The sequence below is a fragment of the Polypterus senegalus genome, chromosome 2, assembly GCF_016835505.1.
Source record: "Polypterus senegalus isolate Bchr_013 chromosome 2, ASM1683550v1, whole genome shotgun sequence".
Classification (NCBI taxonomy): Eukaryota; Metazoa; Chordata; class Cladistia; order Polypteriformes; family Polypteridae; genus Polypterus; species Polypterus senegalus.
In genome coordinates, this window is record NC_053155.1 from 185125418 (window position 1) to 185268937 (window position 143520).

The window sequence follows — 143520 nt, forward strand, 5'->3', positions numbered from 1 at the left end:
AGAAATTGGCATAATCTTCCACAGAATGGTGTCACAGTATGCAGTTAGCAGAAAATATTGAATGCAAGCTTCTTATTGGAACCAAAACTAAAAAGGCCAGATAACAATTTGCCAACCAGATCAACAAGAGTCATAACAAGAGGAAAAGAGTTGAGATGACTTGAGATTGTGTAGCTGGGAAATAACCTCACAAGTGGACAGAATGGTCGTGTCTTCCATGGTTTCAGAAAAGTGTCTGGACTTGTCAGGTGAGAGTTCATCATTCAGCAAGATGGTGCCTAAGTGTACTGCTAACAGAACATCAAGCTCATCAAGTCAGAATTTGCAAAGCAACTCCACAAAGTGAGAGAGGGATAAGCCTGTTTGTTTTTCTTTTTTATAGCAAAAAGAACTCCTTATGTGGGAGTCCTGAGAAATTATGCTGTGCAACTAATGGAGGCGTTTTCATAGAGAAGATCAGAGGAGTAACGTCTGGCCTAGTACCAAGCTGGTCTGCTTCATTTTAAATCCCAGTCTGAACAGGAGAGTCGTATCCGAAAGAACCTAAAGAAGTTGCAAAAGAATACTTCAGCAAAGCATCTTGAAAGAGCAAACCAAGACTTTGGAGATGCCAGAGGATAAGGGGTCTGATCAAAATGATTTGCATCCAACTTTCCTTTGACAGAAATTCAGAAACCCTTTTGATTTATTAAAGGGTTTGCAAGGAGCAATTTATTCAGACTGGAAGTTTATCACTGGGCCTATCAATACCAACACTGACAAGAAAACAATGGGATTTTGGGGTCTTGGGATGAAAGCCAATGGGGGGTTCATGAGATTGGAATCCAGGCCATTGGTGCCACAGGGCAAGTAGAGCTACCCATTGTGCCAACTTCCTTTAATTTGCAGAAATCGCGTAATGAATGACCTGAAACCGAGAGATGAACCACACTAAAGAGGAAATCATCAAGATCCTGAGAAATACCCAAAATAAAAGGTCATTTTTGTACTTTGTTCTTATTCATCTCCTTATCTTGATTAAAAAGCTTGTATGTACAACATCATTGCCTTAAATATAGTGTTATATAGTATTGGGTGAATGTGATTTTTGCTCTAGAAAAGTACAGTATCTACATGCAGTGCCATGAGCAACTATTTCCATCCCAATTTCCTATTACTGCACATTTTTGACAAAAAACATTTTTCAGGCTTTTGATCAAAATCTAGTATTACTAATGAGCAAAAAATTACATTTTTTTAGTGTAGTCATGTACAGTAATCCCTGGCAATATCGCGCTTCGACTTTCGCGGCTTCACTTTATTGCGGATTTTATATGTCGGCATATCTAAATATATAACGCAGATTTTTCGATGCTTCGCGGGTTCTGCGGACAATGGGTCTTTTCACTTCTGGTACATGTTTCCTCAGTTGGTTTGCCCAGTTGATTATATACAATAGTGATGGGAAGTTCGGATCATTTTACTGACTCGGATCTTTGAGTCTCGTTCAGCAAAATGAACGAATCATTTTTCGAGTCATTTCGTTCAATTCTCTTTCCGGCTCAGACTGCATAGGTTAAGCTTATGGGGCTGTCATGTGATGAACGAACGACTCGAAAAACCCGAAGACTCGAAACAGGTGAATCAATTCCAATACAGAAACTATAGGAAGTTGCACAAATGCGCATGCGCGACTGAACGAATCACTCCCACGAGACGACTCGTTCTTCCCGAGTCACATTAAAGATTCGTTCGTTCAAGAACGACCCATCACTAATATACAAGGGACGCTATTGGCGGATGGCTGAGAAGCTACCCAATCCGAGCATGCAGTTAAGTTCCTGTGTGCTGATTGGCTCAGCAACAGAGCGCCAAATTCGATTCCGCTGCGTTAACCAGGAAGTCTTGTCTCGCACATTCAGCATCAATGTGTTTTGCTGTGTAAAGAGTTCATTTTTGTGCTCTTTTGTGTTTATCTTTGTGCGTAGTCAAGCCCTTCGTCATGGCTCCAAAACGATCTGCTCCTGCTACTGCTTCAGGGGCCGTGCCCAAACGCCAACAATTTTTCTTGCATTATATATGTATTTATTGCTGGTGGCCTGTCTATCGTAATGGCTGTAACATCTGTGATATCAGTGACGCTCGATATCTTTAAAATATTTAGGTTTTACTGTATATAAACTGTGTTTGCATATATAATTTCAATGAATCTTACCTAATAACTAAGAATACAAAGGGTTTATGCTGTATAACTGTGCGGGGAATGTTTATAAGGGCTTAAAATATATAAAAATAACCATATGAACATATAGTTTTTACTTTGCGGATTTTCACCTTTTGCGGAGGGTTCTGGAACGCAACCCCTGTGATCGAGAAAGGATTACTGTATTAAAAACAAAGTTATCTAACACCAAGTTGCACTGCTACACTTGGTAACTACTTAACACCACCTTTACCAGCCATGACTGCAACCAGTCACAGACTAATTAATAATAATTTTGGCCAACTCTTCTTGTAGGTCTGCTTTAATCCAGAAGCTGATAGCTTTTCTCTGTTCGGTTTGGGTCAGTCCAAATCATTGACCGTTTCAGCCATTCACCTTTCATATGTCCTCAGATGGACCAAATCATCAGTGCCATGAAATGCACTGTGGAAAATACCACCGCAAAGTAACAATGGTGACAAAACGTACATTAGAATAGCAAGAACCAATCACGACACAAAATATTTTTTACTTGGCTTGTATTACTTTTCAAGCTGATTTTTTTTTTTTTCTTTTGTCGTGGTCTTGGCAGTAGGTTGGATTTTTTTTTCTGAACAACTCAAAATTGTGGAAGGCGTGCAGCTAAAATCTATATGTGCTCATCCTGTGTGATCATTTGATGTGCATGCAGTGTCAAGTCACAGTGTTTGCAGTATGTGTTGCGTGGTATAGCGGGTCCGCGGCTGCAACAAAATATGACTAAGTTTTAAATCCATAAAGCCGTGTCAGTCTCTGTGGTCGTGATTGCACGACTGCGGGAAGTTAATGAGGTAGTTGGGGCGAGTCGTTCTCAATTGCTTTATTGGCTACGTGCGGCGTGTGATTAAGGCGCTGTGCCCACGGCGATGTAGATGTACAGGGCGGCACAAGGGGAGAAAAAAGATGAGAGAACAGAAGGAGGTTAAAGAACGGAAAAGGCAGTCACGGGAGACACCTGGAAGTAGAAGGCAGCACAAGCTGGAGCTGGTTTGCCCCACCGATTAAGCGCGTAGAGTGGGGTGAGCAGGACGTAATGCCTCCCAGTGGATCTGAGGAGCGACTGCGTGAGCGTGAAGGAAGACAAGGAGGTGTGCCGACCTCGACTGTCTGGCTGTGCAGTGTGGCGGCAGCCAAGACGGGGGTCAGCAGAAAGGAGTTCATGCTGCAAAGGCTCCACCAGCAGTGCTGGGGAGACAGAAGGTGGTGGGCTGCGATTGGGTGAAGAGACTGCATTTTAACCTCTATTTTAATGGACCGCCGGCGTTACATGATGCACTGACTTTAGCGATACTCTTCTTGTCACTTTATTCTGGTCGCTCAAACTCCTCCTGTGACAGTGCAGGATCCAAGTCATCGACAATACATCATTTAAAGAGAATTTCTTTTGATGACAACTTGCAGTGCTGTTTGGAAAATTTAAATAGTCATTCAAATTTATGTTGTGGTCTTTCCTGCCGTCCAGTGGGCAAAACTAAATAATACATTACGTCTTTGAACATTTAGCCTCCTTCTCCTAAAGTGTAAAGAATCGCTGGGTATAAAGTGCATGTCAGACTCTGCCAGGGACTTCCCATTGAGGTTTGGCAGGGTGAACACAGGGGTAGCATTTTGGACACTCGCCTGTCGTGTCTTGGTTAGCTGAGGTGCTGTCGAGGTGTGGTCAGCAGCTCATTGCATTAGAACAGTAGCATGATTTGGATGGGAACAGACCACCCTGCTCAACAAAAGTTCATCCATCCTGTTTTCCGAAATAGCATCACGTTGAGATTTGAAGGCCCTTAAAGTCCAATCTATTCCATGTGTCTTACGGTTCTTTGTGTGAAGAAAACCTTTTGTAACATTTGTGCAAAATCTGTCCAAAAGTTTCCAATCATGTCCCAATGTTCTTTATGACCAACGTATTTGAAAATTAACTGTCTGGATTTACTGTGCTAACTCTCTTCTTCATTTTAAACACTTCAATCACAGCAACTGTTAAGCTGTGTTTGGTTAAATTGAACACGTTTGAACTCTTCAATGTCTCCTTGTAGCTCATATGTTTAAGACCAGGAATCGGCCTAATTGCTCTTCCCCGTCCTTTTTCGCTAGTGCAGCTATGACTTTTCATAATTTGGAGACCAAAACGGCACACAGTAGTCCAGGAGCAACCTCTCCAGTGTTGCATAACGTAAGCAGAGCCTCCCTTTACTTGACCTCCTCACCTCATGCATGATAACATGACTGGAAAATCCTACTAGCATTCTTGATCGCTTCTGTACACTGACTGACAGCGAGGAGTCCATTATGATTCCTAGGGCTTTCTCACGAAGTGTACTTTCAAAAGGCAGGCAGGCAGGCCTCCCGTTGTGTATTCAAGTTTAAATTTCTACTTCCTGTGTGTAATACTTTACATTGACTTAACATTAAATTTAATCCATCACAAATATGACCAAGCCTATATGCTATCCGAATCTCTCTCTGACAATTGAACTGATTCTGCATCATTTGTAATCTTAACCAGACATTGTTAATATTCCCATGCTGATTATATACAGTATGTCTACTAAGATAGCAGCGGCCGTAGCGCTGACCTCTGCGGGACACCTCATTTAACATCACCCTGCGATTCCTGTGTTTGAGTCAGTTTTGCACCCCTCTACATATTACACCTTTTTTTATTTTGACACCCAATTTATTTTGTGGTGTCTTATCAAATGCTTTTTGAAAGTGATGATAAATAATATCGTATGCACCACTCTGGTCATATCCATTTGTTTTCTCGTAGAATTCCCTCATCTGGACCTGCGCTGACTGTTCATTTAAACTCCAGTCCTTGCCAAGTGTTGGTCAGGCATCTTCGCAGTAATTCCTTCCATTAGTTTACCTTTGATGCACGTTCAGCTTCCTGGCCCACAGTTGATCACATCTGCCGGATCAGCCTTTTAGTATAACAGGACCACATCTGCTAGCTTCCAGTGTGAAGTGTTTTCTGCAGAGTTCAGTGATTTTTGAAAAACACAAATAAAGAGCATAAATATTATCTGGTCCTGGTGATTTGTTTGAATTTATTTAATCTGAGCAGCACTTCTCCCTTTACAGTTTCTGTACATTCTTAGGAGTCCATGACACCACTGGAAGGTCGTCTACTTCTTCACGTGTGTAGAGACAAGAAAAAATACAAGTTGAGAGCATTCGTCGTCGTACTCTCTGTATCTTTTCATTCTCCCTTAGTGTTTCCGATATCCTTGACTGTTCTTTTACTACTAAAATACTCCCACCTTTCCTGCAGTATTTCTTTCCAACTGCCCTTTAGCTTTCCTAATATGCTTCTTAAAGGATAAGTTTGATATATTTCAAGTCACTTATTTCAGCACAGTCATGGTTGATATTAATTTCCCACATTCTTAAATCTTAAGTGAAGTATTTTTTAATAATGTTTAAAATACCTTACCTGATCTTGCAGCTTACAAGGGGCTGAAGGAGTATACGGGTCCAAACACAAAGAGAAAGGCTTAAAATTTCCAAATACGTCTTATTTTATAAGGCAAATATTAATCCACATCTTGACATTGCACAAAATGTTAAATGTAGCATATTTATGTTGCTTTAGAAAGAAATACAAAAGTAAACAATTTATGAGATCCAACCATTTAAATGGCCAGTCTGCACCACATCTCACCCCCCAGTGGTGTGGCTTCCCCCAGCTTGTATAGCCAAAGTAAAAAGTATGTGAATCCCAAGGAATTCTCTATACAGTGGAACCTCGGTATACGTCCTTCATCCGTTCCAGACCCTTTGATTTATACCAAACAGGAGGTATACCAAGTGAATTTTTTCCATAAGAAATAAAGGGAAAATGATTAATCCGTTCCCATGAAAAAAAATCTTATTGTTATTGGTATATTGTACATTGATGGGGTTGTATAAAATAATTTAAACACTGCTTAATACTAAAATACATAAATACAAAAGCAATTAGATGAAATAAATGAAAATTTAACCTCACTTTACTTTTTAATGACATCTTTGTTTTTCACAATCGTAGATACCGTCGTTCTTGGCATACGGTATGTCCCGGATACGCATGCCACCTTCATACTTTTCAACAATTCAAATTTACGTGAAAAAACACAAAATCACATTAAATTCACTGAATGCTACCAACTGCCGTACTGACGCCCGTGGGCAGTCGTGGCTTTGACTCGAGAGAGGTAAACAGGGGTAGTGTTGTATTCTCTAGATCAGTGTTTCCCAAACTCGGTCCTGGGCACCCCCTGTGGCTGCAGGTTTTTGTTCCAACCAGCTTCTGTTTTTAATTGGACTCCTGGGCTAATTAAGTGAACTGATTTTTCCCAAGTTTTTTGTTTAGGGAACAATATAGAAGTTAGAAAACTAAGTTTGATAAAAAAAAATTATATTAAAATGTACTAAGCAGTTATATAGGAATAATGTATTTTTTTTTCTTTTTAACAGTATTTTCATCTTGATTTTCATTCTACTTTTCAAGGTGTTCTAATTGTTTAATTAATCTATTATTTACTAATTAGTGGGTCTGACTCTAAAGTAGTTGCAACCTTTGATTATTCAGTATTGTTTGACTGGGTGTCTGATCTGCCCGTTTTTAATTGTCATTATTAAGATACAACGAAGGGGGAAAAACTGCACAGAGGCCAAAATATAATGAAATTAACAAAAGAGAGCTAAGTATTTAAATCTATAGCAAAAGCAGGAATACGGTATTTCTAAATGTCTTATAAATGTAAAAATCATGCTGCTATGCTTTTCTGAATGTCGAATAAAAGAAAAAAAAAATCCCAGCTAATTAAATGCGCTCAGTGCTATCAGGTGTTGTCACTGATTAGGAATCTGGTTGGAACAAAAACCTGCAGCCACAGGGGGTCCCCAGGACCGAGTTTGGGAAACACTGCTCTAGATTGAAGTAGCGTCACACTCAGAATAACGGGTTGAATGCTGTTTATTTCGAGCCATGTTTAACCAACTCTCCATACCGCGTGCCTTCTAAACCACACCACTCCATGCGTCTCAAAAGACGCAGACCATAGCAATCAACACCCGAACATTAAGCAATGGACAAAAGCATCATTGAACAATCATATTAAACGGGTAGCACGCGGGTTGTTCACTGAATGATAGCAACTGCCGTACTGACGCTCGTGGGCAGTCGTGGCTTTGTCTCGAGAGAGAGGTAAACACGGGTAGCACGTGAGTCGTAGTCTAAAGAAAGGTCGTATACCTGTATTTATGTCTAATTCCTCTATAAAACATGGTCGTATCTTCATATCAGTCACAATAATGAGCAAACACAGTCTCCTTTAACTAAAGATACTTCAGAGAATTTTTGACCATATTGAATAAATCATTCAATCTGTGAAACTGAAGGATGGAAAAAGAATGAACCGTAAGCTAATGACTTTTTTTTTTAAAAAAAAAAGCTCATTGCAGTCAGAATTTAGCACACCTGGGGTCCATTTAATAAAACGAGTTCAGAGGTGTGGCTTGGAATTACTTTGATCGATAACAAACACTATAAAGTTTGAGTTTTTGACAAGAAGCATATCCAGATGGGAATCATGCCTCGCACAAAAGAGCTGTCTGAAGAGTGAGGAAGAGAAAACATTATTATTTAACTCACAGATATCAAGGACTGTGTTTTGAGTTGATCATGCTGCAGAGAGCTACAGTATATGATTTGTTGCTGATTTATGCAGAAAAGGAGTTGGGCTTTGTGCACAGCATTAAGGGACTAACTTTTATCATTTATAGGAAAGGCTGACCTCTGATACTATCAGAAGACCCAGTGAAGAATGTAAGATCTTTATGGACTATAAGAATATTTAAATTGATTCTAAGTGTGTATAATTAGAAGGGTGTATTCCTTAGGAATGCAAATGGCTGTCTGTTTCATGTTTTAGGACATTCCAGTATATCATAAATTAAGATTTAACCTTAAGCTATGTATAACCTCAGAATGAACTGCTAGGGGTTTTTTCCTTTTCTAGGATATAAAAGAGAGAACAGGTTTACTTTAGATATTCTGCTAAAACCCAAATCAGTCGACTGAGTTGGGAAGAGGTAGTCTCACATTCTCTCTACTCACCAAGAATTAAGAATAAAGAAATTATTTTTACTTTAATTGGGTTTAAGTTCTTCCGTTGTTTTCGACTTCAGCGCTCACAAGAGCTACGATCGAGAATTGTTAATCTACATTAGGCTGGAAAGGGTTACAAAGTCCTCTCAATGATTTGAGATATTCATCAGTCTACTGTTAGGCAAGTTGTCTATAAATGGAGACAATTTGGTATTATGGCTACTCTTCCTAGAAGTGGGTGCACTGCCAAGATGACCCCAAGAATACAACGCAAATTTAGCAATGAGGTAAAGAAGAACCCTAGAGTGACGGCAAAGAACTTGAAGAAGTCATTAGAACTGGCTAACATCTCTGTTCATGAGTCAACTATACGCAAAACACTGAACGAGAAAGGAGTCCATGGCAGGACACCAAGAAGGAAGCCACTGCTATCAAAAAAGAACATTGCTGAATGGCTGAAGTTTGCGAAAGAGTACTTGGACGTTCCACAACGGTACTGTGAAAATGTCTTGTGGAGTGATGAAACCAAAATTGAACTATTTGGAAGGAACAAGCCGAACTTCACTTGGCAAAAAGGGGCACTGGATATCAACATCAAAACATCATCCCTACAGTAAAGTATGGTGGAGGGAACATCATGATTTGGGCCTGCTTTGCTGCATCAGAGCCGGGACAGCTTGCCATCATTGAGGGGAAAATGAATTCTCCAGGATAAGGAGAGGGTGACAGTCTGTCAACTTAAGCTCAGAAGAGGCTGGGTGATGCAACAGGACAGTGACCCCAAACATTGCAGCAAATCCACAGCACAATGCCTTTAGAAGAACAAACTTCGCCTATTGGAGTGGCCCAGTCAGAGCCCGGATCTCAATCCTACTGAGATGCTGTGGAATGACTTGAAGAGAGCCATACACAGAAGACAACCAAAGAATATGGAAGAGTTAAGGCAGTTCTGCAGGGAAGAATGGACTCAAATTCCCCCCGCATGATGTGCAGGTCTGATCTGCAGTTACAGAAGTGCCTGGTTGAGGTCATTGCTGCCAAAGCAGGGTCAACCAATTATTAAATCCCAAGGTTCACTTACTTTTTCCACTACCACTGTGAATGCTGAATCTGTTAGTAAAATAAAGACAAAGTAGAATTTGTTGTGTGTCATTGACTTAAGCTCATTGTGTATATCAGTACCTGTGACTTAGATGAAGATCAGATCACTTTTTATGACCAATTCATGCAGTAAACCAGATAATTCCAAAGGGTTCACATACTTTTTACGTTGACTGTATTTCTATGTGCCAGATTATATTATGGGGAGCACCAACAGGATGAAGAGGGATGGGAACTGGAAGGTATGCAGCAGACATGAGGAGACTGGTGGCGCACGTGTGGAGAATCTGAACCAATGACCACTGAGGAAGGAAGAGGAATGCAGCGGATGAGGCTGCTTTGTTATGTGAGGCTGTGGTACGTGTTACTGCTGAATACAAATTATCAGCTATCATCCATCATGGCATTGAGTAGACTTTTTTTTTTTTTTTCTTTCTTTTCAAAATTAAACTGGAAGAACCTCTCAAAACCTGATGGACCAAATGGGCAGCTTTTATTTGAGTAAATCGACTTAATCATCTTATTTTTTTTCAGTGTTAATGCTTACTTCTCACTGAATGTGCCAGAGATCAGAATGAGCGCATGGGTGTATTGCATGTTAAAAGAATGCACCTTTCATGTTAGCACTGCGTGCCAGGCCATCCCAAGAACAATGCACAGCCATGCGCCAATGCACTTTTCCATTCACACTAATCTGGAATCACCATTTCATATTAACTTTACGGCTTTGTGGGAAAAAAAAAAAAATCTGAAAGGATGTGCCAATTCCACATGGACAATAACCAGGTATACAATTCAACCTCACGACACTCGCTCTGCGTAGCAGCATCAGTAGCGATTGTTCAACAATGAGATCCTACATAAGAGCTTATCTACATACAGTAGCACTCAGTTGGTTACTAGTTGACCTTTCCATAGTTAATGTTCTACAACTCTACATTTCAGCCCAGTTCAGTTGCAGCTGCCATGACTCGCCTTCATTATGTTCAGAACTGCAGTTGGGTGGTCAGCGACACGTTTCCTTTTCCTGTTTGGCTGCAAGTAGTCGTCCACTGAGCCTTCACATCCAGCCAAAGGGCTACAAGCCGTAACTTTGAAGTATTGAGGTTACCACAAGAAAGTTGATGGAAACTGCAATCGCTTTGCTTTTTAACTTTTTACATCCTGGTTATGCACTTTTGTACCATTTTCTGCTTAAAGAGATTCTGTCAGGTTTTGTGCTGATCAACTTCCTTATTGACGTGTAAACTCCAGCCAAGACGGCAACTGCGAGTGGACAAGAAAATATCAAATGTATTCTTGCCAAAAAAAAAAAAGTCTGTGATAAAAATGATTTATTTCTATTCTCCTTTTGTTATCATAAGAATGTCTCAAGCGTGGAAGGCATATTTCCTTGAATCATAAACTTTCCTGCTTCAAAGTGAATCAATTTGGTAAGTTTTCAATCACTTCTGAACCCTGCTACCCTTCATCCCCATTGTAAACTACTCGAACAGACAAGGTGTTTGTCAAATGTATAAAAAGTACAACTCCATGCAGCAATTAATATGTACAATGATTGGGAGGAAATAACTGACTCGAAAAATACTACACTTATTCTCCATGTTGTTTGCACGTTTTCCACAACTGTCCTTTCTAATTCATGGCCTTGCTTCCATATCTAAATGTGTCTGGAGGAATTGCCATGAGCTTGTTCTCCAGACACTTTCATACATTTCTTGGATCACAATCAGGTCAGATAACTTGCTCAGGTCACACGGTGAATCACTGGTGGGGACAGACCGCCAACAGCCTTGGGCTTTTCAAGTCCAGTGCCAAGCGATGACACCACACTCCCTGGTTTGCCTCGTGCTCCACTTGAAATGGTTCTGATTAAGTGTGTGTGCCCTCACACTACAATAATGAACTTCTCCTTTAAGGATCGCTCTCATACGTTCAATAAACATCTGTGCCATGCATTAATCCTTCTGATCTCCTTAATCTTACCCACAGACAGCACTTCTAAGACCACCCTGTCATCCCCCCTCCTCAGATTAGCACTTACCTCTTTACATTTGAACTGCAGAACAGGAAACCTGTGCTCACCTATGACATTTGGGTTCTGAAGGTCCAGTATGTTCAGAATCCAGTAAATGTGGGGATCTCAAGTATCAGGTCCACAGCGCTCTTTAAGACATTTTTAAGACAGCAGTATCTTGACACAATAAACAAATGAGAGGTTACCTAGCAGCTTCAGCCCCTTCTGCTGGAAATCTCAGCACTTCTCCTGGCAGAGGCCTCGTCGTACTTTCTTGCAGATGTATTGAAAAGCAAAAAACAAGACTGTATCATATACAATATATATTATATACAGTGTGTGTGTGTGTGTATATATATATATATATATATATATAATCATATGAATAGGAAAGCAAGCAAAGTAACATTATGATAATAAAAATAAAGACAGTATATTAAATATTTCATATGAAGGTGTTCTGAAGATGCAGACCACAGCAATGTATTGACTACCAAGTACAGTTCACAATGGCTCACATGTGGAGTTGCTTTTGAGTTTTGGATCCTTGTCTTGCTGCATGACCCAACCAAAAATTTGAGTTCACAGTTGCATGACTGGATGTTCTCCATACAGACGTTCTCATCCACAGCAGAATTCTGGGTTGCCTCAATAAAGTTGTGCAGGTTGTAAGGCAAAACGGCATCCCCACCCCACCCATGTTTGGCCGTTGTGGTGCTGGTTTTGCTTTATGCTGGAAATAATGGGATCATGTTTTCCAAAAGTCCCTCTTTAGTGTCATTTGTCCATAGAACATTCTCCCATAAGGAGTGGGGATGAGCCTGGTTTAGTACTAGCACAAGCAAGGTAAGCATCTACAGTGGATTCAGAAGAATTAAGACCCCCTTACTTTCTGCACACTTTATTGTATTGTAAATAGACACATTTGCCATTTTGCCCATTCATCTACACTCAGTATAAAAATCATATCCTGAATTCACTCATTCATACAAGTATTCAGACCCTTAATTCAGTACTTTGTAGAAGCCCCTTTGACAGCAACTACAGCTTTTGAGTCTTCCTGGCCAAGTCTCTACATTCAAGCTTGGATTTGGCCAGCTTACTCCAACCTTCCTGGCAGATCCTCTCACGCTCCATCAGACTGGGTGGGACGCGCCAGTAAACTGCTAATTACAGGTCTCTTTACAGATGTTCTATAAGGTTTTAATTCTGGGCTTTAGCTTGGCCACTCAAGGACGGTGACAGACTTGTTTCAAAGCCACTTCAGTGTTGTCTTTGCTGTATGCATTGGGTCATTGTCCTGCTGAAAGGTGAACCATCACGCCAGTCTGAGGTGGCGCACACTCTCGAGCACATTTTCTTCAAGGGCCTCTCTGGATTTGGCTGCATTCGCCATTCCCTAAACTCTGACTAGTCTCCCTGTCTCCGTTACAGAGAAGCACCCCCATACCATGACGCTTGCCACCATTGCGCATCACTACAGGGATGGTGTTAGCCAGACATAACTGTAGTTCTATAAAAACAAGTTCAGTTTTTGTCTCCTCAGACCAGAGAATCATTTTCTTCCCAAGAGTCCTTTAAATGTCATTTGGCAAACTCCAAGTGAGAGTTAGCAACTCTACCATAAAAAGCAGATTGGTGGAGCTGCTAAGATGGCTGTCGTTCCAAAGTTCTCCCATCTCAGCAGAAGACTTCTGAAGCTCTATTAAGAGTAACTATTGGGTTCTTGGTCACCTCCTTGACTAAACCTCTTCTTGTCCATTTACTCAGTTTGGTTGGACAGCCAACTCTAGGAAAAGTACTGGTGGTCCCAAATTTCTTCAATTTCACAATTATTGAGATCAATATGCTCCTAGGAACAGTCATTACAAATTTGTTTTCTAAACAGATCTATACCTCAAAAAAGTTTCTTCACAGAGAGTTTCTTGAACTTCATGGCTTGGTTTTTGCCCTGACCAGCAGTGTGAATTGTGGGATCTTAAATACACAGGAGTGCGCCTTTCTAAAGGACGTCCAGTCAATTCAATTTGTCAAGGTGGCCTATGATCAAGTTCTAAGCATATCAAGGATAATTAAAGCAAACAGGATGCACCAGACTACAATATGACCTGCCACGCAGTAAAGGGGCTGAAGACTTGTATGAATGAGAGACTTCAGGTTTTAACTTTTAATAAATTTGCAAACCTTTCTGAAAACATGTTTTCATTTTGTCACTATGGACTACTAAGTGTAGACTGAGTGGCAAGAAAAACACAAGTTTTTCCATTTAAAATTAAATCTACAAACACGATAAAGTGTGCAGAAAGTGAAGGGGTCTGAACAGTTTCTGAATCCACTGTGCGTTCTTCTCGGTTAGCAGTGGTTTTCACTTTGCTACTCTCCAATGAAGTCTATTTTTGCCCAGTGTCTTACCGACTTTGGAGACATGAACACTGAGTGAAGCCGAGGCAAGCGAAGCCGGCAGTTATTTGGATGTTCGATGAGGATCGTAACCTCCTAGATTATTTTTTGTTGCGACTTTGGGAGTAATTTAGGCTGTTGGCTCCTGGGAATACTCATTACTGTGTTGAAGTGCTTTATATTTGGAGATAATGGCGGTCATCGTGGTTCGGAGGAGTCCCAGACTTTTAGAAATGGCTTTGTAACTGTTTACAGACTGAGAGATGTCAACAACAACTCTGATCGCTTCCCACGTGTTTTTTTCCTTCCATTAGCATCAGAATTCAATTGGTTCTGAACTGTGATGGTAAGGGTGAAAGTAAACAACATTTATATTGAGTTTGTGTTGAATCAGTACATGACAAAAGCAAACTAAAGTGTCATTTGTTCATTCAGGTGCCCTTTATCTAACATTAGATGAACACCACAAAACATTAAAAGTCAAAAACTGAAACTTTTCATGACACTACTGTACATCCACCTTAATAAAAGGTCATGTGTCTCTCAGTGTGTCCATCCGGTTTCTATGTCTCTGTCATTCCAACAGATGGTGCATCATAAACAATAGTAGCAATAAAATTCACTGCATTTGTCATTACAACAGATGGCACATTACAAACATTACCAATGCTTGTATGAATCCATAATAAATGGCATATAACAGAGACATAGGCATTGCATGGTCCACTGATGCTGAGGACTATGTTAATTACTTAGATTTCATACTAGAAAACAGTAGAATACAGCAGCAGATGAAATCAACTCATTTAAAAATGGGTATGTGGCTCCATAAGAAATTGTATTTCATTTCCTGACATCTTCTTCATTTCACTAATGCTTGGCTTCAATAAATACTTCAACAAACCCACCTTTCTAATAATACGTTTACAGTACGGAGGGGTTTCCAGTTAACGTGGCTCTCACTTATGCTTCAAGGTTGCAGGCTGCCCCACAGAATTCTTTTCCTAATGAATCATAAAGAGAGGAAAACCAATCTGGTGCAAGGAAAGGGTTTATTATTTTGAACACCAATCACTGTTTATTCCTTCACAGAGACAGTAATACAAAAGAATATGCACAGCAAGGTTCAGCGGCATTTTATATGGGACACAATACTGGAAGAAGAAGAAGAAGAAGTGACCTGTGGAACTGGATGTGTTACACTTGAACTGATGAAGAAGATGCCCGACTTCAAACAAGCTCTGCCAGGGTTCGAGCCACCTTAGAGTGAGCAAAAATACTAGAAACATTGAAATTGCCAAGCCACCTACGCCATCTCCTGGTTTAGTGTTGACCTTCAGTAAATACTGGCTGTACTGGTAGTAGAAAGGGCCATTAATGCCCACAGGAAGGAATTCTTTGGTTTATTGTTGTGACATTGTCACTTAAGAGTTTCCAACACTTTTATAGGTTTTTTCCCCCACAACTGCAAATAATAGCCTTTTTGGACATGAATAAAATAAAAACAAAAAAACAAAACCAGCAAAACAGAAAAAAAGCAAGCAGATGAATGCCAACACAGTGCTTCTTTGGTTGTGAACACTAAAACCCCCCCAAAGCTTCATTCATCATGTGTTTTTGAACCCACTCACTACGTACAAAAAGCCAAATTGAAGACTTCACCTAATGGGCAGACAAAAGCGTTTCAGAGAGACTACGACGCTGCAAGCCCACATGCTCTGCCCACTAGTGGTACCAGTGGGTAGCACACTTCAGCTTTACAGTTGAGCTACATGTCACTCAAGTGACTTGAAAATACAAAATTAAGCACCTTCATGAAAAAAATGATTACTGACATCACACAGAATAAAAAAAGGAAACATATTTCAGAAGGGATATTATAATGAATACCGCTTGGAACAAATCTTTATGAAACAGCATCGCTTTACGTGTGCATTGTGACTAACAAAAAAAAAAAAACCTTAAGGCAGTATTATAGCAAAGGCAGAAACATTTCCATCTTCCCTTTTTTGTCCTCCTTTCTTTAAGCTGCTGGAAATTTGTTTCCGAATACTGACACACAGCACAGACAGAACAATTAGCATAACATTAGCAAGACACAAAAAAGGCAGTAAACAAAGAAAAAGGATCAAAAGGGCCAAGGTTGAAGTGTAAGGTTTATGTCAGCCCGATCTCTTCAAGAACGCTTCTGGGAGTCTCGGCTTCCTAGAGGAAGAAAGAAAGAGAAAAGAAAAATGTCACCTTGTGAAGCACAATGATTTCTGAAGTGCTAGGAGAGAAAAGGGACATGATGAGGATCGATCACACGCACAGACACACACACTACTAGGCAGCACAAATCTGCACATGACAGACAGAATGGGATGATTCACTTTGCTTTCTCATTTCTCTTGTGACATACAGTACATGTAGGATGGTTAGTGCTGGAAATCATACAGAATGACATTTGCTCTGTTATTTAGAGAGACAGGACTCCGGCCGCGACGTTCAACTAGTACAGGGGCTGCTCACGTACATTCTCTTTAGCCAGAGGCCAATTCCTGTTTTTAAAGGACAAGTTTGGTATTTTTCCAAGTCAAAGTCATTTCTTCAAAATAATGGCATACAATAATTTGCCACTTAAAAATGTGTTCTAAAGGGAATCATTTCTTACAAATTTAAAAAATACATTTGTTTGTTCTTTCAGAGTAAAATGGGATCTGTAGAATTTTACGTCCACACATGACAGATGAAGCCTTTTAAAACTTACCAATTAATAAAATATTATTAAAAAAAAACAATTTTTGAAGCCTAAAATGTTGAGTATTGACTCCATAGAATAAAGGTTTGATCCCTTTTAAATGAACTGCTACATCTTACAGCGAGTACAAGTACTGCAGAGAACCATCCTACACCTCTTATTTCATACCCTAGTTTAAAGCTGGATGGGTTTCACTAGACTGAGTGGAAAAAAACAGAAGAGGACTGGATATTTATGTAAAAGGGGCAATGGTGGAAAAAAAAGCACATTACAATTAAAGTTATATGTGTGTTCCAGATACTGAATTCATAAACATTACTGCCAGGGAGAGAAGATCTATCATCCTGGCTAAGTAACAGATATAACTCGCTCTGTATCAATACCTCAATGATGAATGGAAACAGAGGTCTATCAGCATGTTGCAGTTGTGGGCACTACAAGCTGGACCTGCTCTATCCAAATATGAACGATTTGAAATGAAAGCCTGTGGTACAATCGGAGCCCGTCTGACATCATCGTACTGCCACCTACAAGTTTGTTACTGTCAGCAGCAACTAACTCTCTGTTATCCATGTTGTAATGTGTGTTTGGGGGGTATGGGTGGTGTTGTTTCAATTATTTATATCATTTTTTAACCACTTTTTAAAATTTTTTGGGGGATACACAAATAGTCATATGAAAAAGTTTGGGAAGCCCTCTAAATCCTTTGGATTTTTGTTTATCATTGGCTGAGCTTTCAAAGTAGCAACTTCCTTTTAATATACGACATGTCTTATGGATTTCAGCAGTGACATTAAGTTTATTGGATTAACAGAAAATATGCAATATGCATCATAACAAAATTGGACAGGTGCATAAATTTGGGCACCGCAACAGAGATATTACATCAATACTTAATTGAGGCTCCTTCTGCAAATATAACAGCATCTAGATGCCTCCTAAAGCCTTTGATGAGTGTCTGAATTCTGGATGAAGTATAGTAAAGTATCCATTTATTCACATCTTGAGATTACACGCTTATTGCAAAACACTGTATCCACGCCATTTTAAAAAGGAAAACCACATTTTCAAAGGAGACTGGCCATGAGCCTCACGTCTTTGCCAGCATCCCTGGTTGTCTCTTTTCATGCTACCCTTGCTCTCTCTTTGCTCTGTGGACAGATAGACAATAATAATGCGGTGATGGATGAACCACACTCATGTTTTTGAGTCTTTCACTATAAGGAATATACTGCCTGCTCTGACTGGACTGATAATGCTCATGTATGGTTCAGTGACTAAGAGTAGCAAGTAATGAAGTGACAAGAACTGAGCAGACATGTGGGCTTGGGTCAAGTGCTTGAACAGGAGAAAGTCAGCATGGTGTGTCAGTGCGTACTGCTCCATTTCAAGCCCTGCATACACCCACACATCCATCTTCTTAACCTGCATATCCAGGCAGGGTTGCAGTCCACCTGAAGGCTATCCCAGCAGGCATCGGACACAAGGCAGGAACAGTCCACAGCAGAGCTCTCTCTCACACACACACTATGGGGCCATTTTAGCAACGCCAATTCAAGGAGTTTAAACACACTTAAGTTTAGCTGAGCACTGATGTTTTAACTTATCCAGAATGGGCTCTCCTTCTTGCCTAACAGTGCCAGGGCTTGCCTCTTCAAAAAAAAAAAATCTAACTTTTGCTAAAAATAAAATGCATAACAATAAATCTGAACTGAACAGAATGTGTACAAAGTACAATGAAAACTCCTATGTGCTGCCTTCTCTGCATTCTCCCATTCTGTGTGCACCTCGCTTCAGAACTACACAAATTGGAATGGAGGGGCGCTACGTGGCATTTAATAACTCCACGGCCACAGCAGGCACACAAATGAGCATGAAACACACCCTTACCTCGAGGAAATGGAGACTGTGAAAAAATCAATTCTAGTTTCCTTCTTTTATCACAACAATGCCTCATGAACCAAAAAGCAGGTTTTCTTACACCAAAATTTTTGGGCTTCAAAGTATGACGTATTTGGTAAGTTTTAAGGTTTTTTTCTATCATGTATAGATGTGGGGTTCCATAGAGCCCTACTGTAAAGTTTACAAAAAAAAAAAAAAAAACTCTTCACTTTAGAATACAATTTTATATAGCAAATTAATATAGATCATAACTATGAAGAGAAAACTTTGACTTGGAAAAATACTAAACTTATTCTTTAACTGAAAGTCCTCCATGTTGTCTGTATGTTTTCCACAACCACTTTTTTTAATTCATTGCCTTGCTTTTGTATAGCAGTTTCCTTAAACCTGTTCTCCAGACACTTTCATGCATTTTGTTGGATCACAATCAGGACAAATGACTTGCTCAGATCACACTGTGAGTCATTTAAAAATAACCAAGGACTTAAAATGTTAATAAGGATGGAAAATGTAAATGCAGAACGATGTAAAAATTCTGTTATAATACCAGAAGTAATGAACAACTGCAGCTTATAAAGCAGTGGCATATAGAGTAACAAACACCTTACTCCGGGTGAGCTCCATCAGCTAATTAAGCCTACGTTCACACTTCTACATGTCTTCATCATTTCTTCATTCTGTTAGCATAGGCAAATCAACAGCACACCAGTGCGCCCTTTTCACATCATTGTGGAGATGTCCACTTTTAGAAATCTCACTGCACATGTTGCATTTGAAAAACACACAAAATTTCATGGCGATACATTTTTTCCACATGGAAAACACACAACACAATGACTATGTTATAACTTGTTCCAACCCCCTGCCAGACATCACCAAACATCTTTCCCTGTTTCCTGCAAATAAACCTGAGTATATGAATTCTCCAAGCTCCATGAGGTTGTTGTCTTTGGGGTTGCAGTCACCAGTATTGTGACCATAACTGGCAAAGCATCATACTACTGGAACACTAAAGGGCACTGCTCATCATAATGTTTTAACATCACAAAAAATGGCTCTAGATTTTTATTCATCAACTTGTTAAAATGGTAGGTAGACACATACAGAACTAGAACATGAAAATGCAAAGGCATGCATCAATGTACAAACAAAAATGGAAAATACATGTGCAGTTATGCACAGCTTTTCATAAATGAATGTGACTCAGGCTTTCATTTGTTGTGGAATCAACAAATCTACAGGATGCAGATTGCACTGTGGTAACTTTCAGTGATCAGCCGTGAACCCACAATGTCTAGATTACAAAAGCCCTCAGGAGCAGTTTCTCTGAAGCAAGAGCAACAGAACCACCTCCATTCCTGGCCATGCTGACTACCTTTAAGAACTGCAAGCGAAGCACTTCCTGGAGAGCTTAGCCAAGCTTTGTCTCACATTTAGCCCCTATCTTTCAGCATAGTACTGGCACTACAGAAAGCCTAAAAGGTTAGAAGTTCATTCCTCATTCACTTTATGTTGTCCTAAGCAAAAATTGTACTTTTACAATAGTAGAAATGTAAAAACAACTATACAATCGCAGAATAGCACCTTGAGCTATGTCAAAAACTGACCAAACTGTACTGCACAAGTTTACCTCATTGGTCCCCACCATTGACTGAGCAAGTCATATACAGAAAACAAATTCGTCTTGTGATCTCTAAGCCACTTGGCATAAAAAGTGTCAACTGACTTAACAGCACACAAAAAGTGTCAGTGGTCAATCCCTGCATTTGCCTCACTTTGTAGCAAGACTGCAATTTCAGCTCAAAATCAGAACTATAAAAACATACATTTCTGATAAGGTCACTTTAATTTAACATGTTTCACATCATGCTCCCGACCAACATTCCCCTCTGCCTTCCTATTGTTGAACTTTTATTAATTTACAGTATGTAGACATGGGTGTCAACAATTATGGAAATAACCAAGGGGTCAATTTGCGCTTTGGAGGAGTTCAGAAATTTAGAACAGTATTTTTTCTTTGGATTAAGTGATATTCACATCATCCTATATTGATGCCTACAGGCACCTAAAAACCAGGATACTCTCGTTCTCATCTGGACTAGTAGCTCCCAGAACCGATTGTGGCTGGGGACAAAGCTGGTCTGGTCTGTCAAACCTTGCCAAGATATGAGACAAATGTGTGGGGATGTAGTAATGACTGTATCCCTGATTAGTTTGAGTCTCATTCATAATAATATGACTTATCAAATTAAAAACAAATATACCAGGAGATGTGGCCAAAGAGTGAGGTGAAACATTTCTACATGTCTTATCCAAGGAAATCACAATTGACAGGGCACTGCTGACTTTTAGACTTGAATTTAAGAGCAGCAACAAGCAATTTTGGAGACAAAAGCGGGCATTTTGATCTGGGCATTAGGTGAAAATAAAGTGCTGGTCATATGGATTCCAAGACTCTGTTGGAAAACCCTGTGGCTACTTTAATTGAAAACAAGAATTGGCCTCAGATTTATTATTTATATATATAGTGTGGATATATATATATATAGGACAACATATATATATGAGCCTCCTTGGCAGCAAGCCAGCTTGTGGACTGGCTACTCTTTTCCAAGTCATCTAAAAAAGAGAGAATATTCAGCAGCCTTTGAAATAAACACAAAAAAGTCACCATCTTTTTGGAAATTATCTGCCATAAATGACCAAAGCAGTCCGTCTCTTTAAACATTTGTACAAAACATATGCATCAAAACTTACTTTAGCATCCTACCGTGAGGTTTGCCATAAAGCAAAGAGAAAAAGGATTTGAGCTCAAAAATTTCACAGAAATATTGTTTTATGTAGTGATCATTTGTTCTACATAGAGATCATCAAACAAGGATGAAAAGTTTTAGCAGTTCATCAATAAATCATAACAATGAGTAAAAGGCCCACTGATGTCAAAGTGCTGCCAGGATGTCAATGCTCACTGTCCTCAGAAGTATATTTATTTGCCCATCTACCCCCATTTGTTCAGATTTCCTTGTTATGACTTTATTTGTGAACTGCTCCAACTTAAAAGTTATCATTCATCCACTGAACTTCAGTCTAACCATTCGCTTGCAATGCACTTTTGTCATTTAATATAAATAAAGACAAACCTGGCAAATGTATTTTGAACGTCTTTACTTCCAGTACAGCTGGATCCTGTTAGAAACATGGAGTGGCTTTGGGTTTAACATTATGACATAGGCATATGTTTGAAAAGGACTGAATACTCATTGGCTTTCATGACCTGTGGGGCGGCGCCCGCCAACAACCCCCCACCCAGGTCCCAAAATGTGAACCCCATGAATGAGTTACTGCACTTGAAACAGATCTGCCCATAATTCTACACATGATATGGCACTTACCATATTGATTACCATAACCACATAATTACATATATACTAAATAAGTATATAAGTCAACACTTGTGCTTTTGTTTTGTTTTTTTAGACTCTCATTCATTATTCACAAGTCTTTCAAAAGTTCAAATGTTTACATAGTTTATGTTCTTATTTTCGGTTCATGAGATAACTTTTGTAATAAGCGGATTAATACTTGATTCCAACTACAGTGCAACAAAAAATATGCTCCATAGAAATTGATGAATTAGATGATGCAGTTCACACAAAAAACACACAAAGATTTTACAAAATTTTAAAAACAGACTATTCGATGGTACTCACCATTAATGCAAAAGAATTCTGATTTCTTTGCTTCCAGTCCTATCACACTTACTGCTGTAACAGGTAGGCAGCTGCCAAGATGCCATCAGAAACATCAGAGAAACGGATCAAGTCTCACACCCCATATACAAAAAACTGTGAAAAACTATTTGCCCCCTTCCTGATTTCTTATTCTTTTGCATGTTTGTCACACAGAATGTTTCTGATCATCAAACACATTTAACCATTAGTCAAATATAACACAAGTAAACAAAAAATGCAGTTTTTAAATGATGGTTTTTATTATTTAGGGAGAAAAAAAATCCAAACCTACATGGCCCTGTGTGAAAAAGTAATTGCCCCCTGAACCTAATAACTGGTTGGGCCACCCTTAGCAGCAATAACTGCAATCAAGCATTTGCGATAACTTGCAATGAGTCTTTTACAGCGCTCTGGAGGAATTTTGGCCAACTCAACTTTGCAGAATTGTTGTAATTCAGCTTTATTTGAGGGTTTTCTAGCATGAACCGCCTTTTTAAGGTCATGCCACAGCATCTCAATTGGATTCAGGTCAGGACTTTGACTAGGCCACTCCAAAGTCTTCATTTTGTTTTTCTTCAGCCATTCAGAGGTGGATTTGCTGGTGTGTTTTGGGTCATTGTCCTGTTGCAGCACCCAAGATCGCTTCAGCTTGAGTTGACGAACAGATGGCCGGATATTCTCCTTCAGGATTTTTTGGTAGACAGTAGAATTCATGGTTCCATCTATCACAGCAAGCCTTCCAGGTCCTGAAGCAGCAAAACAACCCCAGACCATCACACTACCACCGCTATATTTTACTGTTGGTATGATGTTCTTTTCTGAAATGCTGTGTTCCTTTTACGCCAGATGTAACGGGACATTTGCCTTCCAAAAAGTTCAACTTTTGTCTCTTCAGTCCACAAGATATTTTCCCAAAAGTTTTGGCAATCATTGAGATGTTTCTTAGCAAAATTGAGATGAGCCCTAATGTTCTTTTTGCTTAACAGTGGTTTGCGTCTTGGAAATCTGCCATGCAGGCCGTTTTTGCCCAGTCTCTTTCTTATGGTGGAGTCGTGAACACTGACCTTAATTGAGGCAAGTGAGACCTGCAGTTCTTTAGATGTTGTCCTGGGGTCTTTTGTGACTTCTCGGATGAGTCGTCTCTGCGCTCTTGGGGTAATTTTGGTCGGCTGGCCACTCCTGGGAAGGTTCACCACTGTTCCATGTTTTTGCCATTTGTGGATAATGGCTCTCACTGTGGTTCGCTGGAGTCCCAAAGCTTTAGAAATGGCTTTATAACCTTTACCAGACTGATAGATCTCAATTACTTCTGTTCTCATTTGTTCCTGAATTTCTTTGGATCTTGGCATGATGTCTAGCTTTTGAGGTGCTTTTGGTCTACTTCTATGTGTCAGGCAGCTCCTATTTCAGTGATTTCTTGATTGAAACAGGTGTGGCAGTAATCAGGCCTGGGGGTGGCTACGGAAATTGAACTCAGGTGTGATACACCACAGTTCGGTTATTTTTTAATAAGGGGGCAATTACTTTTTCACACAGGGCCATGTAGGTTTGGATTTTTTCTCCCTAAATAATAAAACCATCATTTAAAAACTGCATTTTGTGTTTACTTGTGTTATATTTGACTAATGGTTAAATGTGTTTAATGATCAGAAACATTTTGTGTGACAAACATGCAAAAGAATAAGAAATCAGGAAGGGGGCAAATAGTTTTTCACACCACTGTATACTCATAGATCCAAAACCTTCTTCCACTTAACCTTTCACATTCTATTCAAGTGAAATGCACTATATAAACAGCACAACAATTTACAAAACCCAGCAGCCTGGTACTAATGTGGGAAGAAGCCTACTTGTGGCCATTAAGGGAAAAGTTCATTACATACTCACTGCGACAGGCCTGCCGTCGTTTTTTTTTTTACAGCAGTGGACTTGCTTAAGATTAAATTTCTGAGAAGGATATTAACACTGCTGCGGAACGAAGAAGTCACTTTTCAAATCGTGAATGCATCATCAAAATCATTATGAATCGTTCAACTGTCAACTCATACAGACCAGGTTTTTAGTCTTTAAAATAACATAAGATACCAGATGTCTGAACAGAAACTCTCTCTAAACCTGATTCATAGAATGTTTAGTTTTCCACCTAAATAGCCAAGTACCAACATGCTGTGACCACTTCCAACGCATCTGCTACAGTATATAAAGATGCAGCAATACAATATCTTTAACCAGACATCAGGCTTAAGCTTACCAAACAAAAATGAGCTTGTGCCTCATTACCCACCTTTCACTGAAGGATGACAGACTTTGTCTTCCATTTTTTCTTTGCAGAATCCAAATCCGCAAACGTCTGCAGATCTGAAAGGTCCAGCACACCAATGCATTCTAAAGCAGATGTACACTGCATTTCTCACAATGAGTATGGCAAACTGTATTGTAAAATCATTTTTCCAAATCACATCAGGAAGGAAGAGTATGACACACTGTATAGTATTGCAGACTTGGGGCCTCATTTATAAAGCATTACATGAATTCTAGCAGGAAGATATGCACACACTGAAGTACAGAGAAACGTGGACCCAAAAAAAAAGCAATTTACCTTTACAAATTACAATCCTCTTGTAAACATGCTTATGTGAATGCACCTCAAACTGCACTAGGTAGCCACCCTGGAACAACCACAACTTGCACTGTGCTATTGAACCTCATACTTATGTAATCATCATGCTGTAGGTGTTTATTTGCTTGTACAGCAGCCTCCTCATCGGACGCATCCAGCCATCACTAATTACGTTTCAGGAACTCTACAACACTCTCCAAACTTCATTGAAGCACCCGTCCTCTGTGCAGATGGGGTCTGAGAAATGTGTAAGGCACCAGCTTCTGAGAAGAAAGCCACTATCACCTGACACATGTAATTAAAATATTGTTGTTACTAAAAAATCCCATATGAAACACTGAGGGTGCAGCCAGTTACCTTACAAACAAGCCAGTTATTTACTGGACCTTCTGTAATTCAGCTGATTAATGCTACCTTCCGTCAAAATTAAATGATTCATGAATTGACCAAGGCCACCGAATCATGACGACGTTTGTTCTCTTATACTGGCATCACACATGACTTGTCCATCGATGGAATGCACTGTTTATGGTTAATAAAACCAGCATCATTCTTGCTAGGTGCACTTGATCCAGTAGGAGTGTTCTCTTAATGTGAACTTGCCAATGGATAACTGGACAGTGCTACATATTTCCTTTTTTATGTTGGCATGTACAAAACCATGCAGAAACTGAATGTAGTGCTTCCCAAGTCATTTACGGCTTCCAGAATTATGCTTAGATGAGATATTCTTGACCTGTTGGCCCTCTGGTAGGTGCCTTTTGCCAAGAAAGCCAACCATTATTAAAGCCTCCATACGAACAGGTATAGTCCAATTTCAGACAGTCTTTCTAATGTCGGGGCCAACTCAACACATAGCTCCAGGAGAATGGCTCTTGAAAGTTTAAATCAGCTCACAAGTCAGTCATCATCATGGGCAAAAAATTCTGACTGGTTCCCAAAAGCTTGTTCCATTTATATAGGACCACTGCACTTTCAATACACATATTTTGAGCCACTTTTTGTGTGTACTCAAGTTTTATAAATCTAGTTTCTGGAATGAATATTTCCAAAATTCTGAACAAGCTACTTTTAACATTCTTATAAAAACTGATACCAGATTACAGTCACAGTGTAGTGATCTTTTCAAGTCAGAGTCACCCAGTGTCTGAACACAATTCCAATTGTGATTGTGTAGTATTGTAAGGTGTACAGCAGCAAAGTCTGAAAAACCAAGACAGTCTAACAATATGAATTCCACTAAGAACGCAAGTCTTGAGACCACGGGCTGGGGAAGGTTTCACTTTTGAAAAAGGAAGAAATATTTCACAATGTGAACACTCAGCAATGCATATGACTGTGAACTGTTTGCCTGTTTGTTTCTATCCGAAATGTCAAAATAAGTTACATGACTAACTTATTACCTACTGTCTATATATAGGAAACTACAACACACTGAAATTTCCAAATCTCATGCTTGTCTCATCCAGTCCACCAAGCTAGATCACTCTGGCCAGGACTACAGATGGATCTTTACTGCATCATGTACGTTCAACTTTAATTGTGTAGAATTTTGCAAATCTATGTCACAATGACCATTCCAAATTTAATGTTTTACATAGCAAAGCAGTCTACAGATATACTAAATTACAAAAAATGTAATATATACATTTGCTTAATTTATATTTAATTCTTCATGCTTCATTTGTGGTTATGATAATTTGAAAAAGATTATCCAAGTACAGTAGGGATGGGCATTTTCTACTTAATGTCTATTATCATCTTCTTCTTTTGGCTGCTCCCGTTAGGGGTCACCACAGCGGATCATCTTCTTCCATATCTTTCTGTCCTCTGCATCTTGTTCTGTCACACCCATCACCTGCATGTCCTCTCTCACCACATCCATAAACCTCTTTGGTCTTCCTCTTTTTCTCTTGCCTGGCAGCTCTATCCTTAGCATTCTTCTCCCAATATACTCAACATCTCTCCTCTGCACATGTCCAAACCAACGCAATCTCGCCTCTCTGACTTTGTCTCTCAACTTCAGCTGACCCTCTAATGTACTAATTTCTAATCCTATCCATCCTTGTCACACCCAGTGCAAATCTTAGCATCTTTAACTCTGCTAACTCCAGTTCTGTTGCCTGCTGGTCAGTGCCACCGTCTCCAACCCATATAACATAGCTGGTCTCACTACTGTCCTGTAGATCTTCCCTTTCACTCTTGCTGATATCTGTCTGTGACAAATCAATCCTGACACTCTTCACCAATCCAACCTGCCTGAACTCTCTTTTTCACCTGTCTTCCACACTCCCCATTACACTGTACTGTTGATCCCAAGTATTTACTGTAAACTCACCCACCTTCGCCAACTCTACTCCCTGCATCCTCACCATTCCTCCGACCTCGCTCTCATTTACACACATGTATTCTGTCTTGTTCCTACTGACCTTCATTCCTCTCCTCTCTAGAGCATATCTCCTCCTCTCCAGCGTCTCCTTAACATGTTCCCTACTACTGCTACAGATCACCACTGTCACACTTTCCTCGTACATATCCTGTACAACTCTTACATACTTCTCTGCCACTCCCAACTTCCTCATACAGTACCACAACTCCTCTAGAGGCACCCTGTCATATGCTTTCTCCAAGGTCCACAAAGATGCAATGCAACTCCTTCTGGCCTTAATGTCTATTAGAAGCCCAAAATATAAAAAAAAAAATACTGTATCTCAATAACACAAACATAAAAACATTTGAAGCTATTTTAAATGTGCTATTGAGATGCAGACACCCATTTCTTTGATCTACAGCAAAGGAAGAATGTTCTCTTTTTGCACAGTGAATCAATCAAGTAAAGTTTTGTGAGAGCCCAATTTCATGTCAAAGTAATGTTACTGCATACAAATCTTTTCCACCAGCAGTAAAATATGTGAACTACACTAGGTCGATGCTTGTGGAAGCATTCTTTTACTTTGTTCTGCTTATCTAAATGTGTACCCGTCTCGTATAAAGAAAAAGTGGTGAAACGGCAAAAAAAAAAAAACTGATCATCGTTGGTGCTTATTTCATTATGGCACAACATTGGTATCTCAGCTGGGGAAGCCAGCTTAATTTACACTCACATTGTGCAGTCAGAGGCTAAGATGACTTGAATCAGACATTTTAATCAGAAGCTCTCTAAATTCCATGCTAGCAGTAGAATGACTAAGACTTAGGACCTGGTAAAGGAAAGTCTGACATTTTAAAAGTTGAGTGGTTTTAAAAGTCTCAAACATTTCAGCAGAAAAATCAGAAGTAAATTACTTTCTATACTTCAAAGGTTTCTTGTATTCATTCCTATGCGTGGTCATCGAAGCAAAAGGAAAACCAACAACTAAAAGTGAACAAGGGTGTCTGTTTTATCCATAACAACCACCATACTGATTTAGGACAAGAACTCTAACCACTGAACATTCTCTGCTTGCACTCCAACTTTATAATGAGCCCAGAATTTTAATCAAGAACCTTGCAAAGTGGAAAAAAGTGGGGGCAGGTTAGATATCTCAAAGAACAAGAAAGAGTCAAAATGGAATATTAGTCTGGAGGGGGTGTTCCGGTAACAGGACTGGCAATTTCATGAATTTCCAACAACGGGTAACCAGGTGAAATCCTAGGGTTGTGCAGGTTCTCATTAATTATATCACATACACGTACATATTTCTGAATACATACTTGCATACTCAAATACAGTGTTAACAAACAGTGGTCACCTTTGACGCTGGGTGATTCACCTGGAGAGACTAATTAGTGCAGCTCTCCTCCAGCCCCTGTGGTCCTTGCTAAAAATGGTGTTGTAGTCCTCATCCTTAAGGAGGATAGAGGCTGCTAGAAGTGGTTATCAAATAAACAATTAGAAAAATGAAGAGATAACTACAAAGTACCAGAAATGTTCAGTTTCTGAATTTCCAGCTTGAAACATGCAGATGAAAAGCTTTTCCATGACTATAAAAAGCCTTGCTGTTGTGAGCAAAATGGCTCGGCAGGCTGTGTGAGAGACAAGCCTCTAAGGATGATGTTATTCTATTAAGTCCTGTCTGCATAAGGGAGAGCTCTTCAGCTGTGTAATGGTAAACATAGTTCTGCTGTGCTGCAGGTTTTATATATGCCAACCTGAACACTGACATTAACCATACATTTCTTACCCCTCCCTTGTAAGTTTAAGGATGCAGGTATTACAACAGAAGCACTTTAGGCACAACAGAGAACTCAACTGTTGCAATATATGTATTTGCCGCTTAGTTTGCGCACACAGAAATAAATATTAAAACAAAATTAATAATATTTTCATTCAAAACAACCTCAAAAAAACTACCATTACTAGAAAGGATTTAACAAGGTAAAAGGGCTACCGCATATAATTATCTGTTACTCTAATATTAAGTATATCAACAAGGTTTGTTTGAAAAATTAATTTGTTTTATTTACTTGGTAGGGACCCAGAAGCACTTGCTCATGGAAGCAAAAAGTGAACCACAGAACACAGAAAAGTTAACATGCTATACTTTATTCAGAAGGGAGATCAAGTATTATAGGCAGAAACATAGAAATCTAGTATGAACCCAACAACTAGGGTAAAAACAGCGAAGTGCTGAAATGTTTGTCAATTTATATGTTAAAAATAAGAATTCTGAACATGAAAAATGCAGAATGTGTTACACTTCTGAATGTATAACATGCAGATAATGCATAAAGCATATTTTAATAGACTTTTATATTTTATATATATTTCAGAATGGTGTTTTTTTTTCTCCCTCTATACAGCTTAAATCGAAGGAAGAAAACTTTCCATTTAAATAGATAAGTGGAAATCTTAATTATACCAACAACATTCATATGTGCAGATTGAAGCCACAAAAAACGATAATCCCAAATAAGGTAATGAGAAATTCATATAAAGGAGTCTAAAATTTTAATCTGATATGAACACTAGTATTCTCCAAAAAAAATGCATTCTACTGATGTATCAAAACTTAAAAGAGCCTACGCAGACATCAAATAACCTTTAACAGTGCTGGTAGATTATTTCAAATATTACCACTGCTTTTAATTATTAACATATAATTAAAGAAGCAATGCATTAACGTTTTAGTACAATTACAAATTACACTGTAGAAACAGAATAATGCATTATACTACATATATACTGTATTTACACATACTTTATAATATAAAGAGCAACTACAAACAAGTTAAATAGAAAACACATACATGATGTACCACAATTTAAAGCACTAAAAAAAAAAAGACTATCAACATGATAGCAAAGGACCAAAATAAAATACTGAAGATCAACAAGTGACAACATACGAAGTATGACTTGAAATGGATGTTTTTTGCCAAGACAATGCTGTGCCAACAGGAAAGCAGCTGTGGAAAGTGCCGTGGAATTTCAGCATGCAGGATGAGCAGCAGAGCCATTTAGTACACAGGGACATTAAAATACTCATGGCGTGGCTACAGAAAAGAAATACACAGGTGCTTATTGACAATGTGAGGATACAGCAAAACTTAAACCTATTAGACAGTTCTGAAAAGCAAACCATGTTATATATGTGATATGAGAACGACATTAATACAGCACAATCTAGTGCAAACAGAGATTGGTGAGGTTTCATAACTTTAATAATGTATTTCATTTCTTCCACATTTCAGCCAGTCATCTATACTGCAATACTACTTCCACATCAGTCATTTCTGAATGCAAGTCAACTGTGGAGGAAGTGTGCTTTTAAGCACCAGTGCTTGTAAAATTTCATAAAACAGGTTGGGACAGTTTACCAGTACATTACAAATATATTAGATTCTCATATGCCTACCCAGGTGTCTGAAAAATCCCTAAAGAATGCAATAAATCTGTACATTTAAAAACAGGTTATGCTAATGACAAAAACATTATCCTACAAAACTACTACTTTGCATCTATAACACAGTAATTCAAGTGGAAACCCATTAGGTATTTTTTCTTTGAGATTTAGGATTTTCTAATGCCTCCTAAGCCAACTGTTGCTTAGTGCTGTTCACCCTGTACTCCAATTGTGCCTCTGATATTTGTCCATGTGGAGTTTGTGTATATTTGAGAGCATTTGAGGGTGGGCCCTTTAAAAGAATAATGCTTGGTTGAGGGTCAATATTAAAGAGACTCCATTTACCTCAGTCTTTGAATCAAGGGTGAAGACTCAATATTTCAATAGAATGTCCTACTGTTTGAGCTACTAGCACAGATGTTCAAGTTACTTTTTAAAAATATTAGCCATTTTTTGTTTATTTAATTGTTACTAGGCCTTTTATTAAGTTGTATTTATTCTTATTATGAACACTATAACTAATGAGTTCAGCAAGACACATTAGAATTACAAGTATAGATAAAAAATACATATATATATATATGCATAATGTAACATAAAACAAGAAACATTGTGTAATATATACAAAATGTTTCTATTTGTGTGTGTGTATTTGTTCTATTAAAAAAAAAAAGCAAATGATGACAAACGAAAATTTTTGAAAAATGAAGACGACTCATACACGCTCCAAGGCGGGTTAAGTGCTATGTTTACTGAACATAGTAAGACATTTCATTACAAAAAGAGTGCATCCTTACTAAACCAAGGCACTGAAAGAATATTTCCATTAAAATGCTCATTTCCTTTTCATATAAATGTATAATTATAACTATACTGAAGGTGAGAAGAGTGTTTACAATTTAATATCCACTATAAATAAACGAAACTTAGTCCAAGTATTGTGTACACATCTATATACACACTCTATTATGTTTTGGTTTAAAACTGAGGCTTCTGTTGAAGTCCTACTAGAAACTGCATATCCAAATTAAAACATATGAAAGCTAATAAAAAAAAAATAAGAATACCACATGTTAGAACAGTAGCTGACATTATCCTCTAACAAGGGGAAAAAAAAGATAAACAAACATGCAGTTACAACTGAGGGGCACCCACTTATTGTGAACTCCAACAAACTCAGAGATATGTACTTCTTTGCTACACCAGAAGGGCAAAGTAATTCAACAATTGCCGGTAAGATGATTTTTGTTTAACATGGAAATGTTCAGCAGATTTTTTTTATTCACCTTTATACATTTGGCTGACCATTTTTCCAATACAATTCAACTCAAAATGCACTGCTTACAAAATCTTGATAAAAGGATAAGTGTCTGTGTGTCTCTCTGTGTGTCTATCCAAGTGCTATGCCTCTGACAATCCAAAAGATACCAGATCACAACATTAACACTGCTTTTACGAATCTTATACCAAATGGCTTAAAACTGAGACATATGTATTGCATGGAGCACTGTAAACATTAATGCCGAGGTTTACTTTGATTACTTATAACTGATTTAAATCAGTTTTACTTAGTTCACTCATAAATTTGTTTAACAAATATCTAGTGATGGGCCAGACTAATTTTGACTATATCCATTCCACAAAAATACCGCAGTCTTATCCCTACTGTCCAACAAATAAAGTACTGAAGAGTAGAGGTTGTAACACAGAGAACGTGGAAACGATTTATGAAGACAAGATTAATTCTTTTATTGCTCAAAAAGAACAATATTTTTAACTAAAACATTTTTTTTTACAATAGGCTCATGAATATATTTTGCAGACAATGCTGTTGAATTTAAAATCAAGTTCATCTCAATTTGAAAAGTCTATGTGGATGTAAATGTTTATATAAGTTGTTTATACAGAGTGATGCATTTTAATAAGCTAATATGTTTAACCTAAATGTTGTTCCTATTAGGAACCATTAAGTTTCAAAACCCATCTAACATTACATACAAACACTTCACGCTCTTTCCTGTGCATACTATAATCCTTTTGAATTGAATATCTACAATTTTAAAGAAAGAAAACTTTGTTCCTACAGTGCAATATTGAGTTTTACACTTTTGGCTTCCAAAACAACCATAAATGGTTTAAAGGGAAGTATTATGTTAACTTTATCTAAGTTAAATACTTTTGATTATCAGTTTCAGATCATGTGTTATTTTAAATCTGCATGTGAAAGAAAGTGACCTTCTCCTTTAATTGTACTGTACTGAAATTCAGTTATTTCTTCAGATTTGACAAAATCATTTATTAGCTCTTATCTTTTATTCAAACATAACCTAATTTTACAAAGGAGCATTTATTCTCTAAATTCCATATATGGATTCCTAAACCAAGTATACCTTTAAAGATATTATAAGACAACGTGAACAGAACTGTAGTTAGCACGGTTTTCTAACTACTCCATTAAATCAGAATTTGAAACCCAGTCCTGTTACTGTGAAACTTTCCCAGTTTTTGGGTTCTGTTTTATAGCCACAGCTTAATTTCACGTTACCATTAACATTCAAGACCTTTCCAATTATGTCATAAGGTGCTGCATATTTCAACATTACAGCACCTTACATTTCCAGAAAAGTCTCAAATAGGACACCATAGTGGGACAGTGGTTAGTACTTCTGTCTCATAGCTATAGAGTCCTGAGTCCAGATCTGGCCTGGGATGTGTCGGTGCAGGTTCTATGACTTCTTCCTGGGATTTTTAAATCTGGGTGCTCCAATTTTCCCTTTGCATCTCAAATACATATAAGTTAACCAACAATCCTAAACTTGCCCAGCATAAGTAACAGTGGATAGGTGTATAAACACACCTTGCAACAAAAAACATCTTTTGCAAAGTTACTTCTTGCCTGTCAACCAATTTTGCCAAGATGGCCATAGCTAAACTTAGAAAAAGTGGTTTCAGAAAAAGGACAAATGGATGAATACTATGAGGATCACCTGATATAAATACAATTCCCTGTATCACAGTAAAAACTGCCATCTATAAACTACTGAGAAATATGTGGTACACCTTACATTTATGGCAGGATTAATACTGATCAGCAGCATATAAAAAGCGGATCCAAGTTGCAGTTGTGTTTACTGTAATGGACTGGTGCCCTGGACAAAGAATGTTTCTACCTTGCTCCTGAAGATGCACAGATAGCCACCAATACCCTCATGATCCAGAAATGGATTAAATGATGTTAAAAAACTTTTGAAACATACAGTAGTGATTTTCAAAGACTCTGATTACGGCTTATTAAAACACTCATCTATGATTCTAAATTTTCACTCACTGGGGCTCCACTAAAATACACTTTTCATGTAGTTGGAACAGTTAATTTGAAGATAGAAAACTACAGGCAGATAGCTAACTTAATTGATAAAACAGTAATTAGTATTAGTATAGGGAGAAGTGAATGAGGACCCTATGTAACATATTACAAGCACTTACAGTGCATCCAGAAAGTATTCACAGCGCATCACTTTTTCCACATTTTGTTATGTTAAGCCTTATTCCAAAATGGATTAAATTCATTGTTTTTCCTCAGAATTCTACAAACAACACCCCATAATGACAACGTAAAAAAAAAGTTTACTTGAGGTTTTTGTAAATTTATTAAAAATAAAAAAAACTGAGAAAGCACATGTACATAAGTATTCACAGCCTCTGCAATGAAGCTCAAAACTGAGCTCAGGGGCATCCTGTTTCCCCTGATCATCCTTGAGATGTTTCTGCAGCTTAATTTGAACACCTGTGGTAAAGTCAGTTGATTGGACATGATTTTAAAAGGCACACACCTGTCTATATAAAGGTCCCACAGTTGACAGTTCATGTCAGAGCACAAACCAAGCATTAAGCCAAAGGAATTGTCTGTAGACCTCCAAGACAGGATTGTCTCGAGGCACAAATCTGAGGAAGGTTACAGAAAAATTTCTGCTACTTTGAAGGTCCCAATGAGCACAGTGGCCTCCATCATCCGTAAGTGGAAGAAGTTCGAAACCACCAGGACTCTTCCTAGACCTGGTCGGCCATCTAAACTGAACGATCAGGGGAGAAGGGCCTTAGTCAGGGAGGTGACCAAGAACCCGATGATCACTCTGTCAGAGCTCTAGAGGTCCTCTGTGGAGAGAGGAGAACCTTCCAGAAGGACAACCATCTCTGCATCAATCCACCAATCAGGCCTGATTGAACTGGTACAGTTGCCAGATGGAAGCCACTCCTTAGTAAAAGGCACATGGCAGCCTGCCTGGAGTTTGCCAAAAGGCACCTGAAGGACTCAGACCATGAGAAACAAATGGTCTGATGAGACAAAGATTGAACTCTTTGATGTGAATGTCAGGCGTCACGTTTGGAGGAAACCAGGCACCGCTCATCACCAGGCCAATACCATCCCTACAGTGAAGCATGGTGGTGGCAGCATCATGCTGTGGGGATGCTTTTCAGTGGTAGGAACTAGGACACTAGTCAGGATAAAGGGAAAGATGACTGCAGCAATGTACAGACACATCCTGGATGAAAACCTGCTCCAGAGTGCTCTTGACCTCAGACTGGGGCGATGGTTCATCTTTCAGCAGCACACAGCCAAGATATCAAAGGAGTGGCTTCAGGACAACTCTGTGAATGTCCTTGAGTGGCCCAGCCAGAGCCCAGACTTGAATCCGATTGAACATCTCTGGAGAGATCTGAAAATGGCTGTGCACCGACGCTTCCCATCCAACCTGATGGAGCTTGAGAGGTGCTGCAAAGAGGAATGGGCGAAACTGGCCAATGATAGGTGTGCCAAGCTTGTGGCATCATATTCAAAAAGACTTGAGGCTGTAATTGCTGCAAAAGGTGCATCGACAAAGTATTGAGCAAAGGCTGTGAATACTTATGTACATGTGATTTCTCAGTTTTTTTTATTTTTAATAAATTTGCAAAAACCTCAAGTAAACTCTTTTCATGTTGTCATTATGGGGTGTTGTGTGTAGAATTCTGAGGAAAAAAAATGAATTTAATCCATTTTGAAATAAGGCTGTAATTTAACAAAATGTGGAAAAAAAGATGCACTGTGAATACTTTCCGGATGCACAGTACATATGCTAACAGACTATTAAAAATGAAATCAATCCTTTGATTCTTTTGGGATCAGTCACAAACTGGTACGGCTGAGTTTCTAGGGATGTCAAACTATGTGAATTAGAGGTAATAGGAGTGCGCTATGATTATATAAATAAAGTCCATGTATAAAAATAAAGTCAATGTCTGAAAATTGTTGAAGATGCCATGCAATCTAACAGGAATTTAAGGTGATACACTCTAACTGCTGACTACTGGGCTACTAACGTTGTTACACAAATTGTAAAAAAGCGGAGAGCAAATGTCCAGAAAAAGTCAAGTTGATAAAGAGTGACATAAATCTGTACACTCCACATGATCAAACAGCCTTTCTGCAATATGTCACTACATAGATTGGAATACCGATATTTGTTATTGCTACGTTATAATTTATTGCCAATGGTACTTATCAGCCACAGGCCCAATCAGGTCCAGGAGTTAAGAGAACAATATGATCCAGCATATGTGGAGTAATCAATCAGGTAAAAACTAAAAATGTGCACATTTGGAGAACAAATTACTTGCCTTTTTGAATACATTACTTTGGCAATTCAGTCATTCCATGAAAAAGGCCAAAATTTTCTCAAACAATAAAATTTAGGAGTTTTATGAATATAAAGTAGAACTGTAGTCTAATAATAATGGAAATAATTTTATTTCCACCCAAAAATTCACTTTGGTTGTAAGTGCAAGAAACAATGCATAATTTGACAATGAATTACTTTTTGCTAACAATCTCAATTATTTCTAATGCAGCTGTTACACCAATTATTTTTTTTTGCTAAAGACAATATTTATAAACACAGTAAAAAGATATTCCATCTGCCATATAAAACTGAAATAACTGTTGGTGTTGTCAGATTACAGTATAAAAGAATAAAGCATGGCAAAGCCAAAAATTCTGTTGCAAAACATCGCAAGCACATTCTGAACAGTTAGTGAATATATTTCTAAAACCTACTACTATAATGATTATTTGTAGAAAATAGAGCAGTCTCTCACAAATACTCTGAACAAATACAATCGACCAAAAGCAATGGTCCAGCTCTTCTAACTTTGATACCAATGAAAACTTTTTCGAAACAAAAAAGCACCTTCTTTTAGAGATTTCATCCTTTTAAATCCTAAGTTGTACACTTATTGAGCAGCAACAGATGTTGAGAATGCCCTCTTAGTCATGTTATAAAATATCTATGAACACCGACAGCAAGCTCAAAATCTGCTTAATGTAGATTTTAGAAGCACATTCAATAACTATTCAGCTGCATCTGCTGATTGAGATATTTATAGAAATTAAGGTTAACATTTCAATTGATCATGCATCTGAGATATTATGGAATTGTTAGTTATTTATTACATTATTTGCTGTATATGCATGTGAGGTCTGCCACACCCCAGAGAAACCACTAGCTAGATTTTTCCACGGTTAGAATGAGATAAATGAATGGGAAAGGCCAAACACCCCTCTTATGATGCAGGGCTGAGATCAATAAGAGAGTCCGCAGATCACCCCTATTTATGAAGCAACATTCAGGTAAATGGGAGAGTTGAAAGGAATCAGAAAATACTGGTGGCACTAGCTGATTGGATCAAATAATAAAGAACTGCATATTAAGAGTTAGATGACATAATGTATCTGATGAGGTACTGGCAATAAAAAAATATAAAAGCAAATGAATTGTACTATCGATTGCTCACTCCATGGATCAAGACATTTTTGCATATCTTTGTGCAAATATAGAAAAGTTCTGCATTCTTAGCTGGACTCCATGACCGCCTTTGTTGAAAATAGAGGAAAGTTTTTTCCACAACATAAGTTGTCCAGCCAGCCAGGAGAAAGAAGAAGCTTGAGTCTCCAGAGAACAGGGCAAGACCCTGGGAAATGACAAACGAAACAAATGCCCTTTAAAGTTAAGCATTTTTGCTATTAAATTATTTTGTCAGTTTCATAGGGATTTCACCCTGCAAAAGGAGATGCAGCAAGAAGCTTCTCTTGTAGAACTAAAAAGGACAGAAAGAACAGTTATAGTACAGAACTGAGGGATTATTGTAAATAAGTCTGTAAAAAAGTAAAACTTGAGAAGGGCTGAATTGAGGCAAAATTCCTGTTTAATACTGTTCCAGTGAGTTACTTGAGTCGTATATTCATAGTTGTAAGGTAATATTGAGCTAATCACTGTGGAACAGATTCGCACCTGGCCAAGGTGGAAGGCTGGTTTGGTGCAAATAACACCCATGAAGCATTCAATTAGGAGGGCATAATGAACAGGTCACTCACAGGAGAAGTGCAGATATAGTCATAAAAAAAAGACCAGATCTCTGTTACTGATGGACAATAAATACACAAGCCCAGAGACACAGGAGATAGTAAGATTGTATATTCTATTTGTGTTTCTACAGTTTTTCTAAGTAAAAAGGTTAATATTTTTATCATTGGTATAGATTGTAAGGTTTCTGTGTTTTCTTTTAAACTTATGTTTATGATTTGTGTTCTCTCTGTGGCAGACCAGGTACTGTGGTTCTGCACTTTGTTGATACATGAAGTAGCAATTGGAGGTTACTTCAACAGAAGCAATGAAATGTTCATTTTTACTAATCAACAAAGTGAGTGAGGGCAGAATATAAAGGTAATGGCAGCTAACTCGTTCTTCCCTAGAGACTGTGTTTTCTTTTCGTTTCTTTTCACGTGGGTAGTGTTTGTATGCTCTTTTTAGCATTTTACACAGATTGGGAAAATGAAGAGAACTTTAATTCTAATAGTACCTGAGAAATCGGGATGCTGCTTTAGTTGTTATATAAGTAAAAATGTTGAGGAAAAATGTTGCAAGTAATTAAAATATAAATATATATCTATACTAATAAAAGGCAAAGCCCTCACTGACTGACTGACTGACCGACTCATCACTAATTCTCCAACTTCCCGTGTAGGTAGAAGGCTGAAATATGGCAGGCTTATTCCTTACAGCTTACTTACAAAAGTTAAGCAGGTTTCATTTCAAAATTCTACACGTAACGGTCATAACGGTCAACAACGTCCGCCATATTAAACTTTCTTATTTATGGCCCCATCTTCACGAAATTTGGTAGGCGGCTTCCCTGCACTAACCAAAACCGATGTACATACTTATTTCGGTGGTATGGCGCCACTGTCGGCCGCCATATTTAATTTTCCAAACGTCACTAATTCTCCAACTTCCCGTGTAGGTAGAAGGATGAAATTTGGCAGGCTCATTCCTTACAGCTTACTTACAAAAGTTAAGCAGGTTTCATTTGTGTGAAAGTTCTGCGAAAATATGACTCCTTCCCATGTAGGTAGAAGGCTGAAATTTGGTACTTATTTCGGCGGTATGCTGCCACTGTCGGCCGCCATATTGAACTTTTCAATAGTCTTTGTTACTTATGGGCCCATATCAAGAAATTTGGTACACGGGTTCCCAACGCTAACTGAATCCTACTTACATACATATATACGTCCATAGCCTGCAGCTCGGTCACCGTGTGAGGCGGCGGTGTGTCCCCCATCCCAATGCCTCTCACGTTGTTGGCTGCCTTCCTATATAAGGCTGTCCATCGCTCCAGTCTCTACATTCCCTTCCTTGCTTCACCACGGGATTCACGTCTCCCTGCTGATAACTACAGCCTTTTTATTTAATCCACGGCTTCTCCGCTCTTTTATTGTTCATTTATTACGATTATTAGTTATTGTGTAGGTATTTTAGACTTACTGTACATTGTTCAGATACCAATTTCCTTTATCATTCCAACCGTACCCGCATTAAATTATCTATCGAGGTGATCACCATCGATCAAACAACTGTCACTTACCGAGTGGTTTCCATGCCCGGAGATGGCACCTGCCTTTTCTATTCTCTTTGGTACATATTGCACGGCCATATCAGGCTCACTCTTGATATCCGGAGGAACATTGTGTCTTATGTACTGAATGACTGGGACAGGTTCAAGGTGTGGACTGATGGTACAGGAGATAATTATACTACAGAGGAGCACTATAAGAGTGAAATGCTTAAGCCCTTCACCTATGCATCTGCATGTGAGTTGATGGCTGCCGCTGAATTGTTCAGTTATCGCTTTCAAGTGTACCGAAATGGCCAAATATTTTACACCTTTGGACAACTGCCAATGCCTCTTAAACATCTTAGATTCACAGGTGACGATTTCAGTAGTGGACACTTTGATGTTTATGAATGTTTAAACTCTCAAAAGCTGGATGTGAAGTTATCGATGAAACTGGTTGTATACTTACAACGCTTGACAGATGCTGAATGTCATTTCAACACAAGTCCTACAAATACTGTCGTAATTGTGCGAGTGGGTCAGCTGACTTATTAAATAGGTTCTAAATGTTAAAGGTTCATATATATGTCATGGATTTTTTTTTTTATATGCTTTACATGAGTCAGATAGCAACTTAAGGGTTGTAAGGTGACACAGTGGTTAGCATTGCTGCCTGGCAACAGGAAATAATGGTGCAGACTTGTTTGTTCTCTGTGTGAAGTGAAATAAATGTAAACATGAGAAGTAAAAAGAGTGTGTAAGTTCTTTAAATATGTATAACCTAAATAATAATAATAAAACTTGAGTAAGTTTAAGCGTTAAAGAAAGTTTAACTGTTATTGAATATGTTTTGCAGCATATGAAAGATCTCTGTGACTGAAGTGTATTAAATAAGGTTTGATAGAGTCTGAGAATATGTTTGGTTAAAGATAACGTGTTAAAATATGTGGTGTTATTTGAAATGAAGCAATTGATGAAGGTGTGAATAAATTTATAAGTTTTGAATTTAAACTGTAAATGCTATAATTAGGTCCAGTGAAAGTCTCCAGATTTTAATATAACTAAGGGGCTTTGCCCCCTGCTTGTTTCGCTCACCAACCCCCATGTTTGTTTTTCCGGATACACACTTTTAAGATTTTTTTTCTTTGAATTGTTGAATTTCATTAGTTTCACTTTTATTTCAGAACTTCAGTAAAAACAATATTTGAAATATTTCGAGTCCCAATATGCTGAACCTTTTAAATGAGGTCAGTGAGACATGTGTTTAATGACTTTGTACCATAATTTAGGATATGTTTCTCTGTTTGGAATTTCCACACAGACAAAACGATCTACATCATCAGCAGTTAATAATTTTTTTTGTAAAGTAACCAATAAATGCATGTGAAGTAAACCCCATTTTTGAAATTCTCTAACTTAAACGCCTTACAATATTTACATACTTCTGACATATCACCTATGTCCATATATTTGATCTCTATTCGCCTTTTCGTTATTTCTCCGAATAATAAATTTCTCTTTTTTTGCGCTAATGCGATGTTTACTTTTTTTTTTTTTGACGCTGTCATTTTTTTTCTGCTTTCATATTCTGTAACTTGTGCTGCATGTGATTCGCACCTATGTTTTTTTTGAGTCCTTTGAATTCCCTTTATCATTATCTCTAACCTGCTCTGCATGTGTTTGGCCCCCTTGTTTTTTAACCTCTTTATGACGTTTTACTTTGTTTTCTACTCTGTCTTTTATTTCTGCCCTTTGCTTTGTCCTGCTTTTTTTTCCCCAATGACATCTAGTCGATGGCGATTATTTTCCCTTTTTTGAGTAATAATTTCCATTTTGTTTGCGCTACTGCAATCTTTACTTTCTTTTTTTATACTTTCTAATTTTCCTACTTTCATATTCTTTAACTTTCTCTACATGTGTATCGCGCCAACTTTTTTTTTTTTTTTGAGCCTTTCAAACTACGCTGCTTTCATAATCTCTAACCTGCTCTGCATGTGTATAGCTCCAACGTTTGTGAACGTCTTTATGAAGAAGTTCTACTTTGTCTTTTAATTCTGAGCCTGATTGGACATGCTTTTTTCAATTCCACTTGTTCCAGGCTGATAATTACTTTCCTTATTTTCTGAATTTGCACCTAGATTATTCTTTTTCGCTCTTTTTTCCCTCCAACGCTTTAGTGTCCCTTTTCTCTGTGCTGTTTTCTTCTTCGCTTAGTCGTCGACGTTTCATTTATAACATATTGTCTTTATACGCTTTATATGCGCTGAAAGCCCTGGATCTGTGTGTGCTCAAAGCCTCTACACGACTGAGTGTTTTGCTGCCTGTGGTCTTATTTGATATTGATTGTCAGTAGGGCATGTCTTGCAAGAATCTCATGTTCTATGTCATCGCGAAACGGTCCTGGGTCAATCTCTTGGCACAGAGTCTCATGTTTAAGGTCCCCGCAAAACGCTCCGTGGCCAATCTCTTTTGTCTCACGGGTCTTTTAAGTGTCTTCCGTGATCTTAATGTGAAGATCAAGTCTTGTCTCCAATCTTTCTCTCCAGGATTTTTTTTATAATAGAGAGAGATATCTTCTGTCTGAGTACTGGCCAGACTTAAAATGGAAGGAGTTTCTTTTAGTAATTTTAAAATTAAAGTAAAAGGAGCCATATTCTTCACAATAAGTGGCAGGGAGAGTTAATTAACAAAATGTAGACTGTTTTTTTTTTTTCTACAGAACCAACACTGTGGAAAAGCTGCAAGGAAAATCCCAGAAGATATCAATGAAAAAGCATGCATGAACAACTAGCTTCAGCAAGAGGTTATGGGTAAAAGAAATATGTTATTAAGATTAAATAAAATTTGATCTTATTCTGAAGTACTGTCTCAATATGTACATATGCAATAATGTACTAACTACCCTGACAGCATTTTAAATACAAATAAAGGGTAAAATAATTAGGCCCGCTATGCTGACTGAGAGATGTGCAAGGTATTTCTTTAAGTATGAAGTTTGATCAAGTACTTATTTTCAGCTTCACTAATATACTTTCCATTTTAACACATGAGAACTGAAAGTACCCTGCAATACAGAATTAAAACAATGATCATCTACCTTCAGCAATTAACAGTTCAGTGTTTTTAGTACACTAGTACATAACCAAGAATTTTAAGGGAAAAGATCAATTACAACATATATGACAGCGAAGGTTTTACTCTTTGGTTTACTAAAGAGGTTTTTCAATTATTACCTAATTTATTTATCTGCCAACGGTTTTATACTGAGAACCAAGTAAAAGCATCAGACATACTGACTGCAAAAACTATTTTAAATATAAAATCAATATATTTATACATTTTTACTTTTTGAAATATTTTACATGTATATTCAAATTTCTTTGTAATTAGTGGTACATTCAGTGTCTTGATGCAGTATTTGTGATTGTTTCATCATTAGTATTTTTAAGACTATATAATAAACAATTCTATTTGTTAGTTTTACTTATTTAACTGAAGTAGTTCACCATCATTATAAATTGACCACTTCCAATTCTATAACACTTCACAATATTCTACGGTTTCTTACAAATAAAATAAGCATATAATTTTGCGTTTAAAACATATGTTTAGGTTTGTTATTTAATGAGAACCTACCTATTTACAGTAAATCAAAGGCAGGAAAAATAGCTTTGCACTAGAAAGACTGACAAAACAAATTTACTTAGATTTTCAATTTAGAAAAATGTAAGTAGGGAAGTTGCTTCTTTATTCATGCTACAGTACCTATTCCACTAATTCATCAAGTACCACCTTATTTCTAATAAGAAAAAAATATTTACATTCATTACGAATGTCTTTCATTACTGTAAACTAAAATAAAAAATAGCTTTATTATAATATTATGAATTGAAAACCTTAATACTTCAATGTAAAGCATATTGTTATTAGACTAGAACATAACACCTTTAAATCACACCAGACAGACAGAAAAGAAAACAACATGCATAGATTGTGATATATAATTTGAAAATGGTTATGAGACCAATATCAAACAAAAAAATTTCCCATGTAAAATGTAAATAATTCAGAAATGAGTCACAAACAAAATAGATGTTATTAGTGTTAAAACATGTATTAAAAAGAAAAATAAAGCCACCCAGGCAATTTCCAAATATCAACATGCAATGGGGTTAGACCCAGACACTTCAATTAAAGCTTTTTTCGGTCAAGTCCAAACATCTGTCCAAGCAATATTTCAATCAGAGCTACGTGCAATTAGCATAGCACCCCTTTCCTCATGCTATCTGACGAGATCAGTATTTACCCACAGTTGGGAGGGCATCTGAGAGGACAAAGTCTCAGACTCATTTTCAATTATAAGATATCATCAGAAGATAAACCTCCCCAGTCTTCATTTTGGCTCTACAAATACAAAACCAAGCAAATAAAGATTTTGTTTTTTTGTTGTAACATACCGTAGACCTGTAATGTATTAAGTCATGTAAAGCATATAATCAACACACAGGAACTGTTTGGTGGAAAAACTACCTAATGCGAAATCATACCATCTAACATTGTACTCATATCGTATTAAAATTGTTTTGAAACCTTCATTATTCATTGCATTCTGGTGCAATTTTATTGCCTTATTTTTGTAAAAGCAACGTACAAGGTAATTAAATTCTTAAATAACTGTGTTTCATATCTGAATTCTGAACAGCAACTAACAAGAACACTTATTGGTAGTTTTATAAAGATATTATTTCCCGTAGAACTAGCACATATTTAATAACTTTTATGTTATTGAGAAAAAAAAATATGAAGCCAGGTGACATTCAGTAACACAAACAAAGGGTGTATGTCATGGGCAGCTGCACCCCTGAATTCTTCGTATAAAAGTCACAAAACAATTAAGCTGATGCAGTAGATTAAACGGAATGAAGAGATTACCAGTCTTCTGGAGTACTGATTTGCTACACTGTTTCAAACAGAGAAAGAGTTAACAGTACAATAAAATATGCCCTGCCATGGTGTACTTTGAAACAACTGAAGTCTCTCCAACATTTAGTTAAGCCAACTAGCCGAAAGTATTTCAGACTATGTTATTTTCCACGTCTAAGTAAAATGGAATAAAGGACAACACGATGCAAACTACATTTAAGATTTGGAGTATAAACTTAGCCAGTGGTTACTGGCTGATGTTTCATAGCTTAATGAGGTAGGATTTAAATTTTTACCTGCTAATGGTTTGCCTGCAGTTTACAGATTCCCTCTGTGTAATTTTGTTTTCCCCCCCGAGTACTCTAGTTAAGATCTCACATACAAGTGTATTAAGGTACTATACACTCAGAATTAGTGTGGTGCAAGTTACTGTGGTGTGTTCACTAGCATACAAAATTTTTATTTGCTCTTTAGATATCTAAAATAATTTACATTCCCCATTCCTTTACAATGTTACCTCTGGATACCCATCACAGCAACAGTCTTTGTATTCAAATTTAAATGGTGCACCTACAGCTCCGATAATGCCTTGAAATAAGTAAAAAAGGTCAATGCCAAACACCAGATACAGCACAAACATACTCATAAAATCTATTACTTTACCAATTTAATGTGGTAAAACAAAAATGTTGGATGTTTTGGAATCTGATAAATATTTCAATTCATATATTTCCAACATTTATATTATTTCTATATTGATATTATAACTATAATTTTTCAGTTAAGAAAGACAGAGTGAACAACCAACCTATTCTTAGTATTTATTAGATAACATTTTGCCTCATCTCGTGCTACAAAAATGTTAAACGGTTATTTTATTGTGTCTTGGACTGGTTATAACTCTCTCCAAATGCTTATGTCTACCAGAAACTGCGAAGAAGAAAAAGCACAAAAATGTATTAGCACTAAAGAAGGGCACTACATCTAGGAAATTGTTCATTAAACAACTTTAGAATATGAAAATTCTTAACATGACAAAAACACAGTCACATTTTAATAAACAGATTTACCTGTGTGAGTTTCTTTAGGAGACACTGACAGATAAGATCACTCTACAAACTAATGGTGAGTGCAGGATTTAAACATCAGCAATAATTTGTTATTTTTGTTTGTTTATTAAAGGTGAAAATGTCTGAGAATGTTGTGGCTTGATTCAATGTCAACTCTTGTGGTTAATCCAGCATTTGGAGTTTTTTTTTTTGTTTGTTTTTTCTGTCCACCCTGGCCATCGGACCTTACTTAATCTATGTTAATTAATGTTGACTTATATGTTTATTTTTTATTGTGTCTTCTATTTTTCTATTCATTTTGTAAAGCAATTTGAGCTACATTTTTTGTATGAAAATGTGCTATATAAATAAATGTTGATCGATTGATTGAAGACTGAATTAAAAATGAATTCATTTCACTGCATATATTGGGGCATTCTTTTAGGGCTAAAGTACATTGTGTTTCTAGTCCAGGACAATGTGAAACATTACTGCCACTTAGGCTAACTAGTTTTGATTAAGGTCAGGGACCATCTAACTAAGCACCGGCAAAAAAGTAGACAATAAATAGTATGCTTTCTGCATTAGTTTTACATATTATCGCCAATTTCCTACAATAAGGGAATAATACAGCCCTGAGATGAATGGTAATATTTATTAATGCAAAAAAGGCACACAAATAAAAGAGGTAGCAGCTCTTGGTTACCATACCTCTATAATGTCCAAAATAAATTAATCAAACTTCTCTCAAGCTTTTCATAATTTTCACTCTAGAGGGGGGGGGGTTGGGGGACGTACCAATATCATACATTTAGAATGTAATTTTATTTTATTAATTTTATTCAAAGCTAAAAATAACCTTTTATATTGCCAACAAGCAACACATTTCATTTTCAAGTAAGACACACATGTGCTTCTGTGCTCGTCACAATCATATTGTAATGGTGTTGACAAGATGCATCAGCCGGAAAATGGTTTCAGCAACTAATCACCAACATTATGAGCTGGCACTGCACCATTTAAATGAGCAGTTTCAGAGCCAGGTGCCTTGCAACAGTCACACAAATTCCATCCAGTGTGGGAACAGCAAGCAGTTCCTCTAAGGACAGTGACTGATCTAAATTTGGAATGAATTGATCAAAAATCATACTGATTTGGCACCGGAGAACATCTCAAAGCACTAATATATTTTCTTCCTCTTGAACCCGTCTTCTTTCTTTATCTTTTTTTCTATTCTGGGACATTGCAGCAGAAAGCAACCAGCAGCCACAGTACCAAAATCAACTGTTGAGTGCACTGGCACATAATGTCGAGTAACAGCAGCAGTCTGGACACATGTAGGAATCTGTGGCTATAGTAAAGTGCAACCAATTACATTGGAATTAACCTGCATCACGAAAAAAAAACCCACTGGTATAAACATGCTGGCGACTGATCACAAAGGCCACATTCGAAATTGGAAATGCAAATGCATTTTGATGCACATACAACAATCAACTTGTGGCAGATGTCAAGTAAGCTGTGGAAAGGTAGCCAGCCCTGACTCCTGTGCATTGTTATAAAATAAGAAAATAAGTGCAGAGGCAAATGTGAAGTCAAGAAACCATTTTCTTCACGAGATTGTCACATCATGCTAAAAACGTGAGTTCTCTATGGAAATTCAACATTTCACCTTTTTATATTTTTTGTTGTTGGGTAGTTATGAGCAGCCAGTTTCTATCATAAATACAGGACTTAGCTGCGCTGCACAGAAAAACTCGATTGGAACACTGGAGATGCATGTGCCTTTACAAGAAGGAGCTGAATGAGATAAAATTTTATATGCTATATTAGTTAGCAGTGGCAGAGTTTACAGTTATTTTAGCCATGTCAATACAGTGCACTCAATCAAGTGTAAACAAACTTGCAAGATACGATCTTTTCCAAAAATTTGTGCGCATGTACATGGCGGCTTTATCCTAACATAATGGAAACTTCATAAAAACACAAAAGCTGCACGTGAAAAGAAAAAAAAACCACTAAATTTATAAAAGTTTTAATCATAAAATGAGGTAACTTTTTGTTTGTTTGAGAAAATTCGGTTTGTCTGACAATTTCTTCTTGAAGCTTCTTGACTTTTGGTTTTGACCCAGTCTGGACAGAACTGTAAGCATTGCATATCCTTCAGTTTTTGATTGCTGAATTCTAATGTATTGATACTGGCCTTGTCCGAATAACTCTTCCAAAAACAAATTCCTCCACCTAACTCTTGTAACAATTAAGATCTATTAAGCTTGCTTTATTAATTTAAAGAATGATACATAGAACCCTTATTATCAGCATTATACACAACTCTTATTGCTTAGTGATACTCCAATTGAAATCTAAATTAGCCAATTTTCACTACAAAAGATTTAACACTAGAATCCACTAGAAGCCTACGCATAAACTCCCTGGCCACCATAAATTCCTTCTTACCCCTCCATTAGAGTCTTTTGTTTTCTAAGTGTGTTAATCAGCGCAAGCAGCCTGGAATCCCATCCCATCCCCTCCCCCTCCCCCCACCAGCTCAACAAAAAGTTCTCCCAGCTCAAGACTTATTTATCTAGGTGTGAGGTGCCTGAAGTTGTATAGGGTACATAATATATTGTTACTTGGAACACATGCATTCCACGTGTGTTCTGTGTCTACAACGATCTGTTTAAGTGTAGGATAACAGGAAATGCAAGAAAGTTTGAACGCATACCTAAAATAAACTTTTTTCATGTTATAATACTAACAACAAAATTTTGATATGAAGTGTATGTAATATGGGAAGACTGAGGTCCAAATATCAAATAAACACTTTCACAAAAGGTACACGTATAACAAAACAAATGCGATTTTATTCAAGAATATAACCGAAGAACAAATTTAAATGTTGTTAATAAAACTAAACAGGTAACATCTGTAGTCTACAGTTTAATTGTAAAAATAAAGTTAACACTTTAATATACTATATAAGGCTTCTACATATGTGGTTATGCAGGAGCTTAGTATAATTTTTTTTTTTAAAGTGATAAAGAAAAAAAAAATCTAAAAAATCAGTAGCAGAATCAACTATCGGTATTGGCCCTAAAACAAACCTGATTACAGCATCCCTAATTAGAATCCTAAATGATATAGTCTCTTTATAGTCTCTGAAATTATTTCACTACATTAATGAAACTGAGTTGATTTTTGTTAAATATGACATGATGTTTGTTTACTGCCAAACATTACATTTGACTTAAGCTTAAACTTAAGGGGGCATACAAATTTATTTTAATAAAGATGTTTGGTGGAACACCAGACATTTATAATATTATTCTGAAAACAGCAGTAACATTTAGAATTATAAAGGGCACAGCCAATTGTAATTTTAGCATGAATATGACTAATTTCATACATACTGTAAAACAATGCATACTCACACTGTACTGCTGGTGATACTTTTAGATGGGAAAGTTCTGGCTTAAATACACACATTGCTGAAAACGTTTCTGCTTTACAGGCCACTTGGAAACTAAGTGCTCATATTTATCTTTACCTAACCTGGCACCTTTCATCAGATCTTTCTAATAGTAAACAACTGTAATAGTAAACAACAGTTCATTGCATTACAGAACATGAGAAAATGATGGAATGCTTTCTGGGTGTATGCAGGGGAGTATGAACTTTATTTCTATTCCTGTAAGGCTATGTAGACACTTTAGTGAGAAAGTGGTCAGTGGAACACTGCAGCAGTTTTAGCATTAATATGAGTGAAGTTTTCTTCCCTCAAAAAATGAAAAGCAGCTGAAAGTTTAGTAAAATGCAAACCAGGAAATAACCATTATTTAAACTTTTCAAAATAAAATGTATTTACCCTTAACTGTACAAATCTATACTTCTATTGTCCATGTCGGTCAGTAGTAAAATCAATTCTTTATTGTTAGACAATCTTAGAATCTTTTCCTCATTAATGATGACATAAACAAGAGGCTATACAAAGTGACAGGAGACAAGAAGATTAAATGTTATACTACAACTATTATTAATAATAATGCAATATGCACATAAAGCTCACTTTGATTGTGGACTGGTTGGGGTAGAAGGGCAGGACAGAAAAATCACCTACAAATACTAGGACATCAAATAAATTTGGAAATTAAAATTGTAATATATTACATCACAGTCATTTCAGTCATTGTTTTAAATAATTTACTACATTTTTTTTAAATGTCCATTTGACACCAGGGGCCTCATGTATAACGCTGTGCGTAGAACTCGCACTATAACATGGCGTAAGCACAAAAGCCGAAATGTGCTTACGCACAGAAAAATCTAGATGCAGGAATCTGTGCGTACTCCATCTTCCACGTTCTTCCGCTACATTAATCCCGATCAGCGTGAAAACTAACGCTCGTGCACGCGCATTATGTAACGCCCCAAATCCTCCCAGAATTACGCCTATTTGAATATGCAAATCAATATAAATCGCCCATAAGCGCAGCCTTCTGTGAAAAGACAATGGGAAAAGCACGGGGGGAAACATAAGAATTTCAGCGAATACCAAGTGGAGGCAAAGGAAAAACATACTATTTGTTCAAATAAGCCGTGGTATAATCAACAAAAGGAAGTTGATCGAGTGGCATAGTGTGTTGGAGAAACTTGAAAGCTCACATCCACAAAATCGCACAGTGCCGGAAATAAAAAAAGAAGTCACATATCAAAGTCGCCGTGGAAAGCAGTGTTGTAAGCCCACTGTCTGAGTGTCATATGAAAGCTTATTAGGGTACAGAGAAAAAAGCCACATGGTGGGGAAAAAGCACGAAATGTCCACTTCAATCTCGACATTTCCACTTTAATCACATAGTTTATTTTGTCATTAAAGTAGAACATCATAATATTTATCTTAAAATTGTTTAATTAACCAGTTTCTAAAATCACATCGTAATTAAAGTAGCACGTTAAATGCTTTGTTTTGTATTTGATTTTCTATGTGCTCTATATGTGTGAATCACTACTTGCTTCTTAAACCGGCTCTCTTCCTCCAACTGGACACAGAGTCCATTACATTCGTGATATTACAGCTCTCTGAATAACTAAAATACTGAGATGTATACGTGATGTCATTTTCATGATGATAGGAGTTAAAGCACGTTATTAAACATGTTTCACTTGATGAAATAATTTATTGCAGCAGTACTCAGGGCGGCTCTAAGCTTGTGGTGGCACTGGGCAGAGGAAGAATCGGTGGCTCCTTCGCCCGCCAATGTCATGCACGGTGGATGGCCACGTATGTTGCAGACACTAGCCGCCTCGTGCTCATGACACAAGCATTTAACTTTTGCCGAAATTTGTCGCTGCTTTTTAGCTGTGTTGTTATTTTATCTTTCTGTTTTATATTCAATATATATTGGCGTAGCCGTCACTGCAGTCAGTGCTTTTCTTTCCCCAAGTAACCGATCGCCATACAATCAGCTCTGTAATAGACGTTAAGCCATCTGTAAGCTTAGCGCCGATTCTTCAAAACGTTTAAAGAACATTGAAATATCTTCGTAGTACATGTTTAATTATTCTATCCTTAAAGACACTCCCAGTGAAGAATATAGATTATTTAAATGAAGTTAAAGTTTTATCTGTATAATTTAACAAACATATTTTGCTGCATTTCACCTTAAAAATGATATCGTCATCATATGTAAATACGCGCTTTATAAAGTGGCTCAGGTTGTGTGATATTATAACTATAGTGCAAGTTTACAGTGGGGTGATTGTACTTATAAGTACAAACAGTTCTACAAGGAGCACTTGATTGGCTGCATTTAAAGTTCTTGGGATTAAACTGTTTTGAACCGCGAGGTCCGTACAGGAAAGGCTTTGAAACGTTTTGCCGTGGCAGAGACAGCGTGTGTTTAATGCTGTATACCGATAATTCTCTTTCCGATCAGCTGCTGCTGTGATTCACACTCAGATACAGTGATATAAATACTCCGAGTGGTGCAGTGAGAGAAATATGGAAAAAGATGATCCGCTGTGGCAACTCCTAACGGGAGGAGCTGAAAGAAGAAGAAGAAGAAGAAGGAGAAGTGAGAGTAACAACACTAAAGCAGTTATGGCATTTGGAATACTATGGCTGTTCCCTGGACCATTATATTGTTACGAGTTAATTACAATCAGATGCATTACACTAATAAACAATATGCGGTTAGTTTCTGTGCATTTATAAAGCCGCGTCATGAAAATAATGAGTAATCACACAAGAACAGTACCATTGCTTTGACGCTGGGTGCCGCCAGTTTGCAAAACCGAGCGGAGAACTTGCGTACGACAAGGCATGAGGTACCGTGGAAAAGTGCGTGGCTTTACGCCAAGTGTAGGTTTTATACATCGCGATTTGAACGTGGAAAAGTTCTTACGCAACATTTCTGTGCGTACGCACTGTTTATACATGAGGCCCCAGGTGACCCTTAGGGCACTTAAAGTTTATTACAATGGCAATATTCAACACAAGCAGAAACATTCTAATGATTTTAAGAATTAGCACAACTGTTAACAAAATGTATTTGGCAGAATTGAGAACAAAATGTTAGGCAGAAATAGTTTTGAGCTCATTATACAGTTCTACTGATTTTTCTATTCAGATATGCTGAAAAGCTAAAATGTCCTTAATCAACTTCGACAATGAGGGAAAAAAAAAAAACCTTTTTCGTAAGCGGATGAAAGGCTGTGAATCATCTTTCACACAGAAATAAAGACAATTAGAGCAGTGTACTGAACTTCTACAATCACACTTATTGCACATTGTATTTACCAAAATGTTTATATAATGAGGCCTTTGTAAATTATAATCGTGAAAAGTGAGCAAAATATTTATTTAAAGAAACGATAACCTAGATTTCTCATGCAATTTATATTTCTGCATATATTCTATGTAGACTAAAACTGAAAAATTACTGTGGATGAGAATTCTTTGCATTTATATAGGGCTGTTCTCACTACTCAAAGCGCTCAGCAATTGCAGGTTAAGGGTCTTGCTCTAGGGCCCAACAGAGCAGAGTCCCTTTTGGCATTTACGGGATTCGAACCGGCAACCTTCCGATTGCCAGTGCAGATACCTAGCCTAAGAGCCACCACTCCACCTCAAGATTGACTGAAATTGTAAGTACATGTAATAAGTGCTACATTTTTAAATAATTTTAAAAATAAAAATAACTTTACATTAATTATTTAAATGCATTCTTGCATTCTCCCATCAATTGTTAAACATTCCAGATATGGAAATGGTGTATGCCAAATAAAGTATGAGAAAAAGAAAAAATATGCATAAACATCTGAGTCTTTATTGGGTATATTACCTTAATATTCAACCATACCAAGTTAACTGGGATTTTTAAGAGCTTTTAAGTCAAGCTTTCGACTTCAAATAAAGGCACAATAATTTTAATTCTGCATAGTTACCAAAAAGTGAATGATTAGAAAAAAAAATACCTAGCCTTTGTATGCTTGTTGGCCTCACAAGACTATCCTGTTTAAATCTCTGTGGTTCTTCCAATGTCAGCAACCAAGACAAAGAGTAGTGGAAGCTGCCTTTGCAGAGACCAGCTAGCTTACAAACACTGACAAATTGATGATGGGAGGTTTTCTTCCCTACACAAACAACAAGCCTTTTCCTCTCCAAGCATGTCAATGGCCATGCTGCTGGCTTCTAACAACTCTGCTTTGCTTGTACGGTTTACTTATATTTGTGTACATTGGCCATGCATTTGCCTGATTACTGTTTAAGTATATACAGGCACTTACACAGCATATGCATTCCTTTCAGTGTTCTTTTTCCTCCAGAGTTACTAAATTTCAGACAGTAGGAAGCACACTAGGGCTGGAACTGGGAAAATGAAAGCGGTCTTTGGTTAAAAAAAAAAAAAAAAGTGACTGTAATTAATGTAACATACTTAACTTCTAAAAATGCATTATTATTGTGTGTGGGTGACATCACTCTAGTCAGTTAGGGTAATACCATTGTGTCTTCTCTAGTCATCTTATACCGAGTACATTCTTGTTATGACGTAATCGAATGTTAATAAAAAGGACACATTTGCCGGACAAATGTTTAAACCATCTTAAAATGTCTGCCCCTACCGTAACAGTGGTTAATCATGCAAACATGTTACGAACATACGGGAAATTGTACTATTCCTTATTGGACATATGTTCCTCTGTTGACAATCAAAAAATACATGGATGAACGTATACTCAAAAGAGGAAAATAACTGGGTAAACGTAAAGCTATTTGTATACTGTAAGGCCAATTTGTTTTTCCGGGGTTTACAAAATAGTTTCCATTCACCCATCCATTATCCAACCCACTATATCCTAACTACAGGGTCATGGGGATCTGCTGGAGCCAATCCCAGCCAACACAGGGTGCAAGGCAGGAAACAAACCCCGGGCAGAGCGCCAGCCCACCGCAGGGCGCGCACACACACACACAGCAAGCACACACTAGGGACAGTTTAGAATTGCCAATCCACCTATCCTGCATGTCTTTGGACTGTGGGAGGAAACCCACGCACACACGGGGAGAACATACAAACTCCACACAGGGATGACCTGGGAAGTGAGCCCAGGTCTCCTAACTGCGAGGCAGCAGTGCCCAATGTATAAATATCCTACTCTGGATTGCTGTTTTAATTAAAAACCACTTAATGTTTAAACATCAATTGATGAACAACACAATATTTTCAACTTCATGAAATTAGGCTTATATGGGGCCATCACTAGAAGATGCTCATCCATACCACCTTTTTAGTGTTTACTTGTTTTGACTTGCCAGTAATAAAGTATAAATCTGTCAAAGGTTTTGACTTGCCAGTAATAAAGTATAAATCTGTCAACGACATCTGAAATTTATTACAAAAATAAATCATCTGTTAATCTGAATATTGCATTGCTTGAGAACTAATTTCTTTTCCTCTTAAGCAATTTGCAATTAAGTTTCCTGTGGGTACATGCACTTGCTGTACCAATTTCAAATACTTTAACAAAAAGGGGCTTTTTCTTGTTATTGTCATAATGACTCCTTGGTTACTGAAAAAAGCACTGTGTGCTCTTATGTAGACATCTCAGAAGACTGCCAACATTACATTGAATATCTGTCATTAGCCAAGTTTCCATCCAGTTTTTTGCGACGTTTTGTTATCGACAAACAGAATATACGTAAAAAATGTGCGAAATTTGCTGTCTCCAGCCTGTTTCCATCCAACTGGCTTTTTATCGATAAAATGGTGTGCGTGATGATGTCACCCCCCCAAAACGAACTGTCGCATAAGTTTTGTTGTATCGCGAAAAAAAATCTGCCCGTGAGCCGTTTCCATACATAATTTTGTGTATGTCACAAAATATCTACCTTTTGTTTTCCACGTTACACCCCCTCCACTCAACAAAGAAACAAAGAAATGGAGAGATTATTTAGACAGTTTTTTGAAATTTGCCAGCTTACCGTTATTTCAGTTTCACAAATAATTGGAATTGTACATAATATCCGAAGACGACAGCAGAATGAAGCAGTTGCTTGTCCGATAGCCCTAGGGCTCGAAGAAAGTACCCCAGTGCGACGAAACCCACGGGTATGGGAGAGACGACGAAATAAGACCTTCTGGGAGGAGGTGGTGGAGAGACACTTTACAGAAAATCTCTGGCTGCAACATTTTAGAATGACACGGCCGATGTTTGAGATGTTGTGTGGATTCATCAGTCCTGATGTTGCGCCAATCACAGGTTGCCATCGACCACCGGTTCCAACTCAAAAGCGGATTGCCATCGCCCTTTACAAGCTGGCAACCTGCGCCGAGTATAGAGTAGTTGGAGAAACTTTCGGGGTTGGTAAAACTACCGTCCATCGATGTGTATATGCTGTGTGCACCGCTATTAAAGAAAAATTAATGCGGCGTTATATCAGACTTTCGACTGTAGCGGAGGCCAATGAAATTGCATACCGCAATTCCTTGGTGCATCTTGTGCCACAGATTTACGGTGCGCTGGATGGCACGCATGTGCCTATTCTTCCCCCGACGGAAGGCTACCACGATTACATTAATCGCAAAGGGTGGCCATCTATTGTTCTCCAGGCCCTTGTTGATGACAGGTGCATGATACGAGACATTTGCGTTGGCACTCCTGGAAGTGCCCATGATGCAGCTGTGTTTGCAGCATCAGATCTGTATAGGTGAGCCTACCTTTCAACATCCCTTCTCTGTGCGATAACAACTGAATTAGTACTGTAACCTGCTTCCCTTAAGTTCTAGTGTATAGTTGTTAAAAGTCTCACAAGAACATATTTTGATGCCTGATCTCGAAAAGATACATGCTGTACCTTCTGATACCCTGTGTTGATAAGGAAGTGTGTGGCAATCAGGTTAGAGTCCTTTCCAGTTCAGACATCAAAGTAGTGCACAAGCCTACAAACACTACACTCTGCACACAGTCCTTTTTAATGCTAAAAGCAGATCGGCAGCAGAGACACAGAACACCGTTTACAGCATACCATATGGGATAAACATCAAAAACACAATATGTATACAGGAACATCGCAATGCAGTCAGAAGGAAGGACTCAAGGTTTTCTAAAGGGTTTCTAAATTACGCACATACAACCTCAACCAGACTTAGTGCAAGTAAAATTCAAGACTAATACTAAAAGTGCCACAGAACTGGCTGAATTAAGTCTAATCAATGAAAAGACATTAACATAACCCAGTATATGCAGGCTTGAAAAGAAGAAAATGCACATATTAAATAAGACTTTATGACCAACACCCCTCCAAAACCCACATTATTAATCCCCCAACAAATCCACCTACCCTTGCCTCCTTATTTGCTATATATTGCCTTGGATTTGTGTATGTCTAAACATTTCATCTGATGACTCCTGATGATAGGAGTTAAAAGCTTGGGAATAAAAAAACTATTTTAAGATAAAGAACGTGATTAATTTTCTTCCTTTGTGGATTTCCAGGTACAAATAAGCAAATCGTATCACAGACCTTCGCTTCCATTTAAATATTATAAAGGGCTGTTGTTCAATTAAATATGTTATTACATTTAATTGTATGATTACATTTTTAATGAAAGGTCATTGCATATTCATCCCAATTTATCATATTTCCTTCAAGCATATTAATATTTTTCTTATAAGAAGAAATAATGGTGAATAGTTCATAAGAGAAAAAACAATGTTAATAATCACTTGCCTGTGCATAATAGATTACAGTAAGTCTTGTACATACAAATGAGTTCCGCTCTGAGACAGAGTTTGCAAGTCAAATTTGTTCACAAGTCCAGCAAAGTTATCCTAGGCACCCAATGAACACAGTGCAACCACCAACCTTCAATTCCTATAGAAAACATGTACATGTACAGCTATTTGTACATATGAAAGTTCCTTTGAAAGTTAATATTTGTATATTTGTTATAAATTTCTATTGCATTTTAACAGCAAACAACTGAAAGTTATTTTTACTCCCATTGTTTCCATCAGCTGATCTTGGTACTGCAGACATGCTTACCACTAGCAAACAATCCTACATATGCAGACCTAACATACCTCCCACTCTTCAACTCTTAACAAAAACATGTTATTTGTACGTACAGTAAAAATCAAATAGCTTTTAAATGTTAATATTTTTACTGTGAGATTTTTGAGCTCTTGACAACCCCTTAACACCCCCCCTCCCAAAAGGGCTGTCTGCTGAAACTGTTAAAGTGGGCAGGGCTTGCTTGTCCGCCACCGGTGCAACTACAAATTTAGAGGCTCGCCACTGACTTGGCTTTGTGTTCATTTGTTGTTTTTCTCATTTGTGCATAAAGTCTGTCTACTCTTTCAATCTGAGAAGGAAACAACTGCAAGATAACGACAGCATGCATGCTGGTGTTTCTGAGAGTGCTGAATAGACAGCTCCCATTTGGATAACTTTTGAGATGACTCACCTTCTGTATCCAGCAGGGGGCACTCTCTCCCCTTTGGGACATGTCATTTCTTGATTCAGAACAGACTACAGCCAATACCCATCCCTTTTGCCACCATGGCGGAAAAATAATCAGACAAGAGAACCACGATGCAAAAAGAGATACTCATATATGTATTTAACTTGCTTTAAATCGGGGGGTCCAACTCTTGCCCTGGTAGGCCACAGTGGCTGCAGGTTTTCATTCTAACCCTTTTCCTAATTAGTGACCAGTTTTTGCTAATTACCTTGTTTTCCCTTCATTTCAAAAGCCCAGATTTTAAGGATTCAGTCCTCTGAATTAATCAGTTTCTTCATTAAATTGCAGCCAAACTGAAATAAGATGTGAAACGAGCCAACAGAGGATCAGATAAATTGAAACGTCAAACTCCAGCCAATTTCACTCCAACCAATTTCTTAATGAGAAACCAATTCTTGCTGTTAATTAAAGTCATTATTGAATATCATGACTTGTTGCGACTCTCATTCTGCCACAACAGACTGTTGATTTTTTGTTTTTTCCCGTCAAGATGTTTTGGTGACCTGAGCAGTCCAACATGACAGAGACCTTCACCTTTCTTTATTTTCAGGTTAGCTGGTCATGTGGTGGCTTGTTTTGTGTCTCATTATTGTTTGGCTGCTCATTAAGGAAAAAGAAACAATTAAGGGGTCCGAGTCATGTCAATTAAACCTAAGACAAAACAAGTTAGTCAGCAGCAAAAACTACTCACTAATTAAGAAGATAGTTAGAATGAAAACCTGCAGCCACTGTGGCCCACTAGGTCCGGAGTTGGACAACCCTGCTTTAAATAATAACTTCCATTTGCATAATATACTGTAAATGTATAATCCATTTATACAAACATACTCAGTCCAGAAAGAAGCCAAGGGACAATACAGTCATCACAGCCAGTTCTACAAGTAGGGAAATGCTGACAACCATATGCCCTATCCAGTGGAATGTTAGACAGCATAGGGACACTTCTGACATTGGGCTGGATCCTCATCATTATAACTACTCACATATTTATGTTTTCATAGAAATGTTATCAGGTATGGTCAGCTACCAAACAGGCTTGTCTGTACCCAAATAACACCTTCACCTGTTCTCACAATTTATGACAGACTGTGGTTTTAACCATATTGATCAAGCAGACATCAGCACTTTTAAAATAGCCTGCTTGTCTGTCCTTGAAATGTTTTGAGTCCATCTCTCTAGCAATCTCTCTCTCTCTCTCAGCTGAATTACAAGGTTTTGCTACCCCATGGAATTCAAACATAAAATTTGCCATGCAGCAAATAGAGCAACTATCCTGCCGTGGCGTCTACTAGTTGTTTGTGTCATAGATCTCCCACACCCCATTAGCCAACTTGTCTCGCATGTCTTTTCTGTCAGCTGGCTTTCCTAAATGTGTCTGGTTTCTGCTCATATGAGTAAATCAGATATAATGAAATAAACTTTACAGATCATATTGAAGTCGATCTACGTTCCTACCCTCACCTATGGTCATGAGCTATGGGTAATGTCCGAAAGAACGAGATCGCGAATACAAGCGGCTGAAATGAGTTTCCTCCGCAGGGTGTCTGGGCTTTCCCTTAAAGATAGGGTGAGAAGCTCAGTCATCCGGGAGGGGCTCAGAGTAGAGCCGCTGCTCCTCCGCATCGAAAGGAGTCAGATGAGGTGGCTCGGGCTTCTGATCAGGATGCCTCCTGGACGCCTCCCTGGTGAGGTGTTCCGGGCACGTCCAGCCGGGAGGAGGCCCCAGGGAAGACCCAGGACATGCTGGAGGGACTGTGTCTCCCGGCTGGCCTGGGAACGCCTTGGGATTCTCCCGGAAGAGCTGGAAGAAGTGGCCGGGGAGAGGGAAGTCTGGGCCTCTATGCTTAGGCTGCTACCCCTGCGACCCGACCCCGGATAAGCGGAAGAGGATGGATGGATGGAGATCATATTGACATACTCCAAACGTTGGCTACACCTTCTCATGGGTGCAAGTTTGTGACCTATATGTCATTTACTTACATTATTTTTGTATTGATTTAGAGTGTATTTTTTAACAACAACCAACAAAGCCCTGCCCCCCATTTTTTTTTTTCTTTTCAGTCAGCTGATCTCTGTAGACTCACTTACGGCTAGCGAGCTGGCATATGTAGCAAAAATAGGTTACATGATCTTGTCCTTGTTTAGAATTGTGCTGATGGCTGAGTGGTTCATGTTATATGAACAAGCAACCATCTTTTCACCTCGCTGCAATTATTTTCACTTTCGTTTCCATTGTTATCACCTGCCGCTTTTTAGCAGTGCATCACCGCTGCTTTTATGTTTAATTCCGTACATCTTCAACTTGTAATAAAGCATGTTAACATAAACAGACATACAGCCAAAAGCATAACCACTTGTAGAGGATACACGTAACTGAGAATGTAAGCCATAATAGTTTGGGTTTTACACTCCGCCTACCAGCAGACAAGCTACCTAACTTGCACACTGCCTCAAAAATTTGAAGTTACGGTGCAATTTTTAATTTTTCACTTATTGAAATTTTTAATTTATCGGACATGCTCGTATCTTGAAGGTTCACATGTAGGGGATTTATTGCATTTCAGTTATTGTAGTTTTACAGTATGTATCAGGGATTGGTATAATAATTGGGAAAAACCAATACATAAGGTTTGGACTTCTATTTTGTAAAACAAACTGAAAGTACTTACAATTACCAAAACAAATGTTAAAAAATATAACCATAAAATCATGGTTCATCTTTTGTGCACTGCAATAGCTCTTGTTGTGCCTAATTAAATCAACTCTACAGTACTTTCCTGGAAAGGAGAAGTCAAAAGACTTTAGATTCAAAAATATGTATAGGTTAGGCCTTTAAATAGCAAATAAAAGACTGAAAACAATTTTGGAATATGTAACTGATAAGCTTATTTATTTAGATGTTTTAAATTGCACACTGTTGTATATGGTTTCATTTATGAATTATAAAATAAGTCTAATTATCTTAAGCTTCAGCTCAAATGAATAGAAATATTAGCATGATGAATTTGCACTGACTACTTACATTAGTTATTCCTCCATGGGCAAAAGAAAAATCTCTACAGCAAATGCATTTGCTGCCAGGGCTGACCCACTGAGATTTTGTCTCACACTCAGGCCTATACCTTGACAGCCTCTTATGTTTCAAGGGTGAACGTTCATTAGCAGACACCAATGTGTGTAGTGTCATGTTGTGGATGTTTCACTATACAGTGTGATGCAGCTTTTTTTAAATCATCAACATGTGAACACAACATAATGGCAAAGAGTGCTTGTCCATCTGGAAAATCAGCACAACATGAAAATAAAAATTAATTGCCCCTGCTTGGATAATGGGTTTGATTTTAATTGTTCTCATGTTATTCCCTTCACTTTGAAGAGTTAGCATACATATGAAATGATGTGTAAGAAAATACATGTCAAAAAGTGTCCCTTACTTATTCAATACGGTATTCTATACTCTATGCTCCAATACAGGACAATCCCATATTACAAGGGACCAGTGGTGTGTCTACTGGTAATTGTGGATAAAACTCATTATCAAGCAAACAACACTGGAAACGATCAAGTGATATTAATAGACTTGGATTCATTAGGTACTGTTTTATTAAGTAAGAAGTGCAGCCAAATTGACCGGATCAAATTAATGCATTTAGTATTTTCGTTTAAAGATTTAACTGCAGAAATCTTTAACACATTAAGCACACATTTTTTCCTCTCTCTCTCTCTGGTTTATAACTATACAGATACACACACACACACACACACGTAATACAATTAATAAAGTGAATAATACAAGTAAATACAGTGAGTATTTCTGCTCCTAGTGTGCTGAACTTATGGGTGAAAAAATATTTAATGAATAATAATTAAAATAATTTTTAAGTATAATTCATGGCACAATCAGAAATTTTTTGAATTACTAGAACATGCAATGTATCTTCAAAGTCAGCTTTTATAAGGTTCTTTTTCTAATGCACAGTAGTAAAATATTAACACAAATTTGATTTCACCATATTGTTTGCTGTCTAATTCTCACTTAATTACAAATATTTAACTTATGTTAAATGTTCTTCAGATGTTAATAGTGAGACCCCGTTCCAAATCTGATGTTTTCTAATTGTGTTCTTGTGATTCAACAGACATCATGCAATTCTCTCTGATGAAAGGCAGTCAGAATAAGTCTGTTGTGAGGTATGATCAAATTGACTTTCATCCATTTTAGCTAGCAGTCACCTTACATAAACAAAACATTAAGGTGTGGGGATACTATTTTTTCTTGGTGAGGGGGCAAAGAAAAAACTCAAAAATTCAAATTAACTTCAAATTATTTATCAATTTCTCACACATACACTACCAGTCAAAAGCTTTAGAACACCTCAGTTTTTCTTCAAATTTAATAAGATGAAATGCAATGAATGACCTAAAATGGAGAAAAGTAAATTGCCATAAATTTAAAGTTTAGGTTAGCAAAAAAATGAAAAAAGGAAATTTCAGAATATTATAAATGGGCCGTCCTCAGGGAAAAACTAATAGGTTACAGCATATAGATGCTCTGTCTCATTTGTTACAACTCTGCTTTAAGACAGACAGTAGGTTTTTAAGTAATCAACAAAAGTTGGGAAACCTGTGCAACTTGTTTAAACCTTACAAGTTGAAGCAATTTGCTTTAGCTGCAAAACATCTGTAGGATGTAAATACATAAGGGAAATATCTGAGCATTACATGGCACCATACCCATCATCTGATGCAGAGAAATCAGGAAACCACTATCTCCCCAGCCAAGATGTGAAAGCAAAGGTCATTATCATGAAAACAATGAAGTCATACCATAATCAAATGAGAAATATATATCTGCATTTTTAAAATGCACCATTATCCCCATCCACACTTTCACACTAGAACTGGAGATTTTCAAAAATATAACCTTTGGCATTTTTGAAAATATTTGTTTTGGTGGTCAAAAATGCTGTTTCAGTGTGGACAGAAGGCCAAAAACATAATAAAAAAAAAAAATTTAAAAAAAAAAGTGTTTTCAAATTTATCCATATTACTGTTAATCAAGTCTTGGTATGTATTTTGATGGTCAGTTCTTGTTCTCAATAAATATGTTAATATGTTCTTCATTGCTGGTTTTGGATATGTAACTGTAAACTCAAGTACAAAGTGTGAAACTGGAATGTAGGAAAGCAAGCATGCAATCTGTTACTTGCTGGTAACTGACAAGAAAATTCATAAAATAAGCATGGTGTAAGAGTTTCTAAAAGTAACAGCTTCATAACAAAACATACCCCGGTAATGTTTGTCTCAATAACATGACAAGCAAAATTAACACCAAAACCTTCTGATACAGGACACACTAGCCCCCACAAAAACTTATATTATGAAACACACTTCAGTTTTTTTAGCAGAAGTGTGGCAGTGGTTTATGCTCCTATGTTAATGCTCCAGGGATAAGGAATTGAACTGAGGCCAAGTCAGTGTCTGCAAGAGTCAATTCTAGGCACTTTGGTCCCTCCAATATATGCTAGACTGCCCAGAAAATTTAAACTTATCTGGTATGAGTGAGTGTGGAGAGGAATGCCTGCCTGGACATACTATGAAATACACTGGGTACCTATACTGGTTTCTGGGATATGTTCAAGCTCACTGTAAGATTATATTGAAATAAGCAGTTAGATGGAAAGATTTCACATTCATTTGTTCTTTACATTTTATGCAACTTTAGGCAAATACACACACATATTGTACATCATTTAAAAATCATTACACTAAACATGCATGTTCAAATCAGTGTTATTTCTTTTGCTCAGTTATTTTTTCCAGCACTAATCTTATAATATGAAGTACAAAGTTATGTGTCTCTTCCTTCCTTGTTCAGAATGGATTACTCAATACCAACCGATCCGGCTTCAAAAGGAACTACTTGACTGACATGGTTCTACTGACTGTGGTCGACCAACTACAATTTGCTAGAGCTACCAACATATCAACAGACCTGGTCGTTCTAGACCTATCCTCTACCTTCAACAGAGTCAACTACAACATCCTTCTTGGTACCCTCTCTGACCCTGACATCATTTGGACTGCTTTTAGGTGGTTTGTGTCCTATATCATGGGCAGGTCCTGAAGTGTGTCCTAGCAAAGGGGAGTTGTCAAACGCACATCAGAAATGCACAGGGATGCCCCAATGATCAGTGCTGGGCCCTCTACATTTCTCTCTGTACACCACCTTGCTGTGCTCTACCATCCAATCCTATGGGTTCTCTTATCAGTGCTATGCTGATGATACACAGCTGTACCTATTGTTCCCTCCTGAAAATAACACTATCAGCTAGAGTCTCTGCATGCCTTACTGGTGTCTCAACCTGGACCACCATCTATAGCTCATCCTGGCAAAAATCAAGCTTCTTGTGATCCCGGCTAGCTAGTCTGTTTAATTCCCTATTTCAGTGACAGTGAGCCAAGCTGTACAAACACCTGCAAAATCAGTGTGCAACCTTGAGGTGGTGACTGATGAGCAGCTATCTTTTTCTGACCACACTTCTGCTGTTTCTCATTTATGCAGGTTCACACTGTACATCATCTATAAGATCAGCCTTTATCTGACAGAATATGCAGCACAACTTCAGGTCCAGGCTTTGGTCTTGATGCATCTAGACTACTGCAACTCACTCCTGGCAGGAGTACCCACATGTGCTATCAAGCAAATGTAGATGGGTCCAGAATGCAACGGCCCATCTAGTATGTAACCAACTGAGATGGGCATATGTCACTCCTCTTTTCAGGTCACTACATTTATTCCCTGTAGCAGTATGCATCAAGTTCAAATCTCTGATGCTTCCCTACAGAGTAATCAATGGGTCAGCTACTGTGGAAATGGAGAAACAGTTGAGGTGCTATGCTTCTTCTTGCTCACTCTGTGTGGTATAAAATCTCAATCCAGACTCTTCCTTTGTAGTTCCTACTTGGTGGAACGAACTGCATACCTCCATTTGAACTGCTGCTCCCTCAATGTAATTTAAAAAGCAAGGGAAAAAAAAAACAAAAAACTTTGCTCTGTGATCTTTCATACTGCTGGTTGATTTGTTAAATTAAATTGCTTTATCGATTTGTTAATCTATGTTTGGCACAAATGAAAAGTTGTAATAACTAATATTTACAATCAAATTGTTACCTGTCCTACTAAACAGTCCCTAGCCTAATGATACTCAATTATGTTTAGCTCTTTTGTAAGATGCTTTGGATAAAAGTATCTGCCAAGCAAATAAATGTAAATGTACTTTACCTCAGCTTTATGAATAGGTACTGAAGTTTTCCCTTTATTAATCTTGGCAAAGATTTAAGATTCAAACATTCATTCATTTTAAGAAATGGGAATATAAGTCTTTCCTTTCATATATGCTGTTCAGTGACAATGAACACCATCTAAACAGTGTTGTAACATTTAACCTATCTGAAAATATGAAAATGAGTTCATGTCCCGACTTTGTGTAGATTTGTGCAAATCAATTTTGACAGTTGCCTCAAGCACCATGACCTTGAGAGTGGAAGGTGACACCTTAAGATCCTTTCACAATAACCTAACAAATCTTGGGGATAACTAAGCATTTCTGAATGACTCTATACTGTATCCCATATTCAGCAAGACAATGCGATCTACCTAAATAAATAATTGAAAAGTATAATCTGTTATTTCTTAAGGCAGAATCATTTTTGTCTTTTTCTATCACACAAACATGATCATATTTGCCTATATTAAACAGTTTAGCACTGATAAGGACCTTTGTTGGCACTATGATATTGTACGTAGGCTTCTCACCCTTGTTTAAGACAATTAGAATCAAATACAACTGTCTCTTTTCATGTTTCATATGTAGAGTTCAACTTTTCTTCTCATTTGTGGAGCAAATAGGATGTCAAGCTATATTTTAACAATTTTCCTCAAGCTGTACCTCATGTTTTAACGAAATTTTGAGAGCAAAAATAGCTGGGTAATTATAAATTAGAGACTAATATAGTCATGAAGTTGTATAGTGGTACTGACCAGTACAAATACTTACCTTACACAGAGTTTAAAAGTATGAAATTAGAATCCAATATTTTTCATGTAGACAAATGCACCTGAAGTTAGCTGCACAAATAAACTGATTGTCAAGAATACACGCATTTCATTTTAAGTCACTGTTGTGATGTGGTAAGAGGAAACTAACATGACAATGACTTCCTTTCATTGGGACCATTCACTCACTTTACAAACACCTTTTATTTTTTGTTCATGTTTAGAATATATGATAAAAATATGCCGCAAGTCATCCAATTCTTCATCAGTGTAAAATGACTCTCCATGTTACACAAGTACCCTAAGCACACACTAAAAGTTCTACAAGCCTTTAGAAATATTAAAGCTATAAAAGTTTAAAAAATATATATATGTAATATTTAATAAGCACACAAATGGCAGAATCAAAAATAAGATAATCTCGAGAATTTTAATGATTACAGGATGATGGTAACCATGTTTAAAATTATTTAGAAAATACTATTTTAAAATATGTGTCCCAATTAAGACACAGATGATTGTTTAAAAGAGTGGACACTGTCTGACTGCAAGTTATTTGTAAACATTGGTAAAACCTTTACCAGTATCAATAAAGAGCTTCAGAAATTATATGGTATTTCTTAGACAATACTGTCAGAGTGACAGGTGTTTTACAAGGATGTAATGGAAGTAGATGTAAATGCTAAATTCAAGCCAAAGCATTTTTCCAGCATTTAATACTAGACCAGACTGCTCTTAAAGTGAATGAAAAGTTATTTCCCATTATTTTCAATGACACTATTCACATCTAATGGTTTTCACAGGAAGAGGTTTGAAAAGTTTCTGCATACAGTAGATGAGTTTTTAGCCCAACGTTCGTTTCCACTGACATCAAAGGGAACACTCGTAAAACGGGTTAAAAAAAAAAAAAAAAAGTTTTTACAGGAGTCACAGGAGTGAAGCAGCTATTTAAAATGAAACGAATGCATGCATGTGCTTCAGTCATCTAGTGTCAGCTAATGAGGGAAAGGTCAAGCAATCACATACCTCAAATTACAATCAAGTGACAAAAAATTCAACAAATATTAGTATACATTTAGTTTTAATCAGGTTAAAATTTAGTACAGATGTTTTAACTTATAGGCAGACCTGGCATTCCTGCCTTACAACTCCAATTATATGGTGTTCACGTTCTTTTTGCCATTGCATTTCTGGATTAATTGGTATTTGTGAGTGTGTTTAACCAAGTATTAACTATTTTAATACTGAAAATATATTTTCTTAATTGACAAGTATTAAGGACATGTTTAGTCCTTCATGAAATAAACAACATCCATTCCCTTTCTCCCTTCCCCAGTCCAAGCCCTGGGTGAACCACTGAGTGTTGCACCACCTAGATCACAATGTTTTAAAAATATAATTACCAAATAACTTAAATGTACCTCTCAGAACAAACAGAATTAAAAGTATATGAAAACAATGTACAGTATATGTTCAGTTCTGTTGAGAATGATAACCCCTACCTCACTACCTGATGACCAAATCACATGCTTACATGTTGTTGCACCGAGAGCAGTAGGCGAAAAACAGAAGAAAAAAAAAAAAACTTTCCATATATCACTACTTATGTACTTATAACGCATGTGTGTAATCTTGGAATTTTTCAGGGTACTTCCCGACTTCATAGAGTCTCCAGAATTATCTTCTCGACTTCTGTGGGAAAGTGTGAGTCTATCTGTACTTATGAAGCTGACTACACCTGCTCTTCAGTACTGTGTTTGCCAGGATTAAAAGCACTAAAGTCACAGAAGTCATTCTTGAAACACAACACTCGCGTCACAACATGACAACACCCTACAAAATAACGTTAACCATATTTTCACTGTAAAACACTGTGAAGCCCCCTTCCAATAGCTCCTGTGCAGGGCATAAAGTAGTCATATCCGAGCCTAAGCCAGGGTGAGTGAGTGAAACACGGACATAATGTTAAATAAATAAATAAATAGACAGACAGTTCTTTATTAAAAAAGTAAGTGATATGAAAATATCAGTTTTAGGGTCTTCTAAATTCATCAGTGAAACAAACTGCGAGCAGTGCAAAGTCCATATTTATACAGTTGATAAAATAAAAACAAACAAAAACATTGCTACTCCAGGCCTATTCCCCGTTCTCTCATTATCTAGGCTATTCAGAAAAGGTACTCCTTAAGACACTCAGAATTCACACCTACACACCACTCCTTTGCTCCTTTACACTCATTCCAGGACTCTTCAGGGTAGTGATGGTTTACAACACCAAAAAAAAACACACAAATCAAATGAGGTCCAGTTCACAACATTTATTCCCCAATCCAAATGTTCATCCCAGCTATTCCAGAGATTCACTATGCACTCTCCCAATACAACAGCCACTTTTGAAGCTTGCGTTCTATCTGGCTTACTGCCCTCCTCCCTCAACCTCTGGATTTATGCTACCAATCCTGACAGACGTCTTGCCCAACTTCCACTATTCGCCATGTACACTCCCTTAATCTGTCCTACCTGCTGCAATCTGGAAGCAAGCTTACAAAGCTAACTGCCCTATCTTGGCACATGTATTCACAACCATCCACCACACTGCCATACCCACCCCAATCATTTTCTGGTAAATAATCACGACTCAATCTCTTTGGGTCCTCTTTTTATTTGTAAATGAAATGACACACTTTCGTTTTTCTACCCACCTACAGACCTGCGCGTCTGTTGCAGCCGGGTTGACTTGTGTTGCATACAACGAACCTCCCGTCTTAATGCTAACTTGCACCTCCAGCCCTTAGCTGCTTACCGCTGCACCTACCGGAGCTTTAACACCCTGCTCAAGGTAAGTGCCACCATGTAACTGTTTAAATTGCTATACTCGGTTCTATAAAAAGCTACACCCACCTATTATTCTTACTCACACAAACACCCTGATGAACACAGTCACCAAAAGCATGACCTACCACAAACACTTCTTTGAAAATAATGGAAAAATACTTAATAAATTCTTAAAAAACACATGAAAAACTACCAAAAAAATCTAAGAGGAGCCTAAAAAAAATTATTCTTCATTGATGATAAAGCTTGTAAAAAGTGCTAAAGAAATACTGGAAATTTACAATGCTCAGGTGTGAATGGCTCCAAAGAAGTAGCCAGTAAGTGCACTTGCTTTCATTATCATGCTTTTTGAAGAATGTTAAAAATAAATAAAAAAAAAAAAAAAAAAATAGTGTCAGTAAAGATTTTAATTAGTTTCATACAAAACTTAAATCTCTCCCCATTGTTCACAACAAGTCATCTTGAATGGTTTCAGATCTTACATGGACGGCATCCTGGCTGTACATTGTACAATCTTTCATCAATTCTGTTATTAATCACAAACCATACTCCGGTATTAAAGGAAGCTATATATATGTCTTAGAAGTAAGCATTGTCAATTGATGTTGAAAGCAAACCTGTTATTTTCTCTTTCCTTGTATATACATTAATAAACTCATGCAGATATATGTTGCATATACAGTTTATTTCTTATTACTGTACACTGTTATAATAATTATGAAATGTTGATATTATTTTTAAAATAATGGTCTCTCCCTAAAAATGATGATATGCAAAGATATTTATATACATGCATACGATTTTCAAGTACCTGATACCATCTCATGATTTGACAGCTTATATATTTCTGTCTCTATTAAAAGCTACTCAACACATGAGGCACTTAGACTGTGATAAAGGAGGAATTAAAAAGAAATAGAGGACAAAAGAGCAAGGAAAGCAACAAAAACATTAGCAAGTTGTTCTACAGTTACAGGAGTAAATCAAATGGCTACCAGGGTAACAGTAAACTCATAAATGGTCTGTTTTCAACTCTGATTAAATAACTGAAGTGCAGAAGTGAAATAACCCACACTCTTACCTCCTGCAAAAGATCTGCCTGCTCGATTGCTTTAAGGACATTTTTCTTTGAAGTCTCCTGTGCTTCTCCTCCTAAAAGAAACTCATCGAGGATGAAATAGGCCTTCTCAAAGTTAAAGATTATATCCAGTTCACATACCTAAAAGGCAAATGATTGGCAATAGAAGAAAGCTTTCATAAAGAAAATGGCGCTTAAATATAATGAATATTTATTTAGAAGAAAATATTGATGAAACAAATAATTAAAACCTTGCAAAATTCAAAAAAGTATTACTGTGTATAAATTCATTAAAATGCAAGACATCCAAAGGAAAAACAAAACGGGACGAGGCTTCACTCATGCAGAGCTGTACATAAAAACTCTCATGTTTTTCAGTAAAATCGGCTTTTGAGATTCGTACGATTTATGAATCCACCTGTTCACTGGATTGTCATCAATAATTAAGTGATCAAATAATCAATAATTAAATGATAATTTAGCAAAGTAAACAGGAGTCATTCCCTCAATGCTGTGTGTTTGAATTAAATACTAGGCTCTCAACCTATGAATAAGGGGAAAAGACAGATCTTCAAGTCAAAACGGAAGGCTTTGTGGGAATGACATCTTTCCTGTTTATTATGAAAAGCCCCTTTCAAGGCAGCAACTGTTTACTATATTTTAGCACACATTTTGTATGTTTGACCTATCGTTAACTGTTTTTGCATAATCCACAATTCTGTTATGTGATTTCCCCCACCCTGGACCTTTTTCACATTGTTTGGCATTGTCCAGATTCTGGACTCCAGAATTAGTCACTGCTAGGCACTGACTTTTAATATTCAAGATATATTTTCTCCATAAAAACATGAAACAATTTTTTTTTCTCTCAGCCACCACTGAAAACTACATGGGGTAACTAGGAAATTACCAAATTTCACCTTGGGGACAAATAAAAGTACCTAAGTATCATTTAAAAAAATAGTTTTTGGGTGGAGTACTGCTTTAATGAGTTGACAGTAAGGTATATGAAGGGGAAAAAAAATGCAGGAACTTTGTGAAGCCAATGCTGCAGCTAAATAACCAGGTGCTAAGAACTTCTGTTACTGTTGCAGTACAGTACATTGTACAGTGATTACATTGTTTTACTTTTTTGGTGTTATATTTACATTGCATCCAGAAAGTATTCACTTTTTCCACATTTTGTTATGTTACAGCCTTATTCCAAAATGGATAAAATTCATTTTTTTCCTCAGAATTCTACACACAACACCCCATAATGACAATGTGAAAAGAGTTTACTTGAGGTTTTTGCAAATTTAGATAGATAGATAGATAGATAGATAGATAGATAGATAGGATAGATAGATACTTTATTAATCCCAAGGGGAAATTCACATAATCCAGCAGCAGTATACTGATACAAAGAAACAATATTAAATTAAATAGTAATAAAAATGAAAAGAAATAAAATAAAATTAATGTTCGCATTTACTCCCCCGGGTGGAATTGAAGAATCGCATAGTGTGGGGGAGGAACGATCTCCTCAGTCTGTCAGTGGAGCTACTCCTCTGTCTGGAGATGACACTGTTAAGTGGATGCAGTGGATTATTCATGATTGACAGGAGTTTGCTTAGTGCCCGTCGCTCTGCCACAGATGTTAAACTGTCCAACTTTAATCCTACAATGGAGCCTGCCTTCTTAACAAGTTTGTCCAGGCGTGAGGCGTCTTTCATCTTTATGCTGCCACCCCAGCACACCACCGCGTAGAAGAGGGCACTCGCCACAACCGTCTGGTAGAACATCTGCAGCATCTTACTGCAGATGTTGAAGGATGCCAACCTTCTCAGAAAGTATAGTCTGCTCTGACCTTTCTTACATAGAGCATCAGTATTGGCAGTCCAGTCCAATTTGTCATCCAGCTGCACTCCCAGATATTAAAGGTCTGCACCCTCTGCACACAGTCACCTCTGATGATCATAGGGTCCAAGAAGGGCCTAGGCCTCCTAAAATCCACCACCAGCTCCTTGGTCTTGCTGGTGTTAAGGTGTAAGTGGTTTGAGTCGCACCATTTAACAAAGTCTTTGATTAACTTTCTGTACTACTCCTCCTGCCCACTCCTGATGCAGCCCACAATAGCAGTGTCATCAGCGAACTTTTGCACGTGGCAGGACTCCGAGTCATATTGGAAGTCTGATGTATATAGATTGAACAGGACCGGAGAAAGTACAGTCCCCTGCGGTGCCCCTGTATTGCTGCACACAATGTCAGACCTGCAGTTCCCAAGACGCACATATTGAGGTCTGTCTGTAAGATAGTCCACAATCCATGCCAGAAGGTGTGAATCTACTCCCATCTCAGTCAGCTTATCCCTAAGGAGCAGAGGATGGATGGTGTTGAAGGCGCTAGAGAAGTCCAAAAACATAATTCTTACAGCACCACTGCCGCTGTCCAGGTGGGAGAGGGATCGATGAAACATATAGATGATGGCATCCTCCGCTCCCACCTTCTCCTGGTATGCGAACTGCAGAGGGTTGAGGGCGTGACGGACCTGTGGCCTCAGGTGGTGAAGCAGCAGCCGCTCAATGGTCTTCATCAGATGTGACGTCAGAGCAACAGGGCGGAAGTCATTCAGCTCACTAGGACGTGATACCTTTGGGACAAGAGTGATACAAGATGTTTTCCAAAACCTCGGGACTCTCCCCTGTTCCAGGCTCAGGTTGAAGATGCGCTGTAGAGGACTCCCCAGTTCCAACGCACAGGCCTTCAGCAATCGTGGCAATACACCATCTGGACCCGCTGCTTTACTGGCACAAATTTATTTTAAATTTTTTAATTTATTAAAAATAAAAAAAACTGAGAAACCACATGTACATAAGTATCCACAGCCTTTGCTCAATACTTTGTTGATGCACCTTTGGCAGCAGTTACAGCCTCAAGTCTTTTTGAATATGATGCCACAAGCTTGGCACACCTATCCTTGGCCAGTTTCGCCCATTCCTCTTTGCAGCACCTCTCAAGCTCCATCAGGTTGGATGGGAAGCATCGGTGCACAGCCATTTTAAGATCTCTCCAGAGATGTTCAATCAGATTCAAGTCTGGGCTCTGGCTGGGCCACTCAAGGACATTCACAGAGTTGTCCTGAAGCCACTCCTTTGATATCTTGGCTGTGTGCTTAGGGTCATTGTCCTGTTGAAAGATGAACCGTTGCCCCAGTCAAGGTCAAGAGTGCTCTGGAGCAGGTTTTCATCCAGGATGTCTCTGTACATTGCTGCAGTCATCTTTCCCTTTATCCTGACTAATCTCCCAGTACCTGCCGCTGAAAAACATCCCCACAGCATGATGCTGCCACCACCATGCTTCACTGTAGGGATGATATTGGCCTGGTGATGAGCGGTGCCTGGTTTCCTCCAAATGTGACACCTGGCATTCACACCAAAGAGTTCAAGCTTTGTCTCATCAGACCACAGAATTTTGTTTCTCATGGTCTGAGAGTCCTTCAGGTGCCTTTTGTCAAACTCCAGGCAGGCTGCCATGTGCCTTTTACTAAGGAGTGGTTTCTGTCTGGCCACTCTACCATACAGGCCTGATTGGTGGATTGCTGCAGAGATGGTTGTCCTTCTGGAAGGTTCTCCTCTCTCTACAGAGGACCTCTGGAGCTCTGACAGAATGACCATCGGGTTCTTGGTCACCTCCCTGACTAAGGCTCTTCTCCCCCGATCGCTCAGTTTAGATGGCCGGCCAGCACTAGGAAAAGTCCTGGGGCCTCATGTATAACGCCGTGCGTAGAACTCGCACTATAACATGGCGTAAGCACAAAAGCCGAAATGTGCTTACGCACAGAAAAATCCAGATGCAGGAATCTGTGCGTACTCCATCTTCCACGTTCTTCCGCTACATAAATCCCGATCAGCGTGAAAACTAACGCTCGTGCACGCGCATTATGTAACGCCCCAAATCCTCCCAGAATTATGCTTATTTGAATATGCAAATCAATATAAATCGCCCTTAAGCGCAGCCTTCTGTGAAAAGACAATGGGAAAAGCATGGGGGGGGAAACATAACAATTTCAGCGAATACCAAGTGGAGGCAAAGGAAAAACATACTATTTGTTCAAATAAGCCGTGGTATAATCAACAAAAGGAAGTTGATCGAGTGGCATAGCGTGTTGGAGAAACATGAAAGCTCACATCCACAAAATCGCACAGTGCCGGAAATAAAAAAGAAGTCACATATCAAAGTCGCCGTGGAAAGCCGAGTTGTAAGCCCACTGTCTGAGTGTAATATGAAAGCTTATTAGGGTACAGAGAAAAAAGCCACACGGTGGGGAAAAAGCACGAAATGTCCACTTCAATCTTGACATTTCCACTTTAATCACGTAGTTTATTTTGTCATTAAAGTAGAACATCATAAAATTCATCTTAAAATCGTTTAATTAACCAGTTTCTAAAATCACATCGTAATTAAAGTAGCACGTTAAATGCTTTGTTTTGTATTTGATTTTCTATGTGCCTATGTGTGTGAATCACTACTTGCTTCTTAAACCGGCTCTCTTCCTCCAACTGGACACAGAGTCCATTACATTTGTGATATTACAGCTCTCTGAATAACTAAAATACTGAGATGTATACGTGATGTCATTTTCATGATGATAGGAGCTAAAGCACATTATTAAACATGTGTTTCATGAGCCTCGTGCTCATGACAAGCATTTATCTTTTGTCGAAATTTGTCGCTGCGTTTTTAGCTGTGTTGTTATTTTCTCTTTCTGTTTTATATTCAATATATATTGGCGTGGCCGCCCCAAGAGTCCTTGCTTTTCTTTCTCCAAGTAACCGATCGCCAAACAATCAGCTCTGTAATAGACGTTAAGCCATCTGTAAGCTTAGCGCTGATTCTTCAAAACGTTTAAAGAACATTGAAATATCTTCGTAGTACATGTTTAATTATTCTATCCTTCACGACACTCCCAGTGAAGAATATAGATTATTTAAATGAAGTTAAAGTTTTGTGTATAATTTAACAAACATATTTTGCTGCATTTCACCTTAAAAATGATATCGTCATCATATGTAAATACGCGCTTTATAAAGTGGCTCAGGTTGTGTGATATTATAACTGTAGTGCAAGTTTACAGTGGGGTGATTGTACTTATAAGTACAAACCGTTCTACAAGGAGCAATTGATTGAGTGCATTTAAAGTTCTTGGGATGAAACTGTTTCTGAGCCGCGAGGTCTGTACAGGAAAGGCTTTAAAACGTTTTGTAGTGGCTGAGACAGCGTGTCCTTAAAGCTGTATACCGATAATTCTCTTTCCGATCAGCTGCTGCTGTGATTCACACTCAGATACCGTGATATAAATACTCCGAGTCGTGCAGTGAGAGTAATATGGAAAAAAATGATCCGCTGTGGCAACTCCTAACAGGAGGAGCTGAAAGAAGAAGAAGAAGAAGAAGGAGAAGTGAGAGCAGTTACGGTATTTGGAATACTATGGCTGTTCCCTGGACCATTATATTGTTACGAGTTAATTACAATCGGATGCATTACACTAATAAACAATATACGGTTAGTTTCTGTGTATTTATAAAGCCGCGTCATGAAAATAATGAGTACTCACACAAGAACAGTACCCTTGCTTTGACGCTGGGTGCCGCCAGTTTGCAAAACCGAGCGCAGAACTTGCGTATGACAAGGCATGAGGTACCGTGGAAAAGTGCGTGGCTTTACGCCAAGTGTAGGTTTTATACATCGCGATTTGAACGTGGAAAAGTCCTTATGGAACATTTCTGTGCGTACGCACCGTTTATACATGAGGCCCCTGGTGGTTTCGAACTTCTTCCACTTACGGATGATGGAGGCCACTGTGCTCATTGGGACCTTCAAAGCAGCAGAGATTTTTCTGTAACCTTCCCCAGATTTGTGCCTCGAGACAATCCTGTCTCGGAGGTCTACAGACAATTCCTTTGACTTCATGCTTGGTTCGTGCTCTGACATGAACTGTCAACTCTGGGACCTTATATAGACAGGTGTGTGCCTTTCCAAATCATGTCCAATCAACTGAGTTTACCGCAGGTGGACTCCAATTAAGCTGCAGAAACATCTCAAGGATGATCAGGGGAAACAGGATGCACCTGAGCTCAATTTTGAGCTTCATGGCAAAGGCTGTGAATACTTATGTACGTGCTTTCTCAATTTTTTTATTTTTAATAAATTTGCAAAAATCTCAAGTAAACTTTTTTCACGTTGTCATTATGGGGTGGTGTGTGTAGAATTCTGAGGAAAAAAATGAATTTAATCCATTTTGGAATAAGGCTGTAACGTAACAAAATGTGGAAAAAGTGATGCGCTGTGAATACTTTCCGGATGCACTGTATTAATTGTACTGTCCAGAATTAGTTAAAAAATCAACTGTATGTTATTGATTTGGGTTGCGGTAAACCATACAGCACTGAAAGCAAGGTGGGGGACCCAAAACACATTTATGAATTTTTGTATTTGCAGGGGTCCTGCAACCCTAACTCCCATGAATCACAAGGAATAACTGTACTTTTTTATGCTCAACTTAACTACTCAACTATTAACAGCAGTGAATAAAATAAAGCATTAGCTCATTAAATGTCAAAAGGTTAAATGTTATACAGTACATAACAGTTGAACAAGTAAAGAAACATAACTTACGCTGCCAAAATATTTATCCAACAGTTCTACGTAGCGATGTATAATTTCAAGGGTTATTAGCTCATTGTCTTGATCTTCAATGGCACAGCAGAAATACAAACTTGCATACCTAAAAAGAGAGAAATAAATACTACAACACTACTCACATCTTAGCAAAAAGGCCTCAAGGAAAACCTTTTTAGTGACCCTTCATACATACATAAATAACAGTAGAGATACAGCACATTTAAATTGTATTTCTATTGTGCACAGCATTGTTGTAAAACAAGGTCTCCAAATGGATTTCTCATCAAAGCCAAATCAATTAGGATTTATTTAAAGATTGTGCTGAAATGAAAATTTGGCTGAGCTGGAACTACTATATGTGTTGCAGCTGCTAGGCAAACATGCAAGCTGTTAAACTGTCTCATTTTGTGTAGGTCCCCGTATGTCAGCAGAAATCCTTTGTGCTCCACAAAAGCTAAGGCTTAGTCAAACAGGAGTGACTGTAATAGGTAGTGAAAGACAGAAGGTACAAAAAGACAAGTATTTCACAACAAGCTTGTTATGTCGAGAATTTGTAAATTCTGGGCTGGTAAAACTAAAGGCAGTTAATAATGCTGTCAACTGAGACAGTAAGTAATATTCAGAAACTACTGTGATTATAGTCTTGGTCATTTTTACCAACTTCTGAATGTATTAAAAAAATTTATATATTTGTTTGTTTGCCCAGTTGATTTCATACAAGGGACGCTAATGAAAGATGGTTGAGAAGCTACCCAATCAGAGCACGTATTACGTATTAATTAAAACTCCTCAATGATATACAATATGCTTCCCGCGCGGTGCTTCGGACACTTAAAAGCTCTAACAGCCCGTATTGATTTTTGATTGTTTGCTTTTCTCTCTCCGTCTCTCTCACTCTCTCTGACATTCTTTGCTCCTGACGGAGGGGGTGTGAGCAGAGGGGCTGTTTGCTTAGAAGATACAGACGCTCCTCTAAAAAATGCTGAAAAAGACTACCTTCACATTGATCCCTTCATTGCTTCGCATACATAAAAGCCCAACAGCCCTATTTATTTTTGATTGTTTACTTTTCTCTCTCGGACATTCTCTGCTACGCACACTCATTTGAAGAGAAAGATATGTTTGCATTCTTTTAATTGTGAAAAAGAACTGTCATCTGTCCTGTCATGGAGCACAGTTTAAACTGGTGTTAAAAGGGTGTTATTTCATGTCTAGAGGGCTCTAATAATGTTAAAAAAATGTATTTAGAAGGTCGTAAACAGGTTTTTAATGCTCTAACTGCGAAAATACTAGATTTATAAATAAAGAATCCTACTTCGTGGAAATTCATTTATCTGTCTGGAGCGGATTAACTGCGATAAATAAGGGTTTACTGTATAACTGTGCAGAGAATATTTATAAACAGTGTGGGAGAGTTTCTAAGGGTTTAAAATATATAAAAATAACCATACAAACATATGGTTTCTACTGCGCGGATTTTCACCTATAGCGGGGGGTTCTGGAACGCAACTCCCGCGATCTAGGAGGGATTACTGTATACCTTATTTATTCGTGTACCACACACCCTCGTGTAAGACACGCACCCTAATTTTTAAAAAGAAAATCACGAAAAAAAGTTTTGCCCCGTGTACGACGCACGTTGTGATTGTATAGAATGCGTTTAGAGAGAGAGAGAGAGAGAGAGAGAGAGAGCGCTGTCAAGCGAGAGCGCGAGCGAGAGTGGCCGAGCAAGCAAGCGAGAGAGAAAGAGCACGAGTGGGCATGTGAGTGAGCAAGCTAGAGAGAGCGAGAGAGAGAGAGAGAGAGAGAGCGAGAGAGAGAGAGAGCGCGCGCGCGCGCAAGCAAGCAAGCAAGCGAGCCCAACCAGAAGAAGTAAACATTACAGAATTGCATTTCCTCGTGTATGACGCGCACCTGATTTTCTAATTCTAATTTTCGGGGAAAAAATGTGCGCGTGGTACATGCGTAAATATGGTAGTCTCTATATACATAATTTGAATTTTATCAGCAGAACAAAAAAAAATATAAATAAAATACGAAGTATGTTTTAACACAACATGTATTATAAAAGAAATTGTACATAAGAATAAATTAATAATCCACCTTGATCAAAATGTGACTCACAGGAACAAAACACAATTCAAAAATGCTATTTTTTCTGTTGCTAGAAAGATCACAAGTAAGTCATCGTATTACAAGGCTAAAATCTATAGTTCTATACATAATTCATATGCAAGCACAGTTTATTTAACTGATCTCACGTCGTGGTCTTAACCTATAGTTCATGATTTACAGCACAATTTATTTATTTATATATATTTTTTTTTAAACACGATAGCATAATACATGTACCTTATTATTATTATTATTGACTGATATAGGCCTAAAAATTGTATATTTTTTGGCAAAAAGCATTTGGATGTCTCCAATGTGAAGGCTGGAGACTGACATTGCATGAAAATTTTCATAGCTCTCTATCTTTTAATAAGTGTATCAAAAGAAATATTTATGTAAAATATAATAATTAGTACATAAAACAAAACATGTAAAGTGTTATTAACCAAACCAAAGAAAGCCTCACAACAACACTAAGCATTCTTATTAATTTTCATATTTAACTAAATTCAAATCTGAACAATTGATGAAGTCTCCAATAAGGATGAAAATACTTCCGGGAGCTGAAACCACTGGCCTGCTTAGATGGCAAATACTTACCTTTTGTACACAATCTTCAGGTCACGCCATTCCAAGAAGCTACACATTTTGGGCTTTCGAGCCAGTACTGTCTGGACAAGTTCCCGGGTGATCTTTTTCTTTTCTTTATCGGATAATGGAACATACCACTTTTGAAGCCTCAACTTTCCTTGGCGACTGAAAAGCAACATGAACTGCATCTGTAAAATAAATTATACATAAAGCAGAACTTATTTCAAATTTATGGCTCTTCACTTTAAGCATTCAAATTTCAACTGGAAACACCTTTTCCAATTCTTAAAAATAATCTTTTTATTTAACTCAACAAAAAAAGGTTGTCATCCCAAACAAAATGAAATATTTTGATCAAAAGAAAACTATAAATAATAAGATGCATTTTCATTACTAACAAATAGCAAGATTTTATCTCAGCAAAATAATACAGGAAGTTCAATTGCAGGAATAAATAATGCAGTTAGAACTAGTGTTAAAGACCACAAAGAAATATACATGATTTTTAAGGAATAGTGTAAGAATTTACAAACATTAGATGGTAATGAGCATGTGGGTCATGCCAAGGCTTTCTTGGACAAGACAAAAATGTCTCACCACCACTCAATGTGTTGGAGAGGAGAGTAAGGTTTGCAAAAATCCAAAATGGACTGACACAAACTTAGCTTTGTGTCGGTTAATTTTTTTTTGTCTATAACGTCACCAAATTTCAATCACTCATTTTAGAGATTTGGAGTTATTTAGTTTTTCTATTGTGGGCTTATTTATACCTTAAATACTGATGTATCAAAATGTCCTTTCTTACCAGATACCTGGTACCCTAAATGTACCATATCTTGACAAATTTCGGCTTTTTAACTAAAAGGAAAATTGTGTTTTTGTTGATGAGCGAGTCAGCAACATCTCAAATCATTCACTGAAGCTAAATGCAATTAACATTTTAGCAATGTTGCTTCTCTGTATACAGTGGTGTGAAAAACTATTTGCCCCCTTCCTGATTTCTTATTCTTTTGCATGTTTGTCACACAAAATGTTTCTGATCATCAAACACATTTAACCATTAGTCAAATATAACACAAGTAAACACAAAATGCAGTTTTTAAATGATGGTTATTATTTAGGGAGAAAAAAAATCCAAACCTACATGGCCCTGTGTGAAAAAGTAATTGCCCCCTGAACCTAATAACTGGTTGAGCCACCCTTAGCAGCAATAACTGCAATCAAGCGTTATGATAACTTGCAATTAGTCTTTTACAGCGCTCTGGAGGAATTTTGGCCCACTCATCTTTGCAGAATTGTTGTAATTCAGCTTTATTTGAGGGTTTTCTAGCATGAACTGCCTTTTTAAGGTCATGCCATAGCATCTCAATTGGATTCAGGTCAGGACTTTGACTAGGCCACTCCAAAGTCTTCATTTTGTTTTTCTTCAGCCATTCAGAGGTGGATTTGCTGGTGTGTTTTGGGTCATTGTCCTGTTACAGCACCCAAGATCGCTTCAGCTTGAGTTGACGAACAGATGGCCGGATATTCTCCTTCAGGATTTTTTGGTAGACAGTAGAATTCATGGTTTCATCTATCACAGCAAGCCTTCCAGGTCCTGAAGCAGCAAAACAACCCCAGACCATCACACTACCACCGCCATATTTTACTGTTGGTATGATGTTCTTTTCTGAAATGCTGTGTTCCTTCTCGCCAGATGTAACGGACATTTGCCTTCCAAAAAGTTCAACTTTTGTCTCATCAGTCCACAAGGTATTTTCCCAAAAGTCTTGGCAATCACTGAGATGTTTCTTAGCAAAATTGAGACGAGCCCTAATGTTCTTTTGCTTAACAGTGGTTTGCGTCTTGGAAATCTGCCATGCAGGCCGTTTTTGCCCAGTCTCTTTCTTATGGTGGAGTCGTGAAAACTGACCTTAATTGAGGCAAGTGAGGCCTGCAGTTCTTTAGACGTTGTCCTGGGGTCTTTTGTGACCTCTCTGATGAGTCGTCTCTGCGCTCTTGGGGTAATTTTGGTCGGCCGGCCACTCCTGGGAAGGTTCACCACTGTTCCATGTTTTTGCCATTTGTGGATAATGGCTCTCACTGTGGTTTGCTGGAGTCCCAAAGCTTTAGAAATGGCTTTATAACCTTTACCAGACTGATAGATCTCAATTACTTTTGTTCTCATTTGTTCCTGAATTTCTTTGGATCTTGGCATGATGTCTAGCTTTTGAGGTGCTTTTGGTCTACTTCTCTGTGTCAGGCAGCTCCTATTTAAGTGATTTCTTGATTGAAACAGGTGTGGCAGTAATCAGGCCTGGGGGTGGCTACGGAAATTGAACTCAGGTGTGATACACCACAGTTAGGTTATTTTTTAACAAGGGGGCAATTACTTTTTCACACAGGGCCATGTAGGTTTGGATTTTTTTTCTCCCTAAATAATAAAAACCATCATTTAAAAACTGCATTTTGTGTTTACTTGTGTTATATTTGACTAATGGTTAAATGTGTTTGATGATCATTTTGTGTGACAAACATGCAAAAGAATAAGAAATCAGGAAGGGGGCAAATAGTTTTTCACACCACTGTAAATAGTGCCTTACTAGTACATGTGTACTGGACATATTAGAATACATTCCCCCACAGGGCATAAGTACATGTATGCACAAGTCTACTACTATACTAACACAGGTAAAATTGCGTTACAACGAACTGCCAAACACCTAAAAAAATATTTTGTTGTAATGAGATTCTGTATTTGTTGCTATAGTGCATTATTTAACTTGCATCCAGGCGTTTGCAATCATTTCAATAGCTTCTTCCATGTTAATTTTAATCTTCTCCTGTCTACAAGTTATGCTGACGAGAATTTTTCTTAGCACTTCCTTGCACTTTCAGGGTGCAAATGATGCCCAAATTCAATGGCTGAAGCGCTGCTGTGCAATTGGGTGGGAGGAATTCAACTCAAACATTATCTAAATGCAGAAGCATGTTGTGGGCAGCACAGTTAACAATCATAAGCAGAATCATCCTTTTCTTCTTCATATTGTGAGGTTTCTGAACTCTTTTGAGATTCCCCCCCACCCAACAGGAACATCAAGCTGAAGTGTGTCCTGAAGCGTGATTGCCGCGTCTGTGGAAGATTGTCCGTTGCCGGGTCAGGGCAACAGCAGGCTCACAGCGCCGCAGTGAAGCACCACAAAAGCGAATCGTAAAAGATTGTGGGTGCGCTATAAGTCCTTGTCTTACACCCCAAAACATGAGGCTGAGTCTCAGTACTTTAGCAAAACCAGCTTTTATTTAGCTTGAAACAGGAACAGCACGGTCATTTATTGTAGCAGAATCTGCCACTCTCCTATAAACAGACACAGCAGTCAGACAGGGTTGTGACCAGGTTAGTGGCCAAGTAATACTGTTCCCTGCATTTACAATGTTCTCTGCATCACCCATTGAGAGCTTTTGTTTGCTTCAGTGCTGAGCCACATCAGAGCTGTGAGCCTGCTGTTGCCCTGGCAACAGATAGACAGTCTTCCAGACACGGTGATCTTACTTCAGGATGCTCTTCGGCATGTTGTCCAGTTGGGAGAAGTCCCAAGAGAGTTTAAAAACCTCACATTTTCTTGAATGAGTGATGCATTCATAGGAATGTTTCTTGAATGAGCATCACTGAACCACATAAAAACTGCTTTTTTGGCGTCTTCAAATGCAACATTTTGCATACATTTTTTTGCTTGGTCTTTAAGAAAGTTGACAGTGTCTATAGCAAAATTCCGAATTCACTGGCAACGTCTTTTTTCTTTTTGCCTCAATCAAGATCGTTTTTTTTTCTAATATGAACCGTTATCGTTTATTTGTGTCTGCCATTTCTATAGGAGGGTAAAAATTTGTTAAATTCCAATGGATGTTTTTAAATGTTGACGAGCAATAAGCAAAAGGTATCACGGAAAACCACCGAAAACAAAAACAGCAAAAAAACAGTACGAGGAAAGTCCGAAGAAAGAACTTTTTTTTTTTTTTTTTACAATGTTTCTATTTGGGGATCATTGTGCACAAAACTAACTGCTCTGTGGATGATTCATTCAAGCATTTCAAGGTCACTTCATTACATGAAAAATATCTGCTGAATGTACTTCGTAGTAACAAATTTTTTCTAGACTTGTGTCATATAGGGAAACTGTCGGTACCATAAAAATACTTCGTTGTAACGAAAATTTCATTGTAAAGATATTTGCTGTAACAGATTTTTAATAGGCTTCTCTTACTAGATGACCTGCAGTATCCTATGGAAATCTATTTTCAACATTGGTATTTGAGTGTGGTTCTGCACTGTGTCCCTAAACTGGGCAGATTCAATTAACTCCAATAAATGTATTTTGATAAGTCTGTCATTTTCTAACCCACTTAGTCCTGAACAGGATTATGAGGCACCGTATTTTGAATTTTGTTCCAATTAACACATTTTCTATATCCCATCGTAAATCAGGTAATTTTTCGCAAAATCCCCATCAGGCCACAAACCCATGGGGAAAATGTGCAAACTCCACAGTCAAACCTTAGCTAATGGCACTTTTAAAACATATGTACTTAATAACCCAATTAAATTTAATGAAAACCAGGCACATCAGGTACTACTTCGGGGCATGTGTCTAACTACTCTGCGTTTTCATTAGTACTTAAATAAAAGTATTCAAAAAAGAATAAATAAATGGAATGCTTCAACAAACACTATGTTTACTGGTTTAAAACAGAAGAGTTACATATGCTTCAGTTGCTCAATACTTTATAAAGGATAATAAAATACCGAAATTAAGTAATTTTACCCACTGAAGTGAAAAAAAATTAAAACATGTTTTAAACCTCCCTAATAAAGGTTTATAAATAATCACTTGAAATGGGAGAAGTACCCAACAACTAGAAAGTTGTAAAAATGATCAAACCTAAAATAAACCATAGACTGGTAATTCTAGACTAAACATTTTCATACTATATCATGGAAACGTAAACTACAATAAACCATGAATTAAAAAAAGAATTTATGAAAACAGTATAAATAACAGTCAGAAAGGACTTATGAAAGGGCTTATGAGGAACCCAATGTCATATTAAACTGGGGGAATTTTATTGGAGTGGGAACAATTTCACTGTTGGACATGAGTATTCAATTACAAATTCAGGTGGGCCAGATTTTCAAACCAAGAAACTTAGCTGGGCTAGACATTTTAAGCAGCCAGTAAGAAGTAGGTAATACGTTTTAAACCTACACAAACAAATACATTGCAAAAAACAAGCAATGTTATTTATTGCTTCTCTTTTAAGGTTGATCACGTCTGACACAGGCACCAAAGTTATAACCAAAACAGAATTTGAGGTAGTACCAATCTTTTTTTTTTTTTTTTAATTTCAAAAGTGGAAAAAAATAACATTTTGGTCATATTTGACCCAGGAACATTTCAAAGTGCAAATCATCATAAATACTGCACAATATTAGCAATAACATTTGTTTACATTTTAAAATAAAAATAAATATATGACCCAAGCATAGCACAAAGTGCATTTAACAGAAAGTTGGAAAATTAGTGACGTTGGCAAGTTCAATATGGCGGCCGACAGTGGCGTAATACCATCAAAATAAGTACGTACACCGGTTTCGGTTAGCGCAGGGAAGCCGCCTACCAAATTTCATGAAGATGGGGTCATAAATAAGAGAGTTCAACATGGTGGATGTTGTCGACCGTTATGACCGTTACGTGTAGAATTTCGAAATGAAACCTGCTTAACTTTTGTAAGTAAGCTGTAAGGAATAAGCCTGCCAAATTTCGGCTTTCTACCTACATGGGAAGTTGGAGAATTGGTGACGAGTCAGTGAGATATATATATATATATATATATATACACTATATATATATATATACACTAGCAAAATACCCAGCATGGCGAGAAGTAGTGTGTTAAAGAAGCAATGAAAAGAAAAGGAAACATTTTGAAAATAACGTAACCTGATTGTCAATGTAATTGTTTTGTCACTGTTGTGAGTGATGAGTGTTGTTGTCATATATATATATTTACACACACACACACACATAAACATATATATATATATACATATCTATACATATACACATACATATATCTCTACATATATACACACAAATACATACATACATGTATGTATGTATTTGTGTGTATATATGTATATATATATATATATATATATATATATATATATATATATATATATATATATATATATATATATATATATAGATATAGATATACACACACATACATACACACACACATATATAAATATATATATACATATACATACATATCTACATATATACACACACAGCTATTTCAGATCAGTGCAATACGCTGTTTGTTAAAACGGTTGACTCCGCTCTTACGTGCAATAACAAATCAAATCATTCAGTTGTCTTTGCTCATATGTCATTTTAGAGCTGGACGCCTGGCATCTTTTTTTGGCCACAAGTTCGTTTCTGTTTGGTGTGAGGTTCTGTGTTGTGGAGATTCTCAGGATGGATTGCAGGTGCTCATCAGTGAGGCGACTCCCGTGTGCTGTTTTGTTATTCTTTATCACTGAGAAGAGCTTCTCACACAGATATGTGCTACCAAACATGCACAAGGTTCGAGCCGCATGTAGACGGACTTTTTTTGTTCTTCAAAGTCACCAAAGCGCCGTGCAAACTCAGTGCGCAATAACTCTAGTAAGCGGTAAGTGTTCGCAAGGCAGCTGAAGCGCTGCATTATGGGATCTGTAGTTTATTGTGTTACCAGCGCCTCATATACCCGGGCTTTAATAACAATAATACAGTATATAAAATGATGCAAGAACACCAAGCGGCTCACGTGAACTGACGCAGTGCACAGATAAAAAGCAACAGTTCCAAAGAGTGCTGAACAAAAACCGAATTACACAATTGAGAAGGCAGCAAAAAAATATGAAGCATCTGATACATACAATCATATTCATAAGTGCAGCTACTGCGGAAACAAAGCACACGGTGGAAAAAGTGAATGTCCCGCTAAAGGAAGACAGTGTAAAAAAACCCGTGCATGCAGTTTGTCACATCTCAGATAAAGAGGAAGATGAGCTGTTTATTGATGCAGTAAGAAACTAATGATGAATGAAACCTCTTATCTTTACAACGATTGACAAACACGGAATGTAACTTGAACACAACACATCGTACAAATACGACCCTGATTGAAACAAATAATGATAATCAAATCCTTGATGACAGCAACATTCAATAACACTCACAAAACAATTACTGTATATTGACAATCATGTTACGTTATTTTTAAAATGTTCCCTTTTCTTTTTCATAACTTCTACTTCTCCACTGCGATACGCTGGTATATGTATATATATATACCCCGATCTACAGTACATACTCTCGCATAGACAAGCCACATGCTGTGGCGCAATTGTAGAGTCTTAAGCCTCTAACGCCGACATTCGAGGTTGATTCGAGAGGGATGCACTGAGTATGTACGCGCTACCTGATTCATTTTACCTTCGCATCTCCTTGGTTTGGGACGTATGAAAAATATTAGGTTAACGCAGAATCATGTTACGTTATTTTTAAAATGTTTCCCTTTATTAGCACAAGCACAGCTGAGAAGCTTCGATGCATGTACTCCATAACGCGTTAAAAAAATAACGCATTTAATCACACTTTCAATTCCAAGCAAATGGGAACTTTTGTCAATGCATGATTTCCTGGTACATCCATTACACTGATGCACACATCACAGCTACAAAAATGTTAGAGTCGGAATAAAGCGCGTTCCTACGACTGATCATTTCGACTACCCGAGTAAGCCTTGATAAAAGCATGGTTTTGTGCACACTGAAAAGCAAGCAAAATTAGATGCATTACAGAAAGCAGACTTTGTGGCTCTTACTGGGGATCATTGGACTTCTGTGACCGTTAGTAATTCTAATTACATCTAATTACAAAATGTTCAATGATCACACTGTTTTAGCCTAATGTACAAAATAATTTTGGCTAATGTTACTCAGAGTTTAAAGATTAAGTTGGTCAAATTACCTTTTATGTTTCTGACTTATTTTTTTAAGAAGAAAAACTGCACTTTATGTTGAAATTTTGGTTATTATTATTTAAAGACAATACTATTCTGAAAATCTACTTAAAGTACTTAAACTACCACTTTATTTTTAAGTCTGCCCAATTTTAACCAGGGATGATATTTTTGTTTCTGTTTTGAATTCAAATGCAGTTTAAAGGCTTTTTTTCAGAAATTAAAACAGCTTCAGTTTACAATATTCATGTCCATGTCTATTATTTGATTCTGTAGCCCACTAAAACCCTTTTAAATTAAAAAAAAAACATTTGCGATTTGAGGCAAATTTACGTGCGATTACATACGATTAATCAAGATTAATTCTTACACAGCCTCTAATTAATTGGATTAATTTTTTAATCGAGTCCCACCCTAATATATATATATGTGTATATACAGTATATATATGTGTGTGTGTGTATATATATATATATATATATATATATATATACATATATATATATAAATACCATATATATATGGAGAAGTAGTGTGTTAAAGAAGCAATGAAAAGAAAAGAAAAACATTTTGAAAATAACGTAACCCATTGTCAATGTAATTGTTTTGTCACTGTTGTGAGTGATGTTGTCATATTCATATATACACGTATATATATATATATATATATATATATATATATATATATATATATATATATATATATATATATATATATATATATATATATATATATATATATATATATATATATATATATATATATATATATCTACATATATACACACACAGCTATTTCAGATCAGTGCAATACGCTGTTTGTTAAAACGGTTGACTCCGCTCTTACGTGCAATAACAAATCAAATCATTCAGTTGTCTTTGCTCATATGTCATTTTAGAGCTGGACGCCTGCCATCTTTTTGGCCACAAGTTCGTTTCTGTTTGGTGTGAGGTTCTGTGTTGTGGAGATTCTCAGGATGGATTGCAGGTGCTCATCAGTGAGGCGACTCCTGTGTGCTGTTTTGTTAGTCTTTATCACTGAGAAGAGCTTCTCACACAGATATGTGCTACCAAACATGCACAAGGTTCGAGCCGCATGTAGACGGACTTTTTGTTCTTCAAAGTCACCAAAGCGCCGTGCAAACTCAGTGCGCAATAACTCTAGCTTCGCAATAACTTGCAGCATCATAAGGTAGACTTGATTAACGCGTAAGTGTTGGCAAGGCAGCTGAAGCGCTGCATTATGGGATCTGTAGTTTATTGTGTTACCAGCGCTTCATATACCCGGCCATTAATAACAATAATACAGTATATAAAATGATCTCGGGGCGGATATAATTACACGCCGGGCGGATGTGGCCCGCGCCCTTGAGTTTGACACATATGGACTAAATAGAACTTGAAAAGATATATTTTTTCAAATGTGATCGCAATTCAGATAGAGTTGACGCCAGACTACAGCCTGCATGCCTCAATGAGTCATCCTCCCTCGCTCTTACTTTTTACCGTTCATCTAATGAATACACTGAGTATGGCTTTACCAAAACAATCATTGATGGCTAATAAAGTATCCATTATTCGAGTATGTAGATCGGGATATATATATACATATATATATACCGCGTATCGCAGCGGAGAAGTAGTGTGTTAAAAAGCTAGAAAAGAAAAGGGAACATTTTAAAAATAACGTAACATGACTGTCAATATACAGTATTTGTTTTGTGAGTGTTACTGAGTGTTGCTGTCATCAAGGATTTGATTATCATTATTTCTTTCAATCAGGTTCGTATTTGTAGGATGTGTTGTGTTCAAGTTACATTCCGTGTTTGTCAATCGTTGTAAAGATGACAGGTTTCATTCATCGATTCATTTCTTACTGCATCAATAAACAGCTCGTCTTCTTCTTTATCTGAGACCTGACACACTGCATGCACGGGTTTTTTACACTGTCTTCCTTTAGCGGGACATTGACTTTTCCACCGTGTGCTTTGTTTCCACAGTAGCTGCATTTATGAATATGCTTGTATGTATCAGGCGCTTCATATTTTTGCTGCCTTTTCAATTGTGTAATTCGGTTTTGTTCAGCTCTTTGGAACTGTTGTTTTTATCTGTGCACTGCGTCAGTTCACGTGAGCCATTCGGTGTACATGCATCGAAGGTTCCCAGCTGTGCTGGTGCCATCTTGTGCTATGTCCATGGCTGTATTTAATGTTACCTTAGTCCTGGCACTTAAAACTTTCTCTCGCAGTTTCGCTGAGTTTGTGCCAAACACCACCCTGACCATCTCATCTTCCTCTGCATAAGCACAGTCCTTAACCCGTGAATATTTAGTGGAGTTTGCTATTGGATTGCCGCTGACGGACGGCCTTATATGGGCAGGCACTAAATTACAAACGCCAGCGCAGCCTGTCTATGAACTTAATTTAAAGTGTAGGTTTACATCGTGCTTTGTTTCCGAAGTAGCAGAACTCATCAATATGGTTGTATATGTCACTTGCTTGCTTCTTATTGTTTCGCTGCCTTCTCAATTATATAATGCATGTTTTCTTCAGCGCTTTTTGAGGTCTTCCTGGTTTTCTATGTACTGCGTGATTACGTGGAAGGCGTGATGATGTCACACTAAACTCCGCCCCCACGGCGTTGAAGCTCATCTCCATTACAGTAAATGGAGAAAACTGCTTCCAGTTATGACCATTACGCGTAGAATTTCGAAATGAAACCTGCCCAACTTTTGTAAGGAAGCTGTAAGGAATGAACCTGCCAAATTTCAGCCTTCCACCCACACGGGAAGTTGGAGAATTAGTGATGAGTCAGTGAGTGAGTGCTTTGCCTTTTATTAGTATAGATATATGTGTATAGATGTGTGTGTGTGTATATATATATATATATATATATGCCAGCAACACTCATATCAATGACAAAACAATTACATTAACAATCATCTTACGGTATTTTTAAAATGTTTGCTTTTCTTTTTCATAACTTCTTTAACACACTACTTCTCCGCTGCGAAGCGCGGGTATTCTGCTAGTGTTTATACAGGGAGTGCAGAATTATTAGGCAAGTTGTATTTTTGAGGATTAATTTTAATATGGAAACACAAACACAGTGCTATCAGTCAATCCAAATTGTTAATAAACCTGAAACCTGAATGTTTCACAACGGAAATGTGTGGAATACATATGTGCGCACAATTATTAGGCAACTATTAGTGTGCAGATTTATTATGCAACTAAAGGAAAAATGAAAATTTTCCCATCTCACTTGTTTATTTTCATCTGTTATAGTGAGAATAATAAACAAACACCTCAAAATTTACAAATAAACATCTCTGACATTTCAAAAAAATAAATCAATCAATCAATGACCAATATAGCCACCCTTCTTTCCAATAACAGTCATAAGCCTTTCCATTCATGGAGTCTGTCAGTTTCTTGATCTGTTGACGATCAGCTTTTGTGGAGCAGTGACTACAGCCTCCCAGACACTCTTCAGAGAGGTGTATTGTTTTTCTCCCCCGTAATCTAGCGTTTAAGAAGTGCCCACAAGTTCTCAATAGGGTTTAGGTCAGATGAGGAAGGGGGGCCATGTCATTATTCCTTCATCTTTAAGGCCTTTACTGGCTGGCCACGCAGTGGAGAACTTCGATGCAAGTGATGGAGCATTGGCCTGCATAAAAATCATGGTCTTTTTCCTGTATCACTGTTTGAAGAAAGTGTCTTCGAAAAACTGGCAGTAGGTTTGGGAGTTGATTTTGAGTTCATCTTCAATGCAAAAAGGTCCAACTAGCTCATCTTTAAAAATACCAGCTCATACCAGTACCCCACCTCCACGTTGGAGTGGAGCTCTGTGCCATTACTGATCCACAGGTCCATCCATCTGGTCCATCAAGAGTCACTCTCATCTCATCGGTCCATAAAACCTTTGAAAAAATCTGTCTTCAGATATTTCTTGGCCCAGTTTTGACGTTTCAACTTATGTTTCTTGTTCAGTGGTGGTTGGGTTTCAGCCCTCCTTACCTTGGCCATGTCTTTGAGCACTGAACACCTTGTACTTCTGGGCACTCCAGGTAGGTTGCAGCTCTGGAATATGAAAGTACTGGAGGATAATGGGTTCCTGGTAGCTTCACGCTTTGATTCTTCTCAAATCTTTGGCAGCTAATTTCGTCTTTTGTTCTCAACACGTTTCTTGCGACCCTGTTGACTATTTGCAACAAAATGTTTGATGGTTCTGTGATCACACACCAATATCTTAGCAATTCCAAAAGTGCTGCATCCCTCTGAAAGACTTTTACAATTTTGACTTTTCAGAGTCAGTTAAATCTCTTTTTGGCCCATTTTGCCTGAGGAAAACTAGCTGCCTAATAATTCTGCACACCTTGATATAGGGTGTTGATCTCCTTAGGCCACACCCTCCCTCATTACACAAATACACATCACCTGGCGTGCTTAAATCCAATAAGCATTCAAGTTAATACAGCTTGGAGTTGGAATATACGCATTAAAAATGATGATATGGTCAAAATACTCACTTGCCTAATAATTGTGCACACAGTGTATATGTGTGTATATGTATATATATATATATGTATATATATATGTATATATATATATGTGTATATTTATATATATATATATATATATATATATATATATATATATATATATATATATATATATATATATATATATATATGCCAGCAACACTCATGACAATGACAAAACAATTACATTGTCAATCATGTTACGTTATTATTAAAATGTTTCCTTATCTTTTTACTTCTCCGCTGCCAAACGCAGGTATTCTGCTAGTTAGTAATAATAATAATACATTTTATTTAATAGGCCCCTTTCTTAGCATTCAAGGTCACCTTACAATAAAATTAAACATTAGTAAAATTAAAACAAGAGAATGATAAATCAAAAAGCAATAATTAGCAAACAAACAAACAAAGATAACTGGCAGTAACAGTGCACAATTCACAAACTTTTTGAATTTGAATTTGACAGCCCTATTCTGCAGTGACTTATTGAAAATCCAGGTTTAAACAACCCTGAGATGTTATGGCAGAAATTGAAATAATTGAAAATGAAAGAGTTTTAATTAACTGAAACAGTGCAAATATGTGAAATGACCCTGTATTCCTCTTAATATGTTATGGGAGTGTCATCAAATAAAAGGTGTCTGGTATTAGTTACTGCTGTTGACAATAACACAGCCAGTTTTAGCCCAAGGGTAAATTTACTTTATCACGTGGGGTATTATACATTTCAGTTTTTTATTTGAGAATGTTACATGCACAGAACAAACAATGAAAGGTATTCCCATAACAATGAATTGCAGACAGGTCTCTCGACCAATGCATGAGGGAGAGGGGTAGATTTTTCAAGAGATGTGCACCGATTTTTCTGGAAGCATGTGTTTAAAAATGTTTTGGCAAAACCTGGACAAAAACAGATGAACATACACAGGCTTGGTCCGCAATAGAAATAAAACCCTACAGTAGTACTTTATATTCCTTGCTTTGTGCCCCAATAAATGCAAGTTATCGCCAATATACCAACAACCCAATTGTGCTTCACTCAGAATATGGAACCAATGTAGGAAGCATTTCAATATAGAGGAACTTTTATCTGTGGCACCTCTGCACGAGAACCACCTTTTTCGACCTCGCAAACATATGCAGTTTTTAATGATGTCTGGAAAACACTTGGGATTAAATCACTTAGAGATCTGTACATAGACAACGTCTTTGCATCCTACGAACAATTACATTCCAAATTTAACTTTCATGCAACACATTTCTTTCACTACCTTCAAATTAGAAACTTTGTTAAGTGGAGCCTGCCCAATTTTCCTCACCTCCCACCTCCCTCTATGCTGGAAAAAATACTGCTCAGTTTCAAGGACTTAGACAGCAATTCTGCAATATATAAGACCATTTTACAGTCCCTCCAAGAGGACAGTGGGAAAAGGATCTCTCACTCAACGTATCACAAAAGGAGTGGAAGGTAGCAATGCAGAGAATTCCTTTTGGGGAAGCATATGTGCAAAGCATACAATTATTCAATTCAAAATTATATATCGAGCACATCTGTCTTGTTTAAAATTATCCAAAATGTTACCAGGGCAAGATGCAACCTGCGAACGCTGCAATCAAGTTTAAGCCTCACTGGGTCACATGTTTTGGGCCTGCACCAAATGAACATCATTCTGTACCAACATTTTTAATTACCTTTCAGACAGCCTTGGTGTCACAATCCCTCCTAACCCATTAACAGCTGTGTTTGGTGAACTTCCAGATGGGCTTAAAGTGGAGAAGGACAAACAAACTGTGATTGCCTTTAATGCACTAATGGCACGTAGACTTATCTTGCTCAACTGGAAGAATCCAACTCTCCTCTTTTAAGTAAATGGGTAACTGATGTTATATACTATTTGCAATTGGGAAAAAAAGATCAAATTCTCACTCAGAGGAACTGTGCAGAACTTTTTCAAAAGCTGGCAGGATCTAACCAATAACATTTGAGAATAAGCATTTAAAGCATTGAGGAAGCAGATTCTTCTCCATTTATCTTTATTCACTTATTAATTCATCTATTTACTTATTTTTACTAGCTTTTTTACTCTGCTGGCCATGTTCTTTTTCTCAGGGGTGGTGGTTGATTTGTTTTAAATCCTATTTTTGTAAAAAATTATCTATTTGTATGGAATGTTGTGTGATTACAATAAAATCAATTATAAAAAAAATGTTTTAGCAAACAATGCATGTATTTTTGCATATTTTGAGCATTCAACTGGATAACTGACAAGTGACATATTGATGATGCAACAAGCAACGCGAGAATAACCCGGATGTTTTCACATCTTCTGTTATTATAGCACTACTGTACTGGAATCTTATTTTTTTTCTCACCCTAATACAAGCGACAGAAATATAATTTCTGAGTGGATTATTCCTTTAAAAGCATCTTGAAAGATCTCAGTATTTACCAGTACTTGTGAAACATATTGTTTTGGGTTTTTATTTTTTTAGTACTAATTGTTGCAGTATTTAATTTTTCAATTATAAAATGGAAAATGTTTGTGAATAAATTTAATATGCACACATTTATTAAAATTGTTCTCTCACCATATCAAGCAGGTGTATAAGAAAAGATTTTATTATTACCAGAATCTGGGAATGGTGGAGCTCTGTTTATGAAACATGTTCCTTTGCTGTATATAAACCAGAACAAACACCCAAAACGAGTAAAGTTTTGAGAAATGTGTAACAAGGTTTAGGCAGATTATCTGAAAGAAAAGTTCTTTAGACATTTATAAAACAGACCTCACCAGCTGTTCAAAAAGTTCAATTAAGCATGATTACATGACTAAAAATGCATAATGTGATTTTCAAAATTAAAAAAGGAAGTAAAAATACTAGAAATATAGACAAGATGAATGAGCGAACACTACGCCCATTAAGCTTATTTCTATATTAACAATTTTAATGATCAAGATCTTGTCTAGTCTTTTCTCGAGGCATAACCTTGCCATATACTTGAAACTAACATCTTTACAACCAATTTTATGTTGTCTTTGGTTGTATGATCTTCTCTAAACTTATGTATTTTTAACCTCCACGCCCTTCTTTGTAAAATGTAGGAGTTCGCACCGTTTACAATTTATTGATTAATAAACAGTAAAACCCACATACAGATTTATCTTTAAAGACAAAAAGCATTAGTTTACTAGATGTAACTGGGCTACATAAGCAACCTGTGTAATAAAAAAAGAGGCAGGTATATTCTGGATATGTTAAATATCCATTTCCACGTTTCGAAATTATCAGACATACAGAGATGCCAAGGTGAACCTCAAAATATGCGAGTAAGAAAACTGAGGAATCTCTCTATTCTAAATAATGTCAACTGACTTTGGAGATTCACGATTACTTAATTTGTGCCAAGCAAGACACTGGGAAATTATATAATAAAAGAACGGCTGGAAGGTATCACCCACCTGTCTATATATCTAAAAAAAGAACAAATAAAAAACTTCACTTCAAATATCGCATTGTAATCTTCATAAAATCGTAGGTTAAAAACGTTCTTTTCTTCTTTCAAAACAAATTTTAAAAGAGTGTGCGTGATCGATTGTCTTCTGTAACTGCAGGGCTGTCTAAATTCAACTCGAAAACATTTTATTATTCTCTACACTGCTCCAAAATGAGGGGAGGAGGGGTGGTGGTGGGTTTGGCGGCGGCGGCGGCGATAATACTGCAGTATGCCCGTCTGGCGTTTCAATTGATTCAGCACGTTTCGTTGCCTTGCACGACCTTTTCTTCAACGGATAATGAAACCTCAAACATTTTTACACTCAACTCCACTTCACTTCAGTCATGTACAGCATGCCTACGTGCCTCGCGTATAGCAAAGGCACGGAACTCACAGACTTAACACAAGCTCGCATCCCATGACTACTTCTCTCCAGCGTTTTTTCAAAGGGATTCCCCGATAGTCGCAGTAAAATGACCACAAGGCCATAAAGTTTACACTTAACCCAAAAAATAAAAACTAATTAATCAAAGAGAATAACAAACATTACAGAAATGCCGGCGAGTTCCTTATCAAATAAAAGTCTCGTTTGCTACATTCCTACTGCTTCAGGTCAAAATCAAACAGAAGATTCAAGAGTGCGACAGATTTTAAATTAAATTTGGTATATACTGTAATTCAACTACTTACCATTGCCTACTTTAAAAATACAGTTCCACAAATGATCTACATGAAGCAAAAATACCAATTCCTTCGACTTTCCTCTTCTTTTAAAACGGTACTCCCTGTAGCCCCTTCGTTTCAATGTGTGTAAGGAAAGAAATAAAGAGATCACGCAAGAACGATCTAAAGGTTGATTGGCTGAGCGCTGTAGTGGACACCGTTGATTGGATCTATGATACCGTTATGCCCGCCTCTTCCGAAAACGGGCATCTTTGAAAAGCTCTCATAGGCTAAATTTCTGTCAGTCGCATTGGAAGTCTGCAGCTGCTCCCGCCTCCACCTCTATAAGCAGAATATTAATGGGAATACCCATGTCTTCGGCCATCCTTCATCTGTGTTTATTTACAGTTTTACTAGCCAGACTCGCTTTCGCAAAAACTGATGACTGGAATGGATTTACATGGACATCGATGACAATAGTTTATCCAAACAAATATAAATATAACTATTAATAAATCTTTCAATCGTCAAAATAATCCAGCGTTTTTTAAACTCCACTTTTTCATTGCCGGGGTCCTAAACCCATCCCAACAGCAGTGGTCGAGAAGTAGAAATCAAGTTTGGTCAAGCTACTACTCCACTTCAGGACAAACTGATAAATTAACGTTACTTTAGATTGCGGGAGAAAATCGATTATAACTAAAAAAAAAAAAACCATATGCAGGGAATTAGGGTATATGAAAACTCGTTGAACAAATTACTTCAGGCAGGAAATCAACGAAATCAACCCAGATACGATTCCGATCTAGTGTCAAAGCATTTTATAGAAAAAAGGGCAAATAAAGAGTCTTGTAATCCAGTAGAAAATTTTGCAAGACACAAGTGGCAAGGTACAAACATCGAATATCCAGGCTCGAGACTGCTAACCAAATGATGATTCACAAATAGGTAAAAAAATGTGTTTGAATTGTAATTTTTATAAATTAAAGAACTAGATATAGCCGACAAAAGACACATACATCAGTCGCCATGCTAGCCTTATATATTTAAAGTGTGGTGTGAAGAGTAACGCAAATAATAATTATGATGATCATAACTACCACCACTATAATTTTCTAGAAATCAAAATGCCATTAGAACAGAAATTACATACACTCCTATTTCTTAATAAACACACTATGTACAGTACAGTATATATACAAGGAGAATAAACTTTTACATAATCCTAGTCCACTCTTCTTGCTCTATGATGTTGAGTCAATAAGCTTTGACTAAAAGCATGGGCAACTAGCTTTCTATCCCAAAGTGTATGCCACCAACCACTCCCTGTCCATATTTCTAGTCATCCGGTCCTTTCCAGTTCCACTGACATAACTCTCCATGACCAAGTGAACAGGTAAATCAATCAAAAAATCAATCAATCAATCTATCTATCAATCAATCTTAACCATTTTCAAACTGTTATTGTTATTTGGCCATGCGCCACCATACGGTGAAGTTCCCATCACTGAAGGTATGTCTTAGGAATGCCACTGGTCAGCTGGGTTTCACTTGAAGCATCACTCACCCCATTATCCATCCATCCATCAATTGCACATGTGTATTTGGTTAAGTGACACCTTTAAATTGGTTGAGTATACTATAAGTAAGCTAAATGGATGTGCCCTACTCAATATGTAGTTTCCAGCTTTGAACCCAGTGCTGCTGGGCTAGACACTTATGCCCCCCTCCATCTTGATCTGGATATTTGGTTTAGGTAATGGATGGAGACTATCCAGGTGTCGTTCTTGAACACCCATCTTGGCTACCCTTGTAAAAAACTTTGTGTAAAAAAGAATACATTAAGGAAAATGGGAGATTATGTTATGCAGTTCCTTTAGGAGGATCTGATATCATAGGATGCCTTCTTTGTTTCCTTGCTCTGTATTTGTACTTATGCTTTCCAGGAAATGCTTCAACTAAGTTACTATGACAGCATAGTCTTTGCTCTATTTCATCCTCCGTCATCTCTCAATAAGTATCACTGCGAACATCGTAACCAGTTGCTTTAGCTGTTTGCATTTGTTTCATTTTATGCAATACTTGTTTTTTGTCAGTATGGAGTAACAAGATTACTGGACCATAGATGAAGGGCATGCAACCTAATGTGTGCATTGAAAGCGACGCGGAAACTCTGATCTGTAAACAAGAGCTGTATAGAGGCAAAAATCAAAAAAGATGTAATTGTGCCCATTTTCAGAATGTTGCACTGTCAAATTAGACTAGGTGAATTACTTTATATTATTAAAATGTAGTGTGACACAGGTAAATAAAACCTCAAGGGTGCCAAATAAGTTCTTTCCTACCATGTCACTTTTGCATGCCACCTCAAAGCAATAGTGCCCTCACTCCCTCTTTCCTCTTTTTTCTTTGAACAATCAATAATGTTATATTGGTGTCACAGAACAGGAAAGAACAACTGATTTTGAATATCTTCAGTTACAGTTAAGAACATAATAGATGTTAAGCTTATAAATTGAAGGAAATGTCAATTATAAAAACAGAGAAACTAAAAAAGTGGCCTTTCTTATTCCTCATAATTATGTTTATTTTATTTAATCATAAACTGTGTATGTTTGAGCATGCATTTCAATATTCATTTACTTTATTTAATTGTAGAATGTATACTCGGCAAAAAAAGAAATGTCCCTTTTCCAGGACTGTGTATTTCAACAATAATGTTTTAAAAATCCAAATAACTTTACAGATCTTCATTGTAAAGGGTTAAACAATGTTTTCCATGCATGTTCAATTAACCATAATCAATTAATTAACATGCACCTGTGGAATGGTCGTTAAGACCTTAACAGCTTACAGAAAGTAGGCATTTAAGGTCACAGTTCTAAAAACGCAGGACACTAAAGAGACTTGTCTACCGACTGTGAAAAACACCCAAAGAAAGATGCCCAGGGTCCCTGCTCATCTGCGTGAACGTGCATTAGGCATGCTGCAGGGAGGCATGAGGACTGCTGATGTGGCTAGGGCAATAAATTGCCATGTCCGCACTGTGAGACGCCTAAGACAGCGCTACAGGGAGACAGGAAGGACAGCTGATCATCCTCGCAGTGGAAGAGCCCGGATCTCAATCCCATTGAGCACGTCTGGGACCTGTTGGATCGCAGGGTGAGGGCTAGGGCCATTCCCCAGAAATGTCCAGGAACTTGCAAGTGCCTTGGTGGAAGAGTGGGGTAACATCTCACAGCAAGAACTGACAAATCTGGTCCAGTCCATGAGGAGGAGATGCACTGCAGTACTTCAAGCAGCTGGTGGCCACACCAGATACTGACTGGTACTTTTGATTTTGAGCCTTCCTTCATTCAGGGACACATTGTGAAACATTTTTAGTTTATGTCTTATGGTGTTGACTCTTTTAGTGTTCATACAAATATTTACACATTAAGTTTACTGAAAGTAAAAACAGTTGAAAGTCAGAGGACGTTTCTTTTTTTGCTGAGTATATATGTCTTTCAATATATCATATAGGTGTTTCAGTGCATAGTGTATCTACTTCAGTGTACAATGTTATGTTTAAGGATATTGAGCATACATTTCAGTATACAATGTATGTCTTCAGGATACAGAGTATGAGTTTCACTATACAGTAAGTCTCACACATTTCAGTATACAGCATAGGTATTCAATATGTGTTGAATGCATTTTGGTATACAGTGTATGCATTTCACAATCTAATTTATCCATTATCAGTATGGATTGTATACACTTCAATCAAATTATAAAATTCACCATATAATTATTAACTATATCAGTATATCATAAAATACAGTATGTCTTTGATAAGATCTTGTGCAAAATTAACAAAAAAAAAAAAAACTCTGAGTTTATTAATTCTAAACGTGTAGTCCACTGAGTGTCACAACAAGTAATGTGAAAAATCAACATAGTAGATGTGTAGACAGCCCTTCACTTCATGGAAAAACTAGCCTAATATTTGAAGTCTTATTATTTTTATTTATGTACAAATCCATTTAGTGTTCACTATACACTTCCTGAGTTGTTTGACTTATTTGTGTATGAGAAAAATTACTCTCTAAAATCTGATCTTTTGAGGTAAAGATTTTTGAAAAGTTGAGCAAATCAAGTAAAATTTTTTTTGTCACATACAAATTATACATATAGTACAACAAGTAGGAAAATGCTTAGATGCTCATTTTCAATGACTGTGCCTTTAAGAAGAATAATAAAAGGACAATGTAATAACTATAACAATAATACATGTCTTTATACAGTACATTTCAAAAATCATTAATAGAATTTGAAATATGTGATAGTAATATATAATAATTAAATAATTATGTAATAACTTAAATGAATTAAAATAAGAGAGTTAACAGTAGGGCCTCATGTATTTCCAGACACTTTCCTTATTTACATTGCAGATAGACTATTGGAAAAAGCTCCTCCTCAGTCTCTCTGAGCTTGACTTTACACAGCAGTAGCCTTTTTCTGATAACTGTACAGAAAAGAGGCTTTTGTGGGAATGGCTGGAATCATTGACAGTTTTCTTTGCCTTGATCCGATATTGCTTAATGTAGATGTCGTCGAAATTAGGGAGTGTACACCCAGTGATGCATTCAGTTCACCGCACCACTCTCTGCTGAGCACTGCGATCCTGTTCTGTGCTAGTCCCAAATCATCCATCCATCCATCCTCTTCCGCTTATCCGAGGTCGGGTCGCGGGGGTAGCAGCTTAAGCAGAGAAGCCCAGACTTCCCTCTCCCGCCACTTCTTCCAGCTCTTCCGGAGAATCCCAAGCTTCCCAGGCCAGCCGGGAGACATAGTCCCTCCAGCGTGTCCTGGGTCTTCCCCGGGGCCTCCTCCCGGTTGGACGTGCCCGGAACACCTCACCAGGGAGGCGTCCAGGAGACATCCTGATCAGATGCCCGAGCCACCTCATCTGACTCCTCTCGATGCAGAGGAGCAGCGGCTCTACTCTGAGCCCCTCCCGGATGACTGAGCTCCTCACACCATCTTTAAGGGAAAGCCCAGACACCCTGCGGAGAAGACTCATTTCAGCCGCTTGTATTCGCGATCTCGTTCTTTCGGTCACTACCCATAGCTCATGACCATAAGTGAGGGTAGGAACGTAGATCGACTGGTAAATTGAGAGCTTTGCTTTATGGCTCAGCTCTTTTTTCACCACGACAGACCGATGCAGAGCCCGCATCACTGTGGATGCCGCACCGATCCGCCTGTCAATCTCAGGATCCATTCTTCCCTCACTCGTGAACAAGACCCCGAAATACTTACACTCCTCCACTTGGGGCAGGATCTCGCCCCCAACCCTGAGAGGGCACTCCATCCTTTTCCGGCTGAGGACCATGGTCTCGGATTAGGATGTGCTGATTCTCATCCCAACCGCTTCACACTCAGGTGCGAAGATCACGGCCTGATGAAGCAAAGAGGACAACATCATCTGCAAAATGCAGTGACCCAATCCTGACTCCACCAAACGGACCCCTCCAACACCCTGGCTGCACCTAAAAATTCTGTCCATAAAAGTTATGAACAGAATCGGTGACAAAGGGCAGCCCTGGCGGAGTCCAACTCTCACTGGAAACGGGCTCGACTTACTGCCAGCAATGCGGACCAAGCTCTGACACCGGTTGTACAGGGACCGAACAGCCCTTATCAGGGGGTCTGGTACCCCATACTCCCAGAGCATCCCCCACAGGATTCCCCAAGGGACACAGTCGAACGCCTTTTCCAAGTCCACAAAGCACATGTAGACTGGTTGGGCAAACTCCCATGCACCCTCCAGGATTCTGCTAAGGGTGTAGAGCTGGTCCACTGTTCGGCAACCAGGACAAAAACCTCACTGTTCCTCCTGAATCCGAGGTTCGACTATCCAACGGACCCTCCTCTCCAGAACCCCCGAATAGACTTTTCCAGGGAGGCTGAGGAGTGTGATCCCTCTATAGTTGGAACACACCCTCCGGTCCCCCTTTAAAGAGGGGGATCACCACCCCGGTCTGCCAATCCAGAGGCACTGTCCCCAATGTCCATGCAATGTTGCAGAGACGTGTCAACCAAGACAGTCCTATGTTGTAGTCCCAAACCAGACAGCAATAATTACTGTTAGAATATTTTCAATGGTGGATGTGTACAAGTTCTTTAGTAATTGATAGCTTGAAATCCCTGATGCGTCTGAGGTGGTAAAAATGTTGTTGTGCCTACTTCGATAAGGCATCCATCTAGGTACTGTAAATTCTGTGGGGATGGTAGTGCCTCTACTGTTTTCTCCTAAAGACCTCACCCAGCTCCTTTGTCTTGCTAACATTCAGGAGTAGGCTATAGTCCTGACACCAGTGTGACAGACTTTCCACCTCATCCAACTTCACCTTGTGACAGATAGGGGGCGCTATCGTTCCCTTGAACCCTTGTCCAAGACATCAGACACTAGGTAAAAGTCCAATAATCTTCTTCATTTGGACAAATACAGTGCACAAGCACCCTCCTCTCTGCAATACTCATATAATAAATACCAATAATCAATAACAATACAATCCTCCACTCAGCTCGCCGTCTGGGAGTTCCCTTAGTCCTTCTATAGTCCCTGACCTGGAAGTGTTCCTTCACCTGCAGTCCATGTGACTCCTTATCACTTCCGGGTCAGATCAAAACTCTTCTTTTCTTCGTCAGCCTGGAAGCACTTTATTTCTTCCGTCCTTGTGACCTGTAAGTAAGGCTGTATGAAAAACAAATGTCTCTGTGTCTCCCAGCAGCGTCCCCTGGCGGCCCCAACGTTATCCAACAGGGTTGTGTATTAAAACTCCATAGTCCAGGATGCCCTGCTGGAATTCGGGGCCTCTCCACATTGCAGGGATGGCTCCATCTTGAGGCCTGGGGGTATTGGCCGGGGTGACTGGCCAGCCATATACCATAACCTGTTGTGATAAAAGGCACTATATAGTGCCCAACCCAACACAGACTCACACTGAGGCACGTGTAAAACACAAGTAAGCACAAATCACAACAAACACTCTTCTTTTACCACCACTCCTCCCGTCTACCTTCGTCCTCCTCCTCCTGACTCTGGCCACTGAGTGGTGGTCGCTGGCTCCCTTTTATTAGGCACCCAGAAGTGCTCCAGATGTTGATTGCCAACATCTGGCTGCACTTCTGGGTAAGGAGAAACCAGTGCTCAAAAGGGACCAGACGCTCCTGTTGCCGCACCCCCTGGCGGCGCCTGCGGAACCGCATAGAGTTGCACAGAACTCCAATCCCCATGAAGCCCTGGGGACCCAGGGAGGCTGCCATCTAGCATCGAGGGGAAGACACTGGGCTTCCCACCCTTGTCCCCCTGGCAGATGTGTAGAAGGGGCATCTCAGCCAGGCATGGGACCCAGACTCCCACCACAATGTTTATTGTTGTTAGATTTCAGGCCTACCACAGCTGTATCATCAGCAAACTTAACTGTATCAGGTCAGGTCATTTTCTTAAAGTGATTATGAATAGTCCATTATCTGATTTAATTTTATGTAGCATTTTTAGTTGTTTCACAGTGTCTGTCAATCTAAATTTAACAAAAAATATGTACATTCCAAATTTGTATGTTATGTAAATATTACATGGTGTTTTGTCTTTAAGATTATGTTTTCACATGCTGTTGCATGCTAACTTCATTTTATTTCAACTGTGCATTGCAGTACAAAACAAATCACTGCCTGCATGGAATCTTCATGATTGCCTGTTGTCTGCATGGGTTTTTCTGCATGTATGTTTCTTTCCTCCCATGATGCATAGATGTGCATATTATGTTGATTGATAACTTTAAATTGGTTCTATACTAGAGAGTTGGGATGTATGTGTATGTATGCTCAGGAATGGATCAACACCCCATTTAGGGATAGTTTCTGATTTTTGTTCTGTGCTGCTCTGTCACCTTTACAACCTCAAATGGGATGAGCAGAATGCACCATGTTAATGCATCCAGTGCTCTGGTTTAGAAAATGGAAGTGCTAATCAAATTGAATTGGATTTTTTTTTCACACTTTTTACTGTTCTTCACCAATATACTGTAACCATGGGTCTTGGTGGTCACTTTGTTTGTGCTGGGCAATTCTTTCAAGTATTTTCACAGAATATGCTGTGGTTAATATATGTGTGTGTAAAACCCTTGGGTTTCAAGGTGTCACAGGACATACTGTGTAAGCATGTGATTCTTCCTGTGAAGACCCATGAATCAGCACAATGTTTCAGGCAATACTGAAGGATTTCAAAAAGATCACAGATAAACTAACGACATTGATTTCATCACTTACGCTTTTGAAATACTCCAAATGTACAGTATATATGCTCTTATAATATATGAAAGGAAAATATTCACCACTTTTTAGTGCATTTATGAAATCTCCATCAGATTATTTAACTGTTCAGCTCAGTAATTTCACATACACCATGATTGCCTAATAAATTACTGATTTTTTTTCAAGTGTCTAAACAGATGCTCTTTGAGCCTTTCTGCTTATGGAAAGCGAAAGCCTTTAGTCGGTGTAATGAAGCATTCACAGTAGTGTAATTACTTCTGTGTACAAACGAGAATGAGTCACATGACTTAATTACAGACAGTTGAAAAGAGAAGCAATATCACTAAAACTGCTTTTGCACAAGATACCCTGGAAATGTTTTAGTAATACTGTGTACATTGTTATTTAATTTAATATAAAAATCTGAGTGTTGAATAAATTATAATATTCTTTGTATGTCTAAATTTGCAAAATCACTTCTTTCCATCTCTCAGGAAGACAGTGCTTTTGTTGGAAGATACCAACCCTATACTGAATGTACTTCAACTTGGGATATAGAAACACACATTCACAATCATTAACACTTGAGCATTCTACAGCTGTCAATGAACCTAACATGAACATCTTTATTACAATAAATAAACAGAAATCTCTGAAGAAAACCCACATGAATACCGGGAGAATGTACAGACTCTCCTCATTGGGACCTTATCATCGTACATGAGACTTACAGTATAATATATATAAGAACTCTACTTTTGTAATAATTATATATCTATGTTATGTTAACCCATATTGATTTATTTTTTGTTACATATTCATTGTTATTCTTCCTTAAATTAATTTGTACCTATTTATGTGTCATTTTGTGAAGCACTTTGAACCTGTGCCTGAAAATGTGCTATAGAAATAAATGTTGTTGTTAAAATCAATGGAATATGAGGTTACAGATATAAACACTTCACAACCATGTCACCTCAATTCTATTGAAATGAATTATTTTATTCTTGTATTGTGTACTTCACATTATACTGTTTAAAAATGAAACACAAAACTCCATGTAATGGCATACATTTAAATCTACACTCACAAATATCGAGTCATATACAGGAATGCTCCGTGGGGAGCTCCCACAGAAGGCATACCAGACAAGACCAGACAACTGCCAAAATAATATTAAACTAAGATAAGATACATTCAACTTAGGCCTACTTGTACAGGAAACATTATTTCTATGGACTCTTGATAAAAAAATCTCTAGAGCAGTGCTTTCCAACCTTTTTCAATGGCAACTTTCCAGGATCTTTCAAATTTTTGCTCGATACCTATGTGTACTCGCACACTTAACTAGTTTTTAGGTGAGTAGAAAAAAATCCATGTTTACATAAAAAAGAAATTGTGAAATGAGACATTCTCTACAGTTAGTGACTCACATATGACTGGTGAGTATTATAAATTCCTTTGATGTTAGATCTAATGTTTGACAAGTTATCTCTTATTTCGTCATCAAACATTTTAAACTTTCACATTTTAAACATTTTACACAGTATCATTTCTGGTAATCATTTTGTTATTAAAATGTCTTTAAAGTCCCAATTTTAAAGAGCCTTTGCAGTAAAGCTCATTTTAGCTACTTCAGGCAAAATGCAGTTAACACTTAGTCTGTGTCATAAGCCCCTATTACATTATACATCTTTTAGTTGTTGACTTGGTTTACATAGTCTTAGTAAGTGGGGGCAATCATGGTCAGCTCCCAAATTGGCCTGGGACTTGCTCTGAAAATCTTTGTCTTGGGTTCAATGGGCAGGTGCATGCATGTGTGAGAGCTGACAACCAATAAGCCCACACCTTAAAAGAATAGTGTATTCAATGCATTTGCAAGGAAAAAAATGGGTGTTTTGAATCCTGAAGAAGACAAACTTGTTGGTCTGATGTCTTGTATCTCTAGTGATACCGCAGAATGGAAAGATGGGCTGAGATTGCGGCTGTATCGGGAAAATATTAGTAAAGCCTCTGGCTCTGTCTGGCAACACATGAATTGGTTGTCAGTGAGCATGCAATACTTATATTCAGAGTATATGTCAAACTTAACCGCAGTAGCTGAATCTCATCACTTTGAAGGTGTCAGATTTCTTTACTTGGAATCAGCGGGGATGACAGATTACACAACTGCCTCATGACTTCTCAGCACAGTTTTGAATTCAATCACAATAATCACCACCATTACACTTAAAAATTAAGATACATCTGAAAATTATGTATTCTGAATGTCTTCTGCAGCATTGCTATAGATTATAATATGTTGAAATAGTTAGTTATCAGTCTTAATTTAAATGGCAAGTACAGTTTGGATGTCATATTACTAAACTCTCTGTCTTCTACACTAGCTCTGTTTATTCTTTTGATATGAAGCAGTCTTAAGTCTTGAGATTGTAATTTAGAACCTAAAGTAAAGGATTTATGTATAAATTTTTTAAGGTAAAATGTGCTAAACCCATTATGGCATTATATGTAAAAAGGTGGGTTGAGAAATATGCGCTAAATCTCACTGGCGGCCAATGGAGTGATTTAAAAAGTGATGCTATATTGTTGTTCTGCATCCATTCACCCATCCATACATCCATTTTCTAAACCTGTTTTTTAGAGCAGAGTCATAGGGAAGGCTGAATTTACCTTCTTACCTTTATTTATTTAATTTTATTGATTTTATTGTAATCATTCCATACAAATAGATCAATTTTTACAAAAATAGGATTGAAAACAAATCAACCCCCACCCCTGAGAAAGAGAGCATGGCCAACAGAGTAAATCTTAAAGCTAGTAATAATAAGTAAATCGATGAGTTTAATAAGCAGATAAAGATAAATGGAGAAGAAAAAGAAACAGGGAGAGAATCTGCATCCTCATTGCTTTAAGAGCTTAATCTAAAATGTTATTGGTTAGATCCAGCCAGGTTTTGAAAAAGTTCTGCACAGAACCTCTAAGTGAGTATTTTATTTTTTCCAGTTAGTATAAAACATCAGTTACCCACTGACTTAAAATAGGAGAGTTAGGATTCTTCTAGTTGAGCAAGATAAGTCTACGTGCCAATAGTGAAATAAAGATAATCACAGTTTGTTTGTCCTTCTCCACTTTAAGCCCATCTGGAAGTACACCAAACACAGCTGTTAATGGGTTAGGAGGGATTGTGAGACCAAGGCTGTCTGAAAGGCATTTAAAAATGTTGGTCCAGAATGATGTTCATTTGGTGCAGGCCCAAAACATGTGACCCGGTGAAGCTGGAACTTGATTGCAGCGTTCGCAGGTTGGATCTTGCTCTGGTAACATTTTGGACAATTTTAAACAAGACAGATGTGCTCGATATATAATTTTGAGTTGAATAATTGTATGCTTTGCACATATGGAGCTCAAGTGAATTCTCTGCATTGCTATCTTCCACTCCTTTTATGAGATGTTGAGTAAGACATCCTTTTCTCACTATCTTCTTGGATCTTTGAAATGGAGGGACTGTAAAATGGTTTTATATATTGCAGAAATGCTGTCTGAGTCCTTGAGACTAAGCAATATTTTTTCCAGCATAGAGGGAGGTGGGAGATGAGGAAAATCTGGCAGGTTATGTTTAACAAAGTTTCTAATTTGAAGACAGTGAAAGAAATGTGTTGCTGGAAAGTTAAATTTGGAATGTAATTGTTCGTAGGATGCAAAGACGTTTTCTATGTACAGATCTCTAAGTGATTTAATCCCAAATGTTTTCCAGATATTAAAAACTGCATATGTTTGCAAGGGTTGAAAAAGGTGGTTCTCATGCAGAGGTGCTACAGATAAAAGCTCTTCTATCTTAAAATGCTTCCTACATTGGTTCCATATTCTGATTGAGTGAAGCACAATTCGGTTGTTAGTATATTGGTGATAACTTGCATTTATTGGGGCACAAAACAGGGAATATAGAGAAGTACTGCAGGATTTTATTTCTATTGCGGACCAAGCCTGTGTATGTTCATCTGTTTGTGTCCATGTGCAGGTTTTTATAGCTTTATCTACTTACCTTTAATTATAATCAGTGCTGCTGTGCTTTGAATTAACTGTTCAGCAGAAAACAAATTATTTGAATGTGTTGACAATTAAGCAATATAGTAGCTAATTCTGCCTGAGAATACTGAATTAAGTATTTTTTTTCTTAATGCTGTATATTAAGAATATACTATTATTTTGTGGCCTTCCTAAGCTGCAGGAAGCTGATTTTTGAAGATTTCACAACTTACAAACAAATTACATATTTCTTTCACCATTATCATAGCTTGCTCAGTCTCTGCATGATGACTGAAAAGGAAACTGAGTATTCTGAATAATTCAGGGCCCAGCCTCTTCTTGCAGGAAGACAACAGAAGTGCATATACTTGTACCACACCCATGGAGGAAACCCGGTGCAAAGAGAGCCTTGCTCCACCATCACAGGTTTGAGAGGTGAAGAATGAAGGGAGAAGGTCATTCTGGCAACACCTTTTCTGGGTAGTATAAAAGAGGGCAAATGGAGGTGAAGTTCAGTTTACCTATCATGTCACAAGTGAAAAGAAACTCTGCTTTTTAAGTCAAAGTGAACATGAAGTGCAAATAATACATTAAAAGTAGAATTAAAATTAAAATAGGGGGCTGCTTCAAGAATTTTATTAAGGAAAAGCCTTTCAGTAGTTAAAGAAGCAGCCGATCCTATATTTTAACTGTAAATAGACACATCGGTATGCCTATGATAGATTAATTGATTCAGAGTTCTGTCTTTAGGTTTACAAGCATTCCCTACAAGTGATGAACTGGCATATGAAGATACTTTATTTTATTCATTGTTTTCTCATTTTCATTTGCTTGTGGGTTAGTTTACACTTTGATCAGCATTATACCTGCAAGTTTGTGGTTTACATTTCACAGCTTTAAACACTACCTACACTATGTTAAGCAATTCTTCCATGCTTTACAGTATACCTAATGCATGCATAATATGTAGAGCTGCAGTTTCAAACAGGAAGGAAAATTTGGCAACCTTATCTTAGGAGTGGCTCATGCAAGTTAATAAATGAAAGGCATTAAAATATTACATTTTTTGGTAAAAGGGCATGAATTGTTTAAGCTAACAAATAAAGCTGATTAAAACTGAAAGGTAGTGGATTGTAATGAGACTTAAGTATCCCACACAGATCCTCTTAGACTCTGAAAGTTTATGTTTGATTTATAGCCGGTACTGCTGTAAAACATGAATATCAGCATCCGTGTGCTCTGCACATTTGAATAACGATGAAAGCTAGCCAAACAGACTCTGAGCCTGCTCCATTACCAAAAAACAATGCTGCAGGCACATGGTGTATTTTGGCAAAAAACCAACATAAAGACTTGACCTCAGCATTTAAGAGGTTTATTTGTCTCATTAAATTAGCACAACAATCCCCATGCTTTTATCTTAACACAGGCTTTATGTGCACTGCTATGCAGTGTAAGTATTCAGCTCAATCATTATTTTGTGATGCTCATTTTTATACTTTTATGGACTCCTTCTTATTGAGGGGTCTGAAGAATTCTGAAAAACCATTGCTAAATTCTAAAGTAAATGGGAAATAAATGAAAGGTGATCACATTTTAGACACAATAATAGTCAGTGAGTAAAGGCAGAAAGTAGTCTTAACACAACGCTCTGCGTCCCATTAGAAAATTACTTTCTTTAAGTAACAACAGTGCAACAAGAAGTAAAACTTTTCCTTTTTTTATTTATTTGTGGTAGTCATAATTTCCCTTTCCAGTAATGGTTGCTGCCTTTCATCCAACATTGTATAGATATACACCAGTCCTATGACCATAAAATGTATTAGGTAGGTTTGAAAATGGATGAATTAAGGAATACATGGATAGACAGTTAAAGTCTCACACAGTGTTTTAAAGCTGCCTGGCTATAACTGAATGTGTGAAAGAAAAATAACTGGATACATCTGAATGAGCGAAGTTCATTCATTCATTTTCTGAACCTGCTTATTCCAATACAGAGTTTGAGGAGGCCGTCTCAGCAAGATTTGGCACAAGCACAAGAACCATCCCTGCCTAAGATACCAGTCCATCAAAACACTCTGACACTTTAGGAAATAAATGAACCATGTAAATTCTGTATACTAAAAATACAGTTCTTTTGGCTATAGTGTCAGTTTAGCTGGTCAGAAGGGAATTTAGGAGAAGGCCAAGGTGGCTTCTAGGACAGACTTCACACTATTCAGGTTAGCTTAAGAGTTGTCTGTCCCATTGGCAAACTAACACAATTACAAAATAAAAACTGTATATAATAACAATAATAACTATTATTATTGTTGTTGTTCTTATTAATAATAATAATAATAATAATAATCATTTATTACATTTCACTGTACTTCTCAGTGCCCTCAAGGACAGATTATATGATTAAAAACATAAAATACATAAAATGTTAGCAATAAATACAACAGAACCAGACAATTAAAAATAAGAATCAAGATCAGATACAGTTAAAAAAAGAATCATTACAGGAAGAAGGAAAATTCATAAAGGTTTAAGAGGTTTTTTTTTTTTTCAAAAGTGAAGTGAAATCCAGAAGACTTAAACTGAAAAACAATTGAATTTTTGAGCTTAGGTGCAGTGATACTGAAATCTGACATGCCAAGGATTAAAGGGGAAATGATAAAATGACAAGTACAGTAGACCAGAAGAAGATGAGCAAAGCAGACAAGATAGTGTTAGCAGGAATGAATTATAATAGGCTGACATTGTGTGGCTAAGTTAGTGTCTAAGCTGAACAGTGGGACAGTGAGGGACAAATACTTAAAGTATTACAGCACAGGATCTGAAATGAATATGGGACAAAATACTGTCAAAAATAACACTAAGTCTTTAATTTGAGAGAATATGTGGTTTAGAACTATCATTTATTGAGATGGTAACGTTTCCACATTTTGTAGGATATCTTTTAGCTTGTAAATAGAATTTTAAGCTTCCCAATTAATAAAGTATGTAATTTAACTTTTACTACTATGGAGATAACTAATCAAAGAGAGAAAGAGGGGAAGCTTCAGATGGTTTAACAGAAATACAATGTGTTACATAAACAATTAGCCTCACACACGGTGTATTATTATGGGGTTAGTGGGACTCCAAACTTACCAAATTTGTTACAGACTGACCTTCTCTCTTATCCTAATCTTAAGTCACATACAGACCCTATCCACCTAAGCACTAATTATAACTGATGCCTGCCCAGCCTTTCACTCCTCAGAACTCCACATGAGAACTTAAACAACACATGGGCATCCCCAGATATAGTATAGATGCTAAAAGCTGATATACCTAAGAATAATCTCATCCATTTTAGTTGATCCTATCAACTAACCAACAATGCATTATTCCTACCGTAATGTCCTCTACTGGAGGCGTCTCCACCTCAACCTGCTAACCCTGTGAAAAAGAAAATGGGAAAGATGCCCTATATCTACTTTATTTTTTTCAGTCAGTCAAGATATGCAGACAAAGTATAGCATAGTAAAGTGTTTATTAATACAGAATAATAACAAGTGAACAAAATTAAATAAATGGTGGAAAATATAAATAAATATTAAATAACAGCAAAGTCTGGATGTGATGTCTTAATAAAAATACACTCTTTCAAGTAAAAAAGCTTAATCAATAATGTACGTAGAAATACAAAAACTGAGGCGTAACATCAAAGGGAATAACTGTGTTTAAGTTGTGGGTTATCATCAATGTCCATGTGGATGGAGTCTCTCTCTCTCTCTCTCTGATGGAATGTCTCTCTTTTACGCTGAGGCAATCCATTCTTTATGCCAAAATGCTTATATGACGTTCCATACCTCAGGATGTCACATACAGATCATTGGCTAGCTACTGTGGTGCTGGGCAGATTTCCCTAAAATCTTTAATCATGAAAATATGTACAAAACACTATCTAGTCAAAGATATGCATCTCTAATACCCTTTGGAAAGGTACTTCCACCTAATATTTTAGCAATAAACTGCTTATTCTGTCCCAAGATTTTAATTTGAGTTATACACTTAGGTAACATAAAAAGGAAAATGAATAAAAAAAAGTCTCAGTTTAACATAAACATCTGTAATTTGGGTGTTCATGAGAATAATGAGGTAGAAGTACATAATAAACAAGAACAGTTGCATCAGATATTTGAAATATTAAAATGTGTTTCAATTTAAATGTTTAAAGTGCAATTATTCTCAACTGTAATAGATAAAAATGAAAATTTACACCACATTCATATCATTGACCTTGAAAAAGTCTAAAACAGCACTCCATATGCTTATGTTTTTAAATTTATAATTTTTAATTTTCTGGGAATGGCCTTTAGAGGGCTAATACAACCAGTAAAGAACAATATATAAAAAATATCATATTTATGACCAACAACCTCAAAATAGGATAAAATGACCATACATGCCTATATTAGTGATGTTCATTTTAACAAAGTTTTATAAAAAGGAGTAACTTTGACCCCATGTATCCCAATAGGGGATAAATCCCTTGGGTCTGGTGATGTGGCATGCATAACTTCAAGTCCTGGTGATAATTTTCACTAAATAAACCTATTGGCCTACTCATTAACATAAAGGTGTAGTTTCCAGAACAAAATAAGGCCCAAAATGATCTAAAATGAGGGGTTTTCTGGTCTAGCGAGCCAAAAACGGGGAGGGACCCCCAAAAAACTGGATGTCTTGCATAACTAGACATCAAGATTAGTTGAATATCATATATGGGGGGTTTCTTATACTGGTGAGTCAGGAGGAGCAGGACTAAAAAAGCAGAAATGACTTTTAAAGTGTTCATATGTAATTCTTATTATCATAATAAAAAACAGAAACATATTCTCACAGTACCACTCCCAGTGCCTCATTGCACTGATCTATATGAAATAATTTTGATTAAAGCTCCAGAGTAAGTTATTTTACCTGTCACAGTTTTGGTCCAGGCCATCTGGGCAAAAATTTGACAAATGAGGCAGATTGTAGATTGCTTTTAATATAGTGTCTGCAGTCCTTAAATGATGATTGTCCACTCCATAACACATGGTAAGGAGTCCTCCCCAGGTTTTAGCAACAGCAGAAGACAGTTAGTTAGTCAGACGAAGTTAGCTGGAAGCCCCTTGGCACGTTTTGTTATCTGTATGCATTCTGCAGAGAAGACTTGGCACATTGAATGGAAAGACATATTTTGATTTTAGAGTGGTAATGTTTGTACAAGCTGATGTGGATTCATGGAACAACACGCCATTGTTAATGATCCCGCAAAATACAGAATTCTGTGCCCTAGAGGTTGTCACTGACAATGTAAGATCACATGGAAAGATGTTCTTATAAGTCAACATTATGATGGTCATGTTATTATGTACTCCATGATTTGAGGGCAGATTTTTTATGTGCCACACAGAATAAAGCTGACTATCATCAGTTTAACAATGAAACTAAATACCTGATGCATATTTAAACTAAGAGGGAGACAAAATGTAGTAAAGAATACAATGTTATTGTACAGGTCACTGAAACAAGGAAAGGTTGATAATTTCAGTTTTCCTGCTGAATAAACTGAAATGCCTTAGTTAAGAGTAAATAAGTAATGAAACTCAATGCCAGAATTATGTAAAGAAGAAAGACATTATAAAAGTAGTGCTTGGAAAATGGTGTCAGATGCTGCACTGAGATCCAGAAGGATACGAATACTAAGTAATCCAGAATCAGTAGCTAAAAAAGTTGATATATGTGAATTTTATCAAAGCTGTTATAGTGCTAAGTACACAGCATGCTTCAAACTTTTGGTGAGAAAGTGAAAAGTGGAAATCTGGTGGCAGATGCTGACATTATTGTATTTATTACTACCATTTGTAATCACTGAGGCAACAGGGTGTACTTCTAAGACAATCTGAAACCAAAACATAGGAAAGAGCAGAATTATTAACAGCAGTTAAGAGCAGAATGAGAAGTTGTAAAAAAGCTTTGACTAATATAGTAGGAATGAGGTCAAGCTGACACCAGCTGATTTTCAGCTCAGATACCAAGAGATCACTGACTGGAGAAAATGTTGAAAAAAATCTACTTTAGATTAAGGAAATACCATAAGAAACAAGAAAGAACATTAACAAATCTATAGAAACAGAAAAGAGACACCTTATAAAAGGTTTAGAATTTCTTTGACAAGCACTAATGATGTTGGAGTAAAAGGTACATTTAACAGATGACAGCACTTCTTTATATTCAATAAGCTGTTCAGAATATTGTTGAGCACATACAGTTTGGAAGCTTCATTCATATACTATGGTGCACTATGACTAAATGAAAAACACCAGGTTTAAACATATGTGTGCAGACAATGAGATCAATAGTTATTATAATACACAACTAAATTAGTAGTGAAAATATTAATGTTAGGAAAGGTTTCATGGTAATAATGCAACATAGGCCAGTCAAAGGCTGGATTAGATAGATAGATAGATAGATAGATAGATAGATAGATAGATAGATAGATAGATAGATAGATAGATAGATAGATAGATACTTTATTAATCCCAAGGGGAAATTCACATAATCCAGCAGCAGTATACTGATACAAAAAAATATATATTAAATTAAAGAGTAATAAAAATGCATGTAAAAACAGACAATAACTTTGAATGATGTTAGCATTTACTCCCCCTGGTGGAACTGAAGAGTCGCATAGTGTAGGGGAGGAACGATCTCCTCATTCTGTCAGTGGAGCAGGATAGTGACAAAAGTGTGTCACTGAAGCTACTCCTCTGCCTGGAGATGACACTGTTCAGTGGATGCAGTGGATTCTCCATGATTGACAGGAGCTTGCTCAGCACCCATCGCTCTGCCACAGATGTTAAACTGTCCAACTTTACTCCTACAATAGAGCCTGCCTTCTTAACAAGTTTGTCCAGGCGTGAGGCGTCCTTCATCTTTATGCTGCCTTCCCAGCACACCACCACATAGAAGAGGGCACTCACCACTACCATCTGGTAGAACATCTGCAGCATCTTATTGCAGATGTTGAAGGACGCCAACCTTCTAAGAAAGTATAGTCGGCTCTGACCTTTCTTATACAGAGCATCAGTATTGGCAGTCCAGTCCAATTTGTCATCCAGCTGCACTCCCAGGTATTTATAGGTCTGTACCCTCTGCACATAGTCACCTATGATAATCACGGGGACCGTGAGGGGCCTGGGCCTACTAAAATCCAACACCAGTTCCTTGCTGGTGTTCAGGTGTAAGTGGTTTGAGTCGCATCATTTAACAAAGTCTTTGATTAGCTTCCTGTACTCCTCCTTCTGCTCACTCCTGATGCAGCCCACGATAGCAGTGTCATCAGTGAACTTTTGCACGTGGCAGGACTCCGAGTCATATTGGAAGTCTGATGTATATAGGCTGAACAGGACCAGAGAAAGTACAGTCCCCTGTGGTGCTCCTGTGTTGCTGACCACAATGTCAGACCTGCAGTTCCCAAGACGCACATATTGAGGTCTGTCTGTAAGATAGTCCACGATCCATGCCACCAGGTGTGAGTCTACTCCCATCTCAGTCAGCTTGTCCCTAAGGAGCAGAGGTTAGAGATACCTTTGGGACTGTGGTGATACAAGATGTTTTCCATTATGAAAAAAATGACATATTTATGAAGATGGTCCTAAACAAATCACCTGAAGAACGTTGAAAAATAAACTTGGGAATACCACTCCTTAGATGAAGATAACATACTGAAGAAAATAAAAGAATCTCTAGATAAAACCATTGTTGGGGGCTTCAAATTACAAAGATACACAGGAAGTTACTTATGCTTATGGAAGTGAACTGAAGGCAAGACATTTCTGTATATGTTATTTCTACCATTTACTCCATTTGTGTAACCTTGAGTAAGTCATTTAACTGGTCAACTATATGATATAATTATGAATGTGTTAAAATTGTGCCATGCTAAATTTATTTATTTTCGAAAATGTGTTAATTCATTTTACAGGGTTGAGAAAAGCTGAAGCATATATCCAGCCTATCATTTGAAGGACACAATCCCCTACTTACTCTGGATAACTATGGATTTGTAAATCAACCAAACATACACCTTTTCGGAATGAGAGAGTACATGCAGAAAACCAGCCCAGATAGTATGAGGATGCCACTAGAATTTGAGCCTAGGTCTCTAGAGCTGTGAGGCAGCAGTGCTGCTCTGTAGTGTTTATTTAAAATACTCTAGGTTGCAAAATAAGACAAAAAGAACTCCTTTAGGGAGTTAAAACTAAAATATTTCCCTTATTCTTAAATTTAAAGATGAGGTTGGAGAAAGAAATAAAATAAAGGAAAGAAGGTTTAAGACATATGGGCACGTAATGAGAAGAGACGTAAATAATGTGAGAGGAGAATCATGGGTATGGAAGTGTCAGGAAGGAGGAAAAAAGGATAACCAAAGAAAAAGTGGATGGGGTGTGTGAAGGTGGACATAATAAAGAAAGCAATATCAAGGGAGGAAGTATACAACAGACTAGAGTGAAACAGGGTGGTTCAATATAGAGTTGTGAAAGTGTGAAGATCTAAAGAAGAAGAAGAACCCAGCAAAAATGTTAACTATAAAAACTTACTTGTTTTTTTCCTTATCTAGAAGAAACTATACTAAACTAGTCTAGTAAGTATATCCATGAGCTGTAAACACTAAATATACAATTCTTTCCCATTTAGTTTGTTTCTTACCCCATATTTTCCAGATTAGGACTGTAGGGCACTAGAATCTGTCTCATAAGAAATGAATAGAATAGAATAAAGTCCTGGATGGTATGCCAGTACACTAAAAGGCAAAATGACCTATTCACACCTTTCCAGCTTTTTTTAATCAATCTAAAGGTCTTTAGAGATTTGAACAAAAAATGGTATCCATGTAAGAATATGCAACTCAATATAGAAAACACCCCAGTAAGCAAATGAATCAAGATTCAAGTACATTGAGGCTACAATACCACCTGAAGTTCCACCATGCTGGCCATATAATCAGAATTCACCTGTAGGATGTATTGCAGCTTTTTGTTACCATAATCACATCTGGCAACATTACGGTAGCCAGACAGCTGATAAAATGAAGAACATGCTAGTATTTTCATGCTTTTATGTACTGTTACAATTATTTATTAGATGTTTTTAATTTCCCATTTTTGTCTTTATATTGAAAGAATGACCACAAAGTGGCAATCAATTTTGAATGATTCCTGACAAGACATATTCATAGACAGTTCTCAGTTTGTGAAATTATACAAGCCAGACTAAACTCAACAACTACTTTTGTTGAAACTTCTGATTTCAAAATATGGTGTTAGCCATTATGAATGTAGAGAAAAGCCAAGCAAAATGGCACCTTTTATTGGCTAATTAAAAGGATTACAATATGCAAGCTTTCGAGCCAACTCAGGCCCCTTCTTCAGGCAAGTACATCTTACCTGAAGAAGGGGCCTGAGTTGCCTTGAATGCTTGCATATTGTAATCCTTTTAGTTAGCCAATAAAATATTCCTGAAAATGCACTGGTATGCTCTAAAACAGTGTTTCCCAAACTCAGTCCTGTGGACCCCACTGTGGCTGCAGGTTTTTGCTCCAACCAGATTCCTAATCAGTGACAAGACCTGATAACACTGAGCTCATTTTATTTTTTTTATTCTACATTAAGAAAAGAACAACAGTATGATTTTTACATTTGTAAGACATTTAGAAATATTTCTATTTTTGCAATTGATTTAAATGCTTAACTCTCTTTTGTTGATTTCATTATATGTTGTCCGTTTTCTGTGCAGTTTTCCCACTTTGTTGTATCTTATTAATGACAATTAAAAATGAGCAGTGCAGACACCCAGGCAACCAACACTGAATAATCAAAGGCTGCAACTACTTTAGCGTCAGACCCACTAATTAGTAAATAAGGGATTAATTAAACAATTAGAACATCTGGAAAAGTAGAACGAAAATCAAGATGAAAATATTGTTAAAAAGAAAAAAATACATTATTCCCATATGAATGCTTAGTACATTTTATTATATTTTTTTACCAAACTTCTAATTTCTATATTGTTCCCAAAACACAGAACTTGGGAAATAACAGTTCATTTAATTAGCCCAGGAGTTCAATTAAAAACAGAAGCTGAGTGGAACAAATATCTGCAGCCACAATGAATCCCCAGGACCGAGTCTGGGAAGCACTGCTGTAGAACATGTTTTGTCTTTGTATAAACCTGCCGAAGCAATCACCTCACATGAATTAGCTCATGCTCTGAGGGGATTAATTACAGCTGCTTATAACTGCGCTACAAACAGTTTACTAAGACATCGAACACCTCCACTAACAACATGCAGAGGTGCTCCAGACACCTCATGGAATTCAGGGCATACACTTAATGTCAAGGCAAATTAAAGCAGTTTGGATCAGGAAACTGAAATGAGGAGAAACAAAGGGCATGAATGTAAACTTTCTTTATTTCATAAGGTATTTTTGCAGTAGAAAATAGTATTGTCTCAATGTTTTTTTTGCCATGATGAAGCAAGACCTTCATTTCAGTTCTAAGCTGTCTTCATCTGATAAGGCAATATTATTCACAGCAAGATAACTGTAACTCACAGACAGTCATGTGTCTCCTCATGGCCTGGCAAATAATGACAGTATCCATAACACTTAATGAACAAACCTCTGCAACATTAATGCCTAAAAGAACCTGGGCCTGCTTGAGAACCCAATTGGAAATGTCAGCTTCACCATTCATAACGAAATACAACAACCAATTTCCTTTCTATTACAGGTAAGTTTAGATATTCTTCTACCCCAAGGAGAATTTTAATGCAAAGACCTCAGTAGCATAGAACAGTCTATAACTGAATTTGACATGGGTTGCACATTGAGTCCTCATGAAAGGAAGTGGAGGTGCATAATACAAGTAACACAACATCTTATTGAAACAAAAACTAATTACTAGTGATGAATGAAATGATCAGTGTTAAACTGAATTAGTACGAATACTTAGGATTTCTCTCTATTATATAAAAAAATCCTAGGACGAGACAAAACTTTTTAGCCTGGGACAAAATGTGACTTTTTCAGAGACATTCTTTCAAGTCCCGTGAGACAAGACTTTGTGGCAAGAGATTCAACCACCCCCAGGGCCGGAAATAAAAGACAAAGAGTAGATGACAAAGCAGAACGTCATAAAGAATTCAGAAACATTGGCACGATACACATGCAGAGCAGGTTAGAGAAAATGAAAGTATTCAAATTTGAATGTTTCAAAAAATGATAGTAAAGATTGCATCAGCACAAACAAACAAAAATTATTACTCGGTGAAATAACAGAACAGCGAAAAGAGATTGAATATATTGTTTGGATTTAAACTTCAAGTGGGAGACTTGTAGATCTTCTAATTCGTGTTGCCATCATGGAAAAGTAGTGTTTCTTCCCAATGAAAAGGCGTATCCGTGAGAATTAAAAAATTTGTTGTTTGGTGAAAGTGAAATCCACATACGTCAGTGACAGAGACGCAAAGTGGCTGGCGTGTAGCGCAAGCTGAGGGGTTGGCAAGTGAAGCGAACAGGGGACAAAGCCCCCTAGTTGTTTCACAAATAAATTCTAGGAACAAATATTTTTTTTGTGACCAGTGAAAGTCATTTCACTGACACTGGAAGAAATGTGTTTACAGTAGTCCCTGTCTGGAAGGGTTTTCGTGCATTAAGTTAATTTGTGTAAAGTTCTCCAGTGAAAATAAAAATTCTCTGGACTCATTAACTGTCACGTGCAGACATTTTATGATGTGTTGTGGCTGTTCTGGTAGTACGATAACCACTTTGCTAATTACAATGACAATCTAGGCAAGCACAGTCCTAAGAATGAGGACATGGAAATGATTCTCAGCAATTGGAGCATATCCTCAACCTCATGCACAGGAATCAAGAAATATGTATCAGGGGTTACTAGAAAACCTGAGGGACAAATTACCATGAGGAGAAAATACAGAAAACATGTACATGATGTCACATTTTTGAAAAATGCAGTGCGCTACTCCTATGGTGATGTGAATGGTATCCATAGCACAGTAAAGATTTCACCAGTGAGTTGTGGATTATCTATGTTATGCTAATGTGGAAAAATGCCTGAAAAAAACTGTAAATACCCCAAAAAACTACTTTTAGCAAATTTCACATTTCACACTGACGAAATTGCAAGCAAATCAAATTTTAGTTTCAATTCTGCAAAGCTGCATGCAAAACATAAAGCACTGTTGCTCATCGCTACAGATTACTCAGTGTCTGCAGACTTATATTTATGCTAGCAAGAGAAGATCACCATGAATGAGTATGAGAAACTGTAACTGTAGTTTGGAGAGTGCAAGATGTAATGAAACAAGGAGACCTAAACACCATAACACAAAGTGCACTGTCCTTCCACATTTCCAAGTGAAACCTATCTGTTGATTCAGAAGACTTTAGATAAAGCATTGCCTTAAGCTAATGAGATGATGGGAACTGAGGAAAGTCTATTTATTACTGACTAGCGCAAATACCTGTGCTTTGCAGCGGCGAAGTACTGCCTTAAAATGTTTATTACGAAGAAAATTAAACCTTTTAAACTGAGGGAAAATATACCAATAATTATTTGTTTTGGATCTCTTTGTATACCACATTGTGAGTTCAGCCCTCCGGTTGTAATATGACCAAGCTGTGCGCTGAGCTTACTCTTAAGCATGCAACGTACAGTTGGCAATGTGAACAGTAATCTTGTTTCAAATCTCACAGCTTGGATTGCTGCTGTCATAATCGGTTTGAGTTACATGGTTTGTTTCAATTACGACAGTATTTGTAGGACTTGTGTTGAAGAGACATTCGGCATCTGTCAAGCCTTGTAAGTATACAACCGGTTTCATCAATAACTTCACATCCAGCTTTTGAGAGTATAAACATTCATAAACATCAAAGTGTCCACTACTGAAATCGTCACCTGTGAATCTAAGATGTTTAAGAGGCATTGGCGGTTGTCCAAAGGTGTAAAATATTTGGCCATTTCGGTACACTTGAAATCGATAACCGAACAATTCAGCGGCAGCCATCAACTCACATGCAGATGCATAGGTGAAGGGCTTAAGCATTTCACTCTTATAGTGCTCCTGTGTAGTATAATTATCTTCTGTACCGTCATCAGTCCACACCTTGAACCTGTCCCAGTCATTCAATACATAAGACACAATGGATATCAAGAGTGAGTCTGATATGGCCGTGCAATATGTAACAAAGAGAATGGAAAAGGCAGGTGCCATCTCCAGGCATGGAAACCACTCGGTAAGTGACAGTTCTTTGATCGATGGTGATCACCTCAATAGACATGTTAATGCGGGTACGGTTGGAATGATAAAGGAAATGCGTACCTGAACAATGTAAAGTAAGTCTAAAATACCTACACAATAACTATAATCGTAATAAATGAACAATAAAACAGCGGAGAAGCCATGGATTAAATAAAAAGACTGTAGTTATCAGCAGGGAGACATGAATCCCGTGGCGAAGCAAGGAAGGGAATGTAGAGACTGGAGCGACAGATGGCCTTATATAGGCAGGCAGCCAACAACGTGGGAGGCGTTGGGATGGGGGACCCAAAGCTGCCTCACATGGCGACCGAGCTGCAGGCTATGGACGTATATATGTACGTAAGTAGGATTCAGTTAGTGTTGGAAACCCGCATACCAAATTTCTTGAAGATGGGCCCATAAGTAACAAAGACCGTTGAAAAGTTCAATATGGCGGCCGACAGTGGCATCATACCACTGAAATAAGTACGTACATTGGTTAGCGCAGGGAAGCCGCCTACCAAATTTCGTGAAGATGGGGCCATGAATAAGAGAGTTCAACATGGCGGACGTTGTTGACCGTTATCACCGTTACATGTAGAATTTCGAAATGAAACCTGCTTAACTTTTGTAAGTAAGCTGTAAGGAATGAGCCTGCCAAATTTCAGCCTTCTACCTACATGTGAAGTTGGAGAATTAGTGACATTGGAAACTTTAATATGGCCGACAGTGGCATCATACCACTGAAATAAGTACGTATATCGGTTTTGGTTAGTGCAGGGAAGCCACCTACCAAATTTTGTGAAGATGGGGCCATAAATAAGAAAGTTTAACATGGCGTGGTGAGTGAGTCAGTGAGGGCTTTGCCTTTTATTAGTATAGATTTGTATTTTTGATTCTAAGGCTAATACCGCATTTTAATCATGCAGCTAGAGTAAAAGTTAACAAACATATTAGTATGTGTGCTTCTTGTTATGGGCAGTACTTAATGTGATGGTAATAATCTCTGCATAAGGATCATCTCTAGCTTCTCTAAATTCTGTTTTCTGCAAACGTATTAGGAAAATGAAACTCATGAAATCAAAAGTTTGTACATTAAGCCAGCAGCTGCTGACTCCATAGCTACAAAGTGATATCAGGCTATTTGTCTGATGTCACGCACACACATTCAGAGACAGACTCTGAATGAAATAATCTCATTTTTAAAACAATGTAGGCATGGAAGAATAAAAAAAAGCATGAAGTGAAATGTTTACTTAAATTATTAACAGACTTTAATGAAAACCTAAACTAATTAACCAACAGGGATCAAAGTATCATAAGGAGCTAACTAAACCAAACATCAAAGTCAGAGTGCAGACCACAGCTCAACTCAAAGAAAGAAGTATGGTTTGTAATATTAACTTGTTTTTACCCCTCATCTATCTAATCAAGTAGTTTATTTTGGATTTTCTTTGCAAAGTTGATCCAGTATTTAGATAATGAGTAGCTGTATCCAGAATCTTATCCAGGGGAAGCACATCAGATCACGTGATCTCCAAAAATGTGACCAACAACAGACATAAACAACAGAGCCACAAAATGGTGGCAACCAAACAAAAACAGAACAGAAAATGGCATCACCACAATAATGATCAAAAAATAATATACCACTTCAAATAAATACACAAAAAAATCTGAAAATGAAAAAAATTGAAGCAGGAGAGTCAAAAATATAGATTCACACATGAGAAATATTACAAGGGAATTACAGTCTGGATCCAAATGGAAAGTATTTTTCAAGGCAATTCTTTGGACAAAAATTAAAAATGGAAATATCTCTCTATTATATAAAAAAAACTTGGAACGAGATGAGACCTGTTCAGAAAGACACTTTGATGTCCCGCGAGCCAAACGAGCAGGGGGCGGAGCCCCCTAGTAATTCATAAGATTGTATATTTTTATAGCAGAAAGAAAAAAATAAATGCTGTCAGTAAAGATATTGTGTTGTTTTTTTATTTTCTTTTGTATTGATATTGTAACAACACCTGAAGAAACCAAGTTCTTTAATAAACCTGGCCCTACTGCAGTTTCCTTTCAATCAGAATGGTGTTAAGGTTTTCAGAATCCCCTGAAAAAAAGAAAACACAACCATCTATGGCCTGACTCTCTGTCCTAGCTAGCATTATTCTTCATTAGCTGTGTCAGTCTACTCTGTTGCTTCTATCTTAAATCATTTTCTTTCATACTTCATCTTCTCTTCTTTCTTTTGTTCTCAGGATGCTGCCCTCTTTGTTTTGCTGCTTATTCTGTTTTTCCTCTTAATATATACATGCATACAGTATATCCATATTCTATAAATAAATTGAATGATTTTGTTTATTGCAGGAAGACCTTTTTTGGATTATTTGCAGAAAAATAGTAAGTCTTTCCTTTCATGAATAAATACAAAAGTTAATAAATCAAAGCTTATTTCTCCCCATGCCATTGTATAGTGAAAAACCAATCCATGGCAAAGGCATTTAACAATTACAGAGATACAGAACAATTGTTTATCTATATTCTTTTAAACTGAGGCCTGGACAGGTTAAATGACTTACTCAGAGCCAGAGGGTTTATTGGATTTGAGGACTGAACTGTCAAATGTTGAGGATTAAAGTCCAATCCCTTAACCACTAAACCACGCAGTTAGAGCTTATAAGAAGGGAATAAACAGAAGAAAAGCAAGAGACATAGCAAAGTGCTGTCAAAAACCTAAGGCATAAGGTAACAAACATGACTATCAACTGGGTTGTAAACCAAAAGTGCTACAAATTGAAATAAAATGAACCCCAAGATCAAGCATTGGCCTAAACGTATGCAAATTAATAATTAATGTAATGAATAAATTAATTAAGTTAATAATAGACAGGATATATACCTGCATAAGTTAAAGATTGATTGTAGGAGCAGCTGACCCCCTTTAAATCATTGACTAATTGGATGAGGAATGAGGCTTACTAGCTCAAAAGTACACATTTGTAGGATAAAAGTCTTCAGCCAAAACCATCTGATGAGGTCATGAACTGACCTCCCTTGCTGAAGTGCAAATATATCCAACCCGATTATTACTCCAATGGAGAAATATTTGTATTATTTGACATTTTTCAATGTAGCTGTCAGTACAAACTGTTCTTACTCCAGGAAACAGAATGGGATTTGCAGTATACCTCAGGACTGACCTCCTATAGATCCAGCTGGAAATTTTGGACTCCACAATAGGATTAACATTTTTTTTTGCAGCAGTTCCCGTTTTTGTCATAACAATTCAGGATGGAGATGCTTGTCTCTTTAAATATTTATGCCAAAACTGGGTTTATCAGACTAGACTAGATTATATTAGATTAGATAAACTTTATTAATTCCAAAGGGAAATTTGGATGCATATAGCAGCAGAAGATTCAAAACAAAGATACAGACTAATAGGACAAATAATGCAATCAATCAATCGATCAATTAATCAATTAATAATAGATAAATAGATAGATAGATATTGTGCAGAAATTGCAAAATTAACTTAAAAAGCAGAAGCATTTAGTTGGGGATGCTGGGAGGAAGTATTGAATTGCCTGACATAAATGAGCAAAAATGATGCCCAGAGTTGAACACAGTATAGGAATGAGCATGTGGCTAAAAGTTCTTCAAGAGAGCACATCCAGTAGGACATCCAATTTGCCACCAGCATATCCAGGGTTTGCCCTGTCAAGAAGCAGGGCTCCAACAAACCTGATAAGTTTGTTTAGGCACTGTTAGTCTTTTAAGCTCAATTTACCTCCCAGGAGACCACAGTGTAGAACAATACACTGGCTACTATGGACTGGTAGAACATTTTCAGCCATCTTTTGCATACCTCAAAAGACCTGAGTCTCCTCAGGGAGTAGAGTCTGCTCTCACCCTTCTTGTACAGTACCCAATGTTTTGACAGATGAGTCCAGTTTGTTGTTTATAAGGCCCTCTGGTTACTTGTAGCTCTGCACCACTTCCACGTCCTTTCCTTAAATAGTGACTGACGTCAGAGGATCTTGGCATGCTGACTCTTTTGTATTGCTGATGTTTTGCTGCAGGAAGTTCTCCCTGCATCACAAGACAAAGCCCTCTACAAACCTCCTGTATTCTGACTCACTTCTATTTGTAATGCAATATATGATGGAGGACTCATTTGAGATTTCTGAGGTGGAAAGCACGGGTATTATACTGGAAGTTCATTGTGTAGAGGGTAAATAGGAAGGAACACATGGCAATTTCTGTGGCAATCCAGCATTACACACCATCATTTATGACAAAAAGTCTCTGAGCCTCACAAACTGCTTTCTTTTGGTCAAATAGTCCATTACACAGGAGATTGTGGAGAGATCAAGATGCATAGCATGGAGGTTTGAGGCAAAATGGTGATAAAGGCACTAGAAAAGTCAAAGATCATTATCCTTACTGTGGTGCCATCTTTGTCCAAGTTGGAGTAGGCTCCTCAGAGCATGTAGATCAGAGCATACTCCACACCTATATGTGCCAGGTAGGCCAACCTCAGAGAATCAAAATGTTCTAAAACCAGGGGTTGTAGCTGTTTCAGGATCAGGCTCTCAAAGGTCTTTATGATACAGTATATGAAGTAAGAGCAATTGGCCCAAAGCCCTTGGAATCACTGGAGTGGCCTTTATTTGGTACTAGGACTACTTAAAATGTTTCCCACAACTGCAAAACCTTCTGAAAACTTTGGGAAATAGATAACAGATGCTGAAAAGAACCTACACAGCTGACACAGGTGGGATGTCATTGTAGGGGAAGGTTTTGCAGTGTAGAGATGGCAGCTGGGATTCCAGAACCACTTCAGCTTGTACACAGAGGCTATCAGTGTTGGGGGAACAATAGACTAACAAGAATGTGCCAAATCAGTTGAAGAAGTTGCTCTTTTCATTGGGCATAAAAGAAGAAAAAACACTTGACAGGATTCCCATTCATGTTTGTTAATTATTTTAACATAAAAGTGGTTCAAGTAGATGATTTTGGTATCCATTAATTTCTAAACAAAGTTTGCATAAGAAATCTAGCATGTGCTTTGATGTGTTTTAATAAGGCTTTTTTATTTAAACCATTTCATTCTTTTTTCTGAAACATGATAATTAAAAATATTTAGTCAACTGCTTCAAGTTAACAAACGTAACCAATCAAGAGTTACATATTCATCATCCAGCAATTATTTAATCTCTTTCAGGCCAGCAATCGTAAGGTTTCAAATAGAACTAACAATATTAATTATAATGTTAATTAACTAAAAATAGTTGTATGGTTATGTAAGAATTATTGCCTTACACATCCATATAACATTGATTACTGTCCATTTAAATTCCATGCCTTTGGCCCTCATTTAATTCAGTAGGAAGTCTGATGTGACTAGAAAGTGGTATTAATGTTATCTCAGCCAAAAACAATGCCGTATATTTGATTTAATAACAAAGAATTTATCTGAATTAATAAAATGTGTTTGATATTTATATGTTTGCCACGTGTAGTTGTATCTTAGCATCACATTTCTTGGCTATTACGGTTTTCTCCATTTTCTGAGAACATGAAAGGATTGACGCATTCCATACACAAAAAGCTGACTATGGCATAACGTTCAATAATGAGAAATTTAAAAGCAGAGCTAAAGAGATTATTTCTTGAATATGCAATGCAGAAAACTGGTGAGACAAGATTAGACTTGCCTTACGATGTTGATACGATCACCTTGGGAGTATTTAATTACTTAGGAGGTTAAAAGCATATGGAATTATTCCTCCCATATATTGGACTCTATTTAAATGCAGAGATAAACAATATCAAAATGTTGAGGATTTTTAAATGTATGTTATGATTATATCATTGTTCTTAACTTTTTTGTTTTCATTTTTTTAACCCTCAGTGACACCTTCAAGTGTTGTCATTTTCAAATTGGTTGCCATTATGCCACATGCCTCCAAGTATTGTGTTCTGTATACAAACATGAGTGCCTAGCAATCTTTGATGCTGCCAGTGGGTCTCAAATCTCAGTCCAAACTATTTTAATGTGTAGCTCCTGGCTGCTGAAATGAGCTGCCCACCTCCATTCAAACTGCTGACCTTCTCTATGTATTTAACAACTGTGTGAAGACCCTTTTGTTTGGTAAATTTCTCTCTAACTTATATTACTGCAGCTGTAAAGTTTTATGATCTAATAATGGTTTTAGCTTGTAGCTTGTCCTGAGCTTTTCACTTGTGATGATCAAATTTTTACCCTTGTCCCCAAACAGTCCCCCAGATTCATGTTTACTCGATTATGTTGGCCTCCTTTGTAAGTCACTTTGGATAAAAGCTTCTGCTAAGCAAATAAATGTAAATGTAACCATCAACATAACTACCCCAGAATGGCAGCACCCATTAGACAAGCAAAATAGCGTCACATGAGAATGTGAATCATATTTAATTGGTCACTACTGAATATGCCCTGGCATCCCAAACCAGGGTGGTGTGGCATAAGGTGTGTCAGATATATACAAGTAGGGAGCAAGTACAAGGCTATCATAAGTAGGGTAATACTTCTCCCAACCATGAGAGGGCACTTTCAGTAACATCTTCTTCTGCATCCAGGACAGAGAGTACTAACCTCACATCCTCTGTTATTGTACCAAAAGTCCTACTCCATTCATCCCAGATGGAATATAAGAAAAACTGAAGTCAGTGTTCTTTGTAGAACCCGAAACTATGCAACCTAACTTGCATGTCTTTGGACTGTGGGAGGAAACTGGAGCACCCGGAGGAAACCCATGCAGACACTGGGAGAACAAGCAAAACTCCACACAGGGAGGACCCGAGAAGTGAACCCAGGTCTCCTAACTGTGAGGCGGTGGCGCTACCACTGCGCCGGCCAACTTATTACTGAGAAAGTTTAATTTACTATGATTCTTCATTTGTTTTCTCCTCATAGCACAGAGCATACCCTAACAATACCCCATCCCTTTCTCTTGATTTGTTCTTTACCGTGGAGGTGAAAACCAAAGCTCAACAAGAGGCCAGTTCATTATTGAGCTGTCATGATTTGGAGTTTTGAACACTGTACAGTGCATTTCTCTGCATAATTTATAGTTTAGTTTTATTGTTGTAATAATATTTTATATTACAGTATGTTTATGTTTCTAAACCACCATTTTGGGTATTGTTTTACACCACAACAACCACTGTGAGTTTTGTGAGAGATTATGGACATATTATTGATAGCACTGGTGCTGTGATGTTACCATATGACCACTGGAAGTGACGATATGTGGTGTCAAGGATTATTTAAGGTGGCAGCATGCTGCTTTTGTTTTTCAACTTTCCAGATAAATAAATAATCTTTAGATAGATAGAACTATTTGTCCCCAGGGGGAAATTTGGCTTTTTTACAGATGCTCTTTAAATAAATAGATATACACACAAACACACACACTTTGGTCTGAACACACACCAGAATGACTATAAAGTAAGAAAATTAAAATGACAAAAAGGTTTTGACTTGGCTGTCACAGTTACAGTGCGGCATTATCCAGATGTATTGCTGCTGGTATAAAGTTGCCCCAGTAGTATTTATTGACACACTTCTGCTGAATGATTTGTTGGCTGAAAATCCTCAGTGCTAGTGAGAGGATGTGCAGTATTGTTCATAATGGCACTCAGTTTTGTTTTAATTCTCTTCTTCACTACTACATTCAGGGAGTCCAGAGTGCATCTTATAACTGAGTTTGCCCTTACAATTAGTTTGTTGATACGGTGGGCCTCTCTTGAAGTGATGTTACCAGCCTAGTAGAACACAATGTAGAAAATCACTGGCCATCATAGAGTTACAGAAGATGTGAAGGATGTCACTTCCAACAATAAAAGAATGCAGTCTCCTAAGAAAGAAGAGCCTGCTCTTCTCTTTCTTTCTTTTATAGTTCCTTTGTGTTCTGAGACCAGCCCAACCTGTCATTAATGTGGACCTCCAAGTACTTGTAGGACTGGACCACCTCTACATCAACTCTTTGAATAGAGATCGGATATAAAGGGCCTTTGGTGCAGTGAAACTCAATAACCGGTTCCTTGGTTTTGCTAATGTTAAAATGCAGACAGTTCTCTTTGCACCAAATAAAAAAGTTCTTCATCTGACTCCTATATTCTGTCTCATCCGCTTTATCAATACACCCCAATCTTTGCCATACATTTAATTAATATCAAACTTATGGAGCTAAGAGTTTTGCTGTTTTTGCTGTCTTAAAGTTACAAATCCTGGGTTTAGGTATTTACGGAATGTTTGACCTCCAGGTTTTTAACCTTAGTATGTTCTGTGACCATGATTTTTCCTTTATTTCTTGGTCCTTCATTTCCTGGTTTTACTAAATCATGATGGGCTAATTTAGAGTCTTCAGTTAACACTACCTGCAAATATTTGAGATGTGGGAAGAAAATCTACACAGGTAATCTGTAGGCCAAACCTACAAAACCAGGACTGTGGAACAGTGGGGTATTGTTATGAACACATAGTGTGCCTGAAGATTTCAGCCATTTACCTCACCAACAAGCCAGCCACCATGTGCAGCGCCATCATGTCTGCCAAAGCTAGTTTGCATCAAAATAAATGAATCACAGGTTGACCTAGGCCACGGAGACATGATATTTGCCAGTCTCATCTTGGCATCATACATGACTTGTGTGTTAATAGAATGTAACACTTTAAAGTTAACAAAAGCATCTTCTTTCTTGCTAGTTGCCCTTTTTGAGTGGAGTAAAGTGCTCCAATAACATTAGGAGAACCAGACACTGCTGCAAATTGCCTTTTAATTTTGGCAGAAATATGTTATATTTTTTTTATAGTATAAATAAAATGAAAACTGGATATAGTACCTCCTCGCTCAGCTAATGGCGTTCAGTATAGCAGGTTTGATGGAGTGAAGCTTGACTGAGATATTCCTGATCAATTCCCTTAGAAGTGACAACAGACAGACAATATTAACTGAAGAGGAACCAAAAAAATTGTTTTGGCCCTCTTAAAAGGGTACTAAAAAAGAGTGTGTACATCATATGCACTTTTGAGGTGTAGGAGGAGCATGGGCATCCTTGCTGGCAAGGAGGATGGTTTATTATTTGGACAGGAGGCCAGAGCGAAACGATAAATGCATTGGACAGTGGGACAAGAAAATATCTTTGTGTCTGGCCAGTATAAAATAAATGACAGACAAGTGGAAACTGAGAGTCGGGACCTGTTCCATCCACCATATGCCAGATGGCAGTGGTCCTCATATGGTAGCCCAGTCAGGACACCCGCAGTTATGCTCAGGAATTGGAGCCAAGACGTGCAACGGTATCAGGGTTCCTGGGTACCAATAGAGGACACTGTTGGGGAAGAACTTCCCTACTCTCTTTATGGCCTGGAAGTGCCTTCCAGGAAGACACAGCATGACCCCAGAAGCATTCCCAGGTCCAGCTTAAAATGAAGCCCACTGCCTTACAACTCTGACTCCTTAATGTGAGGCAACACTCAACAGAAGGGAGCCGTTATTATAATAAACTAGCTGTGTACGCCAGTGCTGTAAAAAGCCCAGGTTCCTAGAAACTATAGAACTCATCAGAAAAAAAACTGAAATACAGAGTCGTTGGTTTTGTTTTGAGAGTTTGTCTCTGACTCGTTAACTTGGGGCCACCTTGCCAGCTCTTTGAGCTTCATTGCTGTAGTGGCCTCACACTTCCAGGCTGGACAGACAGACACGCACACTTCCACATGTAGACATTTATATATAAGATAATAAGATTATGATCATACGTGCAAGTTGTCATTTAGCTGGTTTGGCTGAATTTCCCCCCTTGATCAAGAGTGTCCTTATTTGCCATTTTCCCCCAGATATTGCATATGCATGGATCAGAGTTGCCATAAATATATACAAGCTTTCAAGTCAATGTTTCCTTATATAAATCCTGACATTTGCATGGGAAATTGTGTGCGCTCCTTTTGAGTCTCTTTTTACGTGTATGTAAACATTATAAATGAGTCTCCTGGGTATAATCAAAATGTTGGGAAGACATGATCATAAAGGAAAAGCACAGGTCAAAAGCCAGGGTACAGGATGACAATAAGCAACCAAAATGAGAGAGGAAAATGGAAGTTCAAATCAAAAAGGAATTGCAGTTCAAAACCAGACAATCAAATCTGATGTCAGGGCCTACTAGCATCAGAACAGAAGCTAATTAACTCTTGTAAATGCCACAGGAGTTGGACGGTCATCCTCACCAGAGAAGGAGATGGTTCCTTACCAGGAGATGGGAGGTTCTCAGCAGACAGATGAGCATCTTGAACAGGAGGAAGGCAAGTGCCAGGCCCAGAAGTGATGGCTGGAGGGGATGGATGGACAGCCCATCAGAAGATGCTAGAGGGGATGTGTTAATCCCCCAGAACCAGCAGAGAATGCTGGGAGAAGTAGTCTGGCAACACAGCCCTGTTGGGGACCATGGGTGCCGCTAAGGGGTGCTGCAGGGAGATGAGCTCCCTAATAAGTGGGACTTGCATATGACCTGGAAGAACTTCCACTGGGCAGTGGTCCTGGCACCGGAAGTACTCCCGGGTCGTTAATAAAAGGGACTGCACTCCCTTATCTAGGCGAGTCAGAGCTGGGAGGATGTGAAGCAACACTTAACTGGAGGAGGTTAACTCGGAGCTTGCCAATAGGAATTTGCCAGGCTAATACAGTGGAGCACTTTAAAAAACTGCCGAAAACACATTACTTTAACATGGCTTTCTCATAGCTTCATCTTAGTTTAATCCTGATGCTCTGTATATTCAATTAATTATCATTATTATTCATATTCAAAATCCTTACTAACCCCTACTTTCTGTTCTGTTCTTTTTCTAGTTTTCTGTGTTGGCGACCTGTGCCACCACCACCTGATCAAAGCACTGTGATGTCCCTACATTGATGAATTAAAGGCCAGAAGTCCACATGACCATCATCATCAAATACTTCCATGAGAACCCTGAATACAATGAGGACTGATTGAGGTCATTTATGTTAGGTAGAATGCCTAGAGGGAGCTGGGTGGTCTTGTGGCCTGGAACCCCTGCAGATTTTATTTTTTTTCTCCAGCCGTTTGGAGTTTTTTTTTGTTTTTTCTGTCCTCCCTGGTCATCGGACCTTAATTTTATTCTATGTTAATTAGTGTTCCCTTATTTTAATTCTTATTTATTTTGTCATTTTTCTCTTTCTTCATCATGTAAAGCACTTTGAGCTGCATTATTTGTATGAAAATGTGCAATATAAATAAATGTTGCTGTTGGAGGAGAGTAGTGCGGAGGTGAAAGGAGAGGTGAATTGTGGTGCAAGAGAAAAATTGTTTATGTGTTAATTTGGAATGTGGTAAATAAATTATCCTTACTTTGAACCCGGGACTCTGTGTGATTGTGTTTGGGGTTCGCTGATGACCCTGGTTCCATCACACACTGAAAAAATTGAGAGTCTGCATTCATCGAGGGAAAACTGGAAAGTGCAATCAATGCCATATCTATATGAAATGCATAGTGACATTGAAGGTGCAATGGTCATGTTAACATGATTAAAACTAATACAATGTGTAAACAAGGAAAATCACAGATTAAAACTCAAGAAAAATCTATTTTTATTTCATCTCAAATGAATAATAAATATTAAAACAAGATTCTGTAAGTATAAAATCAAAAATTACAATGAAATACATGCATAAAGATGTGTGAGCATTACAGCTAGCAGTATTATCCACTGAGCTATCTTGCTAAGTGGTATATAAAATAGGTATTTCAAAAGATGCAAGAATGTATTTTGTTCCACACAGAGTCGAATGATATACATTTATTTAACATCTTGCCTGCTTTTTTCATTATTATGACATTATTATACATAATGGTAGAAAATTCTTTGAGATGGAGGTACTGAATTTTGCTGCAATAGAATTGGTCTACAAGCAACTTACTAGCTCAGTAAAATATTGCAGAATATTGTTCAATAAGTGCAGTTGTATTGTTCAATTCATTTGTTATTTTAAAAGTATTGCTTTTCATTTGTGGAGAGTGTTGCGTTAAAAAGGACAGGTTGTGAGAATAGAGTAGAAAATGACAAGACAAGACATAATCTGGGGATTAAGAAGGAGCAAAAATCATGAAAGTGATGTGTTGTGATGTACCTGCTTTAACATTAGAAGTAAAAAAAAAACTAACTGTTTCACCCACAAGCCTGTCTGTTTCTTTTCCTTCAGTTGCCATCAGGTTAGGTCATGTTGGGGAGCATGCACTGGTACAGCAAGTTGCCACACCCAACACACAATGAAGCGGCTCAGGATCCCGGTTGGCAGTCCCCCAGGCAGGCACGTGGTCCAGTTCCACCTTCCAGAAATTACCCTCTATCTGCCACAGCCAAGTGCTACATGGGTGTCCCATTTGCTGGAAGATCACAGTATTATCAGCAAAGTCAAGATCAGTGAATCTTTCTTCACCAACAGATGGCCCACAGCTGCTGGACTCCATGACCCTGTCCAACTCCCAGTCCAAGCAAGGAATAAACAGAGTAGAAGCAAGAACACACCCCTGATGAACCCCTGAATAAATTTGGAAAAAACACAGAGGTTCTGCCTCCACTCTGCACAGCACTCACAGTACCAGTGTACAGGCCAGCCATGATATCCAGCAACTTTGGGGGGATCCCATGAAGTCTCAGGATGTCCCAAAGGGACTGAGTTGTACGCTTTATGAAAATTGACAAAGGCTGCAAAAAACTCTGCTGATATTCACGTTTGCATGCAATGAAAACCCTCAGTATCAGAATGCGGTCCATGGTAGACTTTCTAGATGTAAAACCAGACTGCTCCAGTTTCTGGAAGGTGAATGCAAAATAGCCTTGGCTTTACAACATCTCAGCATCTCATCCTTCAGGACCAATCCTAGACCATAAGAAACTGTAAATTAATAAATCATTTTGGGGCAGGTAAAAGCTGAAGAAATAATATAATTTTCAGTCTCTGTGGTAATTTATTCAGTAAATCATTTCTTTTGTTAATTATTGTTTAACATTTACAGAAATAATTTAAATTAAAAATGAAATTAACATGGAGATGATACAAAGCTTTCCAGATGTGAATATTTCTCTAATTTCTCTAATCTCTAACTGTGGAACTGCAATGGCTGTAAGTATCATACATCAGCCTTATAATGAGTAAAATTTAATAAACTGTGAACAGATAAATGCTTTAGAATTATTGTAAATGAGACATTGCTTAAACAAAGGTGTAGAATACAGGTATATGGAGTTGTTAGTATCTTTTGAGTACTGTTTATGTAGACATAGTTTGGATTATTTACAATAATACATAATACATTTGCAAAATAAAACCGTGGCCTTGGAGATTCTTGGGGGCTGCAGGTTTGTGTAATAATCATCTGCTTAATGAATGGGTAATTCACGTCTGTGCTTAATTAGATTACTTGTTAATCTAATTCAGCATGCATAGACAATTGCGGTGTACTTTTGCCTACAATATTCTTTCTTACATTGGACAGAACAAAAAATCATTGTACGTTTTAGTCAGTTGTCACAGTAGAATAATGAATTCCTTTTTAAGTACAAGTAGAGTCTTCAATGGAGAGTATTTGTACTGTGTGCTGAAAAGAGTCATCAAACCTAGTTGAGTGTAAGGAAAGGAGTTATTCATCTATTCAATTGTTTAATGAACTCACTCTCACCATTAAGTAGTGAATGGGCTTATCCAGAGTTTATTTCAGCAGCATCATCATTAAATTGGTCATCACTCTTGGTCAGGTGGCCAGTTGTTTTGCTTGTCTATGTGCCTCAGTGTGTCGTCTTCTTATTGTTTCCTGTTCTTTGTTACTTAAGTGCTTTCTGTGATTTGCTTGATGCCCAGCAGATGTTTCTTCTCTTATTCATCTTCTTCCTATTATGGGGTTCTTTGTTGTGCAATTAATCTTTCTGATTTGCTTAATGCTTAGTAGATGCCATTGCTTTTCTTTTTCTTTCAGTCATGCCACTTGATTTTGCAACCTCTTGCTATAATAAACCAATGGCCACAAACTACGTTGCTAAGGTTGCCACTACCTTAAATTTGTTGAACTTCTAGAATGCATCAGGCCATAACTAACCTTTCAATTAAGATCAAGATGAAGGTTCTAACACCAGTAATTCAAGGAAATTTGTACAACAGACCCTAGCACTCTGCCAGCAATCAGCAATCTGCTTTGTTTCAAGAGATCAGACCCTTTTTTTAATTTCAGGTATGGTTCTGCTGGTAGAGCTCACAGCACTCACAGCAGCAGCAATATGTTGCCATTCAATATATTTGTACTTGTTGGTAACACCTAAGCTTAGGCTGCCAAAAAAATGTTCTTTGTGTGCCTATGATTTAGAGACGAGAATTTCTACCTTGCACTACTGGATGCATCATGTGTGATGCTACACTACCAACCAATGAAGGTCTGCAGCTTTGTGGTTGCAGATGTATGATGAGGTTCATTAGAGCTGAGGACAAAGAGCTCTGTCCAGTAATGAATAGTGTGTTAAAGTAAGACATTCATTGGTTGATAAATGGCCTATAGCCAAGGATGTTGAGCCTTTGTATGCACAAATATATTCTTGGAGACCAAAAGTAATATTTAGTTCTAAGATATATCTAAGACATCGTATGTTGTTTGTGCCTATGATAAGTAAGTCTCTTGGAGTACTAAGGAAAATGGACTGTGCATGTGCTATTCATACAGTACTTGTGTGGGTTAAAGTGTGTGGTCCCCGGCCAGGGCCGGAGCCTGGCCGGGACGCCCAGGAGGACCAGAGGAGGGCTTGTGCCTCCTCCAGACCGAGAGGGGGCATCCGTCCTGGTTATGCTGGAGGCCTCGGGTAGAGGGCTTGGAAGCCCAGCCCTGTAGGGACCCGTGGCCACAGCCAGGCGGCGCCCCAGTGCCTGATTATCCCGGGAGCCCGGCACTTCCTGGAAGACGACTGGGGACACCCGGACGGCTTCCGGGTGCGCAGCCGGCACTTCCGCGGGAGATTGCCGGGAAGCAGCTGGAGCCCATCCGGGTTCCTATAAAAGGGGCCGCCTCCCTCCAGTCAGGAGCGGAAGTCGGGTGGAAGAGGACGGAGCTGGAGTGAGGACTGGAGGCAGCCAGGAGAAAGAGAGGCACAGGACTGTGTGGCCTGGACATTGGGGGAATCGGTGAGAAGGCACTGGGGTTTGTAAGTGCACTAATTGTAAATATTGTACAAATAAACGTGTGTTGGGTGGAACTATGTTGTCCGTCTGTGTGTGTCTGGGCCAGCGTTCACAAGTGCTATGGAAAACATGCATGTCTATACAGTGCATCTTTCATATGGCACTTTTGTGGTTAGGATCTGTGTGTATGCGTATATCTATGTATGTGTGTGTTAATCTTAAGGTGCTAAAGTAGTCCAACTCGGTAATGAACCTCATGAGTATGCTTATCTCTGAAGAAAATAGGTAAAGGGTAAAAAGAAGGAAACATTACGATAATACACCATCTTTTGAATATTTTGGCCAAAAGCTGTATGGAATGCTATTAAAAGATGTGGAGGCTGTTTTTTTTTCTTTTCCACTAACACAAAACATTTACTACCTTCATAAAATGCATACTTTTCCTTATTTGCAAAGGTGTATTATATCACTCAGTACAAATGAGAGATTGATTGCAAAGCAGTGAATCAGCAAGAGAGGTGTCTAACCATTATTTTGACTATTATTATCAGTGAATGACTTAGAGTATGCTTATAGAAAACATGTATGATAAATAGGTTGATTAATCTATGATTATGCATCCATAATCCACAATGAATTGTCTTTGCTTGGGCCCATAAAGGCAGCAGTCCAATCTGCAAGTGCATAGTCTGCATAACCAATTGCTATGTCACTGGCTACCAATGTATTGCATCCAGCACAGAAGTTACAGAAATTGTTCATAACCTATTATACAATATTTTGTTCAAATCAAAGCCTTTTCTCTTTTAATACTTCATGCATTCTTTTTTTTTGTTTTCTGTCTTTCTTTCCTGTCTGCTTGCTCTTTGTGATCTTCAGTCAATGCAGCAGAGGAAACAGAAGGGTCATTGTTGGAGTTGGACTGTTCAGGACAACATTTCATTAAAACTACTATAAACAGTGTTAATGTTAGTAATTGAGAAATTTTCCTTCTTGGTTAAATAGCGCTCAATCCATGCATTTCCTAGACCTGCATAATCCAATTTAAGTTTTTGGTCAATTAAATATAATCTCAGAAGTATTTTTTCTTTCCATCCATCCATCCATCCATCCATCCATCCAATACCAAGCCTGTTTAATCAAGTTAAATGTTGCTGGACCTGAAAACTATCCCATCAGCACTGTTTGCACAGTAGCAAATGAATTTTTGTACACACACCCGCACACATTCAGACAAAGCTAATTTAAGGTGAAACTTTCACTTAACTGCCATGTGGAGGAAAACTAAGAACCAGAGATCTGGTGCAGTTATGTATTATAAGATTATACAGTACTAACTGTACTACCCATCTAAGACGAAATCCATATCCAATGCATATGTCCCTGTTATATGGCATTAGGTGTGGGATTTGTAAAAGCAGTGCTAATATTTGTGATGTACCATCAATTGGAATGACAAATGCAATGCATTTCATTACTTGTGAGAGAATAATTTTAGGTTAATATAGCATTTATTTTAAGAAATAGCATAAAGGTTTAATAAATGTCAGAAACCTGTTCAAGTATATTTGCTTATAAAATAGACCTCTGCCCTTATTTCTTTGACCATTCTGATCAATCTGTTACAGACTGCTGTGATAAATGCTCCCTCTTTGGAAGTTGCTGTAGAATAATTAAAGATGCAATGAAAATGTTTCCTCCTGCCTGGTTTCTGACTCTAAGACATTTTGTGAAACTTGTCCTAGTAGAGGATAAATTTATTTCCTTAATTAATATGTTAATTTCTTTCACAAACTAAAAATGTTTGTGGTGCTCCATCTTTTGGAATGACAGAGACATAGAAACCAGACAGATACACAGACAGACACAGACACACTTATCCTTTCATTAAGGTGGATTAATCCAGTTATTGGAATATAAATGCTGTATCATGCAAGGTCAGCTAAGGTGCATAGTTTTTTTCATTTCAATACAGCTAATTTTTGTATGGTGCATTTCACTGAGCACAGGCTCAGAACACTATAACAATTTCACATTTAAAGTACAATTACAAACCTCAAAAAACAACAATTACATCATGCATTCAATTAAAATACAGATTAATTCAAATACAAAGAACAAACTAATTTGTTCAAAACCCAGCCGGAATGAGGTCTGTGTGGAGTCTGCACAATTTTCCGATCTCTGTGTGCATGTTTCTCCAGGTGCTACTGTTTCCCACATTTTATAGACATGCATGTTAAATTAATTAGATTAACACTAAACTGACTCCATAAGAGAATATTTGAGCATACCCTACAATGGACTGACACACAGTCCAAGGCTGGTTGCTGCATTATGCAGGATAGGCCATGGCCCCAATGACCCTGTACTGTACTGTCTGATATAAATATAACTTATGTGAATGACACGATGAATGAGTTATGAGGTAAGCTCTCACACTACTGGAACCTTCTGTCTGAATTAAATATACAGAAATGCTAAGAGTTATAAATTTATCATTTACGTAAAATATAACCTTGCATTTTCTTTGGCATGCCTTTAATGATGAGATTAGCCATAGATGCTTTCAAATTCATTAAAATCCTCAAAAATAATATACATTTCACTACCAAAACATCATTTATTTAGCTATCTATTTTCTGAGCATACTATTTTTTAAAATGTCACAGGAGGACATGACCTAACAATAAGCCATAGAAGAGATACCAGTCCATTTCATTCACAAGCACATGTTTGAAATATGGTTAGAAACAGGACTGCCTAGATAAAAAACAGTTGACCAGAGAGAGAACATCCAAATTTCATACAGTGACGAGGCTGGAAATTAAACCCAGATCCCTTTAGTTGTGACATGGCAGTGCTAGGAAGTGTTTCACTGTTCCACCTTGCAGACTCAATTTTGTTTTTTAAGAGGCTTAAAATTACACATCTGACCACACAGAGGTTTTGAAATGTGTTTTTCTCTTCACATTTGATGAAGTGGAAAAGGACAATCTATGCTTTAGTTCCCCTATGAGAGTTTTAGGAGAAAAGTAGTTTTGATTTCTAAAGAATTGATTGCATTTTCAAATTCTTAACAGAGGTGGTGAAGCAGAATTGTGTGGTCTGTAGTGTGTGTTTGCCTTTAAATCAACATAAAGTCAAACCACCTTTGTTGCTACATGCTGTGAAAGGAGAAGAAATGATACAGAGATCAGTATGTGATACTGCTGCACAGCCCCATTTAGACTGGGTTTGAATTTTAACATAGTTACATAGTTGGAGTTTAGGAGTGCTACCCTTGTATTCAGAGCTACATCAACCTTTCTTCTATAATCCAAAAATGTTGTACATTAAGGTTTTTTTTTAATTCAACCCCCACTCAAAAGAAAGAAAGGAGAGCCAGCAACCAAACCTACTTTTTAAAAGCAGCCAAGAAATGAAGAGTATCCTTTTTTCCCAAAATGGAACCTTATTCTAAAATGCTTTTGATTAGATCCTGACATATTTTTAAAAAAAGTTTTGATCAGATCCTTTAAGTGAGAATTTGATCTTTTCCAATTTCAAAAAGTATTGAACATCAGTTTCCCACTGACTTGAAAGTGATGGGGTGGAATTCTTCCAATTGAGCAAGATAAGTTTGTGTGCTAGTAGGGAGGTAGAGACAATTATGATTTGTTTGTCCTCCTTCACTTTAAGCCCATCTGGGAGTACACCAAACACAGCTGTTAATAGGTGTGACAGATAGGGACTGCTCTCGTTCCCTTGAACCCTCAGACACCACGTCAGACACTAAGTAAAAGTCCAATAATCCTTTATTTGGACAACTGTACAGCGCCCAAGCACCCTCCTCTCCACAATACTCATAAACTCTCAACAATAATCAATAATACACTCCACCACTTCCAGACGCGTTGCCACCCTTCCACCCAACTCAGCTCGCCATCTGGGAGCTGTCAAAGTCCTTTTATAGTCCCTGACCCAGAAGTGTTCCAATCCCCAGTTCACGTGATCCTTATCACTTCCGGGTCAGATAAAAAGTCCTTTTCTTCATCCCGGAAGTACATCACTTCTGCTGTCGCTTTGCCTATGACGCACTTCAAGGGTTATAGGGCACATATGACTCTCTAAGCCTTCCTGCAGCGTCCTCTGTTGGCCCCTGGGGTATCCAGCAGATTTGTAGGGGAAAACTCCATAGTCCATGATTTCCTGCTGGTATCCGGGGCACCTCCATGCTTCAGGAAGAACTTCATCTGGCAGCCTGGGGGTATTGGCCGGGATGAAAAGCTGGCCATGGACCACAGGAGTGATTGTGACACCAAGGCTGTCTGATAGGCATTCAAAGATTTTTGTCCAAAATTATGTTAATTTGGTGTATGTCCAGAACACATGGCCCAGTGAGGTTGAAAGCTAGATTACGATGTTCATAGGTTGAATCTTGCCCTGGAAAGATAATGGCCAATTTTAAATGAGATAAATGCACTCAATTAAAGATTTTAAGTTGAATGATTAAATGTTTTGCGCATATGGAGCAAGAGTGTATTCTGTGCATGGCTGCCTTCCACTCCTATTCTGAAATATTCAGTGACAGATCCTTTCCCTAATGCACCCTGGGGTCTTTGAAAGGAAGGGACTTCATAAAATATTTGAATAAATTGTAGAGATGCTATCTGAGTCTTCAAGACTGATCAACATTTCTCCTGGAATAGAATGAGGTGGGAGGTGAGGAAAATTGGAGAGGTTCTGTATGGAAGAGGTATGACAGATAAAAGCTTTTCTGTGCTTACTACATTGGTGTTATATTCTGAGAGAATGAAGGGCAATTGGATTATAAGTGTATGGATGATAATTTGTATTAACTAGAGCACAGAGTAGGGACTATAAAGAAGTACTGCAAGATTTTATTTCTATTGCAGACCAGGCTTGTGTATATTCATTGATTTGTGTCAATGTCCAGGTTTTTATAGCTTGTATAATTGCTGCCCAGTAATAAAATTGAAAGTTAGGTAGTGTCATGCCCCCTTCTGCTTCAGGCCATTGTAGAGTCACCCTTTGGATATATGGATGTTTTGAATTCCAAATAAATGAGGTTATGATTGAATCTAATTTCTTAAAAAAATGATTTGTTAATGTTTTTGGGGATGCTTTGAAATAGGATAAGAAGCTTGGGAAGGATGGTCATCTTAACAATGTTGACTCTCCCTGCTAATGTAACATAGATAATCTATTCATGACTTGTCTAATTTTTTCCATGATGACAGCAAAATTTTGTTTAAAAAGAGCTTTTTATTTACTTGTGATATTTACCATTAGATATTTAAACTGATTTGATAAGATAAATAGGAAGGTGTCCAGTCCAATATTGTATGTTAGAGAATTCACTGGAAAAAGAACACTTTTATTCAAATTGATTTTGAGTTAAAAATCTGCTAATGCTTTTAGGACTGCTAGCACAGAATATTGTGGGTCAAATATATACAGTATCATATCACCTGCATATAGTGTTCAAGTTCTTCTCTTAAAATCCCCTTTATTTCTGATGCATTTCAAAAGTATACAGCCAGTGATTGAATGGCGAGTGCAAAGAGAAAAGGTGATAAGGGGCATCTTTGTCGAGTATCATGTTCTAGTTTGACATAGTCTGAAATAATGTTGTTAATACAAACTGAGGCTTCTGGATTAGTTTAAAGTAGTTTGCTCCATGCACATATGATTGGGCTGAACTCAAATTTTTGCAATGCAGTGAATAGGTAGTCTCATTCAACCATATCAAATGTTTTTTCTTCTTCTAAAGTTAATAAGATCTTTGGGGTGTTTGATTTAATGTGTGAAAGTATTATATTAAACAAACATCAAAGGTTAGGAGTTAAGTGTCTGCCTTTAATAAATCTGGTTTGGTCTTGTGATATTACAAAAGGAAGCACTTTCTCAATCCTTCTAGATAGAACTTTGGAGAGCATCTTAACGTCATTATTCAAAAGTGAGATTGATTTGTATGATGCATGTTGTCCATTAAGTTAATTAGAGAATGTAAACTATCCTTATGTGTAGGACTGTTGGTGTGTGTATGTGTATTGCTCTGTTATAGACTGATGACCTATCCACAATTGCTTCCTGGCTTACACCTGATGTCGCCAAGATAAGCTCCAGCCTCTACAAACAAGACTGAGCAAACCTGAAAAAGAATGGATGGATGGATGGATGGATGGATAGGTGGATGCATGCTACAGACTAACTCACTATAGTGATAGATTGCAAACCAAAATTATGTCAGACCACAAATCAAACTACAAAGTGGTCCCAAATTTCCATTTTTATAGTATGCTACACACAGATCATAAAATACCATTACTCTTTACTACTATATGTGTTTGGGCAAAATACATTTCTGTGGGTTTGCTCAGTGTGGTGTTGTGGTGCAGGCACTGGTGTATATTAATGGCAAAAGTGCTGGATCAGTTTCTGCCTCCAACTCACAGTATGACTGTAAGAAAGTAACTTAAGCTGCTAGTACCCCAATTTTATTTTTAAATATATGCTAACAATTGTAATGCAACCTTTTCTAGTATGCTTCCTTAGGTAGAGGTATCTGTGAAATACAGTATATGCTAACTGTCATGGATGCCAGCGGCAACGACCCGGCCGGGACATCTTGAGGGACCGGAAGAGGGTCAAAGCCCACCCTGGATCATGTGGGGGCCGCCTTCCTGGTTGTTCTGGGGGCCACGGGTTGAGGGCATGGAAGCCCTACCCTGTAGGGGCCCGTGGTCACTGCCAGGAGGTGCCCAAATGACTTGGGGACCTGTTGCCCCAGCACTTCCGCCACACCAGGAAGTGCTGGGGGGAAGACTTTGGGAGACACCCAGGGAGCTGCCAGGAGGACAGCCGGCACTTCCGCCACGCTGGGGCGTGGCCAAGCGAGGAACGCCGGGAACACCTGGTGCTCATCCGAGGACTGTATAAAAGGGTCCGTCTCCA

General features: G+C 37.7%; 1 protein-coding gene across 9 annotated transcripts; it reads right to left on the reverse strand.

Annotated features, from left to right (window-relative positions):
• Nucleotides 1–14860: 14860 nt before the first annotated feature.
• Nucleotides 14861–95828, reverse strand: ap1s2 (adaptor related protein complex 1 subunit sigma 2). Of its 9 annotated transcripts, none has more exons than XR_005632665.1 (7): nucleotides 95688–95827; nucleotides 78919–79097; nucleotides 76198–76306; nucleotides 69544–69681; nucleotides 43884–43977; nucleotides 21227–21235; nucleotides 14861–16032 (listed from the first exon to the last, which is right to left on the reverse strand). XR_005632665.1 is itself a non-coding variant. In XM_039745006.1 (6 exons), exons 1-6 carry the CDS (start codon nucleotides 95688–95690, stop codon nucleotides 15985–15987), a joined length of 486 nt encoding a protein of 161 aa, XP_039600940.1. In that variant the 5' UTR covers nucleotides 95691–95828; the 3' UTR covers nucleotides 14861–15984. The 9 variants fall into 9 exon arrangements, 5 of the variants coding, with proteins under 5 accessions (XP_039600940.1, XP_039600942.1, XP_039600941.1 ...); XR_005632664.1 differs by having other exon boundaries at nucleotides 43880–43977; XR_005632662.1 differs by lacking the exon at nucleotides 21227–21235 and having other exon boundaries at nucleotides 43880–43977.
• Nucleotides 95829–143520: the final 47692 nt, after the last annotated feature.

Bases quoted from the DNA above. Each gene is read 5' to 3' on its own strand.
- ap1s2 (XM_039745006.1), bottom strand. The intron at 76,307-78,918 runs GTAAGTATTTGC...CTCTCTTTTTAG, and splicing joins CTGAAGATTGTGTACAAAAG to GTATGCAAGTTTGTATTTCT. The intron at 69,682-76,197 runs GTAAGTTATGTT...TTTGCCTTTTAG, and splicing joins TGGATAAATATTTTGGCAGC to GTATGTGAACTGGATATAAT.